Source organism: Nelumbo lutea, chromosome 3 (assembly GCF_056320005.1).
Source record: "Nelumbo lutea isolate HS-2025 chromosome 3, American lotus-T2T, whole genome shotgun sequence".
Classification (NCBI taxonomy): domain Eukaryota; kingdom Viridiplantae; phylum Streptophyta; class Magnoliopsida; order Proteales; family Nelumbonaceae; genus Nelumbo; species Nelumbo lutea.
The window spans coordinates 114,010,207-114,154,385 of NC_142686.1; the positions used below are offsets into that span (position 1 = coordinate 114,010,207).

Below are 144,179 nucleotides of genomic sequence, written 5' to 3' on the forward strand. Positions count from 1 at the left end.
AAACAGTCGATTTGGAAATTCACACGGTTCAAAGGACTGGAATGAAAATAAATACATATTGAGATTCACTCATATGCTCCATTAGTCCATTATGCTCATATTGAGATATGCCGATCTATTGTCAGCTTAAAATGGGCATTTGGACTAACATGATATACGAGGGCCGTAGGCCCATACCCAACAACCCAAGGAAAGATAGATGCAATATGGACCTTGGCTGAGAAGGTGGGTCCAGACTCCAGACTCCAGACACCATAGTCCATCCAGCCTATCGTATACGAAACGACCCGTTTCTGTGGTCGTGGTTCCGTTTCAATACCTAGATACCTTCAACCGACCGGAATACCAAACACCCGACGATCGAGCGGCGATCTTTCAATTCAGACGCTTTGTATTTCTAATTCACGAAGAAGGGTTTTAGAACTCGAAAGAGTCTATAAATAGTGGGTTAACACCTAACACACAGCAGCAACCCATTGGCAAAGAAGAAAAGCCATTAGCAAGCCATGTCTACACAGAATGTCTACTTCGACGGCAAGAACATAGAGACCTCGGTCACCGACAAGGGTTCTGTCGCCGAAGATTGGGTGAACGGCATACGTTCTATACACAATGAAGGACGCATCCTCGTGGGCTTGGATATCGAATGGAGGCCTCACCCGATCAGATCATTGAGCAACAAAACTGCCACCTTGCAGCTATGCATTGACAACAACTGTCTCATCCTACAGCTTTTTTACGTGGACTACATTCCCCAATCCTTGAAGACCCAAACGTAACCTTTCTAGGGGTGGAGGTCAGTGACGACGTGGCAAAGCTCCGGGCTTAATTGCACTAGTTCTGCGGACATTCGTGCATTGGCCAAGCAACGTTGGCCTGGGCGTTTCCGGAGGCCTGGTCTGAACTCTGAAGGATCTCGCTAGGGAAATTGCAGGTCTCTACATGCCCAAGTCTAAGCATGTGTGCATGAGTAATTGGGAGGTGAGGGTCCTCAGCGAGCAGCAGATTGAGTATGCTTGCATTGATGCTTATGCTTCCTACAATATTGGCTACAAATTACTGATGCAAAATTAGTTTGATGTTATTAATTACTAATATAAGAGTTTGTATTATGCATGTGTGCAAATAAGCATTAACAATATATCGATATATGGTAAACTCTGTTTTTTATATTATGATTGCGTGTTCTCTTTAAGGTGTCTTTATTAAGTTGCTCCTTAAAAACTTTGTTTCTATTACTTCTAGCAATATGTTTCTATACTTCTAACAAAGTATAAGTGCAGTTGGGATTTTTTTAAATAACGAATGCCAAATGCAGCCTTAGGTGATGTTTGGCATGGATACTGTTTTTTGATAAAACGGTGCCACATAAGCATCTTACATGTTTTTTTCCTTAGAAGAAGCAACGATTACCCAGTCTTTTTAAAGTAGGAACACCTTGATGTGAGCATTGTGTTGTGGTAAACAAAGGCTTTGTAGGAAAAGAAATAACGGTCCAATTATAAAATTCTTTATCTAAATAGATGGGTAGGAATTATTTTTTATCATACAAGTTAAAATGGAGATATCAACTATCATTTTCAATCTCCCATTAAAACTCATTTCCAATGTGCATGAATTCAAACTTTAATAAAATTCAAAAAATAAAAAACCCATTGTACCATTCAGTCATAATATAAATGAATTTTTTATAACCATTAAAACCCTTGTAAATAGAACCAAAAAAACTAGGTTCAATTTGAAAAGGGTACAAATACAAAGCACAAATATATATGTGCAGTGTAAATAAAAGGTTTTGCACTATGTACACAGATTATTATAAATTATTGTAAGACACGTTAACCATCATCTTACAACTTTGAAATGAACAAAGTATCTTTTTGACTTTTCCAAAGAACCAATAAACAAACACTATGATTATCCATGTGAACACTGAGGTGAGATGGACCACCTATAATCATATTTCCGAAGGCTCCATTTGGGAAGAGTGTGTACTTTTACTTGTGTTTGGTTAGAATGAATTTATGTACTAAAAGCGATAATTTTCACGAATTTCAATGCATGTTTTCATCTAAAATAAGAGTAAAGTTTGTATCAAAAAATGGATGCAAACTTTGCACTCAAAGTTGGTAAATAAAAAAAAAAAAAAAAAAAGCTAGATTTCAATCTAATAATTCATATTTGCTCCCATTACAACTAAAAATTGTGTGCCAAGAAGGTTGCGTTTGGAAGCAATGCAAATTGAGTATAAATCCCAGTTCAAGGTAAATTTGCACTCTGATTCACTTTTGCCTGTGTTTGAGAACATTACATTTTTGCATTAACAAATGATAGACCAATGCATATTTACAATAAACAATAAAAAGAAGTAGATTTGCATTCAAATGGGCTTTTGATATAAAAAAAAAGCATATGCTTTATTGCAATTCGTATTTGCATCCATTACAGCTAAAAGTCTGTTTGGTAAGAAGGTAAATTTATCAATGCAAAACTAACCCAACTTTGTAATTTATATGAATTGTTTTATACTCTACATATTTGTATCGTTTCCAAAAACAGCTGAAAGTAAATTTATGGATGCAAAACCAAACTAACTTTGCATTTTCCTAGATCAGAATGGACTCCCCATATTGCATTATTCCCAAATGGCTACGTTTGGGAAGAGTGCAAATACAAATATGTACAATGAAAACTTTTTTTTTTTTTTGTCAACAAGCTTCAAAGCAAAACCTTGAATATAATATTTCTAAACCTTATATTTACGGTACATGATTACATATTTATATTTGCACTATTCCCAAATTGAGCCATAAGATGCAAAACCTTTTTTGTGTCCATATGGATATATTGCTATCTATTAGCTATGCTGCCAAACTAAGCCTAGTATTTGGAAAAAATTAGCAAATAATAGACTACATAAATTGCATTTATTTACAAACTAATTGAATGATATATCATATATGCAAGAAGAGGGGGAGAGAGGATGGAGATGAGGATAATTGAATAATAATAGATCAAATCCACCTGCCACCAAACACCATGAAGCGAGAGAAAAACAAAAAAAGAATAAAAAGAGGGAGAGGGAGAGATAGGACTAAAATTTTGGAATGATCGTCCTATTTACATTGAGACCAAAGCAACTATTGGCATTTATTTGGCAAAATGTTGACTTATTGAAAATGATCTTGCTAAATAATGAGTCATTGGGTTTCAATCAGGGTAAAGCCCATTCAAATAGCCTTTATAGTCTTGCATTGAAAATATCTCCCTGCTTATGTGATTTATTTCATGGGGGAAATATCCCCAATACAAGATTGGGAGAAAAGCGGCTGGAACGGTGTGGGCATGAATTTCCCTTACGCAAGTTGATTTGTGATCGATGGCTAAATTGAATGACTTATTGTTGTTTTGGCTGTGTTTGGTTGCAGTGCAAATTTATTTGCACTAGTACAAATGCATGGGAGTGCAAATATAAAAATACAAATTCTTGTTTAATTTTATCTTAGATTTTCATGTCTTAATTTATTTCATTTATACTGCAATCAAATAAAATAAGGTAAATTTTAAAATAAAAAATAGGTCAGAATTTACACTCAAACCATTTGCACTGACATGGTTTTGCAATAGTGCAAATTTATTTGCATTGCAACCAAATACAACCTTAGTGAATAAGTTATTAAGGATGCTATAAATTCCTTAATATATGGCCGAAAACCAAGTTGGATATACTACTATATACTTGAATATTATTATTTAATTGTTTTTTAAATTTAAAAACAAAGTAATAAGTCATTTGATTTAGCTATTCCTTAGCTAAAACCAGGTTTTAAAAACCAACTCAAAACTGGAACCGTTCTATCCATTAGTTTACGGATTGATGGTTTGATCATCCGATTCGAACAAATGATCTATTGCAACTGAAAAAATAAAAAATAAAAAAATGGCCAAAACCATTAAACAAATTAACAATTCAATCACACGAGTCAATAGTATGATAAAATATAACCAATTATTTGAACAGTTCTCGGGCCAAACGATTTGACCATCCAAATCAACGACGCTTAAAATACATTGAACCCAATGACAAAACATCGAAGAGGGATTTAATTATGTATATTAGGCTCCATTTGGGAAGAGCGAATGTACAAATATCTCCAGCATAAATACAAATGTACAAGTTTCACTAAAAATGACAACATCTATATTTTTGTTCTCTTATCGAACGGAATCTTAATGAAAATCAATAGTGTCCAACAAAAAACAAGAAATAAAATCCAATATATATATATATATATATTTTGGCTCCACGCGCTTTTACACATTCGACAATCGACAGGGTTCATTGTCAAAAAGTGTTCTGTCCTTTATGAAGGAACTTGTTATCTGACTCACCATTCAATAACATTTGTCCGTTTCATGGCTTCATATATCGATCTTATTAATTTATCTGTTTGTGTAAAGAATATAAAATGATTGTTTCGTCTAGGGTTTCAGCTGAATACCCCGTTTTCACAAAATTGGGCCCAGAATTCCAGATCCATTGAAGACAACAAATCGTCAAACCTACAGGCAAAATGCATAGAGCCTCCTTTACCACCAATCGCATTCACTCGTCTCATCTTATTAAATCCTAACTGGATGGTTTCAGTAAGTAATTTTTTAATTAAATGACTCATTTAGGGGCCATTTTTTTGGGTAATATTGAAAAAATTTTAAATACATTCTCTTTTTAATTTTTATTTAATTATGATATCAATGGTTGAAACATTAATTTGACTCAAAATGTTAAATTATTGACCTACCACCATGAATTGGTTTTAAATTTATATTTCGTTCCAGCATCAATAATAATTATTATTATTTATCACACTTATTTTTCTTTAATATGATTATATAAAACATTAGTGATGTGCCCAATTTTTCTATTTTTTATTTATGTATTTATTTATATTTTGAAACCTTTTTTATTTTGTTATAACATTGACTTATTTGACCCGAATGGTTGAATTAATTACTTTCCATAAGAATGGAAGAATGGTTCCATTTTTGGGTCAATTTTATAAAGCGTATCTTTTTATCATTAAAAATATTGGATATAGTTTTAATTAATAGAATTTATTGGTGAAAAAAAATAACTTAAACATATGATTCAATGAGAGAATAATGGGAGTTAATACCTAAATATAAAACTTAATGAGAGCGAATTGAATGAGGAGAAATGTACTAGTTCAATTTACATTTTGTGCCTTTACAATTAGATGAGCAAATTCAAAATTAGGGGTATTCTAGTCAAGAGTAAGACTCAATGAATGATAATAAGAGTTATTACATTAAATATAATATTTAATGAGAAGGATTTGAATGAGGACACGTTTATTATTCAAATTACATTTATGTGATAGACGTCTACAATGGCCTTTGCATCAGAAAAGACAACATATTGGATGTTCAAGCGGATGGCTTCGCTAAGGCTATGTTAGATGGCTTGAAGCACAACATCATATTCAAAACAAGGTATATCCAAATCCAATCTGATAATACATATCATAGATCCAATCTAATACGAAGATTCGGTTAAATCTCACAAATGGCAATTTGAATCTTCATCTGTTAAGGATGTTAAATTTTGAATTTGATATGATCATATTTAATTTCTAAAAATTAAAAAATATTAAAAGACAGAAAGAACATAAAAGTTTCTACAAATAAAAACAAAAATACAAGTATTTTTCAACTATTTCCGTCATATATATTAATACATATATGTCTTTTTATAAAAAATACAAAAAAAATGCATTATAAATATATTTTTAAATAAATAATGTGTATGTATGTATGTATGTATGTTGGATCGAATCAAATAGGAGTGATCCAACTCTGATTCAAAAATCCAATGGGGCGGGGGTATCCGCATCTGACAAAATAGGATTGGATTTGGATTCGGATCAACTTGTGATTTGGTCCATTTCAACCATGCTTGTGATCGATGATAGGAATGATCCTAGGTCAATATTTGTGTCGTAGAAGATCTCTAACTATTTATGATTGTCCAACTCCAAGGAGCAGAGTAGATGATTAGATGGGGGGCATGAAGGAAAAGCTCGAAAAGAAGGCTACGACTTTGGTAGGTGATTTGCATGGGGTTTGCCTAAAGGACTTTGAAGACCTTATTGTTTTTTGGTTGCCAGACATATCATGATGTTAATGCCATCAAAGTGCAACACGCTTATCCTAACCATAAGCGGTGGCTCAATAGCTATTGATTCAGTCATCTAGATTTGAGCCTCACATACTTGTTTAATAGCTATTGATTTAGTTTAATTATTTTATTAGCTTCATTTCTTTTTGTTCTTTTCTTTCTTTCTTATCTAGTTCCTACAAGTACGAGAACAATGGTGTTTTCGGGCATTTGCGGGGATTGATACATTCCTTCGCCCCTTTAGACCAGCCAATTGAGTCTGAAGGTGGGGGTTCTGATAGAAAAGGGGTGGGGTTTCCTATCCTTTTGCTCAAGCCCCTACGTCCAAAAGGGGGCTAGACTGGAGGAGAAGGGAGCGTTCTTCATATCCCTCCTTGTTGTCAGAAAACATGGGTTCTTAGTTCCAATTCAAATGTAAACAAAGAGGGAATTTCGGCATTCACACTGACCAGAGAGAGGGGTGCCTAACCCCTTCCCCCTCTCCCTCTTTACCTACCCAAATTGGTTTGCCTTGTCCTAGTTGGATGGTGTGGAGTCATTATTAACTCTAAATATTCTACAAAATTCAATTTCAAGAGGCCCATTACTCCCAGTTGTCTATTCTGATGGGTGGCAACTCCATATAATCAGCCATGAAGTGAACTGTCGAGTATTTTCCTAGTGTTCACACTAGTCAAGCAATAAGCTAGTTTGCAAAGATGTTGAAATTGGGTCCCCCAGTTGCAATCTGCATGGGTTATAAAGCTTGGTGGTGTGAGCATAGTAGTAGTTCAACATATGACCTGCCCATATTGGCCCACCAACCCACTATGGGTGAGGGTTAGGGGTGAGATCTGAAAGAGCAAGAAATTATGTTGTACCTGCTCAACAATTGCCTAGCAACTACAAGTTCTCTGCATAATATCCAAAATGAAGAATTTGACTTTTGGGTGCACTTTGATGGACTTAATGCTTTTTCATATGTTAGGGTCAATTGAATCTGGTGTTCTAGCAATAACATTGGCTTGCTCCACCTAATCTAGGTGGTACCTCAACTTGATGGAGTAGGATCTTGACTTGGAAAGCCCTTATATGATATGGTCTTCTTGACCATCTAGTCCCAGATGAATAGATTCAGTAGCTTGAATTTCATGAGGTATGAAGAGGAGGGGGAGCTTTCGCATGGGTTCCATTGCATAGGAGGAGTGAAGGAAGTGCCAACAAGGAAAATAGATGGAGTTGAGGAATTAAGTCCAAATGGAGCTGACAAGGAAAATAGCTAAACCAACTTGACTAGTAAGGCTTGGTTGAAGAAGATCATAAAGACCTCCCCTTAAGCGTGCTCCATAGATATTAAGGTGATATTTGGTATCAATTCCAATGTCCCAAAAATTGGGGCCACATCGGAGCTACATGGGATAAAGAAGAATTGGTGATTTTCAATTTGTTTGGTTGGTTGATTTTCATGATTTTTGGGAAATCAGCTGAAAAATGATTCCTAAAATTGTCCCATCTTAAGGGATCACCATTTTTTGTGATTCCTTGATTTTTAGCTGATTCTTATCTTTAGAGGATGGCATGGCATTTGACATGTCTCTAAGAAAAGGATGATCCCAAGGAAAAATAATCACCCCTGAGAATCAATACCAAACAAACTACTTATATGGCATAGATGATACCAAACAAATATTTTTGGTGATTTTTTTCACCAATTCTCTATATAATTGACAAAGAGGAATCATCATCGTTGCTAAATATCACCTAAGATATCTCACCCAATGCATAATGCATTCTTCCGCTTTTTAATCCCATAAAAAGGTGGTCACTCTATTATGATTTTTTTCATAGACTCAATTGGGAATCTTGAAATGGATCATGAGATAGGAAAGAATTTCAATGACTACCACTTTGATTAGGATTTCCCGTTCCACATAGAGATGAGGGCTCTCTTCTATCCTTCCATTTGAGCTAGGGTTCTCTTGACCATAGCTGCAAAAGTCTTACTTTTGTTTTGTTTGATAGTGTTTGAGATCAAGCGATTTGAAGGACTTTGGGCTTCAAGGATGCTCAAAACTCTAGTCATTAAACATTTGAGGCGACAAGGGGAATTAATATTGAAGAGCACTTTGGATTTAGAAAAGTTGAAGGAGCTTTTGAAGATGGACATATTTAACAAGAGTAAATTATCATTATTGAAAAAAAATGGGGAGGGCTAGGTTCTTCCTCCAAATCTTCATGATTTATAGGTCTCTTCCTCAATCACCTCATGGATGAAGGATGAGTGAACTTGGGCTACGATAATGAAAAGGAATAGGAACAAGGGGTCCCCTTGTCAAAGGTTGCATGTGGGCTTGATCCTACCTCTTTGGATGCCATTCAAAGTGAGGGATGTTGGATTTTAGTCTCATTAAAGATTAAATCCATTGGGTATTTGATTGATTAATTACATAATAATAAAAGGCACCTACACATGCACTTTGAAAAATGGTTTCAAAGTTCTCACCAAAACTCATTGTTTTGACTTGTTTTTCTTCTTTTAAGCATTGTCCTACATTGGAAAATTATTGAACTTAGACTTGGGTTTTTAAATAAGAGCTTGCACTCCTTAGAAGTATAAAGAGGAGAATATAGAGACTTGCTACCATGGTTCGTTTGAAATGAATATATTTTAGTGCATTGAAGCAATGTGGGATGATATGAGATGCGATGACACCTAATGTGTAGAAATCGCAGACTACAATTTGTGAAATCACAAAATTGCAAATTGCGACCCAAAAATTGCATTTAATCTGAGCCGCACATAAGGGTAAGTTATAGTTTTGGAGGCCAAATAATGATCATTGACATTTTAAATTAGTCCCATGGTCATAAATTGATGGTTGTGATGAAAAGACATTATTCAATTGTTAACAATCATTAAATGTTAATTAATTGTGAACAACCACAGAATTTGAAATTGTGATTATATGAAGAACTTCCTTGAACAAAAACACCCCATTCTCAAGGTGACTCTTTAAAATCTATAATAGGATGCAAATCAAGCTGGATTGAACACACACATGTTTTCACTCACTTCTCACTACAAAACACTTGTCTCTCTCAGTCTAATATGCTACTCTCTCACAAAAGGTTTATTTGGAGATTCTTCAACTTTATTGCTTATAGTATCTCACACAAGGTTGTTGTATCTTGGAATGAATTTGCTAGTAACCTAACAACAAACTCAAAAAAAAAAATTAAATACTCCTCAAAGCTTATTTTCAAATATCTATAACACATTTTTCTAACAAAAAAAATATATATCTTAACAATCAAGAGGCATTAATGCATAAAGATATCCAATGGTTAGTAAACGCCATACTACTTAAAATTGAGAGGAGAAAGGGGCACTCCAGGTGGTTGAAGGCTATATTCATGTTGAGCCCATACAAAAAGAAAAAAAAAAAAAAAAAAAAAAAAAAAACCTTTCCTCTTGTATCAGGTTTGTAGAAAGTGAAAGACCTTGTGGACCAATATGATGTTGTAATATTTGCATAAGGTTCAAATATGATGTTGTCTTGTGAGATTAGGTGTACTTATGGCTACACTTAGCCTTTTGAATTAGTCACTACAAATACCAATACTTGTAATATTTGCATAAGGTTCAAAGTATCGATACAGATACACATGTTTGTATGTATATGGTGTTTTGGTGATATCAAACATTAGAGGAGGTTGATTTTAATAATATTTAACATTTAAAAACATGTATTTCTTGAAAGGCTAGAAAAGGTGTTTGGATAAACACAGAAAGAGCGTATCACATGGAAATACTTTTGTAGGCCCGTCAATTGGGTTGGGTGGGTCAGGTTTGAGTTGAGTCAAGACACTTCAGGTTGATTACAGGTTGTGTTGAATTTCGGGTTGGGTTGTCAAATGCTAGACACTAACCCTAAATGTTCAGGTTAGAGTTGATCCATTGGCCAATTTGGATCATCCCAAAAAATAATTGAAATTTAAAAAATAAAGAAAAGTTACATGAAAATGCCAAAATTTTAAAAATTAACCTTAAAATTCCAAATATAAAATAAAAAAATTTAGACATTTAACAATTTAAAGAATAAGCAATAAAAAGTAAAGACTAAATAAAAAAATTAAAGAGTGAAAACTTTTAATAATGCATAAATATTTAAATAGTCTCAATTAAACTTGACATTAACCCATGACCTAACCCAACCCAGTTTTTTTCGGGTTGGGTCGGATTCGCCGGGTGGATTAACTTTTTGCCGGGCCTATTTTGTAATAGATGAGCGAATTAGCTATCACTAACTAATGGTATCCCCTTAAATGATAATTTCTCTTGTTGGTTGATAATTTCCACAAGCTTCCACTTGAATGTTGTTGTAGTCTAAACAATATTTTAGTACAATGGATAAAATCAGTCATGTGACTCAGATTTTGGATAGATTACTACGAAACGACACAAATTAAATATCCTCCAAATTCCAATCCACGTATTTTTGTCTTTAAAATATAATAAAATAATATTATTTGTTTTTTTTTTTCTAAAAAACACCACCATTTCATTGACAATATGGTTGGTAATTGAATTGACACACAAACCACTATAACGTGCCCGCGCCAAAACCGTGATATCGAAACCTTTCATCTTCATGCATTGATGGTACGGCGGTGGCATACTAGCATCTTGAATTAGATGAAGTGACGATTTTAGTCGGTGCTACGATTCACGATTTTAGCATGGGCCCAAAATCATATTGTAGCAAAAAGCGAATTCTCAGCTTATACAATAAAATAACTTTTCTTTTAAATCGTTTATTTTCATTCGTTTTACAATCGATTCTAGGGTTCAAATGGCGAAATCCTATCCTTTTCCTTCGATTTTTTTTTTTTTTTTGATTGGATAAATAGGACAGTTGAAAATTATATCGAATTCGAACGACCTCGTATCCGATCCGATAAGATTAGATATGATGTTATTTGTTTTTTATAAAAACACATGTATATATATATATATGATGATGAAAATAATTGAAGAAAATATTTGTATTTTTTGTTTTTTTATATAAATTGTTATATTTTTTACATTTTCCATAAATTAAATCAGATTTGATCATATTCAGATATCCAATTGATTTGTTAGATCCGAGGTAGTATAGGAATCGAGGTCATAGTCAGATAGTCCTTGCCAACTAGGCAAAGCCGGGGTGGAAGGGTGGAACCGTGCTCCAAGATCTACAATCAAGAAAGATACCAGAGGCCTGGGGAATTATCCCTGGGTAGACACTCCGACACCCAAATCAATAGAAGGTGGTAGGGAATCAGGTCGAACAATTGGAGAACAATGCTGGTCCGAGTACTATAACAGTATGAGAGTTAGAAGTTGGATCACTTACCTTGAGTAGTATAACGGCATAGTGGTGACATGGTTGAGGTGATAAGGCAGGCCGCGAATATGGCATGGCCGAACACCAGATACCCCTGTGTTCCCTGGATATGTCGATAACCCCGGAAACCTCATCCAACCAGGGCACGAATCTTCAGCTATAAAAATGTACCTCCCGCTCAAGGTAAGGGATCTAACTTCTAGCTCTCATACCGTTATATTGCTCGGACCAGCACTGTTCTCCAACTACTCGGCCTGATTCCCTACCGCCTTCTACTGACTTGGGCGTCGGAATGTCTACCCAGGGATAACTCATCCGGCCTCTGATATCTTTCTTGATTGCAAATCTTGGAGCGCGGTTCTGTCCTTCCACCCAGCTATGCCAGTTGGCAAGGACTATCTGACAGTGACCTCGGTTCTTTCACTACCTCAGATCGAGCAACATCAAATTAGCGTCGTCTGTGGGAAACGCACAAAAAGCGTTCAACCGATCGATCCTCATCTTGGGAATTCCGTTGTCGCAGCCCTCCGCGCTACGAAACCCAGCAACCACAGCCAGCAATGGTCGACCCCGTCCAATTCCAAGCAATGCAAGAAAGGTCGGCCAAATCTTGGCAATGATGCAGTCTCTGGGGTCTGCGGCGCCGCCCACTTAGACCGTCCCCCTTGTTCCCTGGACGCGTACGAAGGATGATCCTCGCCCCGAGGAACCCAAAGCGTGTCGATCAGACAAGAAGGGAGCACAATCTGATCAAGAAAAGCAAGACACAACAAGAAGGTCTGTCTCCTCTGCCCGTTCTCGCGAACCCAACAACCATAGTAGGACTCATCAAACTACACAGATCCCGGCCAAGGAAAGGCTCGACAAACGGACGCCACCACAGGTGGTCTCTGTCACCGAGTCCAATTCAGTTAAGGACTGCCCAGCGCGGCCCAAGAAAGAAAGAGCCACGCATGTCATGGTCCCAGATGACAGGAACGCAGAGATTCGAGAGCTCTGACAACGTTTGATTGAGTTGGAGTGTAGCCAAGCACAGATGAGCACGACACCACCCGTAGACCAACCCGCGGAATTCGGCAACCAGCCCGTCAAAGAGCCACCCTTCGTCCAAGAGATCATTGATGAGCTCCCTCTCATGGGGTGGCGGGCACCACAACTCGACAAATACGACAGAAACAACGATCCCGACAACCATATTAAAGCCCTCAAATCCCAGTTAATGATATACAATTCGTCTGAGGGCTTGATGTGCAAAGCTCTCGTCTCCACCCTCAAAGGACTAGCCCTGACATGGTACTCATCCCTTCCCCCGCGCTCCATTGCGTCGAGGGAACAACTAAAGAACCAGTTTCTGGCGCAGTTCACAGCCAGCCAGAAGCACTAGAAGACTTTGGCCAGCCTAATGCAGGTGCGGCACAGAAAGAGAGAATCTCTTAGAGACTACCTGGCGAAATTCAACATAGAAGCACTGTAGGTCCAGAACTTAAACTAATCCATGGTTGTCATGGCTATACAGCACGGACTCCACCCTTCGCCGTTCAAGGAAGAGAAGGGACACAAAAGAACACAAGGAAGAGAGATTGGACCGGGATCACAAAAGACAAAATTGCCGGCCCAACCGTAGACCGAGGACGCCTCCACTGACCTATCGAAATATCATGTCGTTGAAAACACCGTGGTCTAAAGTTCTGATGCAGATCCGCAACCGTAGCTATGTCCGGTGGCCCAAGAAGATGAAGACACAAGGCAACAAGAGGAATCGTGAAAAATACTACAAGTTCTACAGGGACCACGGCTACGACACGGACAATTGCTTCAACCTTTGCAATCGCATCAAGGACCTGATCAGGCAAGGGTACCTCAGCGGATTTGTCGACAAAACGAGAAGCCAACACAAGAAGATCTGCGCCCAAAGACTCAGCCACCACCCCGGGCTCCCCCAACTGGCGCCATCCACGTAATATCAGGAGGGATCGCCATTGAAGGAGAGAGTAGCTCAAGGCACAAGAAGTATGTGCGGTTGCTCGAGATCGATGATCGAGGACATAAGAAGAGGCGGGAGTGAGGATTGCACCCTACTACAGAAACACTGATGGCCGAAGAATATGACCTGAGGGACGACGTGAAGACACAACATGGCCAACCTCTTGAAGACCTCATCTAGGTGCCACTTAGTGAGGAAGACCCCGAAAAGACAAATCGGGTTGGCTCTCTACTAGGAGATTGTCTTCGGGATGAAATAGTGCTGCTAATGAGGGATCACGCCGATGTGTTCACTTGGTAGGCAGCAGACATGCGGAGGATTGACCTCGAGGTCATCACCCATCTCTTGAATGCCGACCCACGCTACCGACCTATCAAGCAGAGAGAGAAAAGTTTTGCCACATATCGGTGGCAAGTGATCGCCGACGAAGTTTAGAAGTTGCTCAACACCAGGTTTATTCGGGAAGTAAAGTACCCAAACTGGCTGGCCAATGTGGTAATGGTGAAGAAGGACAATGGGAAGTGAAGGATCGACATCGACCTCACTGACCTGAATAAAGCCTGTCCCAAGGACAACTTCCCCTTCCTTGGATCGACCAGTTCATCGACACAATGGCGACACACGAACTCCTGAGCTTCATGGATACTTTCTTAGGATACAACCAAATGAAGATGCACCCAGATGACTAGGAGAAAACAACCTTCATCACCGATCGCGAACTCTACTGCTATAAGGTGATGCCCTTCGGCCTCAAGAACGCTGGCGCCACTTATCAGCAGCTGGTGAATGAGGTCTTTAAGGATCAGCTTGGCTAAAATGTCTAAGCCTACATTGACGACATGCTCATGAAAAGCAAGAAGGCCGAGCACCACCTAGAAGACCTTAAGGAAGTCTTCGACACTCTCAGGAAGTACAAAATGAAGCTAAACCCAACCAAGTGTGCCTTTGGGGTTAGCTCTAGTAAATTCCTAGGATTCATGGTGACACAAATAGGAATCGAGGCCAACCCATAAAAAATCCGAGCCATCCTCGACATGCAGTCACTTCGAACCCACAAAGAAGTGCAGCATCTCACCGGACGAATAGCCGCCCTCAACAGATTCATGTCCAAATCCACGGACCAGTGCCTGCCCTTCTTCAAGGCCCTCAAGCACACGAAGGACTTCCAATGGACCGAGGAATGCGAATTGTTCTTTCAGGAACTAAAAAGGTACCTAAGCTCACCACCTCTCCTTACAAAACTGAGCCCGGGGGATTAACTACTGCTCTACCTCTCGACCGGGGACGAGGTCATCAGCTTGGTATTGGTCAAAGAGGAAAACCGAGTATAGAGACCGATCTACTACACCAGCAAGGTTCTCGGTGGCATAGAAGCATCTGGCCACCTAGTTAAATGGAGTATGGAACTAAGCGAATTTGACATTGACTACACTCCTCGTCCCGCCATCAAAGCCTAGTCCCTAGCCAATTTTCTGGCAGAATGCACCTTTACCACACTAGACCCAGCCTCGGCACCATAGGTATGGACTCTCCATGTGGACGGTTCATCAAACAGACAAGGCAATGGGGTCGGCCTCATCCTCCTCGGCCCAGATAACACGGTACTAGAGCACACTCTCAGGTTCGAGTTCAAGGTCTCCAACAATGAAGCCCTAATCGTTGGGCTTCAACTTGCCCTCAACCTCGGAGCCCGATGAATCGAAGCCTTCAGCGACTCCCAGCTAGTGGTCAACCAGATCCACGGCTAGTTCAAGACGCAGATCCCCACCATGGCGAGCTACTTACAAAAGGTGCAAGAGCTCATCCAATGTCAATATAATGCTGCTCAATCCAAGGTAGTGTAGGAACCGAGGTCATAGTCAGATAATCCCTGCCAACTGGGTGGAGCCGGGGTGGAAGGATTGAAACCGCTCCAAGATCTGCAATCAAGAAAGATATCAGAGGCCCGAGGAGTTATCCTCGGGTAGACACTCCAACACCCAAGTTAGTAGAAGGTGGTAGGGAATTGGGCTGAGCAGTTGGAGAATAGTGCTAGTTCGAGTAGTATAACGGTATGAGAGCTAGAAGTTGGATACCTTACCTTGAGTGGGAGGTACCTTTTATAGCCAAAGATCTGTGTCCTAGTCGGATGAGGTTTCTGGGGTTATTAGGATGAGGTTAACCGCTAAGGTCTTCGGGATAAGACCTGATCCCCAGCGGGGCTGTCCTTTTTCCTGTTTCGGTCGTGGTTAATGGCATGGTGTCAATGTGGCTGGATAAGGTAGGGAATAGTGCTAACGTGGTCGAGGTGATAAGGTAGGCCGCGGATATGTTGTGGGGTTGGCGTGGTCGAGGTGACAAGGTGGCCACATAGGCACCACATGGCATCCGGAGCCAGCTCATCCATTATCCGAACATCAACATTATTAATGGATTCAAATTTGAAACGATGTTTGTGAGATCCAATCAGATCTATTATTTGTACTGTTATATTAGATTTGGATATACCTTGATTCAAATATGATTGAATGCATTTGCATCCCTACATAAAAACAATACAAACTTTATGAACAACAAAAAAAGAGGGACATATTTGGAAAATAAATCAATTTTGAAAAAATAGAGAATTCGAAGAAAAAAATTAGAAAATAAGCATTTTGGTGAAAAGTAAATGCATGGATATTTTGGACATTCTCGTACTTCTTTGTTAGTAGATTCTAAGGGGGTGCTTGGGACAAGTGCATTTTACGGCCATTCCGTTTCACAAGTGGGCCCTGATTTATAAGTGATTAATTTCATCTGTTTTTTTTTACAAACACGAACAAAGGGATGCAAGCTGATTGGATGTTTAAAGCGATTTAGCTTAACATCATGACATATTTATAATGACAACTGTGTGATATCTCAAAAGGTAATAAGCTTTTTCAAATTTCAATTACCATGTCACTAGGGTGATACAAGATCACCCAGGCGGTTCAATAACCAAAAATTTGGTGTTTCAAGAAACCCTTCCTTTCACGAATCATAAAGCTATTTATTACAAAAACATTTTAAAAAACATGCTACCAAATACCATTTTTTTACCGATTCCATTTTATTTGTTGATATAACACGCATGACACACCGGTAGCAAGGATTTAAATATCAATACGATACATCCGATACGGGGCGTATCGTATCGGTATCAAATTAGGGTGATATAGAACACGTTACGTCTAATATGTCTGAGTGCATATCAGCTCGTATCGTTGCTAATTGCATGATTTGAACCCGAAACTCCACGCACGAGGCGTCAAAAGCCTTAAACTCACTGTTAAACTACTAAGCCATGCCATGCATTGTGATATTTAACGAAATAACATATTTTTATTAATGTCTGTCCAAACAAATAATCAATATTTATGTTTTAAAAATAACTCTAATTAAAAAATAAATAATATTTAAAAATAATATTTCATAAAACAAATGGAATAAATAATCTATCAATTATTTATTAATGTCTGCCCATTAAGTGTTCGGTGTTTAACTAGTTTCCAATCTGCTGTCCAGTTGGGCTTCTTTGTATGGCATGGGACCCAAGCATTGATCTACACACCAGCCACATGGGTTCGGTCCAGCCGAATTCACTGAAAAATTCAGTGAACCCTGAGCCCATCACATGGACCCTATGGGCCCAACACTTACATTAAGTGGTCCCTGGGTCAAGCCATCTTATAAAAACCTAGGGACTGTGGGCATGTGCAAGATTAGCCCATCAGGTATTATCCTAAATGGTCTTACACTTAACCTCTCAGCCCTTAATCATTAAGCACTGCCCGACAAGAGAGAACCTCTCCCTCGGCTGCAAGGAATAATGCCGCACTCTCCACTCACATGGATCCCAGGAATTAAAACCATTTGCAAACATTTTGAAACCGTACATATTATATATATATATATATATATATATTAATTTTGCAAAACAAAATTCCAACGATTGAAATCAACTGCCGGCAGTTTGGTTTCCATCAAAGAGAGTGTAGTCCCGATTATTATCATTGTCTAACAAAGGGGTTGATTCTGTCACTATGATCACTCACTCAGATGAATTCTCAGACGGGCCCCAACATGCCCAGGTTTTGACCCCCGCTAAGTATCTCACTGATTGACATATCAAAGATAGCCCGATCCAATACCTAGTGAAGTGCCATAATCAAGTATAGGGGTCAGGTGTAACTTTCTAGTTTTGCCCATCTGTTTCCAAGGTCCAGGGCAATACTGGAAATCTGGTCCGATTCAAGGATTCAAGTAATCCCATACTGCATGTGCCTTGGGTCTTACCCTGGTGGCCGAGACATGCCATCCAAACACTTGGTAGGATAAATCTCCCCAGACTTATCCAATGGTTGTGAACATTTAAAACTAACATGAGTCTCTATAAGTGTCCAGTTTTAGGGTCTTACACAGAATTATACCAAACAACATGAATCAAACATGCACTTTATTTATTTACACTAAATAACAAAAGTACATCAAATTTGATTGAAGCTAAGGGCATACAAAACTGTCTAACAAAACGTCCCCTAAGAAAGGGATCCACTCAATCAAAAAGTTTATTGTAATTGTCAAACTCACATGCATTGCATGTTAGAATTTTTTTCTTCATATTAATTACTTGAGTCTTAGATATATCATAGTTAAAATATTAACAAAAGCAACAGTATGGTTAACAATAAACTTAAATATTTATTATTCAATTGTGACATCATGGGTTTCTTTGAAAAGTTGGATCGCTGACCCACCATTTAGACAAGAAAATAGCTTTACTTGGGAATTAGTTTTAAATTAGGGGAAATTATAGCTGGAGTTAGTTGTATATTTAAAATTAGGCTACAAGTTGGTCCATAGACCAACAAAGCTCTGACAACCGGCTATGCATTTCAAATTATAAAAACCCTCGCCAAGTCATCAAAGGCTTATATGGTTGGTGCCAACATGAGACTCTTAATCCATGTTGGACACAACAAAAAGCTTATACTAAGATTGACCTTTAATGTTGGGTGATTACAAAAAAAAAAAAGCTTTTAGTCTCTCTTTCTCTCTCTCCCTCCCTCCCTCCCTCACACTCTCTCACTCATAATCATCTTTATTTGCTCAGTGATTATGCGTTTTGAAAACAAATAAAAATTGTTTTTGGTAGACTTGTTGCTGGTACTGGTACTGGGAAACCTGGTGCAGTACTTGTTGTTGGTAGAGTTGAAATTGTTGGAACTATTGCATTTGAGCCTACATGGCCCGCATACATTGCACTAAGTCCTCCAGTTGGTTTGGGTTGGCCATTGGGGGCACAACCGAGGATTCAGCAGAGGTTGCTCCTACTGTAGAAGGGAGCGGGGCAACGACGGGTGCCACTGTAAAAGGCAAATTCAAACTGGGGACTCCGTCCATGGTGAGGGAGACGGTAAACTATCCAATGCAGATAGTAGGAAGCTAGGGCTTCTCCCCATAAGTGTTCTGGCTGTTGCCACGTTCGGCATTGCTGGAAGAAGCCATGAAGAATGCTAAGTTTTTGGAAGAAGGTGTTGTAAAATCTTGGAGGACGGCTTTTAGAAGCGTTTCCCACAGACGACGCCAAATGATGTAGCATGATCCGGGCACTCCTACCTAGTTGCTGACTGACTCCTTGTTGACAACGAATGACACCTGAGAAGATGAAGAAGAAGGATTCCCAGGGATTTGCCCGGCGGGAATACTCCAAAGCTTAAGTTAGAACGCTGGGGAGGAAGAAGAGAGAGTATAAAAGGGTAAGAGTGTAGATCGCGCTAGATCACTATGTCTCGAGATTGGCTCGTGAGCAAGTAAGAGTGCAAGTTCAGATCCAATTCGAGAGAGAGAGAGTCTGTCTCTCCTCTTTAAGGGCTTTTATTGGGGCATTCTTATCAAATCAGGCGTAACCGCCACTGGGCTTCTGTCGCAACCGTTACCTGCCAGGGCTGCACAGGTGATCGTTACAACGTACTGCCTGCTTGGCTGAGTGACACGTCTCCGAAAGGACAGGCACGCCACCATTTATCGAGAGACGTGGAGCAGATTGTCAATCGGGCAGGGACTGCGCCGTCAGTCGAGAGACATGGCACAGTCTGACGAGTATGGTCTTGTTAGATGGAAGCTTCCTGAGAGCGTTGCATCACAGTCACAAGTTACTTCGTAACGGGCTATCCTTGCCGCGAGCTAATTTGTATCAAGCTCTTAGGGGTACTTCGAGGTGACCCTCATCAATGTTGGTCTTTGGGGCAGTTCTTCTGCCCAGGTGCTGGAGCGAGCTGGTTTCCCTAGCTTGCGAGCTAAAATAATCTTGGAGTATTCCCTTCTCAGTAGCTCGGGGGATCTGGAGCTCGCGTTGTAGTGAGCTCCCCCTATAGAGAGCTATGACGTAGCAAGCTGCAGACTCGTAACTCAGTCACGGTCAAGCCAGGCTGCTGAGCTGTTGCTCGTGCTGAGTTAGGTCCACATGTCATCATCTCAGTAGGTCGGGTCAAATCATCCTCCATCAATTGCCCCCCACTCCTCGAGCTAAGAGTGTTTCCTTAGCGCGAGGAGTTCATGGAGTGTGATGGATTGATTTGGTCGAAATTCAAACTTGATTGACTACTTATATTAAATGCCTGCGCGGGAATCAGGGGATTTTCTGACTTTTTGAATACCAAAAACGTGCTGAAATGGCTCTTTACTCCGGATGTCGTGCGGCCGTCATTACCCCAATCATGGGATATGTGTAGCCAGTCATATTTCAGTTTCAGAAGGCGTGCGGTTAGTTTGATTGCGAGTCGTCAGATCTGCTTCGACCTAGGCTATTGATTCGGGGGTATAGTGACTATAAATAGGAGGACCTCCTGGGCCTCATTTCCTTTCATGCCATCTTGCTACCTTTGGACTCTGAGGTCGCGCATTTGTCTAGTCTACCCGAGTTTCTCAGTTTACTCCGTTTTGTCTTTTCAGGTGAGTCACAATCACTGCCAACCATGTCTGGGTACCCATACCACACCTACCACCGGAGCGATAACCAGGATGATGATGCTCCCTCGAGCTCGGGGGGAGCTTGGGAGTAGGTCTGAAGGCTCGGGAGACCTCCGGTGATGTAGCATCTACTTCCCGGGGGAGGGAGCCTGACACTTTCGGCCCTTCCTCCATGATGGCGGAGAGACTTAGGTCTCTAATCCGCTATTTTCACCTCCCTGGGGACCTGGTCTACAGCCTCCCTACTGGAAACTTCCCTTGGGAGCATGGTCCCATTGACATAGTTATCTTCCAGGAACAGCTCGAAGCTGGCCTATGTCTCCCTCTGCACCCCTTAATAGTGGAGGTGCTAAACCATTTTAACGTCACCATCGATCAGCTCCATCCCAACGTTATTCGGAACATGGTTGGGACTATATCTTTGCGTTATGAGTACTGCCTTCCTTTGAACCTTGACATTTTTGCCTCTATTCTTTGCATAAAAGATGCCACTCCTGGGATTCCACCGGAGGGCCTCTCTCCCCGCCGTGGCTATAAGCTCTTGTACGAGCTACCAAATAAGATATCCGCCTGGAAGCGGGATTATTTCGTGGTCCGTAACCTTGAGGGGTGGCCCTTCCCCACTTCTTGGAGGGGCGCCATCCAGGACCTTGGGGCCAAGCTGGACCCCGAAACTCAGAAAACGATGCTGTCCTGGGCATCGGTAGGCTTCCTCTGTTCGGACTACTTGACCGAGGAGAAGCTCATGCAGGCCGGCCTGAGTCCGGGTAGGTTGTCTTTTTAGGTCGCGTAGTATCTTGTAGTAATATTGCGTGTATACATGTACTCTATTCTTTACCGAACTGATATCTTGTGGTTTCTCTTTTGGCAGCCATCATGTTTGGTGTTGATTCGCGCTGCCTTCTTTTGAGCAACCAGAAGTGCAAAGTGAAAAGGTCGCGCCCCGACCGGACTCCGCCTTCTGGGGGTATCGAATTCGGGTCCGCTGAGCCAGACTTCACCTCTCCGCCGCTCGAAGTTCTTCCAACTCCATCCGAAGGAGGTGCTGGTGGGGTTAGCCTCGAGGAGGGTGAGCTCCCGCAACAAGGAGTGGTCCCTCTAGGTCCTTCTCAGTCATTTCCCTACCCGTGGTTCCCAGTGGGGAACTGGGAGGGCATAAATGACTTCGTTGTGGCTCGTCAGAGGAGCCGAAGAGTGATTTGTAATGAAGAGGTCGCTAAGTGGGGGGCGATGGAGCCTGGGGATCTTGCCGCACTCGCCGCCTCTCATTGTATGGTGGTAAGTGGTCATTCTCTTCTCTTTCGTCTTTTGCATCCTTTTGCTGCCCTTTGACTCCAGTCTCTTATTGGCGGGTGAACACCGCCATACACGCCATGGCCCTCTAGACGCACATCCACTCCTACGATGCTCGTAACCAGAAGGTCAACGTTCAGAAGCTTCAGGGCGAGCTCCTTCACACTCGCAAGGTGAGCGAGTCCCAGGACCTACTCGTCCGAGACCAGGAGGCGCAAATTGCCAGGCTTTCTGAAGAGAGCACGCGCTATAGGGAGGAGTTGTCGAGGGTGGCAGCAGAGAGGGAGCTCCTTCGCCAATAGGTTCGGGACTTGGTGTCCACTCTTTTGGACCGAACTCGGAACTTCGACAACATGGTGGAGGCCGAGCGAGAGAGAGCGGTCTAGGACTTCAAGGACTCTTAGGAGTATCATGACCTCCAGGTGGAGTATGGCTCGAGCTCATACCGCTCCGGATTCAAGCTCTGCCGCTGGTTGGTCCGAAAGAAATTTTTTGGGCTCAACCTTGACAGCATTACTATGAAGGGCCTGTCTCCCGAGATGGTAGACTAGGCAGAGCAGGAAGAGCCTGGCTCCCCGGAGGACGAGGACGAGGTGGAGGAGGTGGACCCCTAAGGCTGGTGGCGTCGATTTTCTGCTTTGATTTCTGGTGGCTCCTGTGTATCATAAAATCGGTCTTGAAAAGATCATTGTTGGGCGGTTGTGCCCTTTTTTCCTGCTACTGAACTTTCTCGAGTTGTTTTTTTTTTAAACAGTAATGAAGTTTCTTTTCTTCTTCTAAGTATGGTGTGCTCTTTTTATTTTTGCTAAAGCGATCTCATCACTTCAAGCTATTAAGGCTACATACACGAAATAGGACCTTTTGGCAGTTACGTTTAGGGCATCCCTATAGTATACCGTGGAGTGGTTACCATGTATGCCCGAACTATACGTTTGTTGCTTATACCTTAGTTCAACCAATGTGCCGAGATGAGACATGCTTCGTGGGGTTTAAACTCGAGCTGCCAACGCCTCTGATATTTCATACTTTGCCTTCGCCACTAAAGCGGCTAAGTCGTTCCTGATGCCGAGGTCTTTGTTAGCTCGGTATCTTAGCCCTTAGGTTGCGGGGTTGACATAGTCTCTGCCCTTGAAGTTTGCCCATGCCATGGAGGCGACTGGGCCTTGTAGCGTCGATGTCGTATTAGCTCAGCATTTTGGCCCTTAGGCTCTGGGAGTGATCCATGGTCTACTCAGTAGTTCGCCCATGCCGTAGAGGCGACTGGGTCTTATTGCGTCGAGGTCGTGTTAGCGCAACATTTTGGCCCTTAGGCTCTGGGTGTGACTCATGGTCTACTAAGTGGTTATAGGTAATATTGCCTTAAGTTGACAATATTCCATGCCCGAGGTACTTGTTTCCCTTCAAGGATTTCGTGCTCGTAAGTTCCTTCCCCAAAAACTCGTTTCACTCGGTAAGGTCCTTTCCAATTCGATTTGAGCTTACCAACGTCGGGCTCAGGTACCATAATTTTTTGAAGGACAGGTTGCCAACGTGGAGGTTCCGCTTCTTGACCCTGGCGTTATAGTACCGAGCTACTCTTTGTTGATAAGCCGCGGTCCTGGTACATGCAAAGTCCCTTATTTCATCGAGTAGGTCGAGGTTGGTACGTAGTTCGTATTCGTTTGCCTTGTCATTGTACGCTCCTAGTCGTAGCGAGGGAACCTCAATCTCAGCTGGGATGACTGCTTTGGTGCCGTAGGTGAGGTTGAAGGGAGTTTCTCCTGTGGCGGTCTTCTCTGTGGTTCGGTAAGCCCATAGAATGCTGGGTAGCTCGTCTACCCACAGTCCTTTAGATCGGTCTAGGCATGCTTTGAGTCCGCGAAGAATAGCTCTGTTCGTGACCTCTGCTTGACCGTTTGCTTGAGGATGTGCGACCAAAGTGAAGTTCTGTCGGATCCCCATGTCTTGGCACCAGTTTTGGAATTTGATGTCCCCGAACTGCTTGCCGTTGTCAGAAATTAACACTCGAGGTAGCCCGAAGCGGCATACGTTGTTCTTCCAAAAGAAGTTCTGGACATTTCAAGCTGTGATTGTTACGAGAGGTTCGACTTCTACCCACTTGGTGAAATAATCCACTGCTACCACTAAGAACTTCCTTTGGCCTGTCGTTGGTGGAAATGACCCAAGTATGTCGATACCCCATTGTGCGAAAGGCCACGGGTTGGTGAGGTACTTGAGGTCAGTAGCGGGCTGATGGTGGATGTTGGCGTGCTTCTGGCATTTGTCACACTATCTGACGAGCTCAATGGCGTCTACCTTCATTATCGGTCAGTAGTATCCCTGTCGTAGTGCTTTTTGGGCGAGGGCCCTACCCTCCAAATGTTCGCCGCACAGACCGTCATGAGTGTCACGGAGTACGAGCTCGGCTTCGGTAGGTCGCAAGCAGTGCAGGTCGGGGAGCATGTAGGATCTTTGATACAGCCGTTCATCTATCATGACATATTTGGCCGCCTAACGCTCTACCCTTTTGGCGGCGTTGCGATCTACAGGGAGGGTCCCATGTAGCAAGAAGCTCGCGAGCAGGTCAATCTAGCTCGACTCTGCTTGAACGGCAGGAGCGACCTCCTCTGCCCCCCTGAGAATGCTAGGCTGAGGCAAGTTCTCTATGTACACGGTCTCTCCTCGGGGGGCTACTTCTGCGGTTGTTCCTTTTGCCTGGTGGACTCGGGAGCATCTCTACTTTGCTCCCCTTGTCGACCTGCTTTATTATTATTATTATTTTGTACAAATTTTCATAAATATCCATGATGGATGAGCTCTTCTATCTCATCGCGGAGGTTTTTACAATTCTCGGTACTATAACCGTGAATTTTATGAAAATTACAATACAAATTTTTATTCCGGGTTCTAGGGTCGGCTTTTAGCCGAGGTGGCCACTTCACGTATGGAGCGTCCTTGATCGCCATGAGGATCTCAGCCCATTTTGTGTTGAGGGGCATGTAGTCCCTTTCTGCTGCTAGAGCTCGGGAGAGCTGAACTGGCCTCGCCCCCCGAGCTATGTCCTTCTTCCTGTTGTCGCCTTGAGATGGGGGTTATGTTACCTCTTTCTTTTTTTTGGGGCATGCTCGCCCTTCTGGTTGCTCTCCTCCTCAGTCTCAATAAACCGATCCGTGAGCTTAAGGAACTCGGTTACGATTTTGGGTTGGTTGACAACTATGTGCCACTTGAACTCCTTATGGGTAATACCTCACTTGGCTGCTGTGAGGCAAACCGCGGGATCCAAGTCGGGTATCTGTAAGAAAGTGTCATTGAACCGCTTGATGTATCTCCTGATGGACTCCCCTTCCTTTTGCACTATGCCGAGGAGGCTCTCTTGAGTTCGCGGGCATCTCTTACTGGTGACGAAGTGGGAGGTGAAAACCTGCACGAACTGTGCCCAACTTCTTATCGAGTCTGGCGCGAGGTTTCAGTACTAGGTGCGGGCCACTCCTTTGAAAGTAGTAGAAAAGGCCACGCACATGCAGGACTCGCTGGCTCGTGCCAGGTGCATCTGGGACTGGAAAGCATCCACATGGTCATTTGGATCGAAAGACCCATCATACTTGTCTAGAGGAGGGAGCTTGAAATCCTTTGGCATGGGGACAACAAGGAGTTCTGGAGATAGCGGGGAAGAAACCGAGAGGAGGGGGTAGCTTTCACTTTAGCTGAGCATACCTCCTCCTTTCCTTTGAGCTCAGGAGAGGCTCTGGAAGTAGTTCAACAAGCTCGCCGGTGTCTTTGCTGCTGCTTTGCTGGTTCGACGTTGGTGCTCGACGCCTCGGTGTTGCCAAGCTCGATAGGTTCGGATTGCTGGTGACCACTCTGGACTGAAGGACCCTGTCTGTAGCCCGCTGCCAGAACCTCGAACGGGTTGTTCATTAACGGGAGTTTGAACTGCGAAGGTTGTGGTGACACAGGCTTTGTTGGGTAAGAGGCCCCTGACCCACCCACAGGCTGCGAGGCAAGTGCCGAGGGAGCAGCCGACCTCTCCTTCTTGCTACGGGAAGAGGTGTGGCTCTTGGCTGGATCCTGAACCTGGGAGGCTTCTCCTTGACGAGGCTGCTCACTCCGACAGGTTGGCTTGGCTTGCTTCGCGGCTGAGTGCCAAGGGGGAAGTGACATCTGGGCCTGAGGCAGAGAGGGAAACTACTGTTGGTACTGGTATTGGGAAACTTGGTGTAGTACTTGCTGTTGGTAGAGTTGAAATTGTTGGAACTGTTGCATTTGAGTCTGCATGCCCTGCATGCATTGCACTAAGTCCTCTAGTTGGTTCGGGTTGGCCGTTGGGGCCACAATCGAGGGTTCAGCAGAGGTTGCTCCTATTGTAGAAGGGAGCGGGGCAACGACGGGTGCCACTGTAAGAGGCAAATTCAAATTAGGGACTCCGTCCATGGTGAGGGGGATGGTAAACTGTCCAATGCAGACAGTAGGAAGCTGGGGCTGCTCCCCATAAGCATTCTGGTTGTTGCCATGCCTGGCATTGCTGGAAGAAGCCATGAAGAATGCTAAGTTTTTGGAAGAAGGTGTTGTAAAAGCTTGGAGGAAGGCTTTTAGAAGCATTTTCCACAGACGGCGCCAAATGATGCGGCATGATCCGGGCACTCCTAGCTGATTGCTGACTGGCTCCTTGTTGGCAACGAACGACACCTGAGAAGATGAAGAAGAAGGATTCTCGGGGATTTGCCCGACGGGAATACTCCGAAAATTAAGTTAGAACGCTGGGGAGGAAGAAGAGAGAGTATAAAAGGGTAAGAGTGTAGATCGCGCTAGATCACTATGTCTCGAGATTAGCTCGTGATCAAGTAAGAGTGCAAGTTCAGATCCAATTCGAGAGAGAGAGTCTGTCTCTCTGTTTAAGGGCTTTTATAGGGGCGTTCTTATAAAATCAGGGGTAACCGCTACAACGTATTGCCTGCTTGGCTGAGTGACACGTCTTTGAAAGGACAGGCACGCCACCATCTGTCGAGAAACGTGGGGCAGACTGTCATTCGGGCAGGAACTGGGCCGTCAGTCGAGAGACATGGCACAGTCTAACGAATACGGTCTTGTCAGATGGAAGATTCCTGAGAGCGTCGCATCACAGTCGCAAGTTACTTCGTAGCGGGCTATCCTTGCCGTGAGCTAATTTGTAGCAAGCTCGTAGGGGTATTTCAAGGTGACCCTCATCAAGGTTGGTCTTTGGGGCAGTTCTTCTGCCCAGGTGCTGGAGTGAGCTGGTTTTCCTAGCTCACGAGTTGAAATAATCTTGGAGTATTCCCTTCTCAGTAGCTCGGGGGATTTGGAGCTCGCATTGTAGCGAGCTCCCCTTATAGAGAGCTATGACGTAGCGAGCTGTTCTACAGACTCATTACTCGGTCGTGGTCAAGGTAGGCTGCTGAGTTGTTGCTCGTGCTGAGTCAGGTCCACGTGTCATCATTTCAGTAGGTTGGGTCAAATCATCCTTCATCAGAGCCGATTGTTAGAGTTTTGTTGGTTTCTAGACCAACCTACAACCTAATTTTAAAAGTACAAACGACTTTTACTATAATTTTCCCTTTAAATTATATATTTCATTTACATTATATATAATATTTTTTACTTATCACACTTAGTTTTTGTTTGTTTATGGTATCATTTGGCTCAAACCACTAACCCACCATCTAAAAATAAAAATTATTTGATTTATAGGTTGATATTAAAATTTGTATTACATTTTCATCATTGATAAAATTATTTCTTATGTATAAAACTTATTTTTTGGTCAATATAATGAATGCACAATGTTAGTGATGTACCAAATGTTTTATTTTTTATAAATATATAACATTGGATATGTGCCTAAAATTTTCTCTATCTTTTTTTTGTGATTATTTGTAATTTTTATTGTTAAAATTTTTATTATTTGACTATGATATCAATTCATTTTAGGTAGATTTTGAATTTGGCATTCCATTTTCATGGTTAATAAAATTACTTTTACATTTCATAGTTATTTATTCTAATTTTTATTATCTAATTATGACATTATTTGTTAATCCATTTGATCCCAAATGATTGAATACTTACCCACCGTCGGAGGGAAGAAAATGGTTTTGTTTTCAATTTACTTTTCAAAATATTTATTTTTATATTATTAAAATTAATATTATGGATTTAACTACAAGAATTTAATGATGAAAAAATATATCTTAAATATATGATTTAATGAGAGAGAATAGAAAAAAAATTTATTTCCAATTGGTTTTAAGTTTTACATTCTATTACCACCATTAATAAAAAGATTTCTTATTTATCATACATGTTATTGTTTAATATGTTAAAAATGTTTTCATTTTATTAATTTATATTTTTTTTATTTTATCTATTTTTTAATTTTATTATTTAATCATGGCAACATGGATCAACCCATTTGACCCAAAATGATTTAATTTCTTACCAACACCTAGATGAAAACACCATTTTTACTAGGTAGATTGTAAAATTATAAATTTTATGTTGTTTGAATTATTAATTTATTAAGTATGTATTTAATTAATAGAACTTAATGATGAGAAGCAATAAAAATGACTTAAATATATGAATGCAAATTAATAACTTAAATGTTAGATTTAATGAGAGGGAATTGAATACATTGAATATCTTTAAATTATCTCTTTTCAACTCATTTAAATCAAGAACTTGTCCTCATTTTTTATCCATAAGTTTAAACATAAAAAAGTAAATTGTCTTTAAAAAATTCGAAAAATATTCTTAAGACCGTTTATACTTTTTTAAATAGTATAAATAAATATAAATTTACCCAAAAGAATAAAATCAGAATTAACTCCATTATCGTGAAGTACTTAACAACGCGCCCACCTTGCCAGCAAGTTGCTACCGCACCCAATTAAAAAAATAATAAAACGAAAAAAAACATAAATGCAATTTAATAATGTTTGTCATTATCCCGACGTACTTAAAAACGCGTCCACCCATGGTCTCAACTCTCACGACTAATAGACAAACGGGTGTTTATCAACAAAAAATACTTAAAAAAGAAAAACAATAAAAAACTGCGACAAATGAGTACGTTCAAAGTTAGGATTAGCAAGAGAAAGAAAGGGGTCCCACCTTGCTTTGCTACCCAACATACAAAATGAACCAGGAGACGTACGGTCCAGATTGCTCTTGTGCTGAATTTAGCAAGTTCCTCTGATATAAATTGCCGCCAATAAATCGGTATTTCTTACTAAACTTGTCGATTTTGTTTCTGGGAATAGCGAGAAAGATTTGGACGCTTTCCTCCTCGGTTCCCTTTATTTCATCCAAATCGATTAATACAAGCCGAGAAAAAGGTCTACCACTTCACGTCATTACCCTTTGTACCAAACCGAATTTCCGGAAAAACAAAGATCAAGGCAAAAAGTGAGTGTATCACCCGAAACTGTGGTTTGAATTGCAAAGAACTCTGTGACGCTTCAATCTCTTCTTCACTTCAATGGCAAAACACGAAGAACTGCCAATCCCTGTTTACTCCACCCTCGAACCAGTTTATGGGGATGAATCCCAGCTTGAAGAAGCTCAGCTTCGATTCGATAAGCTTAAAGCCAAGTTTCTTGAAGTTTTCGGTCACCAACCTGATGTTTTCGCTCGATCTCCAGGTCTTCTTTTTTTCTCCGTTTCCTCCCTTCTTCTGTTTTGTCTCAGCTTCGTTTTCAGTTCGAATTGCTCCTTCGAGTTCCGCTGCTTTCATCTTGCTTTTGTTTATTAGAGTTCTAAGCGAAACGAATTCTTTGTCTTTCCCCCTAATTGACACACCTATTTGGCTTTGAAGCCTTCAATTGCGTTAAGGGGACTACGGAGACTCAACCCTCGTTTCTGGTCTTTCATGCAGGTCGAGTGAATTTGATCGGAGAGCATATTGATTATGAGGGATACTCCGTGCTGCCGATGGCCATAAGGCAGGACACAATCGTCGCGATCCGTAAGCATGACGCTGGAGAGTCTCCCCAGCTTAGAATCGCAAATGTGAATGATAAATATACAATGTGTACTTATCCCGCTGATCCTAATCAGGTGAATGTGAACTTGTTTATTCTTCTAATTTCTGTCTCTATCATGCAATTTTCACCTTCCCTTGCAAAGTAAATTCCCTTTACTCGTTGGGAGAAGACCCAGGTAGTCCAAGATACACTCAACTCTGCCTGCCTTACCACCATTTACTTCTACTAACATATCACGCACTTTGTTTTCTATGCCGTATGTTGATGTGCACATTCTGGTTCAAGAGCGTTCTGATGACTATTAATCATTTGAAATAGTCCTTCTCTCTTTCTCTCCCTTCATTGGTAATTGGCTTATATCTTTAGTTCCTTAGAAGTCATCAATGAAGGGTTACAGGGGGATAATTGAGAATGTAAACTATAAAACTATGCATGAATGGGCATCTAATCACATGCGGTTCTTTAGATTTTGATAAAAGGTAAAATATGCAAAGAAATTAATGAACTTAAGGCCTGATTACATTCATAAAAAAAAAAAAAAAAAAACTTAGGCCTGATTACTAAAAAGACACTAGTCTAGTGCATAATTTACCTCTTTTTCTTAAAGAAAAAAACACTTATTTCACTAGATGCATTCTGGATGAAATTGTTTTTTTTTTTTTTTTTTTTTGTTTTTTCCTTTATGAGAAGGGGTAAAGTATGTTAATAACAAAAGGAAACAAAGTGTCATGTACAACGAAAAGAACTTACTTTTTTTGCTGTCCAAGGTTTTCTTTGCAGCTTTACTGTGCTCCTATATTTGAGTTTCCTCCCTTGTGTGCTGTAATTCTGACACTGGCTCATGCTTTACCATCCATATGCTCATGATAAGTTAATGTCAGCCAGAATTACAAATAAGGCACTAATATGAGTTAATGGGTTAATACATTATTTTTTTTTTTGATGAATGAGAATAATTTATTAATCCAGAAATTAAGGCAATACAGGAAACCCATGAAGAGGCACGAGCTGTTACCTCTTCTAACAAAGTATTACATCAATTCAAAACAAGAATAAACAGAAAAAACAGAAATGGGTTAATACATTATTGAAAGCCTTAATTTTTTTTTATCTTCCTTTTCGCATTTGCAAATGAACTTTATATTATGCCAAGATGCATGATCTTATTCATCTGTGCAGGATGTTGATTTGAAGAACCACAAATGGGGTCATTATTTTATCTGTGGGTGAGATATGACACTCTTACTTTGGTTATACTGTTTGCAACTCTGGCCATTATCAAGCAGCCCCTTAGGCTGACATATCTTGAAACCTTTTAATTTAAAGAATCTCTGTTGTTCTAGCCTTGCATTTAGACCAACTTCATTCTTATCAATTATTACCATATATCAGCAAACAAAATGCCCACGGGATCTTCTCTTGTAAATTTGTAGTTCATCCATAGCTATTGCAAAAAGGCATGGCCTAAGTTCTGACCCTCAGTGTAAACCCATTTTGATTCTTCTCCAAGATATGTACCAATATCATAATTACATTATTAATAAAATTATTTCTGATCTGTTAATGATAAAAAATTGGGTTAAATTCCATTATATGGTCAATAGGCTCTCCTTGTTGCCTAGAATTGCCTATATTCCTTGACAACTATGTAAGACACTTGCTAATGAAATTTCTTGATAAGAAATTGTCTTCTATTTTTCCTCAGTTACAAAGGATATTATGAATATGCCAAATCTAAAGGTGTAGATGTTGGTGTACCAGTTGGACTTGATGTCCTTGTTGATGGGACAGTTCCTACAGGTAACTCTCCCTGATTTTTGCTTGTAATGCAGCATCAGTTCTTTTCTTTCTTTCTTTCTTTCTTTCTTTTTTTTGATAAAATGCAGCATCAGTTCTGTTTAATTGAAAGCTATCCTGCTTAGTACTATAGTTTTCTGTTTCATAATGAAGTCAAATTCGTTTAGTGTTATTTTTATGCAGGGTCTGGACTATCAAGCTCAGCAGCATTTGTTTGCTCTTCTACTATTGCTATAATGGCTGCTTTTGGTGTGAATTTCCCAAAGGTGTTGCTCTTAATCCTTCCAAAGTTCTTTTTTGTTTGCTTACTTGCCTGGTCTTCAAGGCCTATCTTTCAAAATCATGACAAGTGGACCTCTTCTCTGTCCAAATGGATCTTTTTTTTTATCATCAGCAGTAACCAGTTTGTGTTAATTTCAGAAAATATTAAGGCTATCATTCCAAAAAGCTTGGAGATGATGGGACTAATACACGAATAGCCTGGGACTGACATAAAATAGGAAGTAAAATTGAAAATAGAATTACAATTTTACCTTGGGCCCAGTGCGCCCCCCCCCCCCCAAAAAAAAAAAAAAAAAAAAAAAAAAAAAAACTCTTCTGTGTCCATTCTGCCCTAGAGAATCTGCTAGGCCACTGGCAGGTCTAGGGATCCATGCAAATGAGAGGTTCATAATGGATGCTAATTCCTAAGCCTTGTCCCAACTATATGGGGTTGGCTACATGAATCCTGTTTCACTATTCCATTCTGTTTTGTGCCATATCCATTGTTCTTAGCTTCTCTGAGTAGATGTCAAAAATCCAAAGGGCCGTCAGATCAATCCATAAAAATTTAAATTTTATGCTTATGCCACTCAATGATGAATTTTCGATTGTCTTCTAGGAGTATTCAAGTAGCCAAAAACTGCAGAGCAGTGTCAGGCTGGCCGCAGCCCTTCAAAATAGTCTATTGAGCGACCCCTTTGAACTCCTCCCTCATCAACACCAAGTGTACCATTCTTATAGTACTGATCTCTATGATAGTATCAACTTCTTGCATCTTATTTTCAAAATGTTCGTATGGGTTTTCTATAGCATGCAACTCTTAATGAGTATTATTTTATGAAATTGGCAGGATTTCCTCGTGTATTTGTATGTAAGCAAAAAAAAGAAAAACAAAGAAAAAGAAAACTGCATTTGCATGATTCTATGTGTATATGCATACAAACATGTGTTTAACTGTGTATATATAGATATATACATATAGAGATGTTGCCTCTGGCATCTCCATTGCAAGTTCTGCACTCCCCCCAACCCCCCTCCCTCAAATGGTTTGGAGGGAAAGGAAAATGGACTGAGTGGATGCTTCATTTCTGATGACCAGTCCAACATAATAGCAGATAAAGAAATTTTATGCTTCCAAAATACCAAGGATAAATTGCAAAGGATTAGTAAATGGAAAGTGATCTCTCAACTAGCTTTTTGGAGAAAGTACCCATGGAATAAAAGGACACAAAGTGGTATTCTCCTTTAAAGGACCTCACAAGTGTTACTTTTCATCAAATGGAAAGCTTAGAAGCAGAAAGCCCTTATTTTAGAGGGTTGAGGTCCATACAAACTGCTTTTACTGTAAATAGTAGATCCTATCTCAGTCCCAGCTGTCATTGAAAATCATTATCAGATTATATTAACATACTATTCAATTTTTAAGAAAAAGTAACTTGTCAAAAAAATTTAAGAAAAAGAAAAAAGAGGAACCATTATTAACCACCAAAAGAAAAATTGGTCTTGCTTAGCTTCATTTCCCTTCATTAAATTCTTGTGCATAAGGTTCATGTTATCCATTTCTCCTTGGTGGATGAAGAACATTTTGGTAGAACTATGAAATTTTATCCAGTTCTTTTGCAAAGTGATAAATCTACCAAGGAATAATCCTTTATGGGAGAAATTTCCTGCAACAAAATTTCCTGTTGCTTTGTTGTCTTTATTTTCCAACAAGCACCTCATTCTTACTGTTTGGGGTACTGAAGTTTTTTGGTGAAGCGTTAGTTACTTTCCAAGGAACTCGTATTTGGTATTGCAGCTATTTGCTTATTGAATATAGAAATTCAGTGCTGGAATGGAGACTGACTAGTTTATTTTATGTGCACTATGTGTGAGACATATTGTTCCCTCTTTCTCTCGCCCCCTCCCCATTTAAAATTTTGTTTGCTAGCAGCTTAATTTCAATATTGTTGATACAAAATACAATGTTTTACAAGTACATAAATGTCTTATAATGATTTTCAATAAATTTGGTTCCATATATATGTCAAATTAACCTGTACTACGATGGGTGCCCCCTGCGAAGTCCTCTTTCTTCACCCCATATAGTTGGTACAAGGCTTTGTTGAGTTGAGTATATGCTAGATGAACCTATGAAAATTCTTTTTTTTAGTTGTCATATTATATTCTCAGACATTTACATTATGCACGTGGATGATCTTTTCTTCATAATTTTAAAATACACTTTCTGTTCTCTTTTAATGCCTTTCAATGAATATCTTATTGCAATTCCTTTAATTAATGCAGTCTGAAATTACTATCAAGTAGTCAAGATTTCACTGAGAACTACTTTTGTTTATTCTGGTTAAGTTGCTTGGTAAATATAGTTGCTTTTGCCATGCTGAATAGACAGGAAACCAACCAGAGCATTCAATGCATATATTGATTCTTTCTTTTTCTTTTGAATAATAGCCTGCTCATTCCTTTTATTGTAGAAAGAAATTGCACAACTTACATGTGAATGTGAACGCCATATTGGAACACAATCTGGTGGAATGGACCAGGTGAGATTTTTGTTATTTCACTTGTTTGGTTCTCTATTAGTTTTCCTGAATTATTTTCTTTCACAAAGAATGGTTTCTTAATTATGTCAGTTAAGTTTATTGTCCGATTGACCTACCCTAATTTTACTGCATGGAGAAATGATGTCACTAATACAAGGTGGGATGTAAGGCTGAGTGGACAGCTGGATTTTATTGGTAGCATCAAACATTTTGTCGCTATGTGAAAAAGAGTTAATATGAGTACAGAGAGAATATTTGCTTAGCAGACTTCAAGATTTATTTCTGCAATACCCTTTCCCATCAGTTGTGTATCTACAACTATATAACCTCATTTTCTGGGTCAGTGGTCCCCTAAAACGGCTGATTTCTGCTCGCACCCTGCCTAACCAAAGTATATGCTGAACTATTTGCAGTTCTTTAGAGTTTAGACCTATGTAAAGGATGTTTTGACTTTTGAGTTCCCTAGCTGGGCTTCTCACTTTTTTCACGATTGCATGTGATGCCAAATCCTTAGATTGTCATCTTTAAACCAATCAATTATAACATGAGGTCCCCTTTAACTATGAAGTTTCTATAGTTAAGGATTTTTCCCAATTCCCAATCTCAGTCCTTGGCATACAGCCAGTAGCTCCAATCTTATAGTAGAAGATCAAGACTGTAATCAGTCTTGAATCCTAAATGGTTTTAGGTTTGCAAAACAGAATAGAAAGTGAGAGAAAGGTGAGAGAATAGAAGAGAAGCAAGAGAACACAAGTTGTTGAAAGGAGGGACAGATTCTAACAGATATGGCGCGGCCACTCTCTTAATATTTATAGGTTATGTTTAGTACATAATGGAAAGGAAACATCTGCCCTTGGTACTTACATAATAAATAAAGTAAATAAAAACTGAAATAAATAACAACTGAATTAACAAACTGATTCAAACTGACACTACTATAACTGAAACAAATAACTACACTTCTGTCCTACGAACACAGTGGGGACCACTGTAGTGGGGCCCACATCAGATTTCTCTACACTCCCCCTCAAGTTGGGAGTAGATATCTATCATGCCCAACTTGGATAGGTCTGTCTCTAACTTCTTCCTTGGTACAACCTTGGTGAGGATATCCGCGAGCTGCATATTAGATGTGATGTACGGAAGACACACTTCTTGTGATGTGACCCTTTCTCGCACAAAATGTCGATCAACTTCGATATGTTTAGTTCTGTCATGCTGCACTGGGTTGTGGGCTATATTAATAGCTGCCTGATTATCACAATACAACATTAAGGGCTTTTCATAGTCAATACCCAACTCTTCAAGTAGTGACCTCAACCATAAGATTTCAGCCACTCCATTAGCCATTGACCTGTATTCCGCTTCAGCACTGGAGCGGGAAACAACATTCTGCTTCTTACTCCAAGAGACAAGGTTACCTCCCACCAGGGCACAATATCCAGAGGTAGACCTTCTGTCATCAACACTTCCAGCCCAATCGGCATCTGTATAGATTTTCACCCGCATGTGATTATTGTTCTTGAGCAATATACCTCTACCCGGGCATCTCTTCAAGTATGCTAATATTCTCTCTACCGCAAGAAGATGAGAAGTTCTAGGGGAGTGCATGTACTGGCTAACAACACTAACTGCATAGTTGATATCTGGCCGAGTGAGGCTGAGATATAGAAGCTTTCCAACCAACCGTTAGAACATAACTTTGTCTTCAAGAGGCTCCCCACTCTCTGCACTAATCTTGTGATTTTGTTCGATGGGTGTATCGACCGGCTTAACACCCAACTTTCTAGTTTCCGCCAACAGATCTAGAACATATTTTCTCTGAGAGATAAAAATCCCCTGCTTGGATCTAACAACCTCAATACCCAAAAAGTACCGTAGTGCATCAAGATCTTTCACCTCAAACTCTTGATGAAGGAGCTGTTTGAGGGACTCAATCTCATGACTATCATTTCCTGTCACCACAATATCATCAACATATACTGCTAGTAGTGTCAGAGAGGACTCCACCCTCTTGATGAATAGTGTATGATTTGACTGGGCCTGTACATAACCAAACCTTCCAAGGGCTAATCTGAACCTATCAAACCAGGCTCTAGGTGACTGCTTCAAACCATACAATGCCTTGTTCAGTTGGCAAACCTTCTTACCTGTCTCTGTATCATAGAATCCAGGAGGCAACTGCATGTAAACCTCTTCTTGTAAGTCTCCATTAAGAAATTCATTTTTAACATCCATTTGAAACAGGGGCCAAGAATGATTTGCTGCAAGGGATAACAAAACTCGAATGGTGGTCATCTTGGCTACTGGGGCAAAGGTCTCCAAGTAGTCTATACCATAAGTCTAAGTGAACCCCTTTGCAACCAGCCGGGCTTTGTACCTTTCAATAGAGCCATCAGCATTATGCTTCACAGTGAACACCCATCTGCATCCCACCGGTTTCTTTCCTTTTGGTGGGTCAATCAGTGCCCAAGTGTTATTCTTCAACAGGGCATCCATTTCGACTTGCATTGCATCTTTCCATTCTGGAACTGATAAGGCTTCTTGCACTGTTCTTGGAATAGGGACATCGGCAATGGAAGTGAGATAGGACTGGTAAGATGGTGATAGACGATCATAGGATAAGAACTGTGAGATGCTGTGAGCTGTAGAAGTGGTGCAATGTCGTTTCCCTTTGCGAATGGCAATAGGGAGATCAAGGTCATCCACAGGAGGGGAAGTGGCAACAGTGAGAGGTATCTCAGTAGGCTCTGGATCTAGAGGCGCAGAAGGAACTGGAGCTGGCCGGGACTGCCGAAGACTAGGATCAACCTGCCTGCATCGCCTGTGATAGACTCTCAACTCCGGCTCCCTCTGACCACCCTCACCACTACAACCTTCATTACTTAGTGGAATAGGTAAAGGAACAACCCCACTTCTACCAGCCCCACTTCCACTCTCACTGCTCTCCCCCTGAGGAAAGAAACTCAAAACAACCCCACTCTCACTGCTCTCCCCCTGAGGAGAAACCCTAGGATAATAGGGTGTCTCATCAAAGAAGGTGACGTCCATGGAGACAAACCGTTTCCCTGAAACCTCATCCCGAGAACGCATAAGATAGACCCAAGAAAACCGGGTATGGTCATCAACAAATAGTAGAAAATATTTGTACCCACCCATAGAAGAGATATGATATGGCCCCCAAACATCAGTATGCACAATATCAAAAGAGGAATTACTCCTTTTATTACTTAAAGAATAAGAGGTTCTACAATGTTTGGCAAACTCACAACTCTCACACCTCAACTTTGATAACTCAACAAACTCAAATAAAGCAGGAAATAGACCCTTCAAAAACTTAAAAGACAAATGACCTAATCGGTTATGCCAAAGCATAACCGGACTCATAGATTGGGAAACAAAAGATTTCTTATCCACTGACTCCTCCCGATGAGAACTCTCTCCAAGCAGATAGATCCCGTTCGTCTCACGGCCAGTCCCAATCACCTTCCTCGTCTCCAAATCCTGAAAAACACATTGGTCAGGGAAAAAGGTTACTGAACAGTTCATGTGTTTGGTAATACTACTAATTGAAAGTAGGTTAGTATCAAGCTTAGGAACATGCAAGTCAAAAGATAAAGAGATAGTATTCGATAGCTTGATGTCCCCCTTGCCCGAAATGGGAACAAGAGAGCCATCAGCAATGGATACTCTATCTCGGCCAGAGGACAAGTGATAAGAAGTGAACAATGATGGCAAACTAGTCATATGGTCGGATGCACCTGAATCTATTACCCAACAGTGGTCAGTATTACTTGGAGTTGAAGCATGGTAAGCTGAGGCTCGAATACCTGAATGTGCAAATGCAGATGTGGCAGGAGCTGATGGTGACTGAGATGACTGAGCTGAACTCCCAACTTCCTTTTCCAACTGTATGGGGGCAGCCCGAACAGCAGCTAAAGTCTCCAGGGATATGCCTGATGAGGATGTTGAATCAGTGTTCACTGCCATATGAGCATTACCCTTCTTATTTCTTAGTTTTGCTGGGACCAAGTGAGGATGTAGCTTCCAACAAGTATCTTTTGTGTGCTTGGGTTTCTTGCAATGTTCACATACCGGATCCCGTTTATCTTCCTTCTTTCGGTCTCTTTCTGAGTCACCCCCTGGCTTGGGTTTAATAGATGTCAAGGCTGGGAAAGAGGGCTGAGGCTGCATCATAACTTTCCTCCTGGTCTCTTCACTATGCACCAGGGAGTATGCTTGAGAAAGGGTCACACTATCTCTTGTCAATATCTGTTGTCGCACAATGTCATTCTGAATTCAAACCAGCCAGAAACTCAAATACCCTATTCGTCTCGACTTGCTTTCTGTGAGTCTGTGCATCTTTGGGACTCTCCCACTCAAGGGTCTCTAGATGGTCGATCTCATGCCACAAGGATTTCAAGGTAGAGAAGTAGACAGAAACCGGCTTCTCTCCTTGTTTAAGGCTGTTCACCTCAAACTTTAGTTCATAGGCTCTGGCAACATTAAGGGGTTGGGAATAAGTTTCTTTCACAACATCCCATATTTTTTTGGCTGTCTTTGCCCACAAGTAATTTCGGCTGATATGTGGCTACATAGAATTACACAGCCATGCCATAACTAAATAGTTCTCTTGAACCCACTTGGTGTATGTTGGGTCATCCTTGGAAGGTTCTTTCACATCTCTCAAGAGGTAACCCAGTTTTCCCCTTCCTCCAATAGCCATTATGGCTGATTGCGCCCACTCCAAATAATTTGACCCATCAAATCTCATCGTTGTAATCTGAAACCCGATTTCAGATACATTACCATAACTGTGGTTTCCAAAACTACTTTCTCCCTGACCCTTAAACTCCATCTTTGATCAAGATTCAGTGGCTACAAACTGTTAGAGCAATTATACCAGAAAACAGAGTCAAGCAAGTAAGTCTGAGATCTGATCCGAAACCAACCCAAATCTGATCTGATCCGATCTGAAACCAACCCAAATCTGATCTGAAATCAATCGCCTATCACAGTATATGCAAGAAATCAACTAAAATCTGATCTGAAATCAATCGACATGCACATTACCAGGCAGCCTATCAACCTGAGATGCTATTTTCTGAAATCACTACTGTGGGGCCCACTGCTGCGAAAGCAAAAATAGGGTTTCAACTGTAGGTTTGAAGTAAGTGCTCAGCTGCACTCTCCAAGCAGTTTGCACAAGTGGGACTTGTCATAGGGCAATATAAAACCCTAAAAACTAATCACCTTTGAAGAGGAGGGTTCGGCCCAACAGTCAAACCCTAGAAACAAACTTAACCACAGTTCGGCAAGCTAAACCCTAGAACAAACTTGAACACAGTTCGGCCCCTCTTTCTAGATAGGTCCAACCTATCTCGGCTGGTTGCAGCCTCTGAAACTCAGTAAAAAAAAACTTACTTACTGATTACCTGTCTTCGGTTTACTGTCTTCTAGGGTTACCTGAACCCTAACCTTCGCTGCCTCTTCCTGATTACCAACTCTCTGCAAGACGCGGCAAGTCTTCAGCTGCTGCGAACCTCTCCTGGTAATCTCCAAGATTCAGCCACCGAAAAACTTCTTCAAAGCTTCTAGCCCTAGCTAGTCCTCATGTGGTTAGTTGGACTAGACACACACGAGAAGCCCTAGATAGGCTCTGATACCAAGTAGAAGATTAAGACTGTAATCAGTCTTGAATCCTAAAAGGTTTTAGGTTTGCAAAACAGAAGAGAAAGTGAGAGAAAGGTGAGAGAATAGAAGAGAAGCAAGAGAACACAAGTTGTTGAAAGGCGGGACAGATTCTAACAGATCTGCCGCCGCCACTCTCTTAATATTTATAGGTTATGTTTAGTACATAATGGAAATGACACATCTGCCCTTGGTACTTACATAATAAATAAAGTAAATAAAAACTGAAATAAATAACAACTGAATTAACAAACTGACTCAAACTGACGCTACTATAACTGAAACAAATAACTACACTGCTGTCCTACGAACACAGTGGGGACCACTGCAGTGGGGCCCACATCAGTGTTCTCTACACTTATCAAGTCACTCCTGCCAATAGGTCCCAAATAGATGGCCAGAATGGTGCCATTGCTCTCCCTAAAAACACCATGAATGCATGAATCTCCTGGCTTCCCCATACTACATCCATCAAATTTTGATAATACCAAGTTCCCTGTCATTAGTAGAGACCAAAAGGTAGCCATTCTGGTTTTTGAAGATGAAGACAATACCATACATTGCCATCATCTGAGAATGCCATCCACTTAAAATGGGTTGAAAATGCTTAATGCTTTTATTCGATGACCCATCAAAAATACCATACATTGCCATCATTTAAGAATGCCATCCACTGAAAATGGGTTGAAAATGCTTACTGCTTTTATTCAATGACCCATCTTTATCAAAATGTTTTCAATGATGGCTTATTGCATTTTTCTTCTTAGGAAAATTTAACAATTCTCTCTTCCCATATTGACCAAATGGTTGCTGCCCTTGTGTACCTACACATATCCCTCCATGTAGGCGAAAGTGAATTAGGCCTTCTAGGGGGAAGAGGCATATAGATGGACGTTCTCTCCTTTATTTTTTTGGAGAAAAGGTAAAGTAATTTTATTAAACTTAGATAGAGTATAACAGACTAGAACACCTTGGACGGGCATTACAACAGCTAGAAACATTACAAATCCCACAAACTCCTGGACCTCAACAGCACCCCCAGGTTAGAAATCTGAGGCCTCTTTGCAGCTGACACCCAAGAGACCAACTTCCCAAAGGAAAATGATGTTAAATCATGCATTTCCTTGGAAGTCTTCTGGAACAGCCTGCTGTTTCCTTCAGTCCAGATGGTACTTATCACTGCAGATGGAACAGAGACCCACACACTGCTGGCAAGTTTAGAGAGACGTTGAACTTCCCAGCACCAAAGGAGATCCATCACTCTTCCAGGCATTACCCAAGTTAATCCCAGAGCTGAGATGTAGTGCCACCAGAGTCAGGAGGTGACAGAGCAATGCAGGAACAAGTGATTGGTTTCGTCCAAAGCCTGCCTGCAAAGCACAAACAACTGGTCCTGGACATGTACCCTTTTAGACATTAATTTTAGTTAAACACCTGTCCAGAGACACAGCCCACACCAGAGGGTAAAAGATTTGACTGAAAAAGACCATCAGCATTCCAATTCCAGCTCCAATTGTCATCACTATTTATATCCACAGACTGAGCTGAGATTAGCTCAAGCAACTCAACAAATTTAACAATCTCCCAGTCCTGATAGTGTCTTCGAAATGAAGGGCACCAGATTGCTGATCTACCATTAGACTCATAACAGTCTGCCACAGCATCCTGATTCTCAGAAAATCTCAAATGGCTGTGGAAACAACTCTGAGAGAGGGCAGTCGCTGCACCAAGGGTCTTTCCAAAAGGCCAGCCTTTCACCATTACCCAATTTAGGGCTTAGTCCTCTGCTGAACCTTGGATGAATGCCAATACTTTTCCTCCATAAGGAGCAACCTAAAGAGGGCAAAGATGAAGTGGTCATCCAATCTCCTCCGTATTTAGCAGCATTTAAGTCTCTTCACCACCTACTTCTTTCCAATCCAAACCTCCACATCCACTTTCCCAACAGAGCAATGTTAAAATTCTTCAATCTCCTAATCCCCAGGCCTCCTTGCACTGTATAATTTTTTGTTGATGAATAACAGTTCTGGATGTAGTAGCACTATGTGTTGTGTTTTCATACATCATCACATAGCCCCTCAAAGGTGGTTAGCCTCTGTTAATCACCTCATCTAAGAAGTCTTAATGCCCCTTGTTTTGCTAAACTATCTGTCAATCCATTGGCAGATGTTGGTACCCATGTAACAGTGGCCCTTAATTTCTACATGCTTCTTCACAAAAAAAAAAAACATTTCTTTTATCTCCTTAATTAAATGTTTGTACCTCCATGGACCCTTGTGATTTTTCATCAGCCACCTCGTAACAACATGAGAATGCCTTCTACTATTAGATGCCTGTACTTCATGTCATTAGCCCTTCTTTCTTGTAACACAACCCACAGTTGTGCCCTAGTTGAATCACCATTTCCTTGCACTGTATGGTTGATTAAATGATTTTTGATAATCCCTGTTCTTTGAATGGAAAGATACATATATGCTTATGGATTATATTTGCTAGTTCACCACACCTGATTTTTGTTGTTTCACAGGCAATTTCTGTCATGGCAAAGGCTGGGTTTGCGGAACTGATTGATTTCAACCCTATCTGTGCAACTGATGTGCAACTTCCTGCTGGTGGATCTTTTGTGATAGCCCATTCGTTGGCAGAATCTCAGAAAGCAGTAACTGCTGCGACAAATTACAACAACCGGGTTGTAGAATGTCGTCTAGCAGCTGTAAGTTTTGGCATTTCATTGTTATATTGGCAAAGAAGTTTTGCTTCTAGTATATCACTTTCCCAATGTCAGGCTCCCAAGACACTTTAGATTTTGTACCACTTGATTTGTTTATCAAGTGTCAAATGCTATGTGAAAAGGTCATTAGCCAATGTTGGTCTCAGATATCTGGGGTCTGGAGAGGGGTGGACTGGATATGGACCTAACCTTCAACATCTTTTTTGGCATTAAGTGGCTTTTCTCAGACTTGAACCTACATGCTCATGCTTGTCAAATTCAATCTGCACTCTAAAAAAACCATTGGCTTCATTCTAAGTTAAATTATTTTAGTGGTTTGATTATGAGGTTCGGTATTGTGACAAAGAATCTTCAATCACTTCAGTAAACAAGTTGCATGTTGAAACTTGGGAACAATTGTGAGGTTCAATCACTTCAGAAAACAAGTTAAATTATTTGAGTTGATTATGAGGTCCAGTATTACTTATGATGGTTAAAAATAATTTTGAAACTTGGGAACAATTGTGGATGTGTGGCAATTTACATGTTCTATATATTAACAATCATTGGAGCCTTGATTTGTATGATGAAAGGAACAACTAAGATAAATGCTACTGCCTAATGGCTGAGCAATTTTGGTGTGAATCTTTACCAAGGAAGAGTTCTTTTTTTTTTTTCTCTCTCCTTTCTCTTTTTTTTTTGGTAGATGATGGGTGAATTTTACTTTTCTCAGTGGTAAAATTCTTGGTTTATAGTTGGGTTCCAATCTCTTCTTTAAAATATGATGACATTTTCTTTTGGTTGTTCTTTGAATTCTTGTTATGTTACTGGTAAGTGCCATACTTATCTTTACTATTTAATGGCGTCACTGTTAACTTATGTATTTTTTCTGGGTTTAATAGACATCAGACCTGGACCAAATTTATACCAACAAAAGATAACAATTACAGAATTTAATATGTAAAGGCACTGGTGTTCTTGAAACAGAGGCATGTGAGTTCTATGGAGAAATTGACAGGATAAAAGATGGCATAATCAAAGGAGGGATTGCAAAAAAGGCAAGTTTTTCAGCTGTGTGATTGGTCCCCCCTACCACCTTGTGGGGGGGGGGGTGTAGTGTAATAAATGGCACTCACGTCAGGAAATAAATGTAGGCCTACTAGCTGAAGCAATAGAAAATTCTTGCTGGTGCTGGAATTGGTTTAAGAAACTCCTGGAGGGAAATTTCTTGCTTAAGAGAGAGTCTACTATAAGTGCCTTTTTCTTTACTCTTTCTGTCTCATACTTTTTTCTTAATGGCATTTCTTTCATAATGGACAGTACTCAACCTGATCCTTATTGTAGTTTGAAGAGACATTAATTTAAATAAACCTTTCATATGACCACAATGCAATAAAAAAAATTGAGCAGCAACCTGAAGGATCTAGGATTCAAAGTGAAAATGAACAATCACTGATAGGAGTCCTTTTGTTCTGCCAATTTTTTATCAGGATACCTTTTGTTCTGGTTGAGGTTATGCATGGACAAGTTGTGAAATATGGGGCTTTTCATTACTTTTTGTATTCCTACTTACAGTCTTCAAAGATCTTCCAAACCGAGGGCTTGGCTACTTGGGGGAATGCTTAGTTAAGAACATCAAACTTCAGTCTTTTTATCTGGATACTTATATTTATTTATTTATTATCAGGATACTCTTATATTTATTATTGTTTAAACCTATTAATAAAACCTAACTATTAGTATTTCACATGGTGGTGACCCTGGAAACCAATACATATTGTATGATGCACTACAATATGTATCAATACTTTGAACCTTGGCTAAGATATTGAGATTCTAAGAAACATCTGCAGGTTGTCCTTGGTATAAAGCTTGGGATGAAGCCACAGGAAGCTATCTCCAAAGTGAAAACTCTTTCTGATGTTGAGGGATTATGTGTGTCATTTTCTAGCAGTTGTGGTTCTTTAGATCCTGTTCTTGCTGTCAAGGTATCACATATTTTTTCCTCATATTTTCTTGCCTAGCTTCTATACTTCTAATTTTTTTGGTACCTTATATTAGCTGTTTAACCTTAAAAAATTGTAAGTTCTATAATTTACTTTCTATTGGGATCTTACAGCTGTTATCACTTAATAAGTTTTTTTTACTTTTCTATTTTTCTGCTTTAAATTTGATCTTATATTATTTATACATTTTTCACTTCTAGGCACAAAATATTTTAGATTAGTTTTCTTTCATCCTTCCTTTCCTTTTTTTTGTTATTTTTTTCTCTTTCCTTTTACAATGTTCTACCTCCATATCATTTGAGTTTGACAAAGTTTTAAGAAGCAAAAGGGACAATTTTTTCTCATAGTTTTGCTCTTGTTATTTGCAGATAATTTTTATTTTATATTATCATCAATCAGCTTATGTTTTCCTTCTCTGCCTTGCAGGAATTTTTGAAGGAGGAGCCGTATACTGCTGAAGAAATTGAGAAAATCATGGAGGAAAATCTGCCTTCTGTCTTGGGTAGTTCTCCAACCTCATTGGATGTACTAAGAGCTGCAAAGCACTTTAAGTTATTTCAGGTAATTTCTTAGATTTGAGTTGTATTTTTAGAATTTCTTTGGTATCATAATTATGTGTAGTACAAAGCCTTCAAGGTTCAGTTTTAGTTCAAATGAGGTGATGCAATTGAAAATTGTCTCTTCATTCTGTGCTTTCTACATTGTATATGTGGTAACATACAGTCTAATGAGGTACATATCTTGTAGCTTCTTTGAGGCTTCATGCTTCTGATTATGCCCTGGATCTTGGGTTTTTGGAAAATTCTCTTGTATAAATATGGGATTCTGAATTAGGTTGCTTGACAGTTGCCCTGTCTATCTGTTGCTTCTTGATATGCATACTCAGCTTAACTAAAATGAGCCTTATTCCAACTATTTGGGTTTGGCTACATCACTCCATCGTCCCACAGAAAAGATTCATGTTTAAATGGATTTTTGATGTAGAATGCACTGTAGCTTAATCACCAGATTACCAGAATCATTGCCCGTGGGCCATGAGGGGTATTTCCACTCTGAACCACCAATTTGTAGATATACTCATCCATATATTCGTGAATTTTCAAGCTTTGGTTTGTAATTCTACAATTGCAGATCAAAGCAGTACAGCTCAACTCAACTCAGCCTTAATCTCAACCACTTTGAATCAGCAACCATATCCAAAGCAAATTGGTTGGAGTTCCTTTTTACTCCCACACAACATGGACCATACTTTCACTCTCTTTTATCATTGCTATTCCCTATCTCTTTAACTACTTTCTAACTTTTTATCTGTTGCTTTCATTTATGGAAGCTCATTATCTAAAAGGATAGAACTCAAATCTTGTATGGGCCACCCTCTAAATTTTTGAACTGTGTTATAGCAGCTCAATATCATAATAAGTTGCTTCTGGGGACATTGCTTTTCTCAATTGTAAATCCCTTATTCAAAATCTCTGTCTTGTTGTGCAAGATTTGGAAGAAACATGTTCCTTGCACAAATATCTACCGCAAAGCGCTGATATTGTGATTGATATAACAAAGTTAACTTCTCCAAGGAAGTTGTTATAATTCATAAACTGAAAAAAGGGAAACCGACCATTCCAACCCATGTTTAAAAGATTTGGAATCAATTTTAACAGTAGATGACCTTCAAATTCAGGAACTATAGGGAGGATTTATCATGGGGTGTGTTGCTCACATAACTTATATTCTTTTATTATTTTTTCATTAGTTGCATGATCTGTGAGTAATCTATAGTTACTAAGAGAAAGCTTATACAGAAGTTTAAACCGATGATCCATAATGGTATTCTTAACATTTTGAACAAGTTTTTTTGTGCAAATCCTCATGAGCTGTAGGTCTTTTAGGGAGAAGGCACCTATTTAGATCCTGCATAAACATTTCTAAGTAATGTAATGACTTTGAGAGAAGTAGAGGTAGGCCTCCTTAAGTTGTATGCTGGATGCCACCCTGACTTGAGCCTCCTCTCTTCAAAGTCTGGCCTGTTTGTGCAAAAGCTTAAGACTAGAATAGCTCTTTTGGATGTATTAAACCCAACTATTTGATTATATCAATCAGTGTTTTAGGACTGGGACCAGACACAAAACTGGAATGCTTCCCGGGTTGTGGGTCAAACGTTTTGGCTGTGATTTGCATATTTAATATATTTAGAACTTTTTGCAAAACATAACACATCTTATGCATTGGCGGGATGGTTAACTCATTGTTTTATATCTTATGTGTGTTGAGTTGGGCCGATTTTTAGTTATTGGGCCCAGTTATTTATTTCTTATTTTTAAGTTTAAGTTAAGAAGTTGTTGGGCTTCAGGCCCATTAGTTTATGTTTTTAGGTTGTAACTGTTTAGCTACTTAAGTAGCCGCCCTAATAAGGGCATTCTTGTAATATCTTGTTCTTTTAAGTTGAGTATATAATACAAAGAGAGGTTGGCGGCTAGAACTAATTCAATTCTGGTTGACATCCTACTCCTTTTCTTCTCTACCGCTGAAACTCTTCATCATCTTCTTTCTCTTCACAAGGAATTTATCTAAAACTGCAATCGGTGATTTCTACTTGGTATCAGAGCAAGCCGAAGGTTCCTTGAGCTGTTCGATCATGCAGCCCTATATCAGCCGATTGCATGGTGATTTAAGAGGCTGATCAAAGATCTCAGGTAAGCCTAGTTTTTGGACTTTTTGGTGGATTTGTTTTGCCCTGTAGCTGGTCTAGGGTTTCCCATCAAAATCAGGAGAAACTGGAGAAAGGGGGAGAGTCCTGTTTCCGTTGGACTCTTCAATTTTAACCTAGGAAGTGGCACCCTAATTTTTTAGGGTTCCTTGGAGTATTTTGAGGGGGGCGGTTCAAGTCCTACTTGTTTTGGAGGTTTCTGGAGAGAGCGACTGCCTCTTCTCTCTCTTCTCTCATCTTGCAAAAAAGGAATCTTTTGTGGGAGGACCATCTAGGGCACCAGAAAGGTGTCGTTGGTACCAAAAGTGATTTATTTGATATTCTTGCATATTACAGTAACTTTTTACCCCCTTTTTGATAATTATGGAGGGTAATGGTGTTGAAAACAAGCCCGGGAGTGAAATGAGACCAGTGGGAGGAGGTACCAGAGACCTTTTTGAGGCTGGAACCATTATTAGTACAGTTAAGTTGGATGGTTCAAATTACTTAGAATGGTCACAATCTACAATGATGGCCATTGGTGCTCATGGGAAGTTAGGGTATATCGCTGGTGAAGAAGTGAAACCCGAAACTAATAGCTCCTGGTGGGTACAGGAAAACTATATGGTGATAACTTGGCTGTGTAATTCTGCCCCATATAAGTAAAAATTTTTTGTGGGCAAATACAACTAAGGAAATATGGGATGGGGTTGCAGAAACCTATTCACTAGGGGTGTTCACGGGTCAGGTTGGGTCGGTTTAGTGGGATTTCCCAACCGACCCGACCTAGTTGGGTTACCTAAGGTGGGAACCGAAACTGACCCACTGATAGGCCAAACCGACGTGGTCGGTTTGAGTCGGGTTGGGTCGGTTTCCGTTTTGCCCTTGTACAAAGCCGAATAAAACTGAAATATGTATTTAAAATATATATATATATATAAACAAAAATATACATACAAATAAAATATATTGGGAATTTGGAATATATATTTTCTGGAAATATATATCTCATATATTTCAGAATATATATTTTTTAGATATAAAATTTTTCAGATATTTCGGTTTTTATGTAAAACTGAAATATCTTTATTTAATAGTTTTAAATATAAAGTATATTTAAATTAAAACCGAAATATATATTTAAATAGATTAGGTTTTTCATAAAAACTGAAAACTGAAGTTTTTATTTTTTTAAGATATTTTCTGGAAATATATTTAAAACTGAAATATGTATTTAAAATATATATATATAAACAAAAATATACATACAAATAAAATATATTGGAAATTTGGAATATATATTTTCTGGAAATATATATCTCATATATTTCAGAATATATATTTTTTTAGATATAAAATTTTTCAGATATTTTGGTTTTTATGTAAAACTGAAATATCTTTATTTAATAGTTTTAAATATAAAATATATTTAAATTAAAACCGAAATATATACTTAAAATTTTAAATAGATTAGGTTTTTCATACAAAACTGAAGTTTTTTGTGCAAATATATCATCATTAACTGGATTTTTTTTTTCAAAGCTTAAACTTAAACAAAACACAGAAAATATATCAACTTGTAACATGCATTAAATTAAAAAATAAATAAATAAATACTAACCTTTGAATGACTGAAGTTGAGACTTTGAGAATGAGACTTGAGCAGTTGAGCTTGAGGGAATGAGGGGGCGGACCAACCAAGTTAGAGAATAGAAGATTTTAAGAGAAGACAAAAGTGGTCAATAAAATAAAAAATTAGAAACCTTCTAAATTCTAATCTAGGTAAAAAACTAAAAAAGGACACCTAATTGAATTCTAATTGTAATTGCCTAATGGGCCTTCTAGAGTTCTAGTTCTAGTAGAAGTCTAGAAGTAGAAGACTAGTAGGAATTAGGAAACTACTCAAACTAGGAAGTAGGAACTACCAAACTAGTAGATCTCTAGGTCGGTTTGGGTCGGGTTGGTTTCGGTTTTTAAGCAAGAAAACCGAAACCGATCCGATATATCGGTTTTTGTATGTGCTCAACCCAAAACCGACCAGTACGGGTGAAAACCTGGCCGACTCGGGTTGGGTCGGTCCGGGTTGGTCGGTTTGGTCGGGTTGGGCATTCTTATGAACAACCCTACTATTCACAGAGGGAGAATTTTGCTAGGACTTATCAATTGAGAAATTAGATTATTGTTACAAGGTAGGGAGATAGACCTATTGTTGTTTACTTTTCAGCCCTTAAAACCCTGTGGCAAGAGATTGACCATCTGGAGGCAGTTGTTTGAGAAACCACTAAGGATGCAGTTGCTTATCAGAAGATCCTAGAGAAGTATAGGGTTTTTGAATATCTTGCTAGCCTTAATCCTGAGTATGATATTGCAAGACAACACATTCTTTCTAGGGACAGTGATACTCTCCCAAGCATATGCCTTTGTGTCAGGGGAAGAGAGCAGGAGAAATGTGATGATGAAAAATTTTGGTTTTGATCAATCAGCCATGGTTAGCACTGTGAGACCTAAACAAAGTGGAGACTGGGGTGGCAGTGAAATCAAGAAGGAAGACAAAAAGGATTTGATTTGTGACTATTGTAAGAAGCTTAAACACACAAGAGATACTTGTTGGAAGCTTCATCCTCATTTGGTGCCGAATAGACTAAAAAACAAGAAAGGAAATGCTCACATGGCAGTCACTGGAGACATACCGGCCCCTTCCACTACAACTACTCTAGAGTCTGTTGCAGTTGCTGTAGTGAGGGCCGAACTTGAGAGATATGGGCAGTTCTTGAATCAGCGGGATACAGTCAATTCTAATTCAGTAAGAGGTGGACAGCCAGGTACAGGTGGTTCTGGTGGAGCACACTCTACTTCCTTTGCTCACACAGGTAGTTCACATGCCACTGCAAATTATGTTTCTAATACAGGTAATGAGGGACCTCATTGGATTATAGACTTTGGAGCCTTAGAGCACATAACTCATAGTTTCACTATCTTTTCCTCTTACTAGCTCTGTTATAGAAGAGGCAGAGTTTCTACAGCTAATGGATCTCATGTTCCCATTGCTAAGAAGGGGTCTGTCAAGATTAATGATTCCATTTCCCTTCCCTCTGTCCTTTGTGTTCTCAGATTGAGTACTAACCTGTTATTTGTTAGTAGTTTGACTAAGAACCTGAACTGTTCAGTAATGTTTTTCTCCTGGTAATTCTATTTTGTAGGATCTGGATTCAAAGAGGACGATTGGGAGTGGTCGTGAAGTGAATGGAATCTACCTCCTGGATGTGTGTCCTCATCAAGGTCATCATGTCAGTAGGGATAGTGAGTCAAGGTTTGTGAGTCAAATTATGCTTTGGCATAATCGCTTAGGTCATTTGTCTTTTTCTTTTTTGAGTTTCTTGTTTCCAAAGCTTTTTGAGTCTGCTAATTTGTCAAGTTTGGAGTGTGAAGGTTGTCAAGTTGGAAAATAGTGTAGACATTCCTTTAAAGCTAGTAATAAAAGATGTTCATCTCCTTTTGATGCTATTCATTCTGATGTGTGGGGACTTTATCATGTTCCTTCTATGGGTGGTTATCGATATTTTCTCTTATTTGTGGATGATTTTTCTCGATATTCTTGGATTTACTTAATGAGATCCCGAGATGAGGTACCATCCTTGGTAAGGTAATTTCATCAGATCGTGCTAACACAGTTTGGGATACGAATAAAGGTGTTTAGATCAGATAATGCCAAGGAATATTTTGAAAAACATTTTTCTTCATATCTGTTAGAATATAGTGTTGTCCGTCAGAGCAGTTATTCCTACAGTCCACAGCAGAATGGTGTTGCAGAGAGGAAGAACATGCACATTGCTGAGATTGCAAGGAGCATGATGATCACATCTATAGTTCCAGTTTGTTTTTGGGGTGATGCAATTATCGCAGCAGTCTTTTTGATTAATAGGGTGCCCTCCCATATACTTGGATTCAACACTTCATTCAGTCTCCTTTTTCCAGAGGGGAAATGTTCCATATTCCTCTTAGAGTGTTTGGGTGTGTTTGCTTTGCACATATTCTTGGTCCTCATTGTTCGGAGTTTGATCCGAAGGCAAAGAATTGTGTCTTCCTTGGATATGTAGAAAATCAGAAAGGGTACTGCTGCTATGATCTAGTCTCTAGGAGTCGGTATATTACTATGGATGTCACATTTTTTGAGTCCACATCATTTTTCTCGAAGAATCCTTCTTAGGGGGAGTGTTTTGGGGAAGTGAGTTGAGCAGCCTGTCCCTCTTCCGGTTCCAGTTCTTGTCCACTACTGTGTCTGATCCTCTTATATCACCTGCCTTACCACCTCCCTTGTGTCCTGCTTCTCAGCGTTACTCATGACAGAGACTTCACAGGGAGGTTGATTCCACTGCAGCAGAACTCACATCACTTCTTGTCGGTTCCTTGGAGATTTCAGATTCAGCTGACACAGATTCAGGTATTCCTCTTGACCCCTCTACTGTTTCAATTCCCATTGATTCTACTAATCCCATTACAGATAACCTGGACCTTCCTAGCTGTCAGAAAAGGGAAGAGAAAGTGTACTGTTCATTGTATTTCATAGTATTTATCCTACAGTGGATTTTCTCCTTCCTACCGTGTTTTCCTTTCCTCTCTTGACTTTGTGTCTATACCCAGGTGTCCATGAGACTCTCTCCAAACCTGAGGGGAAGACAACTATGCAGGAAGAGATGGAAGCCTTAATTAAGAATCAAATATGGAAGATTGTGGATCTACTTGAGGGCAAGGAGACTGTTGGATGCAGATGGGTTTACACAATTAAATATAAGGCAGATGGAAGTATAGAAAGGTATAAGGCCAGACTTGTTGCAAAAGGGTACACACAGACCTATGGCATTGATAACTTAGAAACCTTTGCACCAGTTGCAAAGATGACTTCTGTTCGGATATGTGAAGAATGCTTTCTTAAATGGAGATCTGTAAGAGGAAGTGTATATTGGGTCTTCCTGCTGGTTTCTACAGTGATGCTGAAAAGGGAAAGGTATGCATACTTAAGAGGTCACTTTATGGTTTAAAGCAGTCACCCAGAACATGGTTTGACAGGTTCAGGAAGGCCTTGGTTGCTTTTGGCTACACTCAGACTCAATCTTACCATACATTGTTTGTGAAGCGGAGGGGATCCTTGGTGTCAATCCTAATTGTTTATGTGGATGATATTGTTGTTACAAGGAATGACGTAAGTGGGATTGACAGTTTGAAGAAGAATCTACATAGGGAATTTGAAATTAAGGATCTTGGAGAGCTTAGGTACTTATTAGGCATTGAGGTTGCAAAATCAAAACATGGAATCTTTATCTCTCTGAGGAAGTATGTTCTGGATCTTCTACAAGAAACAGGGAAGCTTGGAACAAAGGTAGTCAGTACTCCTATTGATCAGAATCACAGAATTAATGCATCAGAAGGTGAGCTGGTAAAGGACATTGGGAGATATCAGAGACTTGTGGGGCGGTTGCTGTATTTGTGTATGAAAAGACCAGACATCTCCTATGCAGTGAGTGTGGTGAGTCAATACATGCATGCTCCATGAGTCCAGCATTGGGAGGCTGTTGACAGGATTCTTGCTTATTTGAAGGGACACCCAGACAAAGGCATACTATTTGCTGATCAAGGACAGTTGAAGCTAGAGGCTTATATAGATGCTGATTGGGTAGGATGCCTTGATGACAGGAGAAATACTTCAGGAGTCTGCACCCTTGTTGGGGGTAACCTAGTCTCGTGGAAAAGTAAGAAATAGACTGTGTTGGTAAGATCAAGCGCAGAAGCAGAATACAGGGCCATGGCACATGGAGTTTTAGAATTTCTCTGGATCCGTTCCCTATTGGGAGAGATTGATGTACAGGCAAAAGAACCTATGATGTTGTACCGTGATAACCAGACAACAATTAACATTGCCCATAACCTAGTTCAACATGACTGGACTAAGCACATTGAAGTGGATAGGCATTTCATCAGAGAAAGGGTGACTTTTGGGGAAGTTTGTCTCCCATACATAGCTTCTGATATGCAACTTGCTGATGTTCTCACAAAAGGTGTTGCAAGAAACAAGTTGGAGCATGATCTACGCAAGTTGGGAATGTGTGACATTTACTCCCAACTTGAGGGGGAGTGTTGAGTTGGGCCGATTTCTAGTTATTGGGCCTAGTTACTTATTTCTTATTTTTAAGTTGTTAAGTTATGAAGTTGTTGGGCTTTAGGCCCATTAGTTTATGTTTTTAAGTTGTAACTGTTCAACTACTTAAGTAGCCACCCTACTATGGGCATTCTTGTAATCTCTTATTCTTTTAAGTTGAGTATATAATACAAAGAGAGGTTGGTGGCAGAACTAATTCAATTCTGGTTGACATCCTACTCCTTTTCTTCTCCTCTTTTCTTCTCTACTGCTGAAACTCTTCATCTTCTTCTTTCTCTTCACAAGGAATTTATCTAAAACTACAATCAGTGACTTCTACTATGTGAATATATATATATATATATATATATATATATATATATATATATTAGAAACACAAATTTAAGCACAAATATCAAGATGGATTAATGGTAATAAGCTAACTTAGCTAAATGTTAGGTTGCAAGTTTGAATGTTAAGACATGCATTTTAGGTTTTAGAGCATTTACCAACTTGGGTGGGTTGTTAAACCCGGTTGTGTCATCAAAATGCAGCCGGCTTTCAACAATTCTGCTGGGTTGTGACCAGTTCTACCATTTTTGAGAAATTTAAAACCCAGGGTTCTAAAAAATCAGAATGGTCTCTGGTTCCCGAGTCTAATTGTCCGAACGTCTGGTCTGGTCCAGGTCTTAAAACATTGATATCAATTACCATATGTTCCAATAAGCTAGTAATAGAATCTCTCAAATTAAGTTATTGTTGCTAGTTATATGACTTTAGTTTTAAGCTTTGTGGATTACCTTGATCAATGTATGATTAAATTCCAAAGTCTGAAGTGTTTTGCGGTTAAGTTTGCTTTGATTCATGCCAAATCATCTATAAGAAAGTATTCATGCGGGAATAGATATTAAAGTCGGTTTGTACTAAGAATATGATCTTTTTTTTTTTTTTTTAATGTTTGAAATGAATGGCAACTTATTTGTTCTTCAAGTTGATCTTCTGACATGCTTAATGGTTATTCCAGCGAGCCTCTCATGTGTATTCCGAAGCTAAGCGTGTCCATGATTTCAAGGACACTGTCTCATCAAACCTAAGGTGCATTTCATTTTAAATCTCCAATTATTATTTCTTTTGGTGTTTTCATGCTTTTGTAGTGCACTTGTTATGTTACTCAACTGATATGGGTGGGTGTCTTTTCTTACATTTTAATTGAAGCTTAGGTACTAAGATACCCATGCATAACAGAGAAAATATATGTTCATAGTATGATATATGGTCATATTCTGTGGCATGACCAAAAGTGCAGATGAATAAATATATGGGTGTTCCCTTTTTGCTCCTGAGAAATGGATCTTATGATTGAACCCTGTAGCCTGTAGGTGGAATTAGGGGTCTATATTCTGAGCTGCAGCTTCCAAGTCTTGACCAGTAATATGATTTCCATATATGGACCAAATATTCTAGCAAACTTTATGAGGAACTATTGGTTAGTTTTGAGTTAATGAAATTACCATAAACTTTTAGCTGGGTTGAAGGGAAACAGTCAATATCTGGCAGGTAGCTGGAGACATGTTACATTTTCCAAATCTTTGTGATTGCTAATTTCTAAGAGCTATGTTGCAGTGACGAGGACAAACTAAAACAACTTGGTGACCTCATGAATGAAAGCCATTACAGCTGCAGTGTTCTCTATGAGTGCAGGTAGTCCAATTCTTTACTTGAATGCATGGTTCACATTGTATATCCAAAACATATGCGTACCAGCATTTGTATATCCATTCAACCATGTAAAGAAATGTGTAGTTGACATTCTAAAACTTTAGGCTCCATTTGGTTTGCAGGAAGATTTGGGTGGGATGGAAAAATATGGGATGAGAAAGTGTGAAATTTTCATTTTCCATTGTTTATTTACGCAAGAGAAAATAGTTGGGATATTCCTTTTCCCATGTTTGGTTTCCAAAAAAAGGTATTCACTAGAGGGACCCCTAACTACCTCTCTCATTAGGCTCTCAAATAGGAAACACAATGGCATCTGCTATTCAACTTGAGAAAAAAATGATCACACAGCTTGAAGCAAAATGAATAAAATAACCCAGACATCTTGAAGACACAAAATACATGCAAGAACCTAATGCAAAAAAAATTGGTTCAGGATAATTGCCAGAGCATGGTGACCATCAATTCATGCATAGGAATGGAGATTAAGTCTGAACTCTTATTCCAAAAAATTGAAGGTCAACGAACATATTTCAGCATCACCCAGCAGTGATGCTGATATGAGAATTGTAGACCTGAAGTGAGGTAGAGAACCTACTCTAGTGTAGCCCTTAGGACACACTAGTTTTGCTTTGGAGAGATTCAACCAACTGTGAAAACATAATTTAGATTGATTGGCTAAGGATGAAGTGATATTATGTGAATCTCTTTACCAAAAGGCGAATGTGCTTGGAAGATGATGGATTGGATCCCTTGTGTCTTTAATGTGGTTTTCCCTATTGTCTTTCTCTAGGTATCCTATAGAGAGCAGACAATGGCACGAGTCAGGATGAAGTCGGTTGGCCATCGGAAACGGTGTGGAGGTTCTTGAACAACAATGTTGGTTGATGGATTGTAGTGAACAAATTCTCTGCTTCATTGTTCTTTGTTCACTCAATCATCCAAATGGAGAAGCCTTCCCCTTAGTTTTGCAATGGGACTGGCTAGTGATTTAAAAGGTGCGCCTAGGTGCATTTTAGGGTATGCGCCTCGCCTAGGTCCTAGGCGCAGTCCTTTCAAAAGGCACACATTTGGTGCACCTTTTGAAAATTTGACACTTTTTTGCTTTTTTTGAACCTAGCGGTTGGGCCGGGGATCCACCCCCAGATCCCCATGCCACACCCCTTGAGGCAAGCCCAAACAAGTCCATGCTAAGGTCTTAAATTCTTAGTTAACACACAAAAGATGATGATTTTATAATTTTAAGCTTTTTAAGAAGATATTTTATTAGGATACTTGTCTAGTAAGACTGCAATCAGTCCTAGTTGTAATGTAAAATAAACAAGAAAGAATGTTGAGAATAAGAGAAGAGAAGAAGAAGAGAAGAAAGTCAAAAAGAGTGTGGGTCTTGATTGAGATTGCCACCCCACTCAGCTATTTATATTAATAGTTTAAACATGGTTAAAAAACCAGAATTACCCCTACTGCTTACATAAGCTAAGAAATAATAGAAATAGAAAATAACTACCAACTACCACTAAGTAACATAAATAGACAAATAGTAGCGGGGACCACATTATTGTTCTACATCTATACACTCCCCCTCAAGTTGGGAATAAATATTAGTCATTCCCAACTTGCATAAGTCTGGCTCCAACTGTCTTTGAAACTGCCATAGTGAAGAGATTTGCAAGTTTGCATGTTAGAGGTGATATATGGAAGACACGCTTCTCGGGAAGCAACTCTCTTTCTGGTAAAGTGTTGATCCACTTCAATATGCTTAGTTCTGTCATGTTGTTTCGGATTATGGGCAATGTTAACTGCTTGATTATCATAGTACAACATCAAGGGCTTCTCATAAGCAATACCCAACTCCTCAAATAGGGATTTCGACCATAATACTTCAGCCACACAATTCGCCATGGACCTATATTCAGCTTCAACACTGGAGCTTGCAACAACATTTTGTTTTTTATTTCTCCAAGAAACAAGATTTCCTCCTACAAAGGCACAATACCCAGAGGTAGACCTCCTATCATCAACACTTCCAGCCCAATCAGCATCTGTGTAAACTTTTATTTTCATGTGACCATTATTTTTTAAGAGTATACCTCTGCCTGAACATCCCTTCAAATACGCTAGTATCCTCTCAACTGCAAGTAGGTGAGCGGTTCTAGGGGAATGCATACTAGCTAACAACACTGACTACATAAAAGATGTTTGGTCGTGTGAAACAAAGATAGAGAAGTTTTCCAACCAACCATTGAAACATAACTTTATCTTCAAGGGGCTTTCCACCATCTGCACCAATCTTGTGATTTTGTTCAATAGGTGTGTCAACAGGCTTAACACCTAGCTTCCCAGTTTCTTCCAAAACATCAAAAACATACTTCATTTGGGAAACAAAAATCCCATGTTTAGATCTAGGTACCTCAATACCCAAGAAATAACGTAGCTCTCCCAAGTCTTTGACTTCAAATTCTTGGTGAAGGAGTTGCTTAAGAGAGTCAATCTCACAGATCTCACTCTCTGTCACCACAATATCATCCACATATACAGCAAGTAGGGTTAAGGAGAAACCCACTTTTTTAATAAAAAGTGTGTGATCTGATTGAGCTTGCACATAGCCGAATTTTTCAAGAGTCTGTCTAAATCTGTCAAACCAGGCTCTGGGAGACTGTTTCAGTCCATATCAAACCAGGCTTTGGGAGACTGTTTCAAGAGTTTGTCTAAATCTTTAGTTGTATCTAGGAACATAAAGTTCACGCTAATTTTTTGTTCCATGCTATTCCATAGCCATGTCATTATTTGTGCATCTTCCTGTTCTCAGTCACTAAACCCCGAAGAATCAGAGGAGGGTTTCTCCTCTCTCACATGTTTTACCTTTTTCTTGACCTTTAAAAACACCTCCACAGATTTTTCCCACGGCACATAATTCTCACCATTCAACTTAATAGACGTCATTTGAACATTTAGGTAATCTGGAGAAATCATAACGCCTGTTTTATTGTCATTCCCATCTCCAAACGATGCCATCTTAACTAATTCACATTCAAATATTCAGCACAACTTCACGCACTTCCACAAAACTTATCTCACTCTCAGCCCCACCAACTTCTTCAAATACACATTGCACATCAAATACAAAAACTGAAATCATTCAGTCATTAAATCAAACACTTGTATTACACACTGCAGAACCATTCACACACCAAATACAAGGGCGGAAGTCCATCAGCCATTAAACCAAACACAGAAATCAGTATAAGCACCACCACACAACACAAGGTTTCACTTTCAACTATTCAGAATCACCCACACACCATTCAACACAGTACAACCACCACCACACTACTGCTGTCATGAACTTCAGCAGTCGAAAAACTCTACCTTCAGCACACATATGAGGTAAAAACAGAGAAGAACAAGGCTGATATGCATACTAATCACTTCAAACCTCAAAAAAAATATATTTTGAACCAAAACACAGCATTTACAGTCCACTATTTGGGCAAAAAACAGAACTGCTCATATCTGTCCACAAACAGCCCTCTTCGTATCACAGAATAGAGGGCATCTAGTACACAACCTCAACGACCACCACCACAGTAACTGGAGACATACTCACCTCCAAAACCACAAAACAATCACTCCTTTTTGGCCTCTTGTCGAGCTTCCACTCAGGCTAGAAGAAAATCAAAGAAAGCTGAAATAGTTGGCGGTGAACCCAGGAAGAAGACAAACAATGAGGAAAGAAAAAGAGAGAAAAGAGAACTAGGTTTTATTGCTCTGATACCATGGGAAATCCCTATTCGATTCTAGGTTAAAGTAGAGAAGAAGAAGAGGAGAAAGAAGAAGAGAAAGAAGAAGAAGAGAAGAAAAAGGGTTCGGCCAGGTTAGGAAAATCAGTCCACCTCTAGCCGACCCACTTGTATTTATCTCCAATAACATAGTTACAAGAAAGACCATATTGTCCCTCATAAGTGATGGGACACAATACTTAAACTTAAATAAAATAGACCTTTCACTCTCAAATAGATAAACCCAAATGACCAAAATACCCCTGATTTGTGTATTCTAACAATCTGTAACAATCAATTGAGTGGGCATGAATGAAATAATCTCTTAGTCTCTCCCGTCTCTCTTCTTCTCTCTCTCTCTCTCGTCCATTTCAGGTGGGTGAGCTCCCTCGAACCAGCCCTTCTACTGTAACGAGACCAACAATCCCATCACTCTCTCTCTCTCTCTCTCTGTTTTCACTCTCTCTGTTCTTCCTTCTCTCTGCCATTCAAATGAAAGCCAAGAAACCCTTCTCCCATTCCTCTCTCTCTCTCTCTCTCTCTCTCTCTCTCAGCTGCACACCCAATAAATGATGGAAATAATCAAAGAGAAGACTTGTAAATGGCAAATCTATGTTCTCTGGTTAGAAAACTCTCCATGGTTGTTGGAATCCATGGAAGATAGATTGGCTGCCCATCATATTGTAGACTGAGAATGCATCTCTAAACTCAAACGTGACAAAGAAATATACAAAAGGGCATTGTAGATGAACGTAGAGGGTGTGGATTCAACCTTGCCTTGATTTGAAACTGCAAGGATCGACACTGGAGTTCAACTGTTCAAGAAGAGTTTCACAATCTAGCAAAGGAGGCAATAGATGGTCTGAGAATACATGGTATTTTTTACCATGGTCTCTCTATTTCCTTTCTCATTGGGGTTCAGCTGATTCGGTGTTACCCTTGCATCCCTAGTTAGTGTTTTTTTTTTTTTTTTTTTGATAGATACTTGTGTCCCTAGTTTTGGTGTTTCTCAAAATAAAAATGTGAAAATAGAATAATACTAGTATGTTCTGTGTTTCCCATCCTTTTCTCACAAACTAAACGGAGCCTAGGGTTATATGCCATTCATGAATGCCACCTTATCCATTATTTTTATTTATGTGAAACCTGTACATGATTCATATTTGTTTGCATACAGGCCAGTCTATCTTAAAATGTTTGAAGTTAATATTTCACATTGTCCTTTTGAGGACTGCAGTATAGGATATGGACGGCAAAGCCAGTTATACCATATTACTCTAATGATGCCCTACCTCTATTATCTTTTAACAATACCAAAATCCCAAACAGGCATATTATTGAGTACCTAAGTTGCGGGGGTGGATTATAGCCACCCCAATTTTTATTGGGCTTTCTCGGTTCTCGCATTGCATGGGCTTAGCCTCGCATGAGCAAATAGGAGGGACTTTGATGTGATCCCTAAAGACAAAGCCAGCTGCTTTTGCCAACTGTGCCATCAACACTTAACTACCCCTCGGGGGGCTTACACTATCTATGAATCTGCTGGGGTGGAGTCTAAATAGAAGATAAAGGCTAGGGGTGAGAAAATGGGTTGGTTCTACCTGGAACTGAATTGAACTGACCTTGAACTGATCCTACCCAATCTGTTACCGTGTAGGGTCCAATTCCAAATTCTTGGAACTGATCCCCACACAGGCTGATTCCAAGGTTTGGGATCTTACCCTACTTGAGGTCCCGAATTGATTTAGGGAGCTGACCTTGATTACCCTACTCAAGGTCCCAAACCACCAAGATCCTTAGGTTTTAGGAGATGCTCCCAACGCATAAGGTGAAATTTCTTTGACCCATCGAAGAAATGCTCATTTCCCCACCAAAAATTCTTACAAATAGAGTTTAGTTTCTTTTTTGTAGTTTAGGGAAGGAGGTAGGATTGCATGTGATAGATTGGAGAACTCTCTAGTGTTGATTTGATTGTAATGGTCCTTCCGGATTGAGAAAGTGACTTGGACTTCCATCCTGAAAGTTTTTTCTTCATCTTCTTAATGAGCATTTACCAACCATGTACATTTGAGTTACATTGGTCCACCAAGATACTTCTTATGAGACATCATCTTCACTCCAAGAATGTTAGTGATATGATGCCATATCCTTCTATGAGTATTCTTGCTTAAATGGATAGATGATTTTTGGTAGTTTATGGCTTGACCCAACCACTTACAAAAGGTGTTGAGCAGCTCCAGCATATGAGTAACTTTTGTCATAGAACACTTTCCAAACAAAAGATCGTTAGCAAACTGTAAGTGTTCTATTTTCATGCCTGATATACCAAACTTTATGCCATGCAGCTCATTATACTCCGGCTTTATATTGAGAATGTGTGAGAGCACTTCAGTACATAATATGAAGAGATAAGGAGAAAGAGGGCATTCTTGCCTCAAACCTTTTGTAGGAGCAAAAGATCTGCCCATGAACACCATTAAGTAAAATAGAGAATTTTGAAAATGAGAGCAAAATTGTTGATTAAAACAAGGGAAGTAAGCATCTGCATCAGGAAAGCTCACCTAATTCTGTCATATGCTTTAGAGGAATCCAACTTTAGAGAAAATAAGAAGTCTTTCTTTTCTGCTTGTTCATGGAGTGAAGGATCTTTTGAGTGATGCTTGTTTTTGTTACATGTCTCCCTGGTTTGAAGGCACTTGGAAAAGGGGAGAGGATAGATGGCAGAAGAGGCTTCAGTGTTTGAACAATTATCTTGGTGATAACTTTGTACTGCACATTGCTAAGGCCAATGGGTCTGTCTTTCCCGTGCTCAACAATACGACCTTTTGGAAGCAAACAAATATAGGTGCCATTAATATCTAATCTTTGTTGGGTCTCTAAAACAGTCTTGAACTAGAAAGGTGGCATCATTTCCCAAGATATGCCAATACTTAAGGAACACCAGTGCATGGTACCCATCTGGCCCGGGAGCTTTGAGGGCTGCAATGCTACATAGCCTCTTTGATTTCAGTGGTATCTGGAATCATACAGTCTGATGTTCACTTCATTAGTTATTTTAGGAGGCAAGCCACTAAAACCAGAGATGTCTAGAGAAGAGGAAGTAAACATATTATCAAAATAGTTGGATAGAGTGTCTCACTTATCTTTCTTCGAGATGATGTCCATTGTCGCTGAGAGTCCTTGAGCCAACGAACTGCATTTCTTCTCCTCCTGTTTGAAGCACAGATATGATAGAAACGAGTGTTTCTATCCCCTTCATGTAACAAATGGGCCTTGGCTCGGGCTTTCTAGTACAGCTCTTATTGCACAAGTACATTTTCTAGCTCACATCTCAAACTGGGTTCAGTTTCGATCATGTTGCCAGCATCATTCGAACTCTGCTACTTAGATAATCTCTCTTCTAGAGATCTGATATTGGGTTCAATACCACTGTAATCGGCTCCTGCACTTCTTTCTTGAAAGCTTAAGTTGTTTATAAGGGTGGGGAAAACTAGTTTATTTGAACCAGTGCACTTCAAATCTAGTGATGTGGGCAGCAGTAGCTTCATTGAAAATATGTAAAATAAGGGGGCAATGGTCACTTGCATAGTATGGTAAACGAATAACATTTGCAGTTGGGAAGATACTCGGCCAATCATGCGAAATCAGAACCTGATCAGTTCTCTTTTGAACAAGCTGGCCATACCCAAATCATTTAATCCACATGTATCTGTTATGGCATTGAATGCTGTTGTAGTGCTTTTAGAAGGTGATTACCTCCCGACTTCTCAACTCAAGTGTAGAAGCAATGCAAGTTAAATTGCCATGCAAACTCCATGGATTTGAAGCAGATGCCGCAAATTATACTTTACCTTCTCTCGAGAAGATATAAGGTGGGCAAAGGTCTAATGGTTTCCATTAATTGCTCCCTTCCCATGGGAAGTTTCCTGGGCAGCTGGGCCTCTGCTTAACTGTCCGTTCTTGTTGCCACGGATAATTTTTTAAGGAAAAATGACATAACAGAATCCCATATGCCTGAAGATAGTTATTCTGAATTCTGCTCTGTAACTTTTTCCTCGACTTTAGCTGCCCTGAGTTGGAAGAACTGGTAAAGATTTGCCGGGAAAATGGAGCACTTGGAGCAAGGCTTACAGGAGCTGGATGGGGTGGCTGTGCTGTTGCCTTGGTCAAGGAGAATATCGTCCCACAATTCATCCTCAATTTGAAGGTTAGTCTTGTGTTCTGTCCGACCAGATTTTCTTGTCTTCGTTAGGAAAAATTAACTTAAGCTACATGGTTTTTGATCTTCTTGGTGCTTATCTGTTTCAGGAATCATTTTATCGGTCAAGGATAGAAAGGGGGGTTATCAATAAGAACGATCTTGGCCTCTATGTTTTTGCTTCAAAGCCATCTAGTGGAGCTGCAATATTCAAGTTTTAGTTACACCAGTGTAAACATTGGTGGAAAGCTGTTTGGTCAGCTTTAATTAAGATGGATGATAATGTTATGTCCTTGTTCCCAGAAATAATCCTGCTTCTATCATGTTAGGGACATCTTTGCATAGTTTTCCTTATGAAGACAAAAGGTAAAAGGAAAAAAAAAAAACCTTCAATGTTAATATAGCTACCTTCCCCAATACTGCAGGCTGCGGCGTATTACAAACTATTGACATTGCAAAGATTAAGAGGAAGGCAATTTCAGGAGAATATTGGTATGTACCTTCGAAACACATGGATATGGCAGGAAAAGAATTAAGATAGGCACAAAGTTTAAAGCATCAATACATATTAGACTATGTGGTCTGAATCATCTGATACGGTCTTTTGGCATGGGTGGAAAGGCCCATTTATCAGTTCAGGCTGGCTTGTATTGGCTATTTATCAGTTATGTATTAGTGTGTAATTAGGTTTTACATGGCCATTATGGGCTGAAGGTCCATTAGATTCTATAGCCTAGCATGGCCGTGTTTGGCGGAGCTTCTCCAAATGGGGGTTTTCATTTTTGTGATTTTTATGCTGTTGAAGCCAAAAGCTAATAAAGAATCACTTGGTCAAAAAGTTTAAAACGGGTTTTTAAAATGTAAAAAGTCCATTTGAAAAAGCAGAGAAAACTCCCAAAGAAGCTATTTCAAAATAAAATGGGGGGAAATTTATGATGCGGAAAAGATATGGTGTGGAAAGAGTTTTGATCAATCAAAACGAACTTAAAATAAAACGTTCCACTAAATACTGGTCTGATTTGACCTAAATTCCACCATCTCCAAGAGGTTTCCTATTGTTTCCTGATGCATAAAGGGTCGTCTCTTAAGTTTTAGTGTCATTAATATATTTTTGATATTTTAATTTTTTCAATCATATTCACGTGTTTCCAAATCATATCCCAACATGTCTCTTTAGAATGCTCTTGAATATGACTACGTATGCTAGGGAAGGTAACATAAATGATAAAAATATAAGAAAATGCATATTGTAATCGTTTATTTGATAATTTCTTCAAGAAGATCAATAAGTTGCTAAAATTAAGAAAGCTCAACTTATGCAAAAATTTTAGAATGTATAGGAATGGTATATAATATAAGAATGTACAAAGATCAGCAAATGTAAACTAATAGAAATATCCTACACATAATAATTTATATTAATGCAGGAGCCAGGAATAAACATACCTTCAATTCCAAATCCTTATTAATTTGAATCCCTCCTTTATTAATCTATATGTTAATTCCATCACTAAAAAATTCTTTTTAAATTTTGAAAAAAAATCTATAATGCTGGAAAGGCTTTGACCAATCAAATCCCCATGTGAATTTTGTTGAAAGCACACCAGATTGGTTACCACTACCATGATGCCGGTTGATTAGTTACAAGTTTTTCTCATATCATGGCTTTCCGGCAACATAGTTGGAACCCTTAAATTTTAAATCCAATTTTTAAAATTTAAGTTTCAAATAATTTCAATTAATAACACAAATAATAATACGCCTTCCCGATTATGCCTCTTTATTCTGCATTGGTATTTTGAACCTCGCATTAGTACTTTGTTCATCCCTAAAATTCGACCACTTCATCATCACCGAAGGAACTTTTAGACATGGTTTTCAAAATTGGATTGGATCTAAAGGTTGGGCTGGAAAATTCAATCGGTTCCATTTTATCCAAAAATCATTTTTTGGCCAAAAACCGTTGTTCTGGTCAATGATTCGTCAATTCGGACAACGATTTTTGGACATTTCTAATTTTTTTTTGTTAGAATGAGCCATCCGCTCAAATCGGACAGTTGGACCATTCGACCTGGGAATCAGTCCCCAAAACAGTTCCCCGTCCATGTCTGATCCAGATTTAAAATCTTTGCGTTTGGATACTGAGTATCATTTTCTATCTACCATCAAGTACCAAGCTAGGAAATATTTTTGGAAGCATTGTGGGTGCAGAATTGATGGGAACATGCACAAATCTGAAGCGTGGAACCATCGACCGATGGAAGCTTGAAATCTCCTAGGGTTTGTTTTTTAAAGAGATTCTAGCTGATAAGGGCAACTTTTGGGCCCTATTATCTATAAAAATGATATTTTTAACATAATTTTTAGAATATGCTAACTTTTTTTTTTAAATATCAAATATGGGCAAAAACACTACTCATCTCCTTCTTCCTCCAGACCACTGAACAAATCTCCCCACCTCTCTCTCTCTCTCTCTCTCTCTCTCTCTTCTTCTTCTTCTTCTTCTTCACTGCATCTGAGATGTTCCAAACCTAGAGCATAACTGCTATGAGTTATTCTTCTGAAGCAGTTAGAAGAATGCATGAAACACTGTACCAGGTATACGAATCGACGGTTTAGTTCCAGCTAATAAGCTTGTTAGAGGTATCTAAAGCAGTTTTGAACGCCATTGAAACATGAAAATCAGGATTGGGAGAGATTTGTTCGGTGGTAAGGAGGAAGGGAATGAATAGTATTTCTGCCCCTATATGATATATTTTAAAAAAAAGTTAAACTATTTTAATAATTATGTTAAAAATATTATCCTTATTGATATTAAGGCCCAAAAGTTGCCCTTATCGAAAGCAATCATTTTTTCTAAACGACCTAGATGTAGAAATTAAAACACATTTAATGTGTAAAAGTATACCAACATTCATGGCTTACTTCAGATTCAGTTCACAACTAAAAAGGTTCACAACTAAATTTGCTTTTTTATTCTAAATGCTCCTATTTCCTTTTCCTTCTTTTTACCGTGAAGACAAGTAAATATATTTTACCCAAGAAAAAAAAAAACGTTCCATACTTCTATTCTAATGTTTTCCATGTTCATGTAAACAATTGACATGCCTTCACTCGTCAAACTTGATTACGTAGTGACCCATCTTACAACTAACCATCCATCAGGGTCCATCTCTAAAATATTCCATTTTAAAGAGTGAGAATGGGATAAGCCTGAGTCAGAATGGTGGGTTAGGCTCTTAAGGTCCGTTTGATTTATAGTTGAAATCGAATGGTCTATTGCCAGTCTGCTTGGTTTATAAAGAAATTGGAATGAGAATCGACCTTTCTTGCCACATTACGTCACAAAGAAAACCAGTTTTATTTTGCTCAAACATGTTGTGGGCCTTGTGGCGAGGAAGAAACTTTTCTGTTTTTTCTTCTTAAATTTCTAGTTTCAAACAATTCTTTATTTCTTCCTGGCCGGCTCGGGCTGGCTGCCTTCTTACGTTACTTCTATCGCTGCAATTGGGTGGCCTCAGGTTGGGAAAGGGGTGTCAATTGGACTGGATTTGGTCCAATCCGGTCCAGTCCAATGTGAGTCTATTACAAATGGATCTGGTCCAATCCAGTCCAATGAATATTTTGGACTGGTCCAGAGACTGTTCAATCTGTTCAAATTCTTGTTAATTTAGATTGGTTTCAATTCAAACCTGGTCCATTGACCCCTATGTTCTTATCTTCTATCAATGGACCAGATGTTGGCCCAATCCAATATAAATTCATTATGGATGGACCAGGTTCAATCCAATATGTCATATTGGTCCATTCAATCCGTCCAAATTCAATATGTCTTATTGGTTCATCCAATCCATCCAAATGGATTTTGATTTGGATGGAATCCAACCCAAAACTGGTCCATTGACACTCCTAGTTGGGATTTTGCTAAAATTTGAATAGGTCTCGTCAGCAAGCTGAGCCCTATGCAATGTAAATTCTTCAAGTTGGATACCTGATTTGCACCCTTAATTACCTCTTTCCCTCTTTTCTTTGTGCATTTAGTCGTAAGCGACTGGTTTGCAAACCAATGCCTCGCGAAAAAAACAGATAGCAGCATGTCTGAAATTCATGGGGTTAGCAGTGTTAATGGGCTGGTTTTGGGTTGGACCCCATTCAAATCAAAAATCAATTTGGATGGATTGGATTGACCAATAAGACATACTGAATTGGACTAATCCAGACTTAATGGTCCAAAGTATTTCTTGGATTGAATTGATCCTGGTCCATCCGTAATGGATTTATATTGGATTAGATCAGATTGAACCAATATCTGGTCCATTGATTGAAGATAAGAAAAGAGGTATCAATGGACCAAATTTGAATTGAAACCAATCTAAATTAAAATCAATTTGAATAAATTAGACGGTTTAGACATTAAATTAAACTACTCCAAAATGATTTAAAGTATTCATCAGGTTGAATTAAGCCTAATTCATTTGCAATAAATTCATATTGGGATGAATTGGACTGGACCAAATCCGGTCCAATTGACAACCCTACATGGGGGTATGAATGGTTTTGTCAAATATCACATTTCTATCTTCGATCTTCTGTATAGTCCTCTGCTTGGTTGCACATTAAATGAAGGGTTAAAACTCCTCTTCGCTTTTATTACTCAACATTTTCCTTACCCTGACCTTTATATACAATTATACCTCGAGAGAACCCATATCAAACACTTTTTATATTTATAAAATATATACATATCTTTCGTCAGGTCAATATCAGTCCCCGTTATGTTCCAATTTTATTTATTTATTAATGACAAAACAAATCTTGACTGACTGGTCTACTCTTCTAATAGATTTTCATATGAAAAGATTTATCTTTCTCCTCTATTTGATGTCCATTCATCTCACAATGCGGGTATCAGAAGTGTTGCCTATTTCAAGTTTCCAAAGTCACTGATACATCAAATAATGGGAGTTAGAGTTTGAAAAAAAAAACAAAAAAAAAAAAAGGAATTAGAGTTTTTTAATGGAATTAAATAATAATATTTATATTTATATATGGTCATGCATAACTAAATATTAATTATATGTGATATATGGCATTTGAACTTAAATTTTATCACTTCTATAGAAATTGAGTCAAGTATCCACTTTATATGATACTAGTAAACATGTACGTGCATATGCACGTGACAATATCTCTAAGACAAAACTATTTATAATTGATGGACAGTTTCTGAATAGTTATAAGTAGATAATTTCTAAATAGTTATAAGTAGACAATTTCTGAATAGTTATAAGTGGGCAGTTTCTAAAATGAGAGTAAATGACATATATGCCCTCTCTTATGCTCATTGTATGTTTAGACAAAAGATAGAAAACATCCAACGAAAATTCTAGAAAGAAAAGGCATTCGCTCTTTTATAGGTAGTATAGATAGATATGTGCTAAGCGTCAAATGGAAAAAAAAAAGACAAGGGTATAGATCTCAACATATATACCCTCGATACTCCATGCTCCATGCTCGAAAACATGTCTACAACTATAAACCATGTCATCAATAGTTCAATTTGAAAGAACAAATGGAGTTATTTTTGGAATTTTGATTCAAATGATGGAGTTAAATAGATGGACATCATTTTAATCTTACAAACCCGCTTAGTTCTTTTTAACATGAAATGTCTGAAAGGGTGTTTGTGGAGATAGTCAAAATTCAGGATAAGATTAAGAGAAAGTAAAACCCAATGTTTTAAAATGAGACCAGATTAAAAACTAGGGATGTTTAGACTGCACTCCATCGCAGAATTATGATTTAAACTGCAGACCTACAACAATTCAAAATTATAAATACCTCCACCTGTAACACCCATAACCACCCATGAATTGGCATCAATTCCGAGCTGGCACCTACCCCCAACTGTATGGTGGAGATAGGATTTTTGGGGTGGACTGAACAATAACAACCCCTAAAAACTATAATGCCCAACGGGTCCCATTTTACTGGTTAACCAAGCTGTTTGCCCATTTCAACTTGTAAAAAAACTGCTAGAACTATCATTTACCACCTATTCCTTGGTTTTTATGGTCCGACCGTCCGGTTGGGGCTTGAGTCTTAAAACACTGAGAAAAAACACCTTTCTTCTTATTTTCCATTTAAAGAAACTTTGTATATTTCTCAACCATTTGCAAATATAACTCATTTTGGTATTTAACACATTATTATCTTTTCAAGGAAAACACTAGTTGAAAAGTAAAAGCAATGGATTAATGGCCACCATTTATGAGTTGGAAAACTGTTTTCAGAATTCAGATGGAATCATGATTCATGGAACAGGGCTAGACCTGGCAATTGGATTTGGTTGTCAATTGTTAGACCCTAATCCTAAATGTTAGGGTTAGGATTGATCCATGGGTCAATTTGGGTTGTCCTTAAAAATAATTATAATTTAAAAATATAAAGAAAAAATACATGAAAAATGCCAAAATTAAAGGAATTAACATTAAAATTTCAAATAGAAAATAAAAAGTTTGAACATTTAACAAAAAGTAAATGATAAAGAGTAAAGACTAAATAGAAAATATTAAAAAGTGAGAACTTCTAACAATACAATTCAGTTTTTTTTTTTTTTTTCTTTTCTCGAGGTAGATCGGATTAGATCATTTTTAAATTCAAAAAGTTAAATATAAAAACCCTAATCCTGTTTTTTCGAGTTGAGTTGGATCGGGTTCGCGGGTTACTCAACTTTTTGCCATGTTTAGGTCTAAAAAGGGCTCAGAGGAAAAGGATGGATCACACAAGAGTCTCGTTGGATTGCACCGTTGACACCAACCAAAGGTCCAAAATCATGGCCCACTTCCAAAGATATCAGCTAGATTTATTCGAATCAACCGATCTCTTTGAATCAACGGTGAGTCCATCACGTTAACGTAATCATATCCAAGACGAGGCCCCACAGATTGGTTGGTGAGACTTGGAATAGCGTACAATAATTGGTGCTCGGGTCCATCAAACTTTATGCTGCCTCAACGAAATGGGCCTCCACGCACATACTCTGGATTCAATATCTTGGGCGGGCCAGGCTGGAAATCAATTGCCCAGGTCCATCACGAGCATTGTTTCTTGATCTGCAATCGTGACTGTGCAGGCCGGGGCCAACGTGGACACCCCGGACCAACCGAGTCAACTCAATTGAACTTGTCTTGTCTCAGACAGTTTACAGAAGAAAAATATCTTAACGTGGCGTCACTGGATTCAGAAAAGCATCGTGGATCGATGGTGGGACCCCCAACATACCAGATCTTGTCCATTTGTAATTAGACACGTGTTGTGTAAAAGATAGACGGTGACCAACTGCTCTAACAGGCAATGTAGTATAATTATGGGATGGAAATGGAATAGACTGAAGAATCGATGGCCGGAGGCAGGGGGTTGGTGGGACCTATGAGAACCCTCCACCGACGAACTTTCAGAGGTTCTCCTCTTTAAAACTCGATTATTTCCCGATTTCTTTTTTCTTCTCTTTCACCTTGTACGTTTTCTCCTTCTCTTTTTTAATTTGCTAAGATTTTTTCTTTTCTTTGCAATTTCCATTTGAGGAAGAGAGGTGTAGATGTAAAATTCTAGAAGTTTTCTCAGAGGCTTCGACACCTTGTGCATCTCTCTCTCTCTCTCTCGTGCGCTTGCTCTCGGTGAGTACATTTATTTAATTTTGGGTGGGATCTCGAGCTCTCGTTTTCGAAGGATCTAGGGTTTCTTCGTTTCTCTTTTTTCTCAAAGGTGCTCCGTTTCTTACCATGTAGATGTAGCTTTTGGGGGGATTGTCTGGGTTCTATTTCAGTATTTCACAGTCGTTGATACACGTTAGGGTTGGAGTTTCCATCAGTTGTAGTTTGACATTTTTTCTTGCATTTTTAGGTTCTTTTTTATTTTTTTCGTTTCTGCCGGCCCGGTGATCGTTTGGTTATTGTTTGAAAGAGCTGCATTTTGAGGTGCACGACTTTGTCAAGCTTCCTTTTTCCTCTGGTTTTTTATTGGTGTGTCTGATACTGCATTTCGAGCTAGAGTTCGCTTATTTCGCGGATTTGTAGGTGGACTTGCTGCGTGCAGCAAGTAAAGGCTTCTTTTTGTTTAATTATTTTTGTTTTTTAACGATGGGTTATTTGACTTTTTTGCTCTTTTTCTATAAATGCAGATATTTCTTTCCAAACGCTTGGATTAGAAGAAAGTAGACTGGATTTGGTTAAAAATCAGTTGTATTGGTTCTTTCTGTGTCCCAAGGCTTAAAGTCGAAGCAGCTATCTTTTGTACAGGAGGGAAGAAACGGATTGCAATTTTTTTTTTTTTTTGGTCCAGTAATTTGCTTGTAGATAATCTTCCATTTCAGTGTTCAAGGGAAGCTTGGTGATCAAACTATAGAGGTTTTCTCTGGCTTTGCTTAGGGATGGAATTTGATAAGATTTTTAGTTTATGAAGATCGAGAACCCCTGGGATCATACTTCTATCAAAGCGCAACTGCTGAGTAATTAGGAATCGCGTTAATGGGTTGACTGGAGACATCTGGGTTTTAGCATTTTTGTGCTGGGTTGCTTGTATTCATGATTCAGAGAGTGGGAGAAGAGCAAGAATAGAATAGATTGGGTCCATGTGATGGATAATATGGCCTTCAGAGATAAAGACCTTGCTGTTGATCTAGAATGTGGTGGTACTACCAGCGAGGAAGAAGGAAGTAAAGAACCTGTTTCAAGCACCGGACAAACAAAGAATTTGTTGGGTAAGGTTTGGAATGGGTTTGTCAATTTCGATGGTTCGGTTAAAGGTGAAGATGGCATTAGTTCGTGGCAAGCATCAAATTCTGGGGAGTTTTCTATTGATAATCTGGAGTTGGTGACAGACAAGAAGTCCGGAGGAGAAGAAGCTGTCGAACTTTTAGAGAAGAACGTGATGAAGGAAAAACGCAAAAAAACAAGCTCTAAAAAGCCTCCTAAGCCACCACGACCACCCAGAGGTCCATCTTTGGATGCGGCTGATTTGAAATTGGTTAAAGAGATCTCTGAGCTTGCTATGTTGAAAAGGGCGAGAGTTGAACGGATGAAGGCTTTGAAGAGGATGAAAGCAACTAAAGCTTCATCATCAAATAGCAATTTGTATGCCATGATTATTACTATTCTCTTCTGCCTTGTAATTCTTTTTCAAGGTAATATCTCCTTTAGAATTTGAGTGGATTCTTTATGTCTTCAGTTTTTCTTCTTTTGTTGATTTAGCTAGGGATTGAGTTATGACCTGTTACTGTAATTTAGCATGTCAATAATTTAGCTTTGTTTCATTTCTTTTTCTATTTCTTGGTAGTTAATGCAAATATAGTAGTTAACCTGTACGAAGTGTTCACACTTAAATTATTAATTTCCTTAATGGTTCAAAGTCAATTATTATTAACGCATTTTATTTTAACAGTTTAATTAATCATTGCTGCTGCTAGAATGGTGTCACTGTTGCTACATTTCAACCGGTGTACATGCTCATCAGTATTGTTATGTTGACTTGAACTCTCTGACTATGTTATAATGAACAAGTTTCACCTGCCAGATGGTTATTCTTTGTCTATATTGGGTCCTAGCGCATAAATTCCTAGGTAAATGTTTATAATGAACAGTTTAATTAACCATTATTGCTGCTAAGATGGTATCACTGTTGCTACATTTCAACTGGTGTACATGTTCATGAGCATTTGTATGTTGACTTCAACTCTCTGACCATGTTATAATGAACAAGTTTCACCTACCAGATGGTTATTCTTTGTCTATATTGGGTCCTAGCCCATAAATTCCTAGGTAAACGTTTATAATGAACAGTTTAATTAACCATTATTGCTGCTAGAATGATGTCACTGTTGCTACATTTCAACTGGTGTACATGTTCATGAGTTTTGTATGTTGACTTGAACTCTCTGACCATGTTATAATGAACAAGTTTCACCTACCAGATGGTTATTCTTTGTCTATATTGGGTCCTAGCCCCTAAATTCCTAGGTAAATGTTTCTAATGAACAGTTTAGTTAACCATTGCTGCTGCTAGAAAGGTGTCACTGTTGCTACATTTCAACTGGTGTACATATTTGTGAGTACTTTTATGTTGACTTGAACCTGCTGACCATGTTATAATGAACAAGTTTCACCTGCTAATGGTTATTATTTGTCTATATTGGGTCCTAGCCCATAAATTCCTAGTAACTGTTTATTTTTTGTTGGATACTATGTAAACCCATGTGGGGATCGAAGCCCAAATTTGCAGTTAAGAACTTGTGGTATTATCATTTTTATACAACATTCATCATCATTACAGATACTTGGATGCTATCAGTTTCCTTTATGGGATGCTTGATTCACTGGAAGCAAGAAATTCATGTTTTCTGTGTCAGAAGATCAGTTATTAATAGGTACTTAGGTAGATTATTAACTCAGTTTTGTATCTAAAAAAGCTTTTGTCATAATTTGAACATTCTATCTTCCAACATTTTTAATGGGAGTGCTTTTGTGTTGGTAAGAGTTGGTGTCATTCATTACACGCTTATACAGCTGCTCTTTGAGTGGAATTTTGAGACTTGACTGCTGTGAAATGAAACTCAACTTGGTATCCCTTGTTCCTGGAACTTGGTTTGATACTTTGTGATCCAAATATGTGTTTGAGCTCTTTACTCAGATACAATCTTTTATTGCCATTTGACTATATAATTAATAACTGGTAAGTTGTTATAATTTGTGTGCTAGTACGATGAGTACACAATTTAAAATGTTATAATGTCTACATGTATTCGGCTTTCAGGTTTCCTGGGTTCTCGTGTGTGAATTCAAGTCATTTTCATGCCCAAATAGCATTCAATAGACCCTTGCACAGCTTCTTCTTCTCCCAATATACTGTCATGGTTATTTGTTTAACTAAGGTAGCTGTGTTGAGCGTTGACTATGAATTCTTGATTCTAAAATTGTTTGGGGATGTTGAATTTTAAAAAGGTTCAAAGTAGGAGGAAAGGTAGCAATGCCATGATGCTAAGATACTTCAATGTGAATTGACATGTACAAATACTGATGCTATATAATGGATGGCCATTTCTAGAATACAATTATTCTGTTGCTAATTGGGTGTTATATGATTAACACTTTTTTAACTTTTATTTGTCAACATGTGCAAGCATTAATTGTATAGGATATTGTTTTGTTGAGATCTAACTTGAACCTTAATACACATGGTGAATTTTTCAAATCCCATAATTTATGTTGTGTTGATTTGTAACTTACTTATCTATAAGGAGTCTTTTTTCTTTTATCAATATTTCTTTTGGTCAGTAAATCATTCTTTGATGTTGCATTGAAGTTGCCGGTTGGATGTAAGAGGGGTATATTCTCCAATGTGCAATTGTTCACCATCTTCTGAATTATTTTTCCCTCATGTTGATCAGAAACTTGATTTCAGGTTTCTAAATTTATTTCCTGTGTTCCATAGTCTTTCATTTGGTGCTTTGTGCTAAATCAAACCGATGCTTTATTTCAAGAGACCAAGGCTTGGAGAGATATATATTTCTAGAATTGGCAGTATTACAGTCTTATTTACAGGGAAATCTCAGCTTGTCTTTCTGTTGTAGGAAATGTCTTGCATTTATGTCACGGTTGGCACCAATGAACATGTTATTATATTTTTGGTAAAAAGGGGGCATTGGCCCATTGCTTGTTGCTATTGGTAAAAATCCAGGCCCGGCAAGCTATCAGGTTTGGTTCTGAGAGTGGTCCCTTTTGAAAAATGCCGGAGGTTAGGGCTGCACCTGTCCACCGGTCCACCCTACCCAAGACCTCCCCGGATGATGGGGGCTGGCATTGAGTGATAAAACTTTTATATAGTTGCCAATAACGAAAATTTAACTGTTATTTCCTGTCATTGTCTTGAATGCACCAAGTGAAACATGATTAGCTGAGATTTGCAACCACTCTAGAGCATGATCTACCTCCTTATGCTTAGAGCTGAAACTTGGTCTTTCTCCATGCATCTAGAGATGTTTCAATTCAAGTGTCACAATAGGCTTTAACAAGTCATCAGGATCATGTTTATTGGACTAGTTTGAACCACAAATATAATTCATTTTCAGTTAATCAATGATGTTTGCTTCATAGGGATATGTTCTAGGAGTAGTTCAAGTGTGAGCTTCAACGGATCTCCTGAATCATCTGTAGGATTGATTTCAGTTCAGTATTACAAGAATATTTCGGCAAGCGGTGCTAACGGATCTGTTTCTGCGTCGCCTATGTACGTTACACCCTTCTTTTGTGTCTTTTCTCTTTTCACTGATAATATGTTAACGGGGTGGTTGACTTTTGTTTTTTGTTCAATTTAAGCATTGATGACGAGATTATCTGGTGTCATTGCCATAAGATATGGTTCTCATATTTTGTACCTTTAAAATCTTGTTGCAGTCTAGTAGAACAGGTCTCTGGGTTGAGCTCCGAGGAAGGAGTGATCAGGGTTGCGGGGTGAAACGGTTTGTCATATTAAATGCCCTTCACATGAGCAGGTGTCTGAGAGGACTGAGGTGGGGTTGGCCAGTTTCGGGATCCTTATAGATCGATGTCTCTTGATAGACTGCTCATTTTGGTGATTTCGGTCTGTAAATACGTGTTGAGAAAATCTTCTTCTCATTTTTTGCTCGCAAAACCTTTTACTAAATAAGCTGTCTAAAGTCTAAACAAAATGTAAGCCCTTGCCCTAATTATCAGTATTTCGTATTCCAGTGACCTTGAAAACCGATATGTATGATGCATCTATCATACGATATGTATTGCTTCAAAGTATCAATACTTGCCGTATCATAAGATGTCATATGTATTGGTTTCTTATGTTGCGAAACTCTGAATACCAGCAATTAGGGACAGGTGGCAATTTTAAATAACAATAATAGGTCAATATTATAGGGAGCTTAAATTGCTTAATGGGCAATCACCAAGATTGTGTTAAATATTGGTTGTCACCAAAGGCTTTGATTCATCGAAGCAATATTTGATACCATTGGTGTTGCTTCATGAAATTTCAAATTTAGTGTTTTTATTATAAATGTCATCATCTAATCAAATACGTATTTTCTGTGGAATTGGTTATCTGTACGTTCCCGACATGGGGTCAACATAATGTTTCTCAAGACAACCCCCTAAAGATTGATATATATCAGCCTCTGCGAAATTTTGAACCTTGCAAGAAACAAGTAAAAAACAAACCTTGTTCTCGTTGATATGCCAAATTTAATAGGTCAAATAAATGCATTCATGATTATTTTGTCCGTTTTCCTCGATGGAATTCTTTTAATGTACATGTACTTGTGAAAGTTGGAGAGGATACATGCAACTTTTGGTAATTTTGACACCCCTATAGTACAATGGGGTTTTTGGATTTTACACCACAATGAATTATGGATGCTTTCAACTTTTCAGTATGAGCATATTGACGCTTGGAAGTTGGAACCATCAAGTCTCGGCCTAGTCTACCACTTAAGTCTCAATCCAGTCTGGTTTAACATGGATTTTATACTTGGATACATGTTTTTTTTCAACTTTCATGTATATCCAAAACACCTGGGATTTCCAATACACTGAATATGGCAATATGAACAACCACACCGTAATGAACAAAAAACCATGCGGGGGGTAACATAAGGTTCTAGACCAAGATTTAAAATATTAATACGCGTATCAGCCTGTAATCAAAGTTCGTTACACTTTTTTTTTTTTCGAAACTGGTTCAAAGGGGTCAATTTAAGGCTGATCTATCCCGGTATCACCTGAACCAAGCCAATATGGGGTGTATCGTACCAATATTTTCAACCCTGTTCCAGACAATGTAAACGGGGAAAAACAGACGAGTTCCGTCTTGTCCTATTTCCTGATCAATCATCACGATGCTCTAATATTAATCATGAATAGAACCATCTTTTGACCTGGCCTTGTTCCCACGGCCCACGGGTTACGAAAGAAGGATGAACACCTACTTTTAAAAAACCTTTTTAAAAAGATGGGCTAATAACATAGTATTGTTAGAAAAGTTGACGGTATTGCCTTTAAAAAACGGGCTACAAGATGTCTGTGTCAAATTAGAGCATATAATTCCATGCCGCCTCACCTTGTATCATGAAAACTGAAACCTCGGCAATGTAATATTATAATATGGAACAGGAACAGAGCGAGCGCTACATCACCATTATACCAAAGGTCCATCCATTATGAACTTGCTCTTGTTTCTAATTCTCAACCTAAATTTGTGATTAATAAATAAATAAATAAATAATCACTGATCAAGACTATGTTTGAAATTCAATGGGACATGAAAAGTAGGATGATCAAAGATGGGTTACGGTCAACCACCTCTTTTTCTGCAGATGCCCTAATGCGAAACCATAACGATTCTGTCATCCTCTGTCGAACCACACAAACAATGCCAAGGTTCTCCATGGTTTGGTTGCTCAAGAAGATTTCACAGGTTCTGCTCGAGGCCTCCATAGTCCCAACCTATACTTGTGGGTGTATTTCAAGATCAACTTCCTCTGCATCACCAAGATTCTAGTTATTCTCATGACCTTTAAGTTATCAAAAGGAGCTATCATTGCTATTACAATCATAATTTCACATAATTTCAAAGAAAAGGGCAAGAAAATTTGACTACTGATATTTATAACAACAACAAAAAAGAAAAGAAAAAGTAAACATGAATGCAAATATCTAGTTTAGATAGCAAGACTTGCACCATCTTCAGGAGTGAAAGCCGACATAAGAAATTTAGAAGAGAACACACCCACTTAGCCACTCATTATAACAAGAACAGAATGTACCAAAGGTAACATGAGAAATTCTACGAGGGGCATGCCTGTGGTTTGCCCATGGTGATCATCTAAAAGCACGTGTACCTCATCAAGCCAACATAAGAAATTTAGAAGAGAACACACCCACTTGGCCACTCCTCATTATAACAAGAACAGAATGTACCAAAGGTAACATGAGAAATTCTACGAGGGGCATGCCTGTGGTTTGCCCATGGTGATCTAAAAGCACGTGCACTTCACCAAGCAAGGGTCATTGCTTGGTGCAATGAAAAAAATCTTGGGCTGACAAGACCAACATTCTTGAGGGCAGCCACTTGGTGCCAAAGATAAAATAAATAAAAGGCCAAAGGTTGGATTCATATCCAGTCTACCCTGACCAAGATCCCAGATTGAGCCAAAATAAGCAAATGAGGTTTCTGATTTGTGTGGCCAAAATAACATGGGGTTGAACATGTATGCCATAGACCAAGACAAATTACTTTCTACTTACCATAAGTTTGGGGTGTAGAAGGTCAGGACTCAGAGAATTGGCAAATTTTGCCAACCAAGAAAGTTTGGATAAGAAGAAAAGTTTCATAATATCCACCCAGTGTTACTTTGTACAATAGCACAAGTGCCAAGTGTTTAGGTGACCACGTGTCTGGCACATCCACCTCTAGAACTGACAATGCAGGGATATAGCCATAAATAAATAATAAACTACATAAATAATGTGAAAAGGGAGAAAGCAGAGAAATGACTAATTGTTTTGGCCTCGCCAATGCTTTAAAATAATGGAAATGCAACTGCTTTTCTCTCCAGGTGGTGGGTTAGGAGTTCAATTATCTTGGTCAAACAGGTCAACCCCATGATGTCATAAATCAAATAATAAAACTATAAATAAAGATAAATGCAGAAAAACAAATAAATTTTACAGGGAAAATTATGCATGTCTCTAATATTATATGTTCATCATATTAAACAGAAACAAGTATGAAAAATGAGAATTATAGTTAAACAGCAAAAAAAAAAAAGCAGAAAAATGTCAGAAGAATTAATGTCTAAACTGTGACTCACTGACAAGGTCGAATTGTTCTTGGTTCAGTGGTTAAATCAGTCTGTTGACTGAGTTAACAAATTATTGCAAGTAAATGGTTCAGGGGCTAACTGGGTCAACCAGTTCAACTGACCAGCTCAACCATGGGTTGAAAACATTGGGCCTCCCTAGTGTTACATGGATGTGGATGCAAGAATTGGAATCTGTTGCATATTCAGAAGTTTGACTTGGTAAGAAGAAAAAACAACTGACTTGTGGACATGTTCATAGAAGGTATAAACTATTAAAATAGTCCCTGGTTGTGCAATGACTAGTCAGCACCTAGACGCTGACTAGTCAATCACAAAATGATACCCTAATAAGAGATATTGATTCAATCTCATATATAAGTTAATAAAAATTGAATGAAAGTTACCTTTTTCTTCAAAAAAAATATGATATAGAACATTTAGTTTGCAATATTTGATTAGAAAATATAGAAAATGGAATATTGGATAGGTTAGCAAGGGAGTTATGTCTTTCATAGAAATAATGCAACCTTTACCTTTTGGCCGCCCTCTGTCTATAGCAACATTTTACCAGCATACCACTGATTAGAAGAAAACTTAAAAGAACTTGTCCATCATTTTCTTTTATTATATGTCTTATTTCTACTTATATACATTTAACCAATCATGTACAATCACACATGAGACAAAAGCATATATAATACTATTTTAAATAATAATTTATATAAAAATAACTTCATGTTTGACTAGATCAAATCAGTCAGCTAGTCAATCTAGTCAATGCTTACTTGTCCCAGACAACTGCATCATGAGTATCAACTGATAAGTTAATGGAGTGATCAGTATGGCCCTCAACTGACTAGTACATTGACTAGTGAATGACCAGATCAAGCAACACTTTGATAACACTGCAACAAAGTTAAAGCAAACTCGGAATATCAAAGTGCTTGCACCTTATAGGGTGTCTTCCTTCTCATGAAATCTTCCAATGCCTTCGCTTATCTTACATGCTTGCAGACAATATGAACGCATGAGACAAAAGCATATATAATACTATTTTAAATAATAATTTATATAAAAATAACTTCATGTTTGACTAGATCAAATCAGTCAGCTAGTCAATCTAGTCAATGCTTACTTGTCCCAGACAACTGCATCATGAGTATCAACTGATAAGTTAATGGAGTGGTCAGTATGGCCCTCAACTGACTAGTACATTGACTAGTGAATGACCAGATCAAGCAACACTTTGATAACACTGCAACAAAGTTAAAGCAAACTCGGAATATCAAAGTGCTTGCACCTTATAGGGTGTCTTCCTTCTCATGAAATCTTCCAATGCCTTCGCTTATCTTAAAAGTGGAGCACCATTAGAATGTTATAAGAAGAGTTGTGGCAGCTGCCAAGTGTTGACAAGACTGGACCAAATAGTCTTTAGGTGTCCTGGTAACACTGCTTTCTACCACACTATCCTCAGTCATGGTTTCCAAGTTTATGCTAGGGGTAGGGTCTATGCTCCAAAACAGAATGGTCTGGGAAAGGCAGGATTTTGCATCACAGACTCAAGTAGTAGTAGTATTATGACTTGATTATACCACAAAGGATCCTATCCAATGATCAGATCACATTTGGAGCAGTTAGAATTAGGATTGTTAAAGGTTTCCACCCCTAAAAAGAAATCAATAAACAAAATAAATTTTAAGTCATGGATAAATAAACACACATAAAGACTACAGTTCAAAGTTTTGATGCATCAGAGATTCAGAATGGCATTCCAACCACCAAGCTGACTTCTGGCCCAGACGTCTGTTACAAGCCTACACTACACAATCTAGTTAGTGAGTCTCAAAATACCATGACCATGCTCCAACACCTGGGATCTTTGCAACAAACTTGCTCCAGACCCGGACTCCCACTACCCTATAAGATAATTAACAAGGAACAAGGTCACAATTACATATTTGCAACCCCTTCTGGTGGTAAAAATGACTAGTTTTTCAATAAGTTGAATCATGTCAAAGCCTCTACATTTGCATACTAAGTGGTAGTTTACCAGCTTTCCAACACCAAGATTTTGATGCAAAAAATGAGCAGTGGACATGCATGATCCATTAAACAAGATTATCCCCAGCACTAATCTGACAAGCTCTAAGTACTAGCAAATAAGAAAGAGCTCAGAAGGCTGTGAAACATAAACTGGGGAGTTAACAATAAAGAAGAGTGTCCTGATCACAAATATATAAAGATGTTGATAACATGCTTGAAGAAATATGTGGATGCAAACAAACAGCTTAGGCGCCTGGTCCCTTAGACAACCTGCAAGGGAGATTATGCAACTAACAAGGGAGCTTGAAGTCAGGTTTCAATGGAGTAGGAGATCAGCCACTGCAATGGTTGATATTTTAGCAAAGCAAGGAGTTAGTAGGCAGAACCTTTTTTGGGCCTGTTTGTAATCTGTGGAGGGGTTACCTTGTTTTTTGGAGGTGACAGTTGTACTAAGTTTCTTAAAGAATTAATGAAAGTTACTGTTTCCAATAAAAAAAAACATGCTTGAAGAAATATGCATCTTAAGGGATGATACCATGACCTCTCATATGTATACTGTTAATCCATGTAGCATATAACATGGTATTATATCCATTATAGAAGGTGCTCATTGATCAATCGAGCTGTCAAAAACTCAAAATAGAACAGACTGATCCATTCAAGTTGCCATTTGGCCAGCTCAGTGTCTCTTCTAGTTTTTCACAACATCAAGAACAATTTGTTAGCTGTGAAATATAAATTTATTGTACCCAAGTGTAACATCTACTGGAGCACCGAGAGTTTGTAGATTATTTCAGCAATAGGTTTAGGAATGGCAATGGGGTGGGGCCCCATCTCTGTCCCTACGAAAACCCCTATCCCCATCCCTGTCCCCACTGGCGGGACAAGGTTATCCCATCCCTATCTCCACGGGAATCCCCACTCCCCCTGATTATTTATGATATCAATCATTTTGTTTTTGTTTTCTATTTCATTTGAAAAATTAAAAAAGAAAGTAGTTAAAACTTACAATCATATTAAACAAGATCCAAACATATTCAAACATATTCAACCATATATAAGTGGAGATCCCCGCGGGGCAGGGATCGGGGGCAAAGGGGATGAAATTTCCCCATCCCCGCCCCATTCCCGGGGGCTGGGGGTCCCACGGAATCGGAGAAATGGGGAAAATTGCCATCCCCAAATGGGTTTTACTTGCAAACAGATCTCTGGATACAAGCATACGGAGAACCTAATAGTGGCAACAATCTTACCAATTCTATTCCACGAGCGACAGAAAAATCCGTGGGTGTTTAAAAAGCCAATGTTGTAGGGTACACTCAGATACAAGGGAACAAAAACCCTCTACAAGTGGTACAATACTACCACGCCATTAGTTTCGCTCCAAAGGGACGAATCCCTAGAAGGATTTTCTTCATTCAAAGCCTGAGGCTGTTTTCTGTAATGAGATAGAATGGTGGACACTGGATCATATGCTCTTTTCATATGACCTCTCCCAGTGACAGTTTTATCAACTACCACCAGGAAAATTACAAATTCTTTCTCCTTTAGGATCAGTAGAAACTAAAATCAATAACTATTTTTCATGAGATATCATCCTTAACCCTATCAAATAATAAGTAAGCAAGGAAACCTGATTACGGAAGTAGGATGGAAATGGAGACTTGTTCTTACGTGCTTGCACGGGATGCCTAGTTTCTTGAGCTTGAGAGTGCGGGTGACGAGCAGCTTCTGAAAGTCACCGATCTCCGCTTCAAGCTTCGGTACGTGGGTTTCTACTCCTCTCCCTACCCCGTTCAGGAACTCTGGAATCCCAACCTTAACTAGAACCAAAAAACTAAAGACCATGAGATAGAGGCCTAAAACCCTAACCAGAAGCAGACAAAGAAAACACTAAACCCTAAAACTTACTTACCTAAGTATTGGTTGGATTTAGAGAAGAATCTTGGGAATCCAGGAACTAACCGTGGCACTGAGAACGTGTTTCTGTTCGATAGAATATGCTTCAAAACCATGGCCATGGCCATCGAGGCGAGCTCTAAGCGCACTCCCTTTTTTTACCTGGTTGTAGTCGTTTACACTTCCCGATTTCGAACTCGGAGCGTCTGATTTGGAGAGGGATGAAGAGTAAGGCCAAGACAGTAGACCGTAGACAGTCAGAATTTGGGCAGACTCCTCATCATAAGAGTTGCACTTAAATATAAATTTCTGAAAGTTTAGGTATTAAAATGATGCATTTGAAAGTTCAGGCCCCAAAGAACAAGGTACCTATCCGAAATTTAAGTTAAAACTTTGAAACTAGCGTCGTGATCAGACGGCCTTGATCAAGTCATTTTCTTAGAAGAAATAGACTGATCAGACGGTCACAATCCAATCAAAGCCGTTCTATGGAACTAAACTAACAGAGTAACAGATTCAACTGTCAAGTTGTGTCAACTCAAAACCGAGAACGAGAAGACAATCAGAGCAGAGCAGCGTTTAGTCCAAAGCCCAAAATATGCAAGAAGCCAAGCATTTTCACGCTCACATAATAATCGCCGGACTGCAACAGCAAGAGCTTTACCTTAGAAAGCTTATAACCTTCTTCGCCATCTCTAATCCTTCCTCTCTCAGCTATGCTCGCCTTGTATTCTCTAACATTGAAACCCCATCAACTTTCGTCTACAACACCATGATCAGAGCTTATGCCACGAGCTCAGACCCATCTCAAGCCTTACACCTTTACAACCAAATGCGCAGACAAGGCACTCAGCCTGACAGATACACCTTCCCTTTCTTGCTCAAAGCTTGTTCCGTTCTTTCGGATCTCCATAAAGGCCAGGAGACCCACTGCCATGTGATCAAACAGGGATTCCTTTCCGATATTTTTGTCCGGAACTCGTTGATTCATCTCTACGGATCAAATTCAAAGATCAAGATTGCTCATCGAATTTTCGATGAAATGCCTCATCGTGATATCGCCACTTGGACTACTTTGGTTGCTTGTTATGCTAATTTTGCCTCCATCGAATTAGCACGTAAGCTCTTTGATAGAATGCCTGAAAGAAGTAATGTTTCTTTTAGTGCCATGATCGCTGGCTACGTTCGTCATGGATGGTTTAAGGAAGCATTGCAATTATTTCGCAGGATGCAAATAGAAGGACTGGTGCCAAACAATTCTACCCTCTCCAGTGTCCTCTGTGCCTGTGCAAATCTCGGGGCTTTGGATTTGGGTAGATGGATTCATTCCTTTATATGCGAGAGGGAAGGTGACAAATTTGATTGTCGAATTACTACTGCTCTTATAGATATGTATTTCAAGTGTGGGAGCATAAAAGACGCGCTCCAAGTCTTTGCTGGGGCCAAGAAGAAATTCGTAGGTGAATGGACGGCTATGATATCTGGGATGGCCATGCATGGATTTGGTCAGACATCAATCGAATTGTTTGAAGACATGGTCAGTTCAGGTATTAAACCAAATGCAGTCACATTTGTTGCACTTCTCTCTGGATGTACCCATGCCGGACTGGTGGATGAAGGTTTGAGGTATTTTCAGAGAATGACCGCTGAGTTTGGGATTGAGCCCACGATTGAACATTTTGGTTGTGTGGTTGATCTTCTTGGCCGTGCTGGACTGATTGGTCAAGCAATCCAATTTATAAGAGATATGCCAGTAGAGGCTAATGCTGCAATTTGGGGTGCTCTTCTGAATGCATGCAAGGTGCACAAGAATGTTGATGTTGGTGAATTAGCAGCAAGATGGTTAATAAATGAAGAACCATGGAATGGAGCCATTTATTTATCTTTGTTGAGCTTGTACAGGGAGGCAGAGAGATGGGATGATGTTGAGAACGTAAAGAGAGAGATGAAGGAGGTTGGTTGTAAAAAGAGCCCTGGTTGTAGCTTGATTGAGGTGAGTGGTGATTGTCATGAGTTTGTGGCTGGGGACAAGTCACACCCTTGTGTGTTACAAGTGTGTTTGAACTTGAGTCAATTGGTCATGGAAGTGAAGGAACATAAGTATCTCCTTGGATGAACTGGCTTTCTGGAACTTTGCTCTCCTTTCTTTATAAGTGTCTCACATATATGTGGGACTTGGATCCACTGGTCCCTCTGGCTTTTCTAGAGTTAAGGTGCAGGTCTATGGAAATAGATCGTCATTCAGCATATCAGCCACCAGCACCCTTACAGCTCTGCAATCAACACCAAATCCACCACTCCATTTCAACTTCAGAATGCAAGATCTTGTGCTGTGGGTCAATCTAAATATGCAGGCCCACAAACTACTTTTCTAAATATGCAGGCCCACAATCTAAATATGCAGGCCCACAAACTCATGAGTCTGGATTCTTTGAATAGAGGCTAAAAGGAGTCAGAGACCTTCAGTTTAGCAATGAAATCCAACACCCAAGTTCCCGGTTGCTTTAGGGCCTTAGCATCTGAGAATCCACGTATTCATTACACAGATGGTCCCAGGGAAGTTTAATTAATTTCAGAAAACCCGGGGTAAGTTTCTATTTTCTAATATCTCTACTACATTGAATGTGAAGATGCAAATAAAACCACAACTTTGTATCTATCTATTTATGGAACTTGGAACCATATCTATGTATCCATTTAAGAAGACAAGTACTTGTAACTGTAGCTATTTTTTTCTTTTTCTCTAGTATAATTGTAGCCATATTTAACAAGGCGATGACCATGGTGAAATGGTCAAGTAAAATGCCAGGAAAAATCAATGGAAAAGTGGTATACAATTTTCTGTTTCTTGCTATTCTTTGTTTTTTTTCAAGTCTTTGCTCTTCCTTGATCTTATACATATTGCTTTTCACACAATTTGTTTACCAGCATTAACAAATCCATGGTTACCAGCCAGGATCGTATACTTGTCTTTCCTTGTAAGACTGGTGCATTGAAACCCTAGAGCCTCTGCGAGCTGTCTCTGGACTTGATTTGCCACTTCACAACTCGACTTTGCACTATCCCAGAACTTGGAACCTCTGGATAATTTGTCCAGAAAATTGACAGCACCACAAGGACAAGGATTTAGAAGGAAGAAAACTGGGTCTAGCCATTTAAATCCACTAGCTGTTGTTCCATAAAACATGCTAACATGAACATCCATGGCCACAGGAACAATCTCATCACTCATCTCTGCAAATAAAGGGCTGAATCTTAGCAAATAGGGCTCCCTACAAGTGGTCCCTTCTGGGCAAACAATAAGATCTCCTTGATTCAGTAGTTTCTCCATCATCACTGCATCTTGTTCTCTATTTCTTGTTAAACGGGCGGTTCTTATTGGTGAAATTATCTCTGTTGCTCTACTAAGGCTGTATGTGACTGCAGTGACAGGTCTGTTAAGAACAGTAGAAACAAAGAGTGGGTCAAGAACAGTTCTATGATTACATACATAGAGGATTCCCTTTGGTTTTTCTTTGTTTTGTACATTTTCTGGGTTTGATATGGCTATGAAGGATTTGAGCTTTGATGACCTGATTCTCATCCCACTGAAGGCCAAAATACAGTATGCCAACCTGTAAGGTAGCAAGAGGCCAACAATAGCTCTGAGAATGAAAAGGAAGAGACCCAGTGGGAGCCACAATAACATCACCACAGCAGATTCTGGAGTGGGCCTGAAAGCCAATCTGCCATCATGGAAGATCAATGGCTTGGGGTATTTATCCCTTGGTAAAGGATGCCAATTCCTCTTCTCTGTTTCGCTTACCAAATAGATATCCTGCCCCAACACAAGTATTTATTAGTCAAGATCCATCCAGTATGTATCCCAATAAGGAAAAGAGTCAAAAGACATATGACGTGACATGTGTGTGTGTGTGTGTGAGAGAGAGAGAGAGAGAGAGAGAGAGAGAGAGAGCTGACTTGAAGGCATCAATGGCATACTTTGCAAACAGAAAACAACTGATGACCTTCAGATTTGTGCAAGCTCCCAATGCCCACTACATGAGAGCCCAGTTTTCCCTCTGCAAATCTGCCACGCAGAATCAAACTATCATTCCTGTTATCCTCTATTAAACCTACATAATACCCGCAGACCACCTTCAACTCTCTCGCCACAACAAACTCAACATCCAAATAATCCCTAAGCACCCCTTCAACCATTACTTTGGGCAAACAACTCACGGCTACCCTTCTCCGACACCTCATCAAAATGTGAAAGCCTTCATACCCAATATCCTCTAAGAAAAACTTGGGCAAAACAACTCTCCCAACTCTAAGGCTCTCCTTCTTAATCCCGAAAAAAGACAAAAATACCATAACCCTTAACCCCACGTCCTTACCAAGCAAACAAACAAAAGGGTACAAAAACAGTAAGAGAACGGCCCTTAATAACCCTCCAGCCTCGAAGGCCACAAGCATGAAGTAAGGAAACAAAGATGACGATCTCAGGAGGGCTCCCTCTACGTCAAATATCAAGGTTTGGTTTGACAACTCTGTTGCATGGAGAAGAGAAGAGAACACAAGAGATTTCAACTGTGGAATGTTGACATTGTTGCCCTTTCCGACAAGAGAGAGTGGATTCTTTCTTAATAGAATCCGAAGAGAAAAGACGAGGGTCTTAAAGGAGAATCCCTTGCAGGCCATTTTAGAAGAAAGACAATATATTTTAAATGCCCACTTCTGAGACCAAGCTTAGGGGCGCTTTTTATACAGGTTTGTGCCTTTAATGGGTGGTTGAAGTCTTAACTCTGATGAAGCACCCATATCTACAATTCTACATATTTAATTTTTTCTGCGGCTTAATTTCATAGTCAAAATTTTATTACTCAAGATTTCGATATGACATGTCGTATCGTATTGTATTAGGGGCTTCATGATACGCCTATGTCTTGGGATCCTGTTTAATGAAAAATATAATTAAAAATAGGTCTAAAAACCGAATTTTGAAAAAAAAAACGTGTCATTTTAAATATCGATAGTCCAATATACCCCTACCATACCCGGGCATATTGATATTTTGAACCTTGGCATGAAATTAAGCAAGTTTAATCATAATCCCCCCAACCACATAGTGTAAAAGCCAGAAGCATTATAAATTAATGATCAAAATTAACAGATCGAAGGGATATGTTTTTTGAAAACGATTCAGTGCTCATAAGACCATGCTAACATCATTCTCATATCACAACCATGCATTGAGAATATATGGTGGTTTTTTTTTTTTTTTTTTTTTTTTATGGGTTTAACTTTAATTATGCCTATCCAAAACCTAGAACTCAGAGACGGAGAGACCATGCATCTCATTGCGACTGTTGGTAGCTCTTCCTAGAAATACTTTAAACAATGCAATAAGATTCAGATAATAACAAGATCACTTGGATGGTTAAAGTTAAAACCAGCCAATTAACTATTATTCCATGTCTTGTGGATGATGAGCAAATGAATTAGATGGTAATCTTATTTTCCAATCACACTGATTTTATTTGTAAAGAGGTACCTATTTGTCTGCCTAAAAAATAAAAGAAATCACGAGAAAGTAAAATTGCATTTATTTATCGATCGTCAATAGAGATTACAGAGGACACTGGGATAATGTGTTGTCGGTATAAGGTGTAGAGGAAGTTGATGAGGTGTTGTAATTGGTTACAGACTGTGCATAGTTTTATTTATATGATCAACACGTGAGATGATTGGGGGTGGGTGGGTTTCTGCTGTCTTTACACTGAAAGAGAATAAATCAGCTACTCCATTTGGAATAGCGCTGTGCTAAAGCTGTCAAGTCATGGCCTTTGATACATTGTTGTTGTGGCCCCACTTTACATCATTTCATCTAATTTAAAGTGGGGCCATAGCAACACATCAAGGGACGTGATTTCCGTGCTTACATCATTTTCACACCCTTTTACATAATAAAAACTAAACCTTTTCATGGGCCACGTAGTCCGGCGAGCCGACTTGGGATCAGCCTTTATCAAATGAGCCCAGTCCGGGCGTGAGACTGATTGGATACTATTACATATAATAAAAATATACATTATTTATATAATAAATAGTATAAAATACAAAAGCCTACGCTAACAAATACCTCCCTTAAACTTTTGAGAAAGTCAACAAAAACCTCCCTTCTATCAGTCCTCGACGGAAAACATTAGTTATATGTTCGGCATCGATGATGCAGTTGTAGCACCATTTTTTCAGAAAATGGTGCTGCTGATGTGTGGCTTGGAGCACCACGGTGTTTTTTTTTTTTTGTTTGAAATCGTTGCTATTAGGTAGGACGTTTCTTGGAGCAACAACAACTTTTTCTATTTGGTATCAATGCTCCAGGAAACGTTTTCTGCACTTCTACCCATTATCCACTCCCACATCACTGCCCTGTTGGCAGCAATGAGCTGTAGTTCCAGGAAACGCCAAATTTGGCGTTGATCTAAGCCGTGCCTTCCCGATTTCCAAGGCATGGCTTGGGGCACTATTTTCTATGGAAAAATGGTTCCAAACAAATAGTTGTTTCCTGGAACATCGTTTTTTCCTATATAGTGCTGACGTGGCACCGTTTTCTAGAGCAACAGCAATGGTTCTGAAGAGATGCTAGATTGATGCACTAGTTTTTTTCCAAATATCCACTCTACCCTTTTATAAATTATTTTACATACAATTACTAAAATAATCCCATTTTAACTCAACAAAAAAAACATATTTCAGTAATTTTGTATGTAAAATTACTGAAATGATCATTAAAAGAGGTTTTTGTTGATCATATTTCAGTAATTTTATATGTAAAGCCATCAATTCTATCAAAAAATTGGATAGGATTATTTAAATCCAACAAAAAATAAGGGTCCGTTTAGTTCGTAATTGAAATTGGAATCAGAATTGAAATCCTCTAGAATCGGAACCGGAATTGTCCATTCTCATAATCTATTTGGTTCAAATAGGAATTAGAATAGAAATTAAAATTATCACGGATGAGATTTCATTCCCACGGGAGGGGCAGGGAATGACCATTCCCTCAAATGAAGGAATGCCATTCCAGCAGAAATGGAATGAGATTTTGATTCCGCCCAACCAAACAATTGGAATTGGAATAGTCCATTCCAATTTCGATTCCAAACCCTTATTCCTGCAAACCAAACAAACCCTAAAATCATATTCAGATCAAATCACATCATGATCCAATACATTTGCACCCGTACTATTAGCCCTCACCATTCATCACACTCCCTACAATGGATGAAAAACTTGCCATGACAAGGCTATATAGGATGGATAAGTGGTGTGGGCCTACAAAAGGTATATGTCTCATCATTTGGGTATTGTTGGATTCCCACACCTTCAAGCGTAGAGGTGTAAATCGAGTCGTGCCGTTGGCAGCTTGGCATAGCTCGGCACGATGGTCTATGAGCCATGCCAGGCCCTGAATGACCATGCGGGTCATGTTGGGCTTGGGATTTTAGGTCCACGGGCCGGCACGACACGGCATGGCATGGCCTAGCACGACCCATATATTTTATATATATTTATATTATTTTATATATATTATATATATTTTATATATTATAATTATATAATAATATATAGTATATATTAATAAAATAAATATTTTTCTTTTATTTTATTATACTAATTTATTTAATTATTGCATATATAAACAGTTTTATACACAAAATTCATATAAAATTAAAATTTTAAGTTTTTTTGTCAATTTTTTTAAATAAATAGCTTTGGCCCGACTCAGCCCATGGCCCATCATGGGCCCACATAGGCCCGAGCCATGGGCCACATTGGGCCAACCCCCAAATTTTTCATCGAGAAAGGTGGCACAGCCCGTGATGGCCCGCGGGTCACCTAGGGCCAGGACGTGCCGGCCCGACACGACCCACTTGACACCTCTATCGAGCATGGTAGTAGGCCCAATACTACTATCTCTCTTTTTACAAGCTCGAAGGTGCATTCCAGTTGGTGACCCAACCCAGCAATGCATCCCCTTACTTTCAAATATCACCCACTCGTAGTAGTATTGTATTCAGAGAAGCCCATTCATTCATCTTATTCTCTTTATTCCAATGTTTTAAAAACCGATCTAGAGGCTGAATTGTTTTTTGCCTCTGGGTCGCTGGTCATCGATTCAATTGGCCGAGTTAAACGGTTCAGACTATACCACATATTGCATATATTAAGTATATATATTAGTAATAAATAATGTATAAATATGTTTTAGATATGTTGTTATATGTATTATTTTATAATTTAGTTTTTAATTTTTATTTATAAAAATGTTAAAAATTGTAATTTGAGGTCAAAAAAGGGTTTTTTTTTTTTCTGTGAAAATAACAGGGGACACCTTGTGATATATAGGTCTCGAAAAGTTACCCAAAATAAAAAAAATCGCCCCAATCAGACATTGGAATACAAAGTTATGACCTCTAAAAGTTTGCATGTATGGATCGTACAACCCACAATTCAATCTTCCGGTCAAACAGGTCAATGGTCAAACCAGTTTGGGTCGAATGATTCTTGACAAAGTGAATCAATTTAACAATCTGACGAGTTTTAATTGAACCTAATCTAAAATGATGAGTGAATGATGATTCGAACGGTTCAATCGACCGGAGGAGTGGAGTAGTGGACTGACATTGAGAAGCATGCATGACGATGAAGGTCGTCCAAGAGGAGTGGAGTAGTGGGACCCATTTTATAAATAAGAGATAACACTAAAAATTGACGAGCTTGCAGAAGCTGAACAACGGAGATAAGAGATGGAGACCCTTCTTTGTTTTTCTGGTATCAGGTACGGATTTAATATCCATTACAGTTGCAAGCTGCTGATCATGATCAGTAGGATATGTCTTTGGTCTATATATCTTCGTTCTTTCTCTTGATCGATGCAGTTAGAACTGTCATTTATTGCAAGCGACATAAAACTTCATTAATGGCTTCACAACTAGAATTCAACTACTTTTACAGAGGTTGCTAATCTCTCTCTCATCATATATATCAACGACGTGGTGGTGGTGGTGGTGGTGCAGCTCTTGCTCTTTTCACGTGAACGGTGCATCCTGAAGAATTAATTGTACGTATAGATATATATAGCGCAATAAATCAAGAAATTAATGGACATTCAACATTACAAACTAAACTCCATTGGAGGGTGCAAGAAGGAATAGCTCCTGCCGGTTTACTATCTTCTTCAGAGCCCCAATCATGGTATCGAATGATCCCTTATTAGTTACTTCACTTCGATGTGGATGGGACTCGGAATCATCAACTTGTTTTGGTGAGATTTGAGGAGCAAACATTACCTGCGACCAGGTAATAGGTAATGTTTTATCGGATTTTAAATGTCAACCGCTAAATCAACTACTCCCACTCCCCTCATTTATTATGGTTTGGGGCAAGGTTTTTAAAATCGAACCGATCACGGTCTGGCTCGTGGATTGAATGGTCCGATTGTTCGAATCGAATGGATGATTCGTTCTAATAAAAAATTAAAAAATAATAAAAAATGGTCAAAATTGTTGGATGGTTTGAACACCTGGGTCAGCAGTTTGCTGATCAAATCAATGGTTTTTGGTAAAATAACGATTCTAAGGTAAAATGGAATCGGTCACGTGATCGGTTCCTTATTTTTCCGATCCGGTCTGGTTTTAAAAACCATGGTTTGGAGTGATAGACATCAAGACAGTGAAGTCAGATACTGGTTGTTATGATCCATTTGTTCTACATTGGTAGTATGGGATGCTAATGTGAAATGTCTTGCATCGGTAGTATGGATGTTATTATGGGATATATATGCTTTTGGATTCCCTCCCTCTAACAACTATCTTTTAGGGGCGAGTTCTTCTAAGACGAGTAATAAATGATATTAGATCCTACACTATGCCTCCTAGTTGCAATCGTGTGATACAAGTGGTGACGTCGGTATTACAGTGTTTGGCCAGGACTAGGTAGACTAGTGCAAAGCCAACATATGTGGGTGGCTTGGCATTGGAACTACGGAGTATGGTGGAATGTTACAATCCATTTGTCCCACATTGATAATATGGGATCTTAATATAAGATATCCTACATCATTAATATGGGATGCTGTTGTGGGTTATATATTTCTTTGATCCCACCATTGGCCAACACCCCAGGACTTGTCATATCTAAACGCTTCTCTCTCTCTCTCTCATCTTATCTTAACACTTTTCCTTAAAGCTGCAGTTGAAAGATAAAAAGAAAGTACCACTACAGATTAATTTTGAGCTCAGGATACAACTAATCTAATGTTGCATCAATCTCAGGACTAAGGCGGGCCATATATAAAAATTGTATCAATGATGTTGGGTTCGAAATATATTCATGGAGTCCGTCTTCAATCAGGGCAAAGCCCGTTCCAACAGTCTTTATATGCTTGCGTTGGAAATATCTTCATAGTTATATGATTTATTTCATAGGAGATATTTCCAATGCAAGATTGCATGGGGCTGTTCAAAGGGTGCGAGCACCCACTTGCCCTGATAGAAGCCCAACTCATATTCATGTTGCCAGCTCTTATCAAATATTGCAAACTTTCAAAACTATATATGAGACCTTCAAATGTTAAACTTATGGCTAACCCTGAAAGTTAACTATGCATATATCTTGGCAATTTATAGTTACATGTATCCATCCCATACAACTGTAAACACCAATTTTGACAATTATCTAAGAAAAAAAAAACTGGTTGCATTTGGTAAGTGCAAAAAGCATATATATTGATGTAAATGGAAATTTATATAAGTGAAAAATCGGTTTGGTTTTACATTGATAAATTTTGTATAGTGTTTGATTATGATAGGTCAAGTTAAAAGACCGAATCTATATATTTCTTTTACATTAACCTCCTATTTTAAATTTAAAAACCTCAAAAAAACAAATTTATTTTCATTTTCAATTTAGATTCCGTTTGGGAAGAGTGCAAGTGCTAGTTTAGTGCATACATGCCCTTTAGTTAAGTTTTACTAGTATTTGGCAAGAATGCATTTGTGATTTGAGAATGACACCAAATACAGATTTTAAGACATATTTGCATTCAAAATAAGAACAAAATTTGCATCCAAAAAATAAATATAAACTTAGCACTCAAAGTTGATCAATGTTAAAAAGGTATATTACAGTCTTGGGATTCATATTTACCCCTATTACAGCTAAAAATTATTCGACAAAAAAATAAATTTACCAATGCAAAACTAAACTAACTTTGCATTTGTATGGAACATACTTATATTTGCACTGTTCCCAACGGAGCCACCAAACAATGCAAAACTTATCCAACGTACATATTCACCTCAGTTCTACATTTGTATTATTATCAGATGCAGCCAAATGCCAAGTTGATTAGCTGAATTGTGAGAATTACATGTCATCCATCAAATCAGGGCTGTTGCTTGATGTAAACAATAAATTCTTAAACTGAAAAAAAGTGAAAACATGGGGTTTAGTTTTAGCTAGGTTAGGTAAGAGTGCAAATAATGGACCAAAGTGAATTTGCACCCTGATTCAGTATTGCATGCACTTAGTAAGAATATATTTTTGTATGAAAAACGACAATAAATTTGCTTTCCTTTTAATATGTTTGTTTTCAAAATGAGTAAAATTTGCTCCGAAAAATGGATGCAAACTTTGTATTCAAAGCGATCAATGTAAAGAAGAAGTCTAGTCTTGGAATTCATGTTTGTACACATTAATATTATATGTCATTCGTCAAATTAACAATCCTGTCCAGGGTTTTAAAAACTGACCAAAAAATAGAACCACTTTGTAAAACTGTCTATAGAATCAATATTAGTCCAATCCAATCCGGTTCAGTATGAACCTATTACGTGGGTCAGTGCGAGATAGAGGGAGTTGATGGCCTCTTTTGTCAATCGCCATAGCCTTGGGTTAGACTTGAAAATCTCTCTCTCTCTCTCTCTCTCCTACACAACTGGGGTAGCCATCCCCCTCCCTCAAGGTTTTTAAAGCTGACCTGGACAATGAACCGGTCGGGGGTCTGGTTCCCGGGTGGAATGGTCCAACCATTCAAATTGAATAGATGACCCATTTTTACAAAAAATAAAAATTGGCTAAACCGTTGAATGGTTCGACCACCCAGGTCAACAATTTGCTGACCAAATCAACGATTTTGGGATAAAACGAAATTGGTCACCTGACCGGTTCCCGATTTTTTCAGTCCAGTCTGATTTTGAAAACTATGCCCTCCCTTAACCCCCAAACCCTGGTGGCAGCGGGATTTGATCCCAGATCTCTTCTCTCTTATGTCTTTAGAAAGAAGATTTGGAATACCTAGGAAAACCATTAATTTGATTAATTTTAAATGTAATCCATGAACCGGTTAAGGTCAAATGATTCAACCATCTGGATCGATGGATTTTTTATCTTTTCATTGTTTTTTAAATAGCACTCCAGGGGCATAAATCGGACCCGTAAACATGACAGATTTCTGGGTTAAATGGTTCGACCATCTGTGTCAACACACCATTTTTGATATTTTTAAATTACGAAACTAAGATAACATGCACCTACTTCTTGCAGAAGTATGGATTATATGGGGAGGATCAGCTTTGGTCGGTTTGATGTCAATCTTAGCGTAATTCAAGGTGTTGTTACTTCTGTCCTAGTGAATAATAGTGGACAGATTTGAGTACAGAGACAAAGTTGTGGACCTCATGGTATTTCAGGAATATTGTATTTGCAATTTTACACTGACATAGAAAAAGGAAACATAACCTATAAACTTGAAACAGGTTCAGGCATGGTTTTTAAAACTTGACCGGGACGAGGGAGTTTCTAAGCCTAAAAGGCGCTAGACGGCAAAACTAAGAATCGGTTAGATGACTGGTTCTGTTTTTTCCAAAAATCGAATTTTTCTTTAAAACCATTGATTTTGGTCAGTGAACCGCTAAACCAGGTGATTAATCATTCGAACCATTCAAACGATTTTACTCATTTTTTATTTTTTATCAAAACGAGCAGAACGTTCAATTCAAACAATCAAACCGTTTGACCTGATAACTGAACCCCTATTCAATCACCAGATCGGTTTTAAAAACCATGGGTTCAAGTTCTGGGTCAAATTTCCGATCCTAACTGTAATTCAACCCTACTCGACATCTTCAGGTTGGAGTTGGGCAAAGCCAGTCCAAATCGCATCCCTAATTTTATTTGGCGATCAATCTTAGTCCATGGCTATTATGGGTCTTTAAATGACAAAACAAAACCTTAAATGCCCATGCAATGTCCTTCATGATATGACATCCTACTTACTCTAGGCTGGGCTTGGGCTGATATTTTGATTGTTGCCTCTTCGAGGCTCTCAAGCCTATTTGGTCCATAGTAGAATGGGTCCCAGAATAAATGCCCAGTCATGACAAAAAGGTTTTACGGTTTGCTTGGACAGGCCCTTAAATTAGCATTACTTGGGCCAACACGGTCCAATAATGATATGACAACCTACTTACTCTAGGCTGGGCTTGGGCTGATATTTTGATTGTTGCCTCTTCGAGGCTCTCAAGCCTATTTGGTCCATAGTAGAATGGGTCCCAGAATAAATGCCCAGTCATGACAAAAGGTTTTACAGTTTGCTTGGACAGGCCCTTAAATTAGCATTACTTGGGCCAACACGGTCCAATAATGCTTATCTCAAAGAGGTGTCAATTGGACGTATTTGGTCCGACCTGATTTAGTCTAATGTGAGTCCATTTATAAATTAATTGGACCTAATCCAGTTCAAATCCAATCTAAACCAAATGAAATATAAAAAATTATATAAAAGCACTTTTAGTATTGAAAAACCAATTTTGTAAAAGTATTTTGATAAAAATATTTTCATAAAAGTGCTTTTACAAAATAACTTTATTGAAAGTATTTCGGAAAAGTGCTTTTGTACTTTTTAAAAAGTACTTCCATAGATTTTTATAAAAGTACTTTTGTAGAAGTGTTGTAAAAGTACTTTTATAAAAATACTTTCGTAGAAGTATTTTTATAAAAGTGCTTTCATAAAAGTATTTTTGTAAAAGTGCTTTCATAAAAGTACTTTTGTAAAAGTGTTTTCATAAAAGTACTTTTGTAAAAGTACTTTCGTGTTTTATAAAAGTGATTTTCCATAAAAGTTCTTTCGTAAAAGTGGTTTTCTAAAAGTGCTTCCATAAAAGTGCTTTTGTAAAAGTTTTTTTTTTTTTATAAAAGTGATTTCATAAAAATGCTTTCATGTAATACTTTTATAAAAGTGCTTTTATTAAAGTGCTTTTATAAAACTACTGTAAAAGTGATTTCATAAAAGTACTTTTATAAAAATGTTTTCGTAAAAGTATTTTTATAAAAGTGCTTTCATAAAATTATTTTTTATAGAATTACTTGTATAAAAATGTTTTTATAAAAGTGCTTTCATAAACATGATTTTATGTTATTTTCAGTTTTGGTTGATTTCAAATTGGACAAGGATTCAGCTTGATCATGATCGAATTATTGAAAGTTTGGTTTAGATCTAATTCAAGCCAATAAGAATATGGACCAATTTATTTTGGATTTGCCCAAATAGACTGTCTAAATCTGATTTAATAAGGTTTGGTTCGATTGACACCCCTAATTTCAACCACGACTTCGACAAATGACCAGAAGGCCATAGTGAGCTGGGTCTGAGAGACTTTTAATGCCTCAGTCCAATTGTCCAAACCCAACTGAAGCTAATGGTCCTGTTGAAATGTTTAGACCCAAGAAAAAATGCAACAATGACAGCCGACGGAAGTAGATGCATATATGGCTTCAAATTCAATGCAAGAACGCGACAGTTGCTGAAACGTGGATGGAATTTTTAGGTGCTAATTATGTGTTGAGTCATTGAGTGAAGGAGACGGAGACTCAACAGGGTTACTGGCTGACTTGAGAAAGAGGAAGACCCAGGTTCTTTACTGCATGTGGCGAAGCTGATCCAAGAAAAAGCTTTTACTACACTACACCCACGACCATTTCAATAATTTAATTAATTCAAAAACCAACTGCACAATTTACCTTATACCAAAATAATAATAATCATAAATAAAAGGGTAAATTGCAGATTATTTAGGGCCTAATTTCACTTTAGTATCCAAATTTCAAAATGTCTCAAAATCATGAACTGTTGATGAATGTTCTATAAAAGGACGCAAATGTTTTTAAACTGTTATTTAATTTTCTTTATCAACCATTCAAATGTCTTTCAGACTGTTCACCATTGTTTTATTTCAATCTTGACCCGAACATTTTATATATGAGTTTAAGTAGTAGACTGACACACTTAAAATTTAGATATCAGAGTGAGATTAACCTCAAAATACAGAGTAACAATATGCAATTAATTTACCCTAAATAAAAAGACCAAGGAGATCAACCTCCATCAAAGGCTATTCAATGTGTTAAGCCAAACAAATAAAGTTTGAATGAGAAAAGTCTTTAGAATAAACATAAAATTGAATCTAAGGCTAGTTTGGAAATAGTACAAATGTATATTATTTTTACATATATTTATACTGTACATATTTGTAACTTCAAGAGTTCAAGTACACCCTAATATGTTGAAACTTGAAAGCAGTGCTTTCCATTTGTGGTCAAACTAACCAAACCAAACAAATGTACGTGTCCTAAACGATGCATGGTTTCCATTCTTCTGCATGAGTCAGCGCATGATGGATAAGAGGGTATGCATGGCATCATTGTAATAATGGTGGAAAGGAAGGGGCATTTTAGGGGCATCATTTATGTCAGTACTTTTATATAAATTAACCTAAACCTCATCAGTGCGTTGCGTAACATGAGCAACAGTTCCAGTCTCTACCAGGGTGACTGAAATGGCTGGTAAGGCTTTCTCCCTCAAAGCCCTTTTCTTTTTCTTCTCTCGGATTATCTTTAGAAGAACAAAGAATCCATCTAATATCTGGGTCTGGAGAAAGGGTGGCAATGTCCATGAATCTCAGTTGAAAGTTCAGAAGCACTCTTTTCCTGCCCATGGACTGGAGGAGCTCTTAACCCAAACTCTGATCTTTGATGCGGAGGGTACACTGTTGAAATCATCTTCTCTGTTTCCTTATTTCATGCTTGTAGCGTTCGAGGCTGGAGGTACATTCAGGGCTCTTGTTTTGTTTCTCTTGTATCCTTTTATCTGCATGGTTGGTGAAGAGGTGGGGTTGAAGATCATGGTCTTTGTTTGTTTCCTTGGGGTCAAAAGGAAGAGCTTCAGAGTTGGGACGGCTGTGTTACCAAAGTTTTTCTTAGAGGACGCTGGGTTTGAAGGTTTTGAGACGTTGGCCAAGTTTGGGAGAAAGGTGGGTGTGAGCGCTTTGCCCAGAGTGATGGTTGAGGCATTTTTGAGGGATTATTTGGGGGTTGAGTATGTGGTGGGAAGAGAGTTGAAGGTGTTTCGTGGGTATTTTGTGGGTCTAATGGAGGAGGATAAGGAGGAAGCCAGTCTGGTTCTGCAAAGGATGTTGGGAGAAGAAAAGCAGCAACCCAGTGGCGAATTCGTCGGGATTGTTGGCCGCAACGGAGCTCTTCTTGATCATCAGCTCTTCTCCCACTGCAAGGTCAGTCATTTCAGTTTGGAAGGAGTACAAATGCAAATATGTAGGGTAGAAATACATACAAAATACAAGGTTTTGCACTCTACGTATTTGTATTTATACTCCTTTCATCCAAACTGAGCCTTAAAAGATTTTCGTTTTTGGATCGAGCAATATTGATCAGTAATTAATTAAAAGTGATCAGTATATATCCTCCTTCAAAACAGGACATCTACTTGGTGAGCGAAGCAGAAAAGAGGAAGTGGAGTCATCTTCCCAGAGAAAAATACCCCAAACCTCTCATCTTCCATGATGGTAGATTGGCCTTCAGACCAACCCCAGTTGCTATGCTGGCTTTATTCATGTGGATCCCCTTTGGGTTACCTCTTGCCATCATCAGAACCCTCGTCGCTTTGTTGTTACCCTACAAGTTGTCCAACCCTATTCTAGCCATGAGTGGGATGAGACTGAAGCTAACCAAACCCAAATCTTTTCTCAGTCCCAGTAGCCCCAAGCCAGAGCTAGAATCCTCCAGCTCCAAACCAAAAGGCCTTCTCTACGTCTGTAATCACAGAACACTCTTGGACCCAGTCTACCTTGCCACAGTCCGCAGCAAACCAGTCACAGTAGTCACCTACAGCTTGGGTCGGGTCTCAGAGATGTTATCACCAAACAGAACCGTCCGCTTGACAAGAGACAGAGAGCGAGATGCAAGGATGATGGAGAAGTTGTTGAGGCAAGGTGACCTGGTTGTCTGCCCGGAAGGAACCACATGCAGGGAGCCGTATCTGCTGAGGTTCAGCCCCCTGTTTGCAGAGATGAGCGATGACATAGTTCCTGTGGCAATGGATTCCCAGGTTAGCATGTTTTATGGTACAACTGCTACCGGGCTCAAAAGCCTGGACCCACTCTTCTTCCTGATGAACCCATTTCCGTCCTACAAGGTTCATTTCCTGGAGAAGGTATGTGGGCTGTCCAAGTGTGTTAATGGCGGACAATCGAGCTTCGATGTGGCCAATCATGTACAGAATCAGATTGGTCGAGTGTTGGGCTTCGAGTGCACTCGACTTACACGAAAGGACAAATATTTGATTTTGGCAGGTAACGAAGGATTGATCGCAGCAACAGCTGGGAACAAATCCCAAAATCAGTCGCTTGTTTCCAACAGGGCAACAGCTAAATAACGGCAGCTTTTGCTGTTTAGACGGTCCTCGACTCGTCGTTATCTGATATTGTAATGTTGAAAGTTGAAACATGTCTTTGCTGTGCATGTCTATTCCTTTTCATGAACTCCCTCCTCTACTTTTTTTATGTATTTTATCTATGAAGTATTAATATATGGAATTTCCATATATGGATATGGCCTGATGTAACACGGTTGTATATAAAATGCTTCACATGGGTGGAAGACGAGAATAAACCTAACCATAAATGGAAGGACAACACAACATCTGACCTGCACAAAAAAAATACAAGCGCTCTACAGTATGGCAATGTGGTAAGTTTGGTTTGGTTGTATGTTATTTGGTCAATTAAATCGATTTGATTAAGTTAGGGAATTGGTCATTGAAGCTGATTTATCATTAGTGAAAATCGGTTAACTTGAATTGTAACAGTTTGAATTAATTTATTAATTTAATTATTAAATTTAAAATTTAAAATTATAATAATATTATAAAAAATAAAATTATATATATATATATAATATATTGAGCCAGTTTTGGTTGACCTCTAAAGCAGGGGTGAAGCCAAGTATATTGGTGGGAGATCCTTGCCCCTCTTCCCCCCTAAATTTGAAATAAATTTGTAAATGATCATTCTTTAAGGCTCCTCCAACTCCCAAAATTAAAAAAAAAAATTATATTTATTTATTTATTTTTTAAATCTGTAATAAACTAAAACCCTTTTGGGCCATTTTTCCTTAAGTCCTATTTCTTTTTCTGCCTATCTCATTTTCTTGTTTAACTTGACATCCCTCCCCGTATAAATCACATCCTACCGTGACTTTGGCATCAATCCACGGGCAGGATTCAGTCCATCCTAGGTGGAGCTAAGATTTCCAGGGTGGACTGAATCATAAAACCCAAAAAAAATCAAAGGAAAATTTCTGGCTCTGCCATAACGCCTAATACCCACTGCTCTATGGAGACGTGGATACTATATCGTAAACAGTAAGAGATCCTTGCACCATCTTCATGCCACATAGCAGCCATGCATTGAGAACATCTCATGAATGACAAAATTACTTGTATAGAAGATATTTCCGATACAAAGCTTCCCTTCCCCCCGGATCCGATGTTCCTTATTTGTATGTTATCATTTTGTTCTCAATTTATGTCTGCAACATGATGTAAGGTTGGTGTGAGAAGCAGATCATAGTTTCCTTGTGAATTTGATAAATAACAATCTGATTGGTTATCGATTTTATGATAGCAGTTGATTGGTTACAAGTGTCAATGTCGAATTAATGTATCGATGGTTTTTATTAATTCGAGTGGGGTGTCGTGATAGGTCCTTTTGTTAAATTTTCCCAACTAACTTGCAAGCTGGCCTTTGTCCTTCGAACACCAAAACCCATTAATACATATGTGAGAATAATGTAGGGCGAGAGAGGGAGAGAGAGATTGCCTACTTTAATCGATGTGTATTCATGTCTCATCTTTGCAGTGTAAGTTTACTTTCATTTACCTTAATAAGTTTGGTAAAAGTGTAAAAAATATGTATAAATTAATGTAAATGTAAACTTTGTTAAAGGGTGAGAATTATACTTGGCAAAAAGTTGATTCGATCCGCGAACCCAATCCGAAAAAACAGGGTTAGGGTCTCATATTTAGTTATCTGAATGTGAAATGACCCGATCCGACCATAACCCGAAAAACTGGGTTGGGTCATGGGTCAATCTGCTGATCCGATTGTCAAGTTTAATTGAGATTATTTATGCATTGTTAGAAGTCTCCACTCTTTATTTTTTTTTATTTAGTCTTTATTTTTTATTGTTTACTCTTTAAATTGTTAAATGTTCAAGTTTTTTATTTTATATTTGGAATTTTAAGGTTAATTCTTTTAATTTTGACATTTTTCATGTAATTTTTTTTTATTATTTTTTTAAATTTCAATTATTTTTTGGGATGACCCAAATTGACCCATGGGTCAACCATAACCCAAATATTTAGGGTTAGGGTCTGGCATTTGATAATCTAACTTGAACTTCAACTTGACCCGAAATCAACCCAAAGTAACTTGACCCAACCCGAACCTGACCCACCCAACCCAATTGCCAGGTATAGTGAGAATATAAATTTGGTTTGGTTTTGCTGTGATAAATTTTGTATTGAGTTTGATTATGATTGATACAAACACAAATCTCAAGAGTGGAATCAACCGATTTTGCTCTCAAATGCAAAGTCATTTGCAGAAACAAATGTACATTCATTTCCAATACAAAAATGTATTTTTAACGGAAATAAACCGCAATGGAGAACAAATTCACCTTGGTCTTCTACATTTTCAATCTTAACAAATGTAAATACAGCCACAGGCTACCACCATTACTCTATTCTCTGTTGTGCTTATTTTGAAACTTGAAAGAAAAGGTGGGGAATTTGTATAGGTTTCCCTATCTTTCCCCACATTTTCAATCAAACCAAACACAGCCTATTATGAGAGAGAGAGAGAGAGGCGGGGATCATATTTGTACAGGTTTCCCTATCATCTTCACAGCCCTTGCAGCTGCACAATGAGTAGGAATGGCAACAGGGTGGGTTCGGGGTGGGGATTATATTCTTCGTTCCTGACCCTGATTCTGAAATTAACCTCCATCCCCATCCCTAATTCCTGCCGGGGATAAAATTTGTCCTCCATCCCCGATCCCCGATGGGGATGGATTCCACATGGGAACCCAAATCCCTAAATTTTTTTAGATAACAATATTTTTTTGAAAAATAAATTTATTTAAAAAAATTTTATATATAATCGAGGACAAGGTGAAGCAAGGACCTCAATCACATCTCAGCCCAACTGGGTCGAAAAAGTCGGATCTTATTGGAAATGAGAAAAATTGCTATCCCTAACATTAAGAACATCTCCATACTTATATATTTTTAATCCATGGTAGAATGTTAATATTTCCGATGCATGACTACTAGCTAGTGCACTGCACCGAGATTGGTGTGAAGAGGAAATCCGAATTCAACTGTAAATGTTATAATACCTTATACGGGTAGTGCCCTAATAAATATGAAATGATAAATGCATGCAGCTGAGGTGAGAACGGTTATATAATCATTTTCCCACTTTATAGCACTTTAAAGCCATGCCATTCCAGTTCATCCAATAACCTTTTGCTTTGCTCCACATCCCCCCATATATTAAAAATATCACCTAACATACGTGCAACTTTTTAGTAGTCATGCAAAAATTCAAAGACTCCCAACAAATGTTCAGGAGGAGAGGCAACGGGTTGGGCCTGGTGAAGTCCATCCTGGGCTGAGTTAATCATATCAAGATGTGGTTCGGCCTGGATTGGCCATATAAGATGATTAATTTTTAAGGTGTTTGGTAAGTCTTTTTGTGTAGTTTTTTGGGTTTTTCAAAACTTGGAAGACCAATATTTGTTTTTTTCTTTTGTTCGGCGATGAATGACAAAAAGCCACATGAAAGTCCAAAATGGCTGAAAATATGGAAGCTTCATTTTTGCACCTAAAACCATTCATTTAACAGATATCTTGATTAGGATACTTATCAAACGGTCTAGATCTTTAAATATAGGACTCCAAAAGCTCATCATATCTTTTGGTTATCTAAACTATTAGAAGATCTTCTTAAAAAATACTTGTCAAAAAACACCTTTGTATTCTCAACATTTTAAGTTTGTGTCCAGCCTACATTTCTATATATGCACCTAAGATCTGATCTATTCAGTGGGCCTTTATTTCAAGGAGCTGGCCTAGGCCCGTAGTAAGAATGTGTTGTGCTTCTACGCCACGTCTAGTGAGATGGATGGGTGATGGAAGGCTCACTTATTTCATCTCTGGGCTGCCTATGACCCAGGCCCAAAATTAACAACAAGCGATAATTCTTAGCCACTCAGACCCAAAATCAACGACAAGCGAAATTAACCCTTCAACATTGCATTTTCTTATGCTGTAAGGTGGGTTAAGTGGCAGTGTTATCCACCAGCCTTTATTCTTTATCCCCCCTTCATGAATTGGGATCTGTTTATTACAGAGCGTTCCTCACATCGACTTCACAGTCACACATCCTATCCTACCGTGTATTAGAAACATCTCAATAATAACAAATAAATATTGGAGATGTTCCCGATGTATACGATTTGGATTCTCGCAGCAACGATATTAAGACAAGGGAAGACGGTACTGCAATTGGAAGACCAGTTGCACGGAAGGAACTTGGACGGTTGTTTGTTAATTTGTAAGATAAATATTTACGAGGGATTGCGATTGAAACTATGTTCTGTATCCAAGCCTAGATCTGGTCTTGGCCCACACCAGGCCCATAAATATGCAGGTGAGCCTGGCCCAATACTTCAGGCCTGGCATGTCCCAGAATATTATAGATTATACATACTAATGGTATATATTATAGATTATACATAACTACAAATTTATGGTTGTAGGCCTCCAAGCCTAACCCATGATCACTCTATATGTTGAATAAAGAAAATCGTTGTAGGCTGTATGAATGAGCGAAAGATCGGATTAATTGAACACAATAGTATAGAACCAATGATAACATCCCATGCTAATGATAAAATACATGGGCCCATAAGTGAGAGATTGAATTATATGGCTCCAGTGTATTTTATGCAATGTTTTTAAAATTGGACTGGACAGGGAACTGTTTTGGGGATCAGTTTTCGGATTGAACAGTCCGACCATCCGGTCTGAATGGATTACTTGTTTTGACAAAAAAATTAAAAAATAAATAAAAAAATAAAAATGGCCAAAAACCTTTGTTTGGGTTGACAGTTCGATCATCTGGATCAGCAGTTCATTGACCAAATCAACAAATTTTTGACCAAAAAACAGGTTTAGGTGAAACGGAATCAATCACCTGACCGATTTCTAGGTTTTCTGGTCTAGTTTTGAAAATATTGATTTTACTGGAATGAAATGTTATCATTGATTCTGCAGCCTGTTAAACAAACATTTCATTCAATTAATCCGAGTTAGAATGGGAATTTCTAAGTTCGAGTTAATTTTTCATTCAAAAAATCAAAAGAAAAGAGGCAAAAAAAGAAAGAAATCGTAGAGGAAAAAGTCGTTCAATTCCAGATATTTGGGAAATGTTCCGATTGATTGAACATGAAAGAGTAGGTCTGAGGACCATATTGCCTTTTTGAGTTGGGGGGGACGAGTCAGTCGATGTTGGCATGCAACTACTATGAATTCCATGCTTTTACTTCAAGTACTTGACTCAGTCCAACTCACGCTAACAGTGTTTTGGAATAATTTTCAAAGGTGGGTAGGAAGTTAGGCACAAAGGTTTGGAGTTTACTTCAGAAAAAAAAAATGGTGTCATAGATTAAGATGAGGTCGTTGTAGCGTGTATTATCAATGGCAATTTGGCTGAACATCATCATCTCTGCTCTAATAGACTATTAGAGCAACTTCTCCTTCCATCCATCATAATCGTTGCTTTCACATCTGTTTAGGGAAGATTAATCAAGGTCAATTCTCTAAGGCAAATTGGAATTGACTTTTAGTTTTCGCCATTTTTTTTTTCTTTACTAATATTACTATGAATTCTATTAGTGTTTTGAACTTTATTTATTTATTTTTTTAATTTTGAGAGGGGGAAAGTTGGTCAATCAGATTGTGAATTGCATTGATCAAGAAACTCATGTTTATTTTTACAGATTTGTGTGGGAACTAAGGAAATTTATTTTCTTGGGGAAAAATTGTAAACACTTGGACAGGACAAAAATGTCCATTTTAATTAATAATGAGTTTTTATGGCTAAAATATCCATTGTCTTATTTACCTAGGAAATGAAATAGCATGGATAAATGCACTTATCTAATTAAATTATCTGAATAAATGTATTTATCCAAATAAATAATTTACCGAAGAATGAACGTGACCTTAAAAGACGTTATAATCTAAAGTAGAACTGTAGAAATACTTTTAAGCCCAAAATATAAAGCTTAAAATTGGGGCTTTAAAATCACATAGCCAAAAACTTATCCAAATGCAGGAACTTAACTAAAATTCAACCTTTAATTATCTGTTTGGTTGGCGACTGTTTTAAGTCAAAACACACTTTGTGGAAATCCATCGCAAAGTGTTTGAAGGAACGTCTTCAAATGTTCAATTGGTGTTTCCTGCCTTGGGAATCAAAGTTTAAGTTTGAACTTCATAACTGATATGATATTGACGTTGTGCTGACATGGATGGAAAACCAAACAATTCCCGAATTGGTCCTCACAGAGCTCTCCTCACATTGACCTCACTTTGGAAATATCTCCCATGAATAATAATATAAGGAAGATGTTCCCGATGTACGGCCAGGACATGCTGTGAGGCTGATAAGGAGCAGATTCAGACTACCAAATAAAAGGGTAGGAATATGTTATCAACTAAATGCTCCTAACACTGTTCCAACAAGCCACTGCAGTCTCACATTGGGAATATATCCCTTGTCATTCATGGTCGGATCTTTTTCTCACAGAGTGTGACTCACAATGACCTCACAGTATGTCCTGCCAGTACATCGGGAACATCTCCCATACTTGTATTTATTATTCATGGGGAGATGTTCCCAGTACACGGTGAAATGTGGCTATCAGGTTGGTGTGAGACACACTTTGTGAAGAAAAGATCCCAATTCCCTATGTTATCCATGTGCAATTTTAATGACCTGTTGGGACAGTGTTGGGAGCAGATCTGAACTCCAAATAGAATTCAACTGCAAGTGATGGTACTGCTGTTTCAAGTACAAATGGTGTTTCAACCCAAAACCCTTAGGTTGAAAAACCAATGGTATAATACCCAATTGGCCAATTACACAACGTAGCTAAAAGCGCAATATATACAAGCAGAGATATTTCACATGGCTGCAGGTGTTGTTTGGACTAAATCCAAATTCTATTACCACACTAGAGATTAGTCTGTAATTGACCTGTAAGTCAAGTCGAGAACTGCCCCTCAAATCCTCAACAAGTCATTATGGACCGCTGGCCCTAACAAGCTAGGTCTAACCAATGGCTGGTAAAGCCATTTTCATAGAACTCGGATTCAGTCCTCATAAGACAATGTTCACACAGTCTTCACAGCCATTTGTAGCTATGCATTAGGAATATCTCCTTAGGAATAAAAATGTAACATTCTTGATACATGATTGTAAGTGACCGTGAGGACAATGTGAGTATAGTCGTGTGAGGATTGGATCTGATCTTTTTTTCATGTATGCGTCATTTGGAACTGGATAGACATACTTGCTACTTTGCTAGAGTCGAGATTGCACGACACTGTATATCCATTCATTTTGAATTCGGATTAGCTGAACACTTTGACTGTTTAGCGGGCTATGGAACCAATGATAAGGTTTTATGTCAATAATAAATTCATGGGCCCCACAGTGAAACATGCGGTCCTCATGTATTATATTTATAGCATAGAACCTTAAAGCTAGGGATGATCATGGGTCGGGCAAGGCTGGGCTTTGCACTTATGATAAGGGCTATAGCTTAGGCCCAGGCCCGGCCTAGCCAAGGATTTTGGGACTGAAACATAAGCCCTATCTCAGGTCTACATGGGCCTATGCCGGGCCAGGCCAGACTGGACCTGATTCTGGGCCAATGTCTTTCATATATAAAACATTATATGTTTATAATATTTTATATTAAATAACATAACATGGATATAAACTTATTTTATTCATTATATAATATAAAATATTACATATAATATAAATTATACATATCATATTATAATATAAAATAACATGTATATATATCTATAATTATATACAAAATATGTAATCATCACCCTTAGATTACAGCCCGTTAAACAATTAAAGAATTCAGCTAAACCTTGCTGTTCCGTTTCGGCTCGTGATTCCTATAATTATAATCAGCGGATTCAGCGCTTCAGCTCGTACGTTCAGATTAATCGTGGCAAAATAAACCATTAGTATTGTCTAATCATCAGCTCAAAAAACGATATGATGAAGAACGACGTGATGGTCAGACTCGTGGCTGGAAAAACAGAGAGTGCTGATATTACTGTGAGAAAAATAGAAAATCGTATTTTATATATATATATATATATATATATATACATATATTTATGGTACAGATCAGAGTTGGTGGTGCATGGCTGAAGTTTGGCTGTTAAGGACAATATCACAGCAAGTATGGTACAGATCTGCATAATATCTCATCAGAGTTGGTGGTGCATGGCTAGTCTTTGCCATAGTTAATGTGAAACTAGTAGTACGTAGACAAAGAAATGGAAAGTTGGAATCATGTGATGCGTTTGGCTGAAGTTTAACTAAACAGGAAGAAATGGGTATCAATGATATCAATAACAAATCAAATGAAATCAGAGGAAAATCTCAATGAATGATGATTGCCATTTAATATATTAGCGTAAGTGTACATGCTTCTGTAAAAGTAAAAATGACGAAAAGAGTAAAACTAAAAACGTATGGACCATTTTGATTTCAACTGTTTGATTGAACAGAATTAGAATCTTATTTCTATTATTGGTAGAATGACATTCTTTCATTTTAGGGAAGGAATATTTATTTTCCTTCCTTTCAGAATGAAATCCCGTTCCAATTGATTTTAATTTTCATTCTGATTCATGTCTTAACCAAACAAAATATGATTTCAATTCTGGTTACGAATTAAATGAACCCTAAGACCATTTAATTTTAGGGTGTAAGGTATTAGTTGGAGATTAATGGAGATTTCAACCAGGCCTAACAGGCCAGAACCCAAAATAATATTTGGATTAGATCAGACAGCTAGACTAGTCAACAAAAGAGTTATTTCGTTTTAGTTTTCAGCACATGATTCGTACTGCTTGAATTAACATCATTGAAAGAGAAGGGGCGAGTATCTCTATCCAAGACATTAGTATCCAACCTAGGAAAAACTGAAAATTAAGCTTTGTTTTTGAATTTCCACTACTTCATGTTAGAATTCTGAGAGTTGAGACCTCAATTGTCGGCACTATTAGGGGAAGGACAAACGCAATTCTCTTTCATTCACATTAGAAATCAATTACAAATAACAAATAGGGTCAGCTAGACTCATTCAATTGAGTGAAAATATTGAAAGGATGGCTGGTCTGCCAAATAAGAAAGTGTTTGGATAAGTCATCGAACAAATTTTATTTTAAGCTCGTTAGGCTTCATAAATCATATATATAGGCCACGCCTTACTGCCTATATGCTAGTCCACAAGTGGGGAAAATATGTTGAATCCTATTTCTAGATAATTCCAATATAATTTTCCATCATGTGTTGTTTCGCAAATTAATCTTTTTTTAAGAATATCTTTTGAGAGTTGATATGGTGAAAAGATTATATATTAATGTCTCGTATGACAAGTTGAGCTTTTAGCCTGTTATCTTTAAAGATAGACCATTTGGTAATCAGCTCAGTTTATTAAACTTTTAGAAACATGTTTAGAGGCTATTTATCACATAAAAAGATAATAAAGCTTCATTTGAAGCTTTTTGAAATTTGGTGTTTTTGGGTCTTTTCACACCTTTTTTCATCTTTTTGGCTTTTGATTATCAAATGGAAAAGACCAATTTTGGGTCTTTTGAGCTTTCTAAAGCCTAGAAAACCGCATGAAAAGACTTACCAACCCTCACATAGTTGTTGGGACTTTGTCTTTGAAGCTGAGTTTGGAAGGAGTACAAATACAAATATATAGTGTGCAAAACCTTGTATTTTATATGTATTTGTACTGTACATATTTACATTTATACTCTTTCCAAATTCAACCTAAGGTTCCCTTTATTCCCGAAAATTAAAAATACAAATATTTAGATCTATCGGACTGTTGAATGAAAGATTTTAGGCGCAGAAATATGGGCAGCTTCATTATTTTCAGCAGATATGGGCTTTCACGGACCTTATGGGAGATGGGCCTTTACCACTTCCATGCATCTTTCATTACCAAATAAAAAAAAAAAAAACTTTTTTTTTTTTGCCTAACAGACCGGCCCCAGTTAGTTAATTGAAATAAGCATTACTGTAATAAAGGAAAAAATAAAGGGCATTTTTCTGCTCATAATCGTATAAATTTTGCTTCTAGCTTACCAAAAATCCCATAGCAAACGAAATGGCTGGTAAGGCCTCCTTGAGAGACCTGTTTTTCTTCTCTAGGATTGTCCTCAGAAGACTAAGAAACCCACGTTCTCTCTGGAGAAAGGGTGGCAATTGCCAGACGACCCAGTTCAAATTTCAAAAGTACATTTCCCTTTCCTGTAAACCCCAGCTCTCCAGCCAAACTCTAATCTTTGATGTGGAGGGTCTGTTGCTGAGGTCGCCTTCTTTGTTTCCATTCTTTATGCTTGTGGCCTTCGAGGGAGGTGGCTTACTGAGGTCTCTTATTCTGTTTCTTTTGTACCCTTTTGTCTGCATGGTTAGCAAAGAGATGGGGTTGAAGATCATGGTCTTCGTTTGTTTCTTTGGGATTAAAGAGGAGAGCTTCAGAGTTGGGAGAGCTGTGTTGCCAAAGTACTTGTTAAATGATGTTGGGTTAGAAGGTTTCGAGGCGCTGATGAAGTTCCAGAGAAATGTGGGTGTGAGTGCTTTGCCCAGAGTAATGATCGAAGGATTCTTGAGAGATTACCTGGGCATTGAATTTTCCGTGGGTAGAGAGTTGATGGTCTTTCGTGGATATTTTCTGGGTTTAATGGAAGACAAGGAGAAAACCAGTCTGGTTTTGGAGAAGATGCTTGGAGAAAACAAACCGAGTAGTCATGTTGTTGGAATTGCTGGCTCCAACAGACATCTTCATCATCTGTTGTTTTCCCAGTGCAAGGTAAGTCAATATTTTAAGAACTTAAGACTTCATGAATCAGTACATGAACACTGAACACCTCTTTCACTCTCTAACTCTCTCTCTCTCTCTCTCTCTACAGGAGATTTACTGGGTGAATGAAGCAGAGAAGAGGAGCTGGAGTCATCTACCAAAGGAAAACTATCCCAAACCGCTCATCTTCCATGATGGTAGACTAGCTTTCAGACCAACGCCACAAGCCACTCTAGCTGCGCTCATGTGGTTCCCGATGGGTTTACTTCTTGCCATCATCAGAACCGTGGCCGGTTTATTATTGCCCTATAATATATCTGGTCCTATTTTAGCCCTCACAGGAATGAGACGCAGACAAACAAAACCGAAATCTTCACCAACTACTGTTTCAGTCATCCCCACACGTAAAGCAAAAGGCACTCTCTACGTCTGTAACCACAGAACCCTCTTGGACCCGGTCTACCTTTCTGCTGCCCTCAACAAACCTCTCACTGCAGTCACGTACAGCCTAAGCAGAGTGTCGGAGCTCTTGTCGCCGATCAAAACAGTCCGATTGACGAGAGACAGAGAGCGAGACGCAGAGACGATGAAGAAGATGTTGGGCCGAGGTGACCTCGTCGTCTGCCCCGAAGGCACCACCTGTAGAGAGCCGTATCTGCTGAGGTTCAGCCCTCTGTTTGCGGAGATGAGCGACGAGATTGTTCCTGTAGCCATGGACGTAGAGGTGAGCATGTTTTATGGAACAACGGCTGCAGGCCTGAAATGCTTGGACCCACTTTTCTTTCTCATGAACCCATTTCCCACCTACAAGGTCCGTCTGCTAGACAAGGTATCAGGGTCGTCCACGTGTTGCCATGGTGTGCCATCAAGGTTCGACGTGGCAAATCATGTGCAGAGGCGGATTGGTCAGGCGTTGGGCTTCCAATGCACAAAATTTACACGGAAGGACAAGTATTTGATATTGGCAGGTAATGAAGGGATGGTTGCAGCAGTTGGTAATATTAACAAACCCATACATCAGAGATCAGACCTAATCTGTTCCCATGAATCATGAATGAATGTCAAATAGCGACTACTTCAAAGTTCAAAAACTGATACATTGGGTAACTAATGGTGTAAAGAGTAAATTTGAACGGATGCATTTCTCATCAGTAATGTCATCTATTGATTTGTTTTTTGGGATTTTTGGCTGGAAAAAAGTAGAACTTATCTTACGTTTGTTTGCAGTAAGGTTTTAAAAAATGATTCAGAACCGAAACCGTTTAAGCTATTGGTTTTTGGGTCAACCGTTAGATTATCCAATTTGAATGTACAGTTCGTTCTAACTTAAAAAATAAAAAAAAAAGTAATTGACGGTTTGACGTTTTGGGTCAATGCATCATAGACCAAAATAATAGTTTTTGACCAAAGACCGAGTTAAGGGTGAAATGAAATTGGTCCTAAACGATTCCTAAGCCGAATGGTCTAACCATCTGCATCTGGGTCAATAGCGATTAAAAACACTGATTTATGGTGTAAACGCAAAAAATGCAGGTGGAAATTAAATCAACGACGCTCCGGTTTAGCTGAGTGTAAATGGGGACCGGATAACGAGAACCATTTACACTCCTCAGGATTGATTACCAAAGCTAAAGATGCTCGACAGTTCTGGTGCTCTGGTTAATTCCTTGAACCAAGAATGGAGAAGAAAGGAAGAGAGAGATACCGGTGGGAGCCAACCCGGTCGGGAATTGTTGGCCCGGCCCGAGCCTACTTATCCTAACTGCAATTCACTTCTGGGCTCCATGGTCCAACCTTTAAATGGGGTATCAGCATTCAGCACAGCAAATGTTGCCGACTTTTCTAAACCACCTGAAAAGCTTTCTCACCCTCCATTCAAAGTTTATCCAATGAGTGGGTCAGCTCCTTCTCATGGAAATTTTGTTTTCAGTTAGCAAACGCCTTGGTTTAATTATTATAAACTAATGGTAAATATCTCCCTTTACGGTTTCCTGCGGTTATATGTACTGGATTCATCTGGTCACGCTACAGCACAGTAATTACACCAGTAAGTATGATTAGTGCTACTTACCAAAAAGGTATGATTATTGCTATTTAGATATTTTTCAACGAAGTTTTTGCAATATTCTTGTTTCCATCTTTCTAATTCCCATCCCATAATTCTGAATTCTACTCATTTGTTTTCCTGAGAAATATTGTAAAACAAGCCTATATTGTATATCACCTTTAGGGGTTTTCTTTTTTGGATTTTGAGAAGGCGGAAATCTGGTCATTGGGATTTTGGTTCCTATTGATAAAAAATCCCATATTCCTATTATGATGTTGTGTTTTCAATCCGTTGATTAATTTAGACAATCAAACCATCCAAAATGTCGTATGGACTTCTTTTGGGTGCAATATTTTTAAGGCTAGACATAAAATAATACATGCATATATATTACATGGAGGATGTATTTATAGCATATATGTTGCAAGTGACCCATTCAACACGGATGATTAAACCATAGTCCATGTCTAGTCTAAATAAGGGATTAACAGGAAAGAAGCTATACCAAACCCTAAATACATGGCAAAACAATTCAGCCACTTGTGATGAAAAATGAGCATACCACCATTTGTAATTAGGGTGGCAATGAGCCAAGTTCTTCATGAGCTATTCGAACTTGGCTCAGTTCGGTTTCAACCAAGCTTCGAGCTTGAACTTTACGAGCCGAGCTCGAATAGCTATATAATAATAATAATAATATAGAAAATAATATATAATAAAATATTATAGATATAATATTTTTATATATAATAATAACTAATTATCATAATTTTTAATTTTTTAAATATCAAATAAAAACTATTTTTTATATATAATTTTTTTTATTTTTATAAAGCATTTTTCTCAAGTCAAGCTCGAACTTATTAGCTTTTGACTCGAGCCAAGTTAGAGCTCAAGCCTCATACTACCTTGGCGAGCAGAACTTTAATAGTTAACTATTTGGATCAGCTCAACTCGAATCCACCCCTATTTGTAATAAATTCAACTCTGCCCACAGAATCCATGAAGGTGAGGAAAAGCAAGGTACCAAGGAATGGGGCTAGTTAACTCTTTCTCTCGAATATGACCTTTGTTCGTGAGCCAATCAATCGCTGATTTTCTTCGCGATGAGTATGTTTGATATGAGATCTGAGAGTTCTTGGATTGTTTAAGACTTTGCAGTCTTGCACGACCATGGAGGCTTGGCTTTGTCTTGGTGCATGATCACCAATATTGAGTCACCTTTGATTGTTATCGCATACCTGTAGAAATAAGACATGGGCTTCGATTATTTGGCCATTATGGTCTTTCATAATGCACCCATTGGGCGCTGCTTTCATTAAGGGTGTCAATTGGACTGGATTTGGCCCAATCCTATCCAGTCCAATGTGAGTTCATTACAAATGGATCAGGTCCAATCCAATCCAATAAATAATTTGGGCCAGTCCAATTTAATGTTTGGACCATCCAATCTGTTCAAAATCATTTTAACTTAGATTGGTTTCAATCCAATCCTGGCCCATTAATACCTATATTCTTATCTTATATTAAAGGAATGGATATTGGTTTAGTCCAACCGACTCCAATATAAATTTATTATATATGGACGGACTAGGTCCACTTCAATCTAATAAATATTTTGGACCAGTTTGGTCCCATCCAATATGTTTTGTTGGTCTGTTCAATCCATCTAAATTGATTTTGGACTCGATGGGGTCTGGTCCAAAATCGGTCCATTGACACTTTTACCTTCCATCACTCATAGGCATTTTCACAATTCACTAGAAGTTGCTGAATTGTTTTTTCTGTGGGTGATTCAGTTGGGTCAGAGGTGTGTTATCACACCCAAACAATCTTTGGAGAAGTACCAACAGGCCCAATGCAAATTTCTGATTTCCACTCCAGAGTTATAAACATTCAAAATGTCAATAACTCACATTCTATGCGCCTGTAAATTGGCATCAATTCCGAGATAGCACCTACCCCAACAGTACTTTAAACCTACGAATTCTGACCATGGGCCGAATCGTCACTCCCAACAATCTTTGATTCCAAATCATTCTGTCATTAACGACTTTGATATGATATGATCGGACCAGAAGAGAATCCAATGGAGGATTTGGGGTGACCCCCCCGCCCCCAACATTTCAATATCAATATTCTTAGAAACCCTTTTTTTTTTTTTTTCTTTTCACGTGACCTAGTGTCAAAGCCTTAAAAACTTGAAATAGACAAGTCCCCACTTTAACAGGGCTCAAGAGTTCGAATCTACATCCAAGAAGCACATTGGGAACTATTTAGCCATGTTACTTCAACTCATTTATAAGCAACATATTCTTTGGATTATTTCAATATTAATAGATACGACATTAAATTGAATGGAATGACAAAACAGGACTCGTATAACAGATCATATATAATTGAGATAAGGCTTAGATGATGATGATTATTTTTCTATGTGCCTTCTTGAATCCCATAGATATGTAGATAAGGTTAGCTGAACCCGGCCGGCACAATATCAATCTACTTGAATAGTAACTCCAGCTAAAGTTGTTGCTTCATTCGTCAAATATTTCTGCAATGGATATATAACAAGGTTTTCCAATTTTAGAACCCACACATGATCAAATTAATAATCAACCAGTTTCTCCTCTGGAAATAGAACTGATTGAGCATCAAATTAAGAAGCAATTAAGGCCGGTGGAAAAGCCAAATAAATAATAATAAGTGAGCTTCCCATAGAATTAATATATAGTTCAAAACTCTGATTATAAGAGTCTTATTAGATTTGGATACGTAGCCCTGGCCCCCTGGGCCATAGGTATGGCTTCAACAGTTGAAGGTCGTTGTTGCACTTAAATGTCTTTAATTCTTCTCTGTTCATTAATAAATTCTGCTTAACTATCACTACTTATCAGAGAAGTGGAAGAAATTAAAAATAATGCACATTGGGCCCATTAACACGAAGAATAAATTAAGGAATGTCATTTTGGGCATATATATTATATAAAACATTTCTCAAATATTTTCAAACATTTTTCAGGCAATGAATGTGCTCACGTTGAATAAACCATGAGCACCCCACCATGTCTGCCATTCCCACTATTAAACCATGTTGTTAAAACTGGACTTTGGCTTGACATCAAGAGAAAAAACAAATGTAAATACTTAAAACTCATCTTTTACACTAATGTAATTAATCTAATGTTAATAGAAATATACAACTACAAACTTACTGCAACGAATATTATGTTATTATTTATGGGTTCGATTATGATGGCAGAAAAACATGAAATCAGAAAAATTTACAACCAATCAACCGGTTTTATCCTAATAACAATCAATCAAATAGATTTTCATCAAAATTTACAAAGGATTTGATTGGTCAAGGCCTTTCTAGTATCATGTCTTTTGGGCATCATAGATTTTGGATATATAATTGGCTATCTAGATATTAAGAAAACCGCTTGGGAGATTGAAACATAACACCAGACTCGAAAAATTGAAAGAGAGAGAGAGAGAGAGAGAGAGAATTAAATTATAATTACTCAACGGGATTATGAAATTGCACTCATATGGTATAAACATGACAAGAATTGTCTTCAAGTTGAGAGAAAGCCTATCATTATTGAAGGTGATTCCAAGTTCATCAACTGTTTGCGAAAGATGGTGAACCCCCCTTGAGGCCGAAGAATGCCATCAATGAGTGCATGCGTGTGAACGTCTTACTCGATCATAATCATCTTTATCATGAGGCAAATCAAGCGGCTGACTGGTTCACATATGAAGTCCTCAGTGATGTCTATATCTACAAGCAACCTATCTTAGTGTCTTGCTTTTATTTTCTATTGTGATGCTTGGAGATTTGATATCTCATCTTGTCTAATCCTTTCTGTTTTATAAGAAAAAGAAATAAAACAAGAATTAATGAATAAGAAAATCTGCCACAATACAATCAAATACAAATTAAACAAGGGTCATATGGGAGCAGTGTGAGGATATCAATCAAATAACGTGGGCCCATTTGGGCTTATGTGCTACCACTTCGCTTTGTTAAGGCCTTTGGATTCTGACATTCATAGAAATCAGAATCAAATATTCTCCAAACTTAAAACTACTCTTGTATTCAACCTAATTAATTTCCAGCACGAAGAAGAATGATTGAAGTTGCAACTACCTGAATTCTAACTTCAACTTTGTCTTGTAGTGTCTTCAAATTATTCGTGAATCCAGATTTTTTCCTGTTACTAAGGTAATGTTTGGAAGTTATGGCATTTTTTTCAGTGCCATTTCTGATAAAACGGTGTTGTATTAGTATAGCGTTTTTTTTTTCTGGGACTGCTGTTGGAACTTTTATAAATGTTTTTCAACACCACATCAACAAATCATTACTAGCAATAGGATACAAAATTTGTAACATTTTTTCAGACCACAGCTTTCCCAATTTCCAAGATGTACAATGTGAAAAAACATTTTCAAAAATACATCCAGCCAAACAGGCATCAGCTTCCCTAGCACCGAATTGTCCGGATCTCCAAGTAGTTTCTACCGATGACTGGTTGGATTGATAAGGCATATCATATATTCATACGTGTCGTAGTTTTGGTGGAAGTAGCGGAACAGCTAGCTGTTTATAGCCACATGCATGCATATGTTAAGAGTTGTATTCATTCTCTCAAGAGCCATCTTCAATCAACATACTATTCCGCTGAGACGTCCTCAGCCTCAGACATCCAATGCAACAGTGGATGCATTGATGAATTCTGGTCCAAATTCAAATTATTAATTCAATGTTCATCATTTGATCGTAGCTTGTGCGCTGTGCAGCATGTTTCAAAAGAAACGTTTCCTGTTTCAGAGGTGACAGCTTTCCCTGTTTCAACCAATTAGGATGTTAACTCTTTTTTAAACTCTTTAGTCGGATAGGTTTGGCTCTTTGCTTCGTACAACGTCTAGACGACTCTCTCACCACATATATCGCCTACGGTCTACCAAAGCAAATTATTTAGCCTAGTTTTATTTCCAAAACAAGCTCTGTATTAGAGAATTGAAAGTTAATAAACCCACTGGACTGGAGCCAAGTAGACGAGTAATGTTTTTTCATTTTCAGTTGCAGAGCGAAATGGGTATTCATCCTTTGGTAGACCCTTTCTCGTTCGTTATAACCGACGTCACAGTGGTTTAGAAAAAGAAAAAATCTTTGGGTGTGCAGTCAGATGATTAGATGAAAGGGATCCTATTCTTAAAGAAACCCCAGGGGAGAAAGTTGGTCAATGATTATCTCTTTCTGACTCAGCAGTTTTATAATGTTTCTTTTATATTAATTACAGGTTCCCACGGTAAAGGAAACTTTATTTATCCCTGTAAATTTACTTAGATATATATTTTTTCAACCTAGGAGAAAAGTTTATAAAACATGATAATACAGATTTATCATAAATTTTTATGAATAAAAAGTCATTATATTACTTATTTGAAAATCAAAAGAACATGTATAAATGAATTTGTCAGAATAAGTGTTATCAAGAAACATTTACCTGAATAAATGATCTTACCCAGATAAATAAAAAATTTATAAAGGAACGGCCTAAATCACAACCTTATAATATTGTTACATTCAAACTCACCATGCATAAATGGAAGATATTAACGTAACAAATTAATAATGATTCATGATGAATCTATTTTGGGTGATGGCCAATTTTTTGTGCTAAGTACCTTGTCATTTGGTCTGCTTCCAAGTGACCAATGACTCAGGCCGAAGTGGAGAACTTTGGTTGTCGAGCTGAGTCGAGCTGGGCAGGCCAGGTGACGAGCTGACTATAGTGCCAAGCTGCCTATGAGGTACCGAGCTAATCAGGTGGCGAGTTTCTTGTGAGGTGCTGGGCTGACCAGGTGCCGAGCTACTTGTGAGGTGCCAGGCTAGCCAGGTGCCGAGTAGCCTGGTGGCGAGTTGGATTGATGACCTTCGTTGCTCTTTAGAGACTTGCAAGGAACCAAATGTTAGAGGACCCAGGGTGGCTAACCCGACGAGGTCACTCCGATGCTTAAGTCAGTATTCTCATAGTAAACTACAAGCTAATAATCACAAAGTATGAGAGCTAAAATTTGCTTACTTGCTTACTTGCCATTGGGGTTGGTGCCTTTATATAAGCATTGTTTGGCGTGGGCTTCACGCACCATATCCGAGATTTCTATAAGGTCGTCTAAGTGGTTCGAGATTCCTGGAGGTAATCACGATGCACGTTGACCACCCTCCTGATCGTTATGCACGTGGGCCGACTTCCAAGGATCGTGGGAGTGTTTGGATATGCATGTACAATTTGTTGCCGAGCATGTCTCCCAGGCCACCAGGTCGGTGCCTAGGCCAGGTCGCCAGGTCGACGCCAGGGCCGGGCCGCCAGGTCGCATCAGTACCAGGCTGCCAGCTTGCACCAGGGCTAGGCCGCCAAGTCGTGCCTGTACCGGGCTGTGCTTGTGTCAGGCCGCCAGGTGGGACACCATTAACTTGGCTAAGACAAGTTGTTGCCAAAGTAGATTCAGATGTCACCTAGTTGTTCTGAGATGCCATGTGTCACAATATCATTAGAGGGCCAAATCTACCCTCATCAATTCACATGTAAATATTTAACTTAGAAGCAGCGATTCACATGACAAAATCTTTGCTTTTGGTAAAACTAAGAAAATTTTCATGAAATCAACTTTATAAATTTTTATTTGTTCATGCGATTATGATAAATTATAACTTCCAAAATCCCCACATATGACGCGTTGACACTTTATTCCCCCTTATATTGGTATCGAATTTTCCTATTGTCACTGTTTTCCAACTCTACAATAGTGAAATAGTTGAATAGAGAGATGAACTAAGATTCGCCTAAAAATTATTGGTCTTGTCAACTTTTATGTTGGGACCCATTTTTATGGGTATTGTTTATTTAAAGCAAGAGTGAGGTGGCAAGTTATGAGAGGGTGGGCATGGAGCCCCAATGTCCCCAGCCACAATCGACTTATTAATTTTAGTGAATGAATCATCCGTTTTCCTTTTCTGTTTTGGTGGGGAATGATTTCGGTTCACTCCAAATAAGGTAATTAATTAAAGCCCTCGACTGGATTATTTGCCACATGGCAACCTTTAAAGTTCAAACTCGACAAGCGTGGAGTTAATGCTAAACACGGTGAGACGAGACGACCAAGCGAGAGGCGAGCCCCCAGTCAACAGTTGAGCAGCAGCCCACCTTCACCACCTTGATTCCTAATTGTTTATTTGTGCATAAGAAAAGTCAAATAAACGCCACATGCCTGGCCAGTGCCAGCCTTCCCAAACGCTGCATCATCATCTTAACTGGCATGCATGCATGCATATGCTCCTATTACCAAAAACAACCCCCAATTCTAATCTATTTTACATTTTATGACCCTCATTCAACTTCTTAAAGTGCAAATCATCACCCAATAATTTGGCCCAACTCTGTAGCTGTACTAGAAGTGTGTTGGTCAGAGATACGCCACAAACAAGCGATGAGTGATGTTCATTCTTCATAAGCAATGTCAAGTGTCAAACCAATAAACAATTGCCAGGTGGCAAGATGGAGCCCCCTGTTTTAGTTTGTTTCTTTTAAAAGGGCACCAGGTTTCTGTATCAATAGGATGTAAAATAATTGAACAAGGCAAGAACCCCACATGTCATGGCCTAGGTGGCATACTGGAGATTGGAGAGAGAGAGATATTCCATTTTAATCATGCAATATAATTTGACTTACAACAAAATTTGCTTTGGCAAATGTATCAACCATCAACCCTCAATTTAAGAATAGGGATGTATATAGCTGTGGGAATTAAAAAATCCCTCCATACTATACCATGTTTTAGAATGGGGTGTCTGACTAAATAAATACATTCAAGCTAATCACTTGTATATTTTTAAACCAGTACCAAACAATTACATCAACAACTCCTAATAGTATCTAATACTTCAAAATAAGGGGTGTTTTGGATTTTGGGGTGTTTTAGGGATAGATATCTATAAAATGGACCGCATGAAACAATAAATAAATAAAAAACTAAAAAGGCTAATTAATGCTGCGTTTGATATTGCACTTGTACAAATACATGAGAGTGCAAATGTAAAAAATGCAAATTTTTATTTAATTTTGTTTTGAATTTGATTTTATTTTGCTCCCATTACGGTTATTCATGTAGAAGATAGGACCTTATGGCATCTATAAACCCATATGGAAAAACCTCTTTTCATGAACACCTAAAATAATATAGGAGAGAGAGAGAGAGAGAGAGAGAGGGATCTGATTCCTTACATTTATGGTAATTAAAGCTGAAAACAAAGGGTATTTGTATCGGTGTCCATGTATAAAACCAGCCACGCTCGATGGCTGTGCAAAGCTCGTAAGTAGCAGCAGTACTCATACCCCATCATTCATACCCAGAGCCACTGAAAATGGCTGGTAAGGCCTTCTCCTTGAAAGCTTTTCTGCTTTACATCTCTCGGATTATTCTCAGAAGATCGAGGATTCCTCGCTCCTTCAAAGCCTCCCAGTTGAGACTCCAAAAGCTACCCTCTCTTGCAAACCGAGCTCTCATCTTTGATGTGGAGGGAGCCTTGTTGAAATCATCCTCTTTGTTTCCTTATTTCCTGCTTGTAGCCTTCGAGGCCGGAAGTCTGTTGAGGGCTCTTGTTCTCTTCCTTTTGTATCCCATTCTCTGTGTTGTCAGTGAAGACATGGGATTGAAGATCATGGTGTTTGTTTGTTTCCTTGGGATCAAGAAACACAGCTTCAGAGTTGGGACAGCCGTGTTGCCAAAGTTTTTCCTGGAAGATGTTGGGTTGGAAGGTTTCCAGGAGGTGATGAGGTCCGGCAGAAAACTAGCTGTGACTGCCCTGCCCACGGTGATGGTGGAGGGATTCCTGAGAGATTATCTGGGCGTTGAGTCTGTCGTCGGGAGAGAGCTAAAGCAGTTTCGTGGGTATTTTCTGGGTTTCATGGAGAACAAGGAAAGATCCAGTCTAGTCTTGGAGAGGGTACTTGGAGAAGAAGATGAACTGAATCGTGATGTTGTTGGAATTGGTTGCCTCAACAAATCTCTTGATCATCAAGTTTTCTCCCACTGCAAGGTATGTTATTTAATTAATATGTATATATTGGATTTCGTTATAGAATCAACCCAAACACTCACTTCTCCCCCTCTCTCTCTCTGGTTCACAGTCCACAGTCTACAGTCTACAGTCTTTGGCACAATTTAAACTAACTATAGCCTCGAATTCACCGTTAATTATATATTTATGGTTTCCGTGCTTGTACCTGCAGGAGATTTACTTGGTCAGTGAAGCAGAAAAGAGTAACTGGAGTCAACTACCAAAGGAAAACTACCCAAAACCGCTCATCTTTCACGATGGTAGGCTGGCTTTCAGACCAACTCCACTCGCCACTCTCGCCATGTTCTTATGGATTCCGATGGGTTTCATTGTTGCCTTGGTCAGAGCCATTGCAGGCTACTCATTGCCTTACAAGATGTCAACCCCAATTTTAACCTTCACTGGGATGAGACTGAAGCTAACAATACCCAAATCTTCTCCCACCATTTCAGAAGACAAAACCACCAAAGGTGGAGTTCTGTATGTGTGCAACCACAGAACACTGCTAGACCCACTCTACCTCTCCACCATCCTCAACAAACCTCTCACAGCAGTCACCTACAGCCTGAGCAGAGTATCCGAGGTCTTAGCGCCCATTAAGACCGTCCGACTAACCAGAGACAGAGAGCGAGACGCGAAAATGATGGAGAAGCACCTGAGCCAGGGCGACCTTGTTGTGTGTCCCGAGGGAACCACCTGTAGGGAGCCCTATCTGCTTAGGTTCAGTCCTCTGTTTGCAGAGATGAGCGACAACATTGTGCCGGTGGCCATGGATGCCCATGTCAGTTTGTTCTATGGCACCACCGCCGGTGGACTCAAATGCTTGGACCCACTCTTCTTCCTCATGAACCCATTTCCGGCTTACAAGGTTCGGCTGCTGGAGAAGGTCAGTGGAGCTGCTTCTAACTGTCGTGATGGTGGTGCTCAGTCGAGATTTGATGTGGCTAACTATGTGCAGAAGGAGATCGGTCGGGTGTTGGAGTTCGAGTGCACCAAGCTCACAAGGAAAGACAAGTATTTGATATTGGCTGGTAACGAGGGGATTGTTGCAACTGACAACAAACCCCAGACTCACACCACACAGACATGCAAAACTACTTGATGCATGAGATAGCAGTTCATATATATATAAATATATTGGAGTACTCTTGTCTCCTGCAGTCTGATTCATTTCTGATGAATCTCATCCGGGTGGCAGACCAAGCAGAGTTACATATAATTTTTCTTCCTTGTTATTAATTGTAATACAGTTTAATTAATTTGCTTCACTTTCACATGGATTAATTGTTTGGATAATTTGAATGGAACATTACTACGTACTGTGTAGTTTGATTTGTACGATAACTACTTCTCTTTGAGACTTATTGAGAGAGCAATTAATTGAATAATCAATATATCAACGTCATCAACTCCCTCTACGTAGTTTTAGGTATAACAGTACAAGGTACAATTGGTTTAGATTAGAACCTTTCATTTAGGCTGTGTTTGGTTTAATTGAAAACAAGAGAGAAACAGAAAAATTGAGGGAAACTATTAGTGAAGAATTTATTTGTTACATATGCATGCATGTGATGATGTGTATAACAAATAATTCAGTGGTTTTAGCATAAATAATACTCATTACATGACATAGGCTGTTATTAATTGAATATTATCTGATATCTCTATTCTCTACAAACTTGTATAAAGAGGAGTAGAGGACTCTACCCATGTTCTGTAACAAGAAATTGGTTTACACGAGAAACCCAACTAGTAGAAGAATTCATATAATTTGGTCAAACCCACTTAACCCTTATGACTTAGAAATTAATTTTTCTCGATCAATTACCTTTAAAATGCATCAATTACTAGATTAAAAGATTCAGACATCATATTGAAAATTGCAACGAGTCTCCGCCTTCTTTTGTTTTCATTGTTATTGGTATTCGAGAGATGAGAGAGAGAGAGATACCACTGGATCTATAATCTATGTAGCAAGAGTTACTTATGAAAATATATTGCTCCAAATTAAAGACAATAACCCTAGCTAGTTTGCACTGTTCATCACGTGCCAGGCACATGGAATGGGACTCTTATTTTAATTTGGTTTTCAGTTTTCATGATGTCAAACTACTTAAACTATCATATTGTGACTTTGCAAATACGAGTTGAACCATCTCTCTCTAGTATATATGGCAAGTAGAATATAATCTAGAGCAGCATGCTGACTATAAAAATCTCCAGACTGTAATTGTTCATAAAAAAAAGAAAAGAAACGAACCCTTAATATATATATATATATATATGCAGAATCTCTCTCTAAATTAATTTAAATATCATGTTCACTGTTTTTTTGTTTGTTGGTAGAACACTCCGAAGCACGAACCTACGCTTTATGATATCCCTTGGATCGATTTGAATCCAAGTGGGCTTATTCATCATGCAACCAGCATTGGCCCAAATGGAGATGAGAGCACATCTGCTGCGACCGTCGTTACAGCCCCTGCTTGATTTGAGGGGTCGCAGAAGATGTGAACTTCCACTGGAGATCTAATGGGAGCGGTTCAGTTTTTCCCCCGAATTGCTTCACTGGCACATTCACCATCTGTCGTGCATTGGGAACATTTTTCATAAATAATAATTTATAAATATGGGAGATATGTTTAATGCATGGGACGACGTGAGTGTGAGGAGCAGAGATACGGTCTCCAATTGTTTCCATCGTCAGGACTATTGCCTGGTTATATATACACTCAAACTTTATATCATGGTTTTTAAAAACGAATCAGTGATCAAACCGGTCAGGTGTCCGGTTATCGGTTCGAACAGTTTGACCATTCGATCCGAACAGTCCGCCCATTTTAACAAAAAATTAAAAAATAGTCAAAACGGTTCAGACGATTAATCAACCGGTTTAGTGGTTTGCTGATCAAAATCGACGATTTTAAAGGAAAAAATGGTTTTAGAAGAAAATAGAACCGATCAAATGACTAATCCGACCGTCCGATCCAGTCCAGTTTTGAAAACAGTGATATATATAATTGTTGAAAAAGAAGAAAAGTCAACAGAAACACAAGTTGGGCGAGCTCTCGCTTTTCGATCTCTTTGGACCAAATCAGACAGCGAATGGAGTGGGGGCTGGACATTTTCCAAGAATTTCAGGGAAGCTAGAATTGTCGGAATCTCTTTTATATATCCTTATTTTATTTGTTAGGGTGCAAATACTTAAATATGGTTACAACTTGGACTTGTACTTGGAGTTCACTCCACCACATTCACAATTACAATATAGGTAGTGGAACCCAAGCGATTCGTGTAGCAGGTTCTGGTTCGGGACCAGTTGGGCTGGTCCGGCTGGAGACAAAACCATCCACATTGGGTTGGGTAGGTAGGTGTGGATTTCCGTCTAAATTAGGTCTATTCAAGCTCAACTAGTATAAAAACACAAGGCTCGATTTCAATCTCAACCACATTCGACCTAAAGATTAGAGTCCGAGTTCAGCTGAACTTAAAAACTCACACGTTCGAGCGAGCTCAACAGTGTGCCAAGTTTTGTATAAAAATAAAAAATAAGTCATACATATCAAAATTAAAAACATTATATATAACACAAGCTCAATTAAATTTACAAATTTCATGAATATAATCAAGCTTTTCATAAACCGAATTTAAATAATTTATATAAAAACTCAATCCACGTCCACCCATATGAACAATCATAACTTACCATCGGTGTTGTGGAATGTCAATTTTTATGGGTGATCAAAATTGAAGTTAAATTCTAGGTATAACCCTGTTAGGGAATTAAGATAAGGATTGGTATATGTATTGTTATGATAAGGGTGATGTTGAATAAAGTTACATTAGGAATTCTTAATAAGACATAATTTGTTATGTTATGATAGAGTTTGGAATGGATAAAATCTAAAAGTTTGAGTTTGAATAGATTTGATTTCTATTTTAGTCTATAAATATGATATAATTACCATAATCAATCAATGCATTTTTTCAAACCTTCCTTGAATTTTAATAAACCCATGATCAATAATTTAACTTGGAATATTAATGCTATAAATCCGAGCTAGAGCTGCTATTCTCTTTTCCATGAATATAATAATCGGAAATAGGCCAATCCTCAATCATAATGCATGGACTATAAACCTTCCCGGGCAGGATTGGAGCAAGGTGAAAGATTCAAATAAACCATGCAGCCCCTACGGATATTGGGTGGTTCAGACTTCAGACTTGGGAGATTTCAGATGGATCACGCATCACTCACCCTATTGACTTGGTGAATCTATGACTGGCTAGAGGGGTTTTCTACTCTTCCTTCTCATTTCTATGAGTCTATGACTGGCTAGATGCGATCTATTTCCAATTAATTAATTTATCAAAGAGGAGAGATGGATTCAACTTCTCACATTTAACAAAGTAAAGTCCAATATAATAGGAGGGGGAGTGCTGACTAATGATACCAAATCACTCAAGTCAAGGGATCGATACGTATTCCTCGTCAAATTCACATGCAGGTTCTGACTTCTGACCAGTTGTGTGTTTTATAATATATATCTGAAATGGTCGCTCTATACGCCATCCCTCTACGTTGTACCAAAATCAAATTATTCTAATATATTCCCAAACTGACCAATTTGTCTGCCAAAGTAGAAGGGGATGTCTAAAACGAGGAGGAAGAGTAGGCAGGAATGCAAAACCAGTTGGCAGTCAGGGTTTGTTTGGTTAAGAGAGTGGTCTGGTATTCCAGTTCAGGATCACTGATTCATTGTCCCATTTGTCCTCTTTATTGCTCCTACTCTTTTAAATAAATTGGTGTAGTAGTAGTGTACAAGTAAGTATTAATCCAGTTGGGATCTCTTTTTTTATTAAAGTTTACACAACTGGGGGTAGCCTATTCCCTTACCATTTCAACATATTCCTGATGCCACACATCTCACCGAGTGATTTGGACATCATTTTGGAATATCTCCGAAAAGCTTATTGGGAATAGATCTAGATATGTATTAACTATATATGATATATTATGATATTGGGATTTAATTTTTTTTTTTTACTTTTGTCGAAATAAAGACAACTATCCGTTTTATATGCTATAGGTTTTTACTTTTATCATAAAAAAAAATCTCATCTTAATTGAATGCGTACTGAATCAGAATTTAGATTCCTTCTCCCTCCGTTGTGGAATACCAAGCCTCTGCCCAAAATTCTCTAGGTGTTTGGTATTGTAGCCGTTTTCAGTGAGGTTTTTCCTTCTGAAAACGGCCGCACAACACCTCACTAGAGACGGCTTATTTTTTGTTTGGCAACGTTGCTGCCATGTAGGATGAATTGCAATGGTTTCACCTATATTCGGTTTGGTGGAAACTGTTTTCTCAAAAGTGTTTCCTTGATTCAGTGTAAGTATTGTATACTATACTAGCATGGATCTTATGAAAGGTTATCACCTAGCATGCAATTACCATTTGTCCGTATGATACTTGACTACTTAAAAAACTATTGGGTTCGGATATGATAGGGAAAAGACTGACCAAACTTCAAATTGGAATCATTCATATCTCACCATAAAAATCTTTGATTTTCAAAAATTCTTGCTATATGCATGGATGCATCATAGTGCAAGTGAAAACCCAAAGGATGGAACGGTGCATCACGATGCACTGGATAGTGTTTTCTCATTGACTCAGTGTATACGTAAGTGCCATGTCACTCTCCTGTTTCGAGAAACATCAACCTCCAACTTGAATCATCTTTTTTGCATGGCGGGCGGTTGCGAGTTGCACAAGTTTCAATACATTCCCGTTTCTTTTCATTTTTCAGAGAAAAATGATACAACCAAATAGGTTTTGAGACCATTAGACCCCAAAATCTAACCTGGCACCTAAACGGCAGCGCAACGCCTCAGTACCAAACAATGCCTCAATTTCCGCACCAATATATGGTTTGATGGCCTTTTCTTTCAGCATCTCAATTGGTTCATTTTATAATTAAATGCACCAAGCCAAAAAAATGCCAAAATCCAAAATTCTATCTCCAATTCCGAATCCATCCCAATCCAATCATGCACAATCTTGAGTGTAAAAACTAAAAATATTAATTCTTTCTGTGAACGCATTTTTCCTCTATTACCACTTTTGCCTTTGGGTTTTGTGTGCTAATTCTAGACCCACAATAATTTGGGTAACTTCCCAGATTGTTGAAAATTTTATTTATTCACCTACGAAAAGGGTAAAGCTTACCCACGGAGGTAGCCAACAAGTTGAGAAGGGAAAATACATTTTCCATGAGCTTTATGGTTAATTCCCAGCAAAAGAAGGTCAAATTCCCTATTGACCAATTCCCCTTTGTTCATGGCAAAGCAATGAGGACTCAAACAAAAACAAAACAAAACAATTCGTTATATGAAAAATGGTGAAACTCCACGATAAAAGCAGTCGTAGGCCATAAAAGCAAGGTTTTTAAAATTGGATTGAACAGGGGACTATTCTGGGGGCTGGTTCTCGCGTCAAATGGTCCAATCGCTGATAAGAATAAAAATTATCATATTTTCATTCTTAAATATTCAGTCTTTTATACTTAATTAGTACTTAATTAGACACATTATGTTTGTATTTCGATTCAGGGCATGAAATAAGGCGTCAAGAGAAAAATAAGGCTAATCAGGTAATTTTGTATAGTTTCGGCGTCATGTAGTAATTTGGGCATAACTCTCCCATTCGGACTCGGATTGGGATGATTCAAGATGTATTGGAAAGATAAGGAAAAACTCTACAAATTTCATGTTTTGAGTTTTGATATATTCGGAATGCATTAAAGTCAAAATCGGGCCCGAAGTTTGAGCAAATCGTAGAGAAGCCCAGTTCACAGAGAAGCCTTGCGGCAACCCAATTCGTTGAAGAAGCCCAATACGAATACAAGAATAAGCAAACTACAAAGAGTCCTATCAGATTTAATTTTCTAATGTAATTCTAGAAAGATAAAGGAAATTGAGTTTACCAGATAAGGGATAGGATAGGATTAGATCTAAACTAATCATTAGAAATTAGGACTTTCTATTTTTGAGAAAGAACTCCAAAAAGGAGTTGGAAACAACCCCTCCTCCTAAAGCTATATAAAGGGAGGGGACTAGCACCAGGCATCAATCAATCTCTGGAGCAATCAAGGTGAAATCCTCCAAGAAAGCTTCAGCCTTCAAGAAGGCAATCAACAACGTAAGAGGAGAAAAGGAGGAAGGCGGCAGCAAGAAGAAGACAAGCCCATCGATCTCAACCTCAAGGGCAACATCATGAGTTCTTTCTTATAACTTGTTTGTTTAAATTCCTTTATTATGAATTAGTTTATTTATAGCTAGGGCTATGGAAAGCCTAACCATGACCATAGATTGATTTTTATTTAATTCAATCAAGTTGTTTTTATTTTCATATTGTCTATGAGTTATTATGCGTAATGCGATTAGGAGTTTGGCTACCTCTTATTTGATTTGGTTTATATGGATGAATCGGAAAAGAAATTCATATAAGAGACTAAATAACTCATTGTGTGAATTGAATGGTATATAGGAATATATATACATGATTCATCTGATGACACAGGTTTTTCATAAAACTTAATGCACTTTCTATCTTGAGAACCCTAATCGAGGGATCAAAGGGTTACTTGATAGAAGTAGGTCTGATATATCCTGGGAGGGAATATCAAATAAATTAGGAAAGACTTCAGCTTATGAAAATAATAAATCATCTTGGTTAATTTAATAAATTGATGTTCATTGGGATGGTTAGGTTGACCAATAATCCTAGCGCTTTCAATTAAATCGTTGCAAGTTCAGTCGTTGATTGCCTTTGTTTTTATCTCTTTTCTTTTTCTATCTTTAATTTTCAATAGTTAAATTTGTTAGATCCAGAATTTGGTTGTCCAAATAATCAAAGGGAATTTATAGTTTTAGTACTTATTTTATTAAATCCTCGTGGGAACGATATTTTTATACTACTTGATAACTAGTGCACTTGCTAGGGTTATATAATTATAGCTATCAATCGTCAGATTCCAATGGATGGACCACTCTGACTAAAAAAAATAATAAATAAATAATAGTAGAAAATCATTGTCCATATCGACAGTTTGACGGTTTAACCACCCAGATCAGTGGATTATTGACCAAATCAACGGTTTTTTTGTCAAAAAATGATTTTAGGGTGAAATTGAACTAATTACCTAACTGATTGCTGGTTTTTCAGTCCAACCATCCATTCCGACCCAGTCTTGGAAACCATGCACAAAAGGATCCAAGCACATGATGCAACGATCTATATAGAAGTGCCATGGTGTACATGTATAATGCTTGGAATTCCACCAACTAAAACAAAAGAAAATCATAACCTAATAAAATAAGGTCGGATCTAGGTGCAGTATAAACGGGAGTCGTTTGATCTAAGTATGGATGTCACAATCTCTAGCAACCAAGTAGGTCGAGCACTAAGCAAAGTAGATCTAACATTGCATTAATAACTAAGTATGTGTTTCGTTCCATTGGCCTTTATTGAAATAACACCTGCCACGTCAGTGCCATATAGGCATTGGCGTTTATTGCATATAAAGCAAAATGAAACAACTGTTTGGTTTCACCATTTATCAAATAAATGGTAAAAAACTTAAACACTTTGATTTTTGTGCATGGGGCATCTAGGGAAACACTAAATTCTTGTTTCACCCAATGCCCCAACAGTTTTTGAAACCAAATGCTGATGTATCACACTTTAATGGGTATTAATCTGGGGTGGAGAATAAAAAATGTTTAAAGTGAAGCCCAACCAAACAACAAAAATAGGAACCAAACAATAAAAAATGTTTAAAGTGAAAAAGTATAAATAAACATTTAAAGTGAAAAATCACAAATAAACGGCCACCAATAAATGTAAACAGAACCAACACCCTCTAAGTGTTATTGGGGTTGGATGAGGACTTGAATGTCGAGTTGACTAGGCCGAGTTGGGGGGTAGATTGGGTGTCGAGCTAGGTTGATTGCTGAGCTAGGTAGCTCTTCAGAGAAACCTGCAAGGAATCAATGTTAGAAGACCTGAGGTGGCTAACTCGACGAGGTCGCTCCGATGATTAAGTTAGTACTCTCATAATAGATCGCGAGCTAAAAAATCAGAAAGTATGAGAGCTAAAATGTGCTTACTTGCCTCCCTCTTGTGTCATTGGGGTTGGTGCCTTTATATAGGCATTGTTTTGTGTGGGCCTCAAACACCGCATTTGAGATTTATGGGAGGTCATGCCCAACCGGTCCGAGATCCTCGAAGGTAACCGTCATGCACGTTACCATCCTCTGGAACATTCAATAAGTGGGCCAACTTCCGAGAAACCTGGGAGCGTTGGGATATGCATGCCGAATTTGTCGATGAGCACATCTCACAAGTCACTGCCTGGTCCCCAGTCAGGTTGGCAAGCCCTCGAGGGAGGTCACTCCTCGCGTCGAGGTCACTTTGGGCAGTGAGGAGTGCTATAGGCTAACCTTGGACGAGGTGCTGCAAGCCAACCTAAGTTGTGGTCGAGGTCGCTAGGTTAGCATAACGACAAGTCACCAGATCGGCGGTGAAGGCAAGTCGCCAGGTCGTAGTAAAGATGAGCCACGATCTAGGACTCCAAATCATCACTTAGGTGGTGTCTAGGTGTCATCTAGCTGTTCTGAGATGCCATGTGTCACAATGTCATAGGAGGGCCAAATCCGCCCTCATCAATTGCCCCCCACTCCTTAGATTTAAGTAGCTCGGCAATGGAGTAGATTGCTCCTTTTGGCCCAAAATGACTGATTCGATAAGCTCGTAATCGTAAGAGTCGGTCCAATTTGCTTCTCAGGTCAAAAGAGTCCAAGTGTTTGCAGCCTTACGCAGGACCTCACTGCCTTGATTATCGTGGCATGTGAGCAAATTCATTTGCTCAAGGAAAGGTGGAGTAGATACCCCGAGGGCATCTACCTTATTAGGGATGCAACCATCAAGGGGTTCTACAGTCCAACTAAGTACCTCAAGAGCGAAGCTCATCATGTCGTCCTCAAGAAGGGGTTTTGTGTAGTTGTTTTATCAAGTCAGTCCACCTCGGTAGACTTTGACGCAGTGTTTCTTGAGCTGGTTCTCAAAAGTGTAATCGATGAGTTTGATGCAGAGCTAGGAACCAAGGTGGAGATTGATCGTGAAGAGATCGACCAAGTTTGCATCCGTCATGATGCTAAAAGCAAACTAGTCTTTCCTTTGTTTTTTCTTTCTTGTGCCAAATTAATCTCCCTTTCGTCATTTCTTTTTCTCCGAAAACTTTTCTAAGTGTGGATTCACCTGAGGTGCCAAACTGGAGAGTTGGGCATAGTTAGGAATAATCCGAGGTCAATGTAAGTAGAGGGGTGCGAACATTGTAGGGAATGTATCTAACATGTTTGCACACCGGTGAACACGAACTGCTTTTTTATTTCGCCCATGCTGGAGAGGTGACTAGGGTTTAGGTAACCCCTGTCAAAGGGACTAGGGTTTAGGTTGCCCATGCCGAAGTGACTGAGTATTGTGTGGTGCTGAATTCTTCTATCAACTCGCCACCATAACCCTTAGGCCTAGGGAGCGACTCGTAGTCCGCTCTCCTTATTCTTGAGTTTGCCCATGCCAAAGGGGCGACTAGGTCTCAGGTTGTGTCGAGGTCTTTATCAGTTCGACACCTTAGCCTTTAGGATTTGGTAGCGACTTCATAGTCCACTCTCCTTAATATTGTTTGGTCAATATGCGGCCTGACCTTTCCGCCTATGTGGGTAGTCATTCTATAGTAACTTCTCATGTGGATGCTTCTATGTCATCCCGTGGGATTATCCTCCTAGGTGAGTGCTTGCGAGACCATGGCGTACATGTTCTGCCCCCCCCCCCTTGCAAGGGCATAATGTTATTGTTGGTGTGAGTTGGCAGTTCAAGGCCACGATTGCACTACATCAGCCTCATAATAACGTCGGTTGTCCACTCCTACGAGAATCCACGAGGAGCTCGATCTGCGAGAGTAGCTCTACTAACTATAGGTTGCCAACTCGCTCAGGAGCCTTGAGGTGCTCGACCAACAAGGGCATTCACATAGTTCGTAGGCTGCTAACTTCCACGGGAGATGCAAAGGGTTCAATCTGTAGGGGAGACCTCACGAAGAGGACTAATGAGGCATATCCGAGCTGAAATAAAGTTGGTAAAGTTGCTTAGTCTGTTGGCTATCAACTTCCTATGAGAACCATGACTGGCTCGACCTACGGGGACAACCTTACTCCGAGGTGCCTGTTGCCAAACTGTTGGTTGTTAAGGTCATTCTACTGTTGCCTATTCGACATTGACATGAATACATCGAGTTGCTTCGTGCTCACATCTAGAAATTCATGCTTCATCTCATGGAATTTCCATGCTTCGATCCCGATGGGAACTGCTGATGGCTCTACCGCGGGGAGAGGGGCGTTCACAATCGGTAGTGGAGTATTTATCAAGGGCACTAGGGATGTTGAGTTTGGCCTGAACTTGTCTATTTGTCATAGGTGAGTTCTCTAAGTTCATCACATATGTTTTTTCCCCGTAGTAATTGATATTCGTTCTTGTTGTTGGTGCTGCTCAAAAGTGCCTTTGAGTTCATAAAAAATGGAAATTAGAAAGTGAGAACTTTAATTTCTAAAAGCTGAGATATAAGCTTTTTGGAAAATAAGGACTTAGCTTTTTAGAAATGAGAACTTAGCTTCTTGAAGCATTTCCCACAGATGGCGCCAATTGATGAAGGGCTTTTTGGCAGCACCCTGTTGTTCGCATTATTTCTAGGTGGCCGATGACTCAAAGGTAGAAGTAAAGGATTTTTGTAGGATGAGGACTTGGATGCTGGGTTGACTAGGCCGAGTTGGGGGGGGGGGGTAGATTGGGTGTCGAGCTTGGTTGATTGCTGAGCTAGGTAGCTCTTTAGAGAAATCTACAAGGAATCAATGTTAAAGGACCCAGGGTGGCTAACCCAGCAAGGTAGCTCTGATGATTAAGCTAGTACTCTCGTAGTAGATCATGAGCTAAAAAATCAAAAAGTATAAGAGCTAGAATGTGCTTACGTGCCTCACTCTTGTGTCATTGGGGTTGGTGCCTTTATACAGGCTTTGTTTGGTGTGGGCCTCAAGCACCGCACCCCAGATTTCTGGGAGGTCGTGCCTAACCTGTCTGAGATACTCGGAGGTAATTGCCATGCATGTTGACCATCCTCTGGAACATTCGGTACGTAGGCCAACTTCCTAGAAACTTGTGAGCATGGGGATGTGCATGCCGAATTTTTCGATGAGCACATCTCATAGGTCACCACTTGGTTCCTAGTCAGGTCAGAAAGACCTTGAGGGAGGTCACTCCTCGCGTCAAGGTCACTTCGGCCGGTGATTAGGTGCTACAGTTTGACCATGGACGAGGTGCTACAACCTGACCTAAGTTGTGGTCGAGGTTGCTAGGTCCGCAGTGAAGGTAGGTCGTCAGGTCGGCAATAAACACAGGTCGCCGGGTCAGGGTAAAGATGAGCTGCGATCTGGGACCCCAAATCATCGCTTAGGTGGCATCTAGGTGTCATCTAGTTGTTCTGAGATGCCATAAGTCACAATGTCATTGGAGGGCCAAATCTGCCCACATCATACAATAGATAATGCAATTCTTCCTCGAGGACCTTGACAACCATTGTTGATATTCTTAACAAAGTCCTATTCAACAGAATCTATATCTATAAAGATATTCCAACCAGGATTTGAGCCCCAACAAAACACAATATTAGGCTTTTCTGCATCTATGTCAACATATTCAATCGGATTGGGATCACAAAATCCTTGCACCTCCTCCAACTGTTGAAAAGATAGAAGCATAAAGACTCAAGAATCACAATTAACAGAGCTTTACAATATGGAGAAGAAGAGGTCATGAAGGAAAGATGATGTTTTCCTTGACAAGAAGACGGCGAATGTGCGATTTCACCAAACCAACCGAATCGCCCAATGCATCTGCATTTGAAGCAGACAAGAAGATCCGGACAAAACACATGTATCTCTTTGTGTAGAAGAAATGTTCAAACCGGATACTCCATGCAAAATTTGGCCTCCAAAGGTTCTATAACTAAATAAATAATGCATGATTTCAGTGTGAAGAAAAATCAAATTCTAACCAACCTAACCAAGACCCAAGGACATTCAATTGCTAGTCATATGGAATTAAAGGAAAATAAATACAAAAACAAAAATTAACCAATATAGCTAGGACTTTTGTAGCCAGATACTCAACCCAATTTTTTATTATATGCAGGCACAAAAAATTGACAAAATCAAGATATCCAGACAAAATTGATGGTTCTTTTTCATGAAATTTTGATCATTCAACCTATCTACCCTTTCAAGCCCTCTGACTAAAATTCAAAAGTATCACCCGCACCTTCAGCAGTGATTAGGTTCATGATTTCCTACTTTCAAAATTTGAGGAGTTAATGCACATGACAATGGTTTTCCAACTGATATTATATATTCCCATTTCTGTCTAAAACCAAACACACTATGGGAATAGACCATTCCGATTCCGATTTCGAATGATTTTATTTCTGTTTATGGTTGCAAACCAAATAGACCCTAAAAGGAATTATATCTCCTCCCTTTTAGCCCCATTGTGTTTCCCAGATTCTGAGGAGGGAAAGATGGTGAATGGTATTGTGGTTCCCATTGACCATTTTTCTCATGTTCTTTTCTAGTTTTGTGTAGGATCCACGTAAAAGACACATCCCCTAGGTAAATCCATATCTGATTCGCTTGTTCTCAGATTTGTAGAATCTTATCCGTCATATTACAATATTATTGAAAAAGAATTTGACCTCATTTTACCGGTTGAAATTGCTTTTGCAAACTATGCATGATAAGATATAATTTGAGACTTGTGGTGTAGAGGGAAAAGAATCATATATACATAATTGGATAATGGAAAAATTACACTAAATTTACACGTTTAGTATGGTTTCTCATCCTATTCACCCTCTCCATTTAACATGGATTTATAAGTATGCTTGGTCACCAGTTTACTTTTGTTGTGCTATCTCTCTCTTCTCGAAACAAAATTACCTCAAACTCTATGCAAACAAAAAAAAACTCAAGATTCTAGGTATTTAAAGCTTGAGTAGTGTCGTGTAGGTTAAACCCTTGACCACCGCAATTTAACCCCAACAACACTGACATCTCCACAAGTTACAACATATCCAATAAAATACTGAGGTAAATGCTAGGAGTAAATTTGCTTTCTTTGTTCACTATACCCAGAAATCCTCCAATATGCTTTAAAATCCTTTCCACTCCTAGGATCAAAATCAACATCCGAAACCTTTTTAGCTTGTACAATGATGAAGGATTTTTTGGCAACACCCTTTTATTTGAACTACTTCAAGGTGGTCGATGACTAAGAGGCCGAAGTGGAGGATTTTTGTTGGGTGAGGACTTGGATGATGAGTTGACTAGGCCGAGTTGGGAGGTAAATTGGGTGCCGAGCTAGGTTGATTGCTGAGCTGGGTAGATCTTTAGAGAAACCTGCAAGGAATTAATGTTAGAGGACCCGGGGTGGCTAACCCAGCGAGGTTGCTTCAATGATTAAGTTAGTACTCTCATAGTAGGTCACAAGCTATAAAATCAGAAAGTATGAGAGCTTGAATATGCTTACGCACCTCCCTCTTATGTCATTGGGGTTAGTGCCTTTATATAGGCATTGAATGGTGTGGGCCTCACGCACCGCATCTGAGATTTTTGGGAGGTCATGCCTAACCGGTTCGAGATCCTCGAAGGTAACCACCATGCACGTTTACCACCCTCCAGATCAATTCGGTACGTGGGCCAACTTTTGAGAAACCTAGGAGCATCGGGACATGTAAGCTGAATTTGTCAGTGAGAACAACTTGCAAGTCACCACCTGGTTCCCAGTTTGGTCGGGAAGCCCTAGTGGGAGGTCGCTCCTCGCATCAAGATCACTTCACTCGATGACGAGGTGCTACAGGCTGCCCCTAGATGAGGTGCTGCAAGCCGACCTAAGTTGTGGCTGAGGTCGCTAGGTCGGCTTAAAGGCAAGTTGACAGATTGGCGATGAAGGCATGTTGCCAGGTCAATGGTAAATGCAGGTCGCCAGGTCGGGGTAATGATGAGCCTCAATCTGGGACTCCAAATCATCACTTAGGCGGTATCTAGGTGCCATCTAGAAGTTCATAGTTGCCATGTGTCATAATGTAATTTGACGGCCAAATCGGTCCTCATCATATAATAAATAAAGCAATTATTCCTCAAGGATCTTGAAAACAACCGTTGATATTCTTAACAATGTTGCTAGGTCAATGGTAAATGCAGGTCGCCATGTCGGGGTAATGATGAGCCTCAATTTGGGACTCCAAATATAATAAATAAAGCAATTCTTCCTAAAGGATCTTGAAAACCACTATTGATATTCTTAACAATGTCTTGTTTAGCAGAATCTATATGTATAAAGATTTTTCGACCAGGATTTAAGCCCCAATAAAACACAATATTAGGCCCTGCTGCATCTATGTCAACATATTCAATCAGATTGGGATTACAAAATCCTTGCACCTCCTCCAACTATAGAGAAGATTGAAGTATAAAGACTCAAGAATCAGAATTAACAGAGCTTTACAATATGAAGAAAAAGATGTAATGAAGGAAAGAGGATGCTTGCCTTGACAAGAAGACAACGAATGCGCGATTTCACCCAACCAACCCAATCACCCAATGCATCTAGGCTTGAAGTAGACAGAAAGATCCGAACAAAATGCATGTATCTCTTTGTGTAGCAGAATTGTTCAAATAGGCTACTCCATGCAAAATTTGGCTTCCAAAGGTCTTACAATTAAATAAATAATGCATGATTTTGGTGTGAAGAAAATCAAATTCTAACCGACCTCACCAAGAAACAAGGACATTCAATTGCTAGTCATATGGAAGGAAAGGAAAAGAAATACAAAAACAAAAATTAACCAATCTTACTATGACTTCTGCAGCCAGATACTTAACCCAAATTTTGATTATATGAGGCACAAAAAATTGATAAAATAAAGTTATCTAGATAGAATTGATGGTTTTGTTTCATGAAATTTTGATCATTCAATCCATCTATCTTTTCAAGCCCTTTGACTAAAATTCAAAAGTATCACCCGCACCTCTAGTAGTGACTAGGTTCATGATTTCCTACTTTCAAAAATCAAGGAGTTAATGCACATAATTATAGTTTTCCAACTGATATGTATATATTCCCATTCCCGCCTAAAACCAAACACACTATGGGAACAGACCATTCCGATTCCGATTTTGTTAGATTTTGTTTTTTATTATGATTCCAAACCAAACGAACCCTAAAAGGAATTATATCTCCTCCCTTTAAGGCCCTATTCGTTTCCTAAGTTTTGAGGAAGGAAAGATGGTGAATGGTATTGCGGTTCCCATTGACCATTTTTCTCACGTTCTTTTCCAGTTTTGTCTGGATCCATGTAAAAGACACATTCCCTAGGTAAATCCATCTCTAATTCGCTTGTTCTCATATATGTAGAATCTTATCCGTCAGATTTCAATATTATTGAAAAAGAATTTGGCCTCGTTTTGCCGATTGAAATTGCTTTTGCAAAACTATGCTTGATAAGATATAATTTGAGACTTGTGGTGTAGTGGGAAAAGAATCATATATACATAATCGGATATTGGAAGAATTACACTAAATCTACACGTTTAGTATTGTTTCTCACCCTATTCACCCTCCCCATTTCACATGGATTTATAAGTATGCCTGCCTACTAGTTTACTTTTGTTGTGCTATCTCTCTCTTCTCAAAACAAAATTACCTCAAACCCTATGCAAACAAAAAAAAAACTCAAGATTCCAGGTATTTAAAGTTTGAGTAGTGTCATGTAAGTTACACCCTCGATCACCACAATTTAACCCTAACAACACTGACATCTCCACAAGTCACAACATATCCAATAAAATATTGAGGTAAATGTTGGGAGTAAATTGGTTTTCTTTGTCCATTATACCCATAAATCCTCAATATGCTTTAAAATCCTTTCCACTACTAGGATCAAAATCAGCATCCAAAACCTTTTTAGCTTGTACAATGATGAAGGGTTTTTTGGCAACACCCTATTATTTGGACTACTTCTAGGTGGGCAACGATTGAGAGGCTGAAGTGGAGGATTTTTGCTGGATGTGGACAAGGATGAGGAGCTGACTAGGCCGAGTTGGGGGATAGATTAGGTGTCGATCTAGGTTGTTTGCTAAGCTAGGTAGATCTTCAGAGAAACATGCAAGGAATAATGTTAGAGGACCCGGGGTGACTAACCCGATGAGGTCGCTTTGATGATTAAGTTAATACTCTCGTAGTAGGACGCGAGCTAAATAATCAGAAAGTATGAGAGCTAGAATGTGCTTACGCACATCCCTCTTGTGTCATATGGGGTTGGTGCCTTTATATACGCATTGTTTGGTGTGGGCCTCACGCACCGCATCCGAGATTTCCGGGAGGTCAGGCCTAACCGGTCTGAGATACTTGGAGGTAACAGCCATGCATGTTGACAATCCTCTAGAACATTCGATACGTATGACAGGTTCCGAGAAACCTGGGAGTGACAGGATATGCAAGCCGTATTTGTCAGTGAGCACATCTCGCAGGTCACCACTTGGTCCCCATTCAGGTTGGGAAGCCTTCGAGGGAGGTCACTCCTCATGTCGTGGTCACTTCAGCCGGTGACGAGGAGCTACAGGATAACCCTAGACAAGGTGCTGCAAGCCGACCTAAGTTGTGGTCGAGGTCACTAGGTCGGCGTAAAGGCAAGTCGCTAGGTTGGTGGTGTAGGCAGGTCATCAGGTCGGGGTAAAGATGAGCCGTGATCTGGGACTAAATATCATCACTTAGGTGGTGTCTAAGTGTCATCTATCTATTCTGAGATGCCATGTGTCACAATGTCATTGGAGGGCCAAATTCGCCCTCATCATACAATAGAAAATGCAATTCTTCCTCAAGGACCTTCACAACCAGTGTTGATATACTTAATAAAGTCTTGTTCAACAAAATCTATATCTATAAAGATATTCCGACCAGGTTTTAAGCCCCAATAAAACATAATATTAGGCTTTACTGCCTGTATGTCAACATATTCAATTGGATTGGGATGACAAAATTCTTGCACCTCCTTCAACTGTTGAAAAGATTGAAGTATAAAGACCCAAGAATTAGAATTAACAGAGCTTTACAATATGAAGAAATAGAGGTCATGAAGGAAAGAGGATGCTTGCCTTGACAAGAACACAGTGAATGTGTGATTTCACCCAACCAACCCAATCGCCTGATGCATCTGGGTTTAAAGTAGACAGGAAGATCCGGACAAAACGCATGTATCTCTTTGCATAAAAGATATGTATAAACAGGCTACTCCGTGCAAAATTTGGCATCTAAAGGTCTTACAACTAAATAAATAATGCATGATTTCAATGTGAAGAAAAATCAAATTGTAACCGACCTAACCAAGACTGAAGGACTTTCAACTTCTTGTCATACGGAATGAAAGGAGAAGAAATACAAAAACAAAAATTAACCAATCTAACAAAGACTTCTGCAGCCAGGTACTCAACCCAAATTTTGATTATATAAAGTCACAAAATTTTGATAAAATAAAGATATCCATACAAAATTGATGGTTCTATTTCATGAAATTTTGATCATTCAATCCATATACCCTTTCAAGCACTTAGACTAAAATTCAAAAGTATCATCGTGCCTCGAGCAGTGACTAGGTTCATGATTTCCCACTTTCAAAATACTAGGAGTTAATGTACATAATTATGGTTTTCCAACTAATATGTATATATTTGCATTCCTGCCTAAAACCAAACACACTATGGGAATAGACCATTCCGATTCCGATTTCGAAAGATGTCATTCCTGATTATGGTTGCAAACCAAACGGACCCTAAAAGGAATTATATCTCCTCCCTTTAAGGCCCTATTCGTTTCCCAGTTTCTAAGGAGGGAAAGATGGTGAATGGTATTGCGGTTCCCATTAATCATTTTTCTCATGTTCTTTTCTAGTTTTGTGTAGGATCCATGTAAAAGACACATCCCCTAGGTAAATCCATCTCTGATTTGCTTGTTCTCAGATTTGTAGAATCTTATCCGTCAAATTCCAATATTATTGAAAGGGAATTTGGCATCATTTTTCCAATTGAAATTGCTTTTGCAAACTATGCATGATAAGATATAATTTGAGATTTGTGGTGTAGTGGGAAAAGAGTCATATATACATAATCGGGTATTGGAAGAATTACACTAAATTTACACGTTTAGCATGGTTTCTCACCCTCCCCATTTCACATGGGTTTATAAGTATGCCTGCCCACTAGTTTACTTTTGTTGTGCTATTTCTCTCTCCTTGAAACAAAATTACCTCAAACCCTATGCAAAAAAAAAAAAAAAAAACTCAAGATCCTAGGTATTTGAAATTGGAGTTATGTCATGTAGGTAAAACCCTCGACCATCGCAATTTAACCCCAGTAGCACTAATATCTCCACAAGTCACAACATATCCAATAAAATACTGTTATACCCAAAAATCCTCCAATATGCTTTAAAATCCTTTCCCCTCCTAGGATCAAAATTAGCATCTGAAACCTTTTTAGCTTGTACAATGATGAAGGGTTTTTTGGCAGCACCCTATTCTTTGGACTACTTCTAGGTGGCCGATGACTCAAAGGCCGAAGTGGAGGATTTTTGCTAAGTGAGGACTTGGATGATGAGCTGGCTAGGCCGAGTTGGGAGGTAGATTGGGTGTCGAGCTAGCTTGATTGCTGAGTTGGGTAGATCTTTAGAAAAACCTGCAAGGAATTAATGTTAGAGGACCCGGGGTGGCTAACCCGGCAAGGTCGCTTTGATGATTAAGTTAATACTCTCGTAGTAGGTCCGGAGCTATAAAATCAGAAAGTGTGGGAGCCCACATTTTGATTATATGAAGGCACAAAAAATCGATAAAATAAAGATATTGAGACATAATTGATGGTTTTGATTCATGAAATTTTGATCATTCAATCCTTCTACCCTTTCGATGTAACCGTTTTCGGCCACGTACCTATGTTTTGTGATGTAAAATTTTTTGGCTAAGTACCTCGTTATTTGACCCGGTGGTGGCGTGCCTTAGTGACGAGCTACTTGGTGGTGAACTCCCTGGGGGAGAACTGCTTGGTGGCGACCCCCTGGTGGAGAGCTACTTGGTGACAAACTGCCGGGTGGCGAACTGCCTGGTGGCGAACTGCCTGATGGCGAACTGCCTGGTGGTGAACTCCCTGGTGGCGAATTGCCTGGTGGTGAACTCCCTGGTGGCGAACTGCCTGGGGGCGAACTGCCTGGTGGCGAACTGCCTGGTGGCGAACTGCCTGATGGCAAACTGCCTACTAGGCGGCTAATGCCTTAGAGAATGCTGGAGCTCCCTAGTGTGGCGCAATCCGACTGCCCTCAGCATGAGGTGGTCTTCTTTCCTTTGTAGGCTGCGGGGGATGAGGGACCTGCGAGAACTTCATCTTTTCCTCCTCTTTGTAGGTGGCGGGAGCTGAGAGACCTGCGAGAACTCCATCTTTTCCTCCTCTTTGTAGGCGGCGGGAGCTGAGAGACCTACGAGAACTCCATCTTTTCCTCCTCTTTGTAGGCGGCGGGAGCTAAAGGACCTGCGAGAACTGAATCAGAGGTCTCGGGGGTATTTTCCCGATGGGGGGCTCTCCGACGCTTAAGTTAGCACTCTTATTGTAGAGAGCTTTGAAGATAATATGAGAGAGCTAGAGAGCAGGGGTTACTTCCCTTTTTTCCATCCCTCTCCCCTTTGGGGGGTGAGGTCTTTATATACCGGAGTCCTCGCGGGTTAGGTGGGTGAAAAGCCTCCAAACGGTAAGACTCGTCGCATCCTGTCAGAACCGGGGTACGGTGGTGAACTCCTCGAGGTCGTCAGGCTGGCGCTTGTGTCAGGCGACCAGGTCGGCGCCTGGGCCGGGTTGTCAGAGGGGTGCCTGCGTCAGTCGGCGGGTCAGTGTCTAGGCCAGGTCGTCAGGTCGGCGCCTGGGCCGGGTTGTTAGAGGGGTGCCTGCGTCAGTCGGCGGGTCAGTGTCTAGGCCAGGTCGTCAGGTCGGCGCCTGTGTCAGTCAGCAGGTCAGTGTCTAGACCAGGTCGTCAAGCTGGCGCCTGTGTCA

The 144,179-nt window shown here is 38.9% G+C and overlaps 7 protein-coding genes and 1 pseudogene across 22 annotated transcripts; 6 read left to right on the forward strand and 2 right to left on the reverse strand.

Moving 5' to 3' along the window:
- Window positions 1-28,887: 28,887 nt before the first annotated feature.
- On the forward strand, window positions 28,888-63,903 carry GALK (Mevalonate/galactokinase family protein). Of its 2 annotated transcripts, XM_088977377.1 has the most exons (13): window positions 28,888-29,454; window positions 29,688-29,869; window positions 30,976-31,022; window positions 31,502-31,596; window positions 31,777-31,859; window positions 34,329-34,397; window positions 42,616-42,801; window positions 44,652-44,786; window positions 45,231-45,365; window positions 54,645-54,715; window positions 55,244-55,321; window positions 63,181-63,322; window positions 63,424-63,875. In XM_088977377.1, exons 1-13 carry the CDS (start codon window positions 29,292-29,294, stop codon window positions 63,532-63,534), a joined length of 1,497 nt encoding a protein of 498 aa, XP_088833503.1. In that variant the 5' UTR covers window positions 28,888-29,291; the 3' UTR covers window positions 63,535-63,875. The 2 variants fall into 2 exon arrangements, with proteins under 2 accessions (XP_088833503.1, XP_088833504.1); XM_088977378.1 differs by lacking the exon at window positions 63,181-63,322 and having other exon boundaries at window positions 28,978-29,454; window positions 63,739-63,903.
- Window positions 63,904-70,664: 6,761 nt separating this feature from the next.
- LOC148867767 (uncharacterized) lies at window positions 70,665-76,012 on the forward strand. 11 transcript variants are annotated; one of them, XM_088977502.1, is made up of 6 exons: window positions 70,698-70,775; window positions 70,904-70,992; window positions 71,219-71,387; window positions 71,496-72,497; window positions 75,463-75,595; window positions 75,763-76,012. In XM_088977502.1, exons 4-6 carry the CDS (start codon window positions 71,951-71,953, stop codon window positions 75,821-75,823), a joined length of 741 nt encoding a protein of 246 aa, XP_088833628.1. In that variant the 5' UTR covers window positions 70,698-70,775; window positions 70,904-70,992; window positions 71,219-71,387; window positions 71,496-71,950; the 3' UTR covers window positions 75,824-76,012. The 11 variants fall into 11 exon arrangements, with proteins under 11 accessions (XP_088833627.1, XP_088833632.1, XP_088833631.1 ...); XM_088977498.1 differs by having other exon boundaries at window positions 71,219-71,292; XM_088977500.1 differs by having other exon boundaries at window positions 70,709-70,775; window positions 70,900-70,992; window positions 71,219-71,292.
- Window positions 76,013-77,464: 1,452 nt separating this feature from the next.
- On the reverse strand, window positions 77,465-83,496 carry LOC148867768 (uncharacterized). Of its 5 annotated transcripts, XR_016109765.1 has the most exons (6): window positions 83,158-83,496; window positions 82,917-83,065; window positions 81,051-81,116; window positions 80,150-80,206; window positions 77,698-77,876; window positions 77,465-77,585 (listed from the first exon to the last, which is right to left on the reverse strand). XR_016109765.1 is itself a non-coding variant. In XM_088977381.1 (5 exons), the coding sequence occupies exons 1-4, from the start codon at window positions 83,267-83,269 to the stop codon at window positions 80,195-80,197; spliced, it is 339 nt and encodes a 112-aa protein (XP_088833507.1). In that variant the 5' UTR covers window positions 83,270-83,496; the 3' UTR covers window positions 77,465-77,876; window positions 80,150-80,194. The 5 variants fall into 5 exon arrangements, 2 of the variants coding, with proteins under 2 accessions (XP_088833507.1, XP_088833506.1); XR_016109764.1 differs by having other exon boundaries at window positions 77,465-77,876; window positions 79,985-80,206; XM_088977381.1 differs by having other exon boundaries at window positions 77,465-77,876.
- Window positions 83,497-83,739: 243 nt separating this feature from the next.
- On the forward strand, window positions 83,740-85,257 carry LOC148867769 (pentatricopeptide repeat-containing protein At5g66520 pseudogene; annotated as a pseudogene).
- A 521-nt stretch (window positions 85,258-85,778) lies between these two features.
- LOC148867770 (putative glycerol-3-phosphate acyltransferase 2) lies at window positions 85,779-87,850 on the reverse strand. Its single transcript, XM_088977379.1, has 2 exons — window positions 87,123-87,850; window positions 85,779-86,958 (listed from the first exon to the last, which is right to left on the reverse strand). The coding sequence occupies exons 1-2, from the start codon at window positions 87,822-87,824 to the stop codon at window positions 86,050-86,052; spliced, it is 1,611 nt and encodes a 536-aa protein (XP_088833505.1). The 5' UTR covers window positions 87,825-87,850; the 3' UTR covers window positions 85,779-86,049.
- Window positions 87,851-98,976: 11,126 nt separating this feature from the next.
- LOC148867771 (putative glycerol-3-phosphate acyltransferase 3) lies at window positions 98,977-101,087 on the forward strand. Its single transcript, XM_088974688.1, has 2 exons — window positions 98,977-99,757; window positions 99,961-101,087. The coding sequence occupies exons 1-2, from the start codon at window positions 99,026-99,028 to the stop codon at window positions 100,915-100,917; spliced, it is 1,689 nt and encodes a 562-aa protein (XP_088830814.1). The 5' UTR covers window positions 98,977-99,025; the 3' UTR covers window positions 100,918-101,087.
- Window positions 101,088-111,047: 9,960 nt separating this feature from the next.
- LOC148867772 (putative glycerol-3-phosphate acyltransferase 3) lies at window positions 111,048-112,963 on the forward strand. The gene is made up of 2 exons (XM_088979914.1): window positions 111,048-111,758; window positions 111,859-112,963. The coding sequence occupies exons 1-2, from the start codon at window positions 111,054-111,056 to the stop codon at window positions 112,801-112,803; spliced, it is 1,650 nt and encodes a 549-aa protein (XP_088836040.1). The 5' UTR covers window positions 111,048-111,053; the 3' UTR covers window positions 112,804-112,963.
- A 9,189-nt stretch (window positions 112,964-122,152) lies between these two features.
- Window positions 122,153-124,264, forward strand: LOC148867773 (putative glycerol-3-phosphate acyltransferase 2). The gene is made up of 2 exons (XM_088975861.1): window positions 122,153-122,905; window positions 123,099-124,264. The coding sequence occupies exons 1-2, from the start codon at window positions 122,231-122,233 to the stop codon at window positions 124,026-124,028; spliced, it is 1,605 nt and encodes a 534-aa protein (XP_088831987.1). The 5' UTR covers window positions 122,153-122,230; the 3' UTR covers window positions 124,029-124,264.
- Window positions 124,265-144,179: the final 19,915 nt, after the last annotated feature.

What these genes read in the sequence shown, in the direction of transcription:
- LOC148867768 (XM_088977380.1), bottom strand. Translation starts at nt 83,269, where the DNA reads ATGGCCATGGCCATGGTTTTGAAGCATATTCTATCGAACAGAAACACG. An exon ending in TAAATCCAACCAATACTTAG is followed by an intron (nt 83,066 to 83,157) that starts GTAAGTAAGTTT and finishes TTTTGGTTCTAG; the next exon opens with TTAAGGTTGGGATTCCAGAG. An exon ending in TAGGCATCCCGTGCAAGCAC is followed by an intron (nt 77,877 to 82,916) that starts GTAAGAACAAGT and finishes TTGGTGATGCAG; the next exon opens with AGGAAGTTGATCTTGAAATA.
- LOC148867767 (XM_088977501.1), top strand. Translation starts at nt 71,951, where the DNA reads ATGGATAATATGGCCTTCAGAGATAAAGACCTTGCTGTTGATCTAGAA. An exon ending in CCTTGTAATTCTTTTTCAAG is followed by an intron (nt 72,498 to 75,462) that starts GTAATATCTCCT and finishes TTTGCTTCATAG; the next exon opens with GGATATGTTCTAGGAGTAGT. An exon ending in TCTGTTTCTGCGTCGCCTAT is followed by an intron (nt 75,596 to 75,762) that starts GTACGTTACACC and finishes ATCTTGTTGCAG; the next exon opens with TCTAGTAGAACAGGTCTCTG.
- LOC148867771 (XM_088974688.1), top strand. Translation starts at nt 99,026, where the DNA reads ATGGCTGGTAAGGCTTTCTCCCTCAAAGCCCTTTTCTTTTTCTTCTCT. An exon ending in AGCTCTTCTCCCACTGCAAG is followed by an intron (nt 99,758 to 99,960) that starts GTCAGTCATTTC and finishes CCTTCAAAACAG; the next exon opens with GACATCTACTTGGTGAGCGA.
- LOC148867773 (XM_088975861.1), top strand. Translation starts at nt 122,231, where the DNA reads ATGGCTGGTAAGGCCTTCTCCTTGAAAGCTTTTCTGCTTTACATCTCT. An exon ending in AAGTTTTCTCCCACTGCAAG is followed by an intron (nt 122,906 to 123,098) that starts GTATGTTATTTA and finishes TTGTACCTGCAG; the next exon opens with GAGATTTACTTGGTCAGTGA.
- LOC148867772 (XM_088979914.1), top strand. Translation starts at nt 111,054, where the DNA reads ATGGCTGGTAAGGCCTCCTTGAGAGACCTGTTTTTCTTCTCTAGGATT. An exon ending in TGTTGTTTTCCCAGTGCAAG is followed by an intron (nt 111,759 to 111,858) that starts GTAAGTCAATAT and finishes CTCTCTCTACAG; the next exon opens with GAGATTTACTGGGTGAATGA.
- LOC148867770 (XM_088977379.1), bottom strand. Translation starts at nt 87,824, where the DNA reads ATGGCCTGCAAGGGATTCTCCTTTAAGACCCTCGTCTTTTCTCTTCGG. An exon ending in AGTTGTTTTCTGTTTGCAAA is followed by an intron (nt 86,959 to 87,122) that starts GTATGCCATTGA and finishes GTGTTGGGGCAG; the next exon opens with GATATCTATTTGGTAAGCGA.
- GALK (XM_088977377.1), top strand. Translation starts at nt 29,292, where the DNA reads ATGGCAAAACACGAAGAACTGCCAATCCCTGTTTACTCCACCCTCGAA. An exon ending in TGATGGGACAGTTCCTACAG is followed by an intron (nt 31,597 to 31,776) that starts GTAACTCTCCCT and finishes ATTTTTATGCAG; the next exon opens with GGTCTGGACTATCAAGCTCA. An exon ending in TTGGTGTGAATTTCCCAAAG is followed by an intron (nt 31,860 to 34,328) that starts GTGTTGCTCTTA and finishes CTTTTATTGTAG; the next exon opens with AAAGAAATTGCACAACTTAC.